The sequence below is a fragment of the Gigantopelta aegis genome, chromosome 10 (genome assembly GCF_016097555.1).
Source record: "Gigantopelta aegis isolate Gae_Host chromosome 10, Gae_host_genome, whole genome shotgun sequence".
In the NCBI taxonomy this organism is placed as follows: Eukaryota; Metazoa; Mollusca; class Gastropoda; order Neomphalida; family Peltospiridae; genus Gigantopelta; species Gigantopelta aegis.
This window is the reverse complement of record NC_054708.1, coordinates 39066149-39176837: the sequence shown is the minus strand read 5'-3', so window position 1 is coordinate 39176837 and position 110689 is coordinate 39066149. Positions and strand designations below refer to the sequence as shown.

At 37.0% G+C, this 110689-nt stretch overlaps 3 protein-coding genes across 5 annotated transcripts; all 3 read left to right on the top strand.

Moving 5' to 3' along the window:
- The first annotated feature begins 27161 nt into the window (after window positions 1-27161).
- On the top strand, window positions 27162-90007 carry LOC121383202. 3 transcript variants are annotated; one of them, XM_041513075.1, is made up of 5 exons: window positions 27162-27322; window positions 39849-40006; window positions 47506-47736; window positions 48712-48840; window positions 89377-90007. In XM_041513075.1, the coding sequence occupies exons 2-5, from the start codon at window positions 39922-39924 to the stop codon at window positions 89475-89477; spliced, it is 546 nt and encodes a 181-aa protein (XP_041369009.1). In that variant the 5' UTR covers window positions 27162-27322; window positions 39849-39921; the 3' UTR covers window positions 89478-90007. The 3 variants fall into 3 exon arrangements, with proteins under 3 accessions (XP_041369009.1, XP_041369010.1, XP_041369008.1); XM_041513076.1 differs by lacking the exon at window positions 89377-90007 and adding an exon at window positions 53420-54136 and having other exon boundaries at window positions 27162-27327; XM_041513074.1 differs by having other exon boundaries at window positions 27163-27327.
- Window positions 58987-61271, top strand: LOC121383200. The gene is made up of 2 exons (XM_041513073.1): window positions 58987-59671; window positions 59928-61271. Exons 1-2 carry the CDS (start codon window positions 59402-59404, stop codon window positions 61230-61232), a joined length of 1575 nt encoding a protein of 524 aa, XP_041369007.1. The 5' UTR covers window positions 58987-59401; the 3' UTR covers window positions 61233-61271.
- A 2921-nt stretch (window positions 90008-92928) lies between the features above and the next one.
- LOC121383618 (KRAB-A domain-containing protein 2-like) lies at window positions 92929-93780 on the top strand. Its single transcript, XM_041513710.1, has one exon. The coding sequence runs from the start codon at window positions 92929-92931 to the stop codon at window positions 93778-93780; it is 852 nt and encodes a 283-aa protein (XP_041369644.1).
- The last annotated feature ends 16909 nt before the right edge of the window (window positions 93781-110689 follow it).

The following is a 110689-nucleotide window of genomic DNA, read 5'->3' as shown; positions in this document are numbered from 1 at the left end:
CTACTACATCTTATTTATTTATTTTTTAATTTTTTAAATATAGATTATACTAATTCAGATTCCCGTTGTTCGTTTCTCTTATATGGCAACCCAAGCTGTTATAATACACATAAGACGTATTGCAACTATGTGTTAGCTACAGAAAATAAATGACAATAAGTAAGGCATGTAAAAAGTTAATATGATAACTTTATTCTATGTAAACCAGTAATCACTAAGGCTTTGCTTCACCCCCAAAGACCCGGATGATCGGTAACTAGGCCGTGTGACGTCACGCCGGTTCCGAGAATTGTCGTAAAGCACCGATCGGTATATCCACTCTATTATTCCCGACCTAATTGTGAGCATGTATGTGACTAAAGCGTAGAACGGCTAAAAATTAAAGCAAATAATAAAAATCTACGAAATTCCGCAGTTGGTAGTAAAAAAATAAAAATGGAAGAATAAAAAAGAACAAAATAATGTCCAGCTAAATCGTGGGTTTTCCCCAACCATGTAGGCTACTCCCTACCGTTCTTACAACTTTCTATCATATATCCACCATGCCAAAACCATTAAATGTGTACATATTTGACTGATAATACTTGAGTGTTTGCAATAAAAAAAACCCCGGTAACAGCATTTAATAAAGTTTTAATTTGTAAAACACCACGTTCCATCCTTCGCTGTTTACTTCCGGGTTCTATTCAATGTTATTTGTTTACTATAGTTTGACACCCAGTAGGCGATGTATTTTTCGTGCTGGGGTGTCGTTAAACATTCATTCATTCATTTACTATTCAATGTTTGATATCGCGATTTAATATGAAGATATACGTGTTTAAAACCACAAATTATTCGTTTGCAGAGTAGAAAAGTAAAAGTAAAGTTTGTTTTATTTAACGACGCCACTAGAGCACATTGATTTTTAATCTTATCATCGGCTATTGGACGTCAAACATATGGTCATTCTGACACTGTTTTTAGAGGAAACCCGCTGTCGCCACATAGGCTACTCTTTTTAACGACAGGCAGCAAGGGATCTTTTATTTGCGCTTCCCACAGGCAGGATAGCACAAACCATGGCCTTTGTTGAACCAGTTATGGATCACTGGTCGGTGCAAGTGGTTTACACCTACCCACCGAGCCCCGCGGAACACTCACTCAGGGTTTGGAGTCGGTATCTGGATTAAAAATCCCATGCCTCGACTGGGATCCGAACCCAGTACCTACCAGCCTGTAGACCGATAACCTGCCACGACGCCACCGAGGCCGGTTTGCAGAGTAGAGTAAATTCAACCAAATTTGTCAACAATTATTTTTAATAAATTATTTCAATGAAAAAACAAAAACAACCCCAAACCCAACCCAAACAAAATAAATAAATAAATAAAATAAATAAATAAATATATAAATAAATATATATATATATATATATATATATATATTCAATGTAAAAAAATTATTTTTTTTTTACAACCGACGTCCCAAACTGCGTTCACCTAACGACAAAAACACGAATAAGATATTTACGGAAATACTATTGTACATTTTTGAGTTACGATACATGAAACAAATAGATTGCAATCAATTAACGTGAAAAATCAACAATGTGGACGTAAAGCAAATATATTCTAGTAAAGAAAAGTGAAACACATCCGATAAACAGGAAAGAGTGCGACGTTTCTAACTGCGTTCAGGCGCATGCGTTTGCAAAAAGTGTTGTAGCACGCATGTGCGATTCGTCATTTTCCATTTTTAATGCCACTATATGAACAAAAATATGTGTCTTAACTATGCACAGTTGTCGAACACTTATTTTAATATGTTTTTAAAAGGAAAAATTCAATTTGTCAAGCGTTGTGGTCCGGTCCGCGTTTTACCAACACACATCGCTAACACTTGATGTCATTACTGATAGGCATTATGTTTATACCAGTGAATAGTTAAAAAATATTTTTTTTTTAACGAATTGATTCTTAATTAACACTATTTATACACTCAAAAGTATTTACAATTGTTATGAATGGATTATAAAAACTATTCACTACAACAGAGGCACAAAAATGTAGCATACCTTTTGCAGATCGAATGTAATAATTGAAAACAAATTCTAACAGCAGGGGTCTTAAAAATCGTAAACATTAAATTCTTTGGCCATGTTGATCTGGCACGTGTGAGGTCATGTGACACGCACCGAATGTTAATTCATCTTTCTCCATTTTAAGTCAATTTCTACGAGTTAAGTGGACCCGATATTGGTAATTTTAAGGAATAAACAAAAAACGACTTAGTAAAATTAATGGTGTTAGGGGTTTGTAAAGTTTTGTATTTCGATACTTACTTTTCTGAACTTTATTGTTAATGAAAATGTTCCTGAACTGTGTAGAAAAACCTCTGAAATGAACGACATGCTGATGAAAACAAATCGGATGTTGATTGCGCGAACCGTGCACGAGAAAACAAAGTGAACGGAGTTGGAAGCATAACGCAGTTGGGGACGTTGATGATATAAAGTATGTATACATGTAATAAATTTTAAAAAATCGATAACATACATATATAATTACAGAAATAAATATTAAATTTTTAAATGATGAAAAATAAATAGGAAATTTTAAATATTAAATATATATACTGAACAAAAAAAGAAACTTCCGATTTGTACATATAGTATTTGTTGTGTTAAAGAATTAATTTTGTAATGAAATTATATAGGTAGTATTAGCCTTGAGCTGTATTATCAGGATTCATAAATTTTATCGATTATTTTTACACTGTTAATCGTCGACAACGTGAAATTCAATTTGCACGTGCATGCATGGTTCGACATGTCCCGTGTAGTATTCGGTCAATTTGTTTTACTTGTCTTACTGACATTGTTGTCAAGTGAACGAAAACGCTTCAAAATTTGTTTAAAAAATTAACGTTTTTTACATTGTAGCATTTTTAGTATGCCAAGAATACCCAATAATTTACGCGAACGGGCGATTGGCATGCTTGATGCTGGCATGTCGACAGAAGACGTTGCAAGGCATGTTGGGAGTTCTAGTTGAGCGATACGAAATCTTCGCGTAAAATTTCGAACGACAGGAAGCACCAACGACTTGCCACGTCGTGGACGTCCGCGTGTTACAACGCGTGGTCAAGACCGCTATATCATGAACACGCATTTGCGCAATCGATTCCAAACTGCCACTGCTACTGCTGCTAATACACCTGTGCTTAATAATAACCGAATCAGTGGGCAAACTGTTCGTAATCGTCTGCGGGAGAACGGTTTACATGCACGACGTCCTTACGTCGGATGCGTTTTAACGCAACGTCATCGTCTAAATCGTCTTAATTGGGCACGTGTACACACTCGTTGGATACGGCGACGCTGGAATACCTTCTTTTTTCGGATGAATCCATATTTTCATTACAACGTGGTGTTGGCAGGGTGCGCGTCTACCGTAGGAGAACTGAACGCTATGCTGACTGTTGTGTTCTTGAACGAGATCGTTTCGGGAGTGGGGGTTCTGTCATGGTCTGGGCAGCCATTGCCCATGGTTATCGTTCACCACTAGTCGTCATTGATGGCAATTTAAATGCTCAACGTTACCGCGATGACATTCTCGCTCATCACGTCATTCCTCTGTTCCATAACAACCCCAACATCTCGATTTTTCAGCATGATAATGCCACCTCTCATACAGCTAGAGACACTGAAAAGTTTCTTAGGACAAATAACATTGATTTCATTGATGACTGGCCCGCTAAAAGTCCTGATCTCAACCCCATGGAGCATGTCTGGGATAGTCTGGACAGACGATTGAGGCGTCGTCCCAACCCACCCGCTAACGTCAACGAACTTCGTCAAGCGCTCATTCAGGAATGGAACAATATTCCACAAGCAGAAATCAACACTTTAGTCAATTCTATGCGCCTGCGATGCACTGCAGTGGTCAATTCAAGAGGTGGTCATACCCGTTATTAAGTGAGGTTTTTTTGGGTTTTTTTAAACCCCTACCACACTTGGTCAAAATTTCTCCCAGTTTCTGTTAACCTATGGCCATGATTTTTTCACCAAACGATGCATCATGGAACACTCTTTAAACGCATATATAACAATTATTTCCCTGGTTTGTTTTCATCAAGTTATGTTTAAGCAAAGTTAGCGGAAGTTTCTTATTTTGTTCAGTATAGTTGTTTTGTTCTTAATTATTTAATTTTTTTCACATGTAAGTAGAAATATAACAATGCTTTTTCATACATATTTACATGAAATTAGAAATGATAGTGGTATTGTTTTTCAGTATTTATAATTTGTTAATGTAAATAATTTAATTTGTGTGTACAAAATGACATAATCTGATAGGAATTCTGATTTCACTGAGCCTGTTTTAACATAAATCTATTTGACCTACCGGTATCTAAATTTTATACTTTTCAGTACTTATATTAAGAAAAGTCCAATGTAAATAATCTTTATTATGGTTCATACACTTATTTACCAAGAAAATTCACGACTTTCCATGATTTCCACTGATAATGAAATTAACAGCAATTGAAAACTGCTTTAGACATTATACTATTTTTTCTCTCCAAAGGCTCCAAGAGTAATAAATTATAAATTTACACACACATACATCCATACATGTATGCATGCATGCATGCATGCATACATACATACATACATACATACATACATACATATATATACATATATAGATGCTATGATAGGTACTATATAAAATTAGTGGGCAATGGGTGGAGTGGTGCCATATTTTTCAAAATGGCCACAAGAAAATTTTGAAATACATATCTTTGGATATCCAAATCTAATCGACATGTTCTGTTGTTTTGAATGTTTGACTATGGTTTATAAAAATAAGGAATTGCTTATAATAAATATTTAATATGATTAGATACAATGTAATTGTTATTGGAAACTCACAGTATTTACATACTTAAAAGTTGGTATCCTGACATTAAAAGATGCAAACTCAATGTGCTCAGTCAGAATAAAATGTGTTCAGTTATGTTTGTTAATGGTTTGACAATGTAAATTCTAATTTGCTGTCAAAGTGTTGCTTAAACATTTCACTACCTGTGATTCTGGGTTTTTTTTTTATATTATATTTATACCATCTCCTATTAATGAGCCATAAATTTGCAAGTGCATTTGAAGAAATCAGTCAGCTCTCATAGTGAAGCCATTGATGCCTCTGGGTGCCACTCATGTTTCGTTAGCTTTCCCCATTCCCCATTGTTTATAAGTGTCCGCTTGTTTCTGTCAGTTGCGCTATATAAAATACTGAGCTGTCCAACACTACCTTTGTGACAAGATCTTTACTATCACCTACAATTCCAGTCTCCTTACAGAAAATTCCATTAATTCTACCTGCACACTTGCTGACTTGTTAGTGGTATGGTCCACACTGCTTGCCACTCATTTAAGACTTTTGATTTCAGAACCTGCAGCCTGTCTTTATATCAGAACAGGATGACCACTATTATTGCAAGCTTCGTCATTTTGATGTATGATCACACAAGTACCTATAGTGACAATAGCCGATGATTAATGTTATTATAGGTGTTAAAACTGTATTGATATATTTTATATTTTATGAGATATTGAGTAAAATAGCTTGTGGATGGTGGCCATCTTGGATTTCAAGATAACAGCCATATATTCGATGTCACCATTGGATTCTTAGACCCCTAAAATGTCAGTCTAGGTGTTAAATCTGTATTGATATCTTTACTACTAAATGAGATATTGAGCAAAATAGCAAGCTAATTAAAATTAGCTCCACTATTACATGTGGATCTAACAGCAGTCCGTTGGAGCTCATGTCCAGTTGACCTTTCATTCGACCAATCAAAACCTTACTTGCAAAATCATGCCAGTGATTTGAAAAGAATTTGAAAACATTCGGGATTGTGCCACGGGTATACGAAATGATTCGGGTGAATTACGAAGTATGCCAAAAACTAATTTCAATATAAAATTTTATATAAAATTTGTTTCAAGACAAAAAAAAAACCTGTGATGGTATAGCCATGAAATCTGTTTATACTAGTATACAATCCAGAGTTTATTATTGCACTTTCCCCCCCCCCCCCCCCCCCTGTTTTTTCAGTGTTGAAATAGACCAACAAGGTCGCCTATTGCATAAATAGTCTCACCTGATATTTTTAGAATTTGTATGCTCCCGAATAACACTATAAAATGCGAAGTGTAATTGGTCGATATTTAAATTGTTATTTATAGATGAAATGTCACCTGGACATGAGAGTCCACGCAATGCTGTTAGATCTACTGGCTGACTCAGTAGAGCTGTTAATCAGATTGGCAAATTAGCATGTGGACGGCAATCATCTTTGATTTCAAGATGGCAGCCACAATTTGCAAACACTTATGTCACCACTGGATTCCTAGTCCCCTAAAATGTGGGTATAGGCATTTCAACTCTCTCGATATGTGTATTAGTTAAGGAGATATTAAACAAAACAGGTCCACAATGGTGGCCATCTTGGAATTCAAGATGGCAGCCATACAGGGTGCAATTTCCAGTGGGCCCTGGACTAAATATCCTTGTATTGGGTTACTCTAACCATTTGCCAATGTTCATGCTTTCACAGAAAAGTGCACAATTAATCAGCTAAGTCGCTCCACTACTAGCATGGATAGTAAACATACTGTAAGGTTATTGACATATATTTGATTACAAAATAAAAACATTACATAAAATTTAGACATCTACACTGATCATTTAGATAATGGATTAATCTATCACATATAGTGTCTACAAAGGTGTTTACTTAGCTCAAATATACATTAGTTAACAAATATGTAAATTAATATAACATCTTTTGGGAAAAGTACCCTCGGTGGACGATCATGTACCCTCGGTAGTTTGGTACTGTAAAATCCACCCTACTGAAATCTTAAGTGTCTCATTTTCCTAGAACTATCCCTAGCACTGACAGTAAACATACATGTACCATAAGGTTATTCACATATATTTTTAAATAATAATAATAATAATAATAATAATAATTTCTTTTAATTTGGAAATGTACTCTGATCATTTAGATAATGGATTAATCCATGATATACATATTTAATTGTCATGTCTACATTAGAAGGTGTTTACTTAGCTGAAATATACATTAGCCAACATATATGTAATGTAATATACCATGTTAAAGGAAAAGTACCCTCAGTGGATGATATCCATGTACCTTTGGTAGTTTGGTACAGTAAAATCCACCCTTTTGAAATGTTAAGAATCTCCTTTTCTGAAAACTACCCCTGACATAGTAAATATGCAGTAAGGTTATTCATATCTATTTATTAAAAAAAAAAAAAAAAAAAAAAATTAAATTAAATTAAAATTAAAATTTTCTTATGAAAAGAAAATCCACCCTAATCAGTTAGATAATCGATTAAGCCATCATATTCATATTAAATTGTCATGTCTACATTAAAAGGTGTTTACTCAGCTCAAATATACATTAACCAACATATATGTAATGTAATGTACCATATTAAAGGAAAAGTACCCTTGGTGGATGATATACATGTGGATGATATAGTTAGGTACCATACTGTAAAATCCACCCTTTTGAAATGTTAAGGATCTCCTTTTCTGAAAACTACTTCTGACATATATAGTAAATATGTAGTAAGGTTATTCATATCTATTTATTTTAAAAAAAAAACCACTTCTTTTTTCTTATTAAATTTTACATATGAAAAGATAATCTACCCTGATCAGTTAAATAATAGATTAAGCAATCACATTCATATTGAATTGTCATGTCTACATGAGAAGGTGTTTACGTAGCTGAAATATACATTAGCCAACATGTGTAATGTAATATAACATATTAAAGGTAAACTACCCTCGGTGGATGATGTCCATGTACCTTTGGTAGTTAAGTATGGTGAAATCCACGCTTTTGAAATTTTAAGAGTCATCTTTTCTGAAAACCACTCCTGATATGGATACTAAATATGCAGTAATATTATTGACATCTTGTTTTTAAAAAAATCAAACTTTCACAAATCTACCCTGATCAGTTAAATAATAGATTAGGCCATCACATTCATATTGAATTGTCATGTCTACATTAAACAGTGTTTCCTTAGCTGAAATATACATTAGCCAACATATGTGTAATGTAATATAACATATTAAAGGAAAACTACCCTCGGTGGATGATATCCATGTACCCTCGGTAGTTAAGTACCATAAAATCCACCCTTTTTAAATGTTATGTGTCTGTTTTTCTGAAAACTACCACTGACATCAGTAGTAAACATACAGTAAGATTATTGACATCAACTTAAAAAATAATAATATAATTTTAATGGAAATGTAAATGCACATATGTAATAAAATGGAAATCTACCCTGTTCAGTTAGATAGTTGATGAATAATTCATATTCATATTTAATTTTCAGTGTCTACATAAACTGGCGGGGCCGGATGTAGCCCACTGGTAAAGCATGGTCGGCCTAGGATCGGTCCATTTTTATTGGACCATTGTGCTATTTCTTATTACAGCCAGTGCACCACCACTGGTACATGATTACCTGCTACTAATGAAAAAATATAGTGGGTTTCCTCTCTAAGACTATATGTCAGAATTACCAAATGTTTGACATCCAATGAATCAATGTGCACTAGTGGTGTCGTTAAACAAAAAAACCCAGTGTTTACTTATATATATATATATATGTATTTCACACACGCACACATTTATTTCAACTTATTTCTGTGGTTATATCCAATTAAGGTTCAAGCACGCTGTCTTGGGCACACACATCAGCTATCTGGGCTGTCTATCCAGGTCAGTGGGTTAGTTGTTAGTTGGTTAGTGGTTAGGGAGAGAGAAGAGGGAGTAGTAGCCTTACATCTATGCATTGAGTCTTTAAGAACTTGCTATGGGCTGGAGCCGTTACGGGGTTGCGAACCCTGTACCTACCAGCCTGTAGTCCGATGGCTTAACCACTGCGCCACCGAGGCCGGTTACACACACACACACACACACACACACACACACACACACACACACATGTATGTATTTGTATATTAAAGGTAAATGAACCTTCAGTGGTACTTTATTCAAATCTATTTAAGAATTGACGGCAATTATTTTTTGGTTCATGCAAGTATGAACCGAAAAAACGATGTGCACATTATATGAGCCCGCGTAGAGGGTCATACAAAAGTGTGAACAACGTTTTTTCGATTCATACTTGCATGAACCAATAAATAATTGCGGTCAAATCATGGACTATAACATAGTCTGTGGTAGTTTATCTTTTTCAATGTCTCGCTTATGCAACAGTCCATGATCCACCGGGCCCCGTACGAATTTTTGTAACCTACAGCGGATTTCTAAGATTTCGGGAAATCGGGGGTATCGCAGGGGTCTGCGGCATCCGTATATAGCAGTCACATATTCGGCGGGGCCCGCGCAAGTGCCCTTTGAAGTTTTATCGACTCCAATCGCAAACCGCCCTGTGTACACATTCCACTGAGAGAGCTATGTGCGCTCTGAACTTGCATCCCCCCCCCCCCCACCTGGGGGTGTCATATGGCAAGCTTTGGAATGTTGTTGGAGTTCCGCGTTGCGTATACCGGGTCGAGGACGACCTTGACTATGGTGAACAGGGACGCGGACTCCAATAAGAAGAGGAGAGGAGGACGGAGGAAGGAACGCGCTGCAAGGGCGGCTCGGGGGGAACCAAAGGTGGCGGCTCAACCGCCAGTGGCAGTTCCATCTGCGTCCCCCCCCCCCCCCCCCCCCCCCCCCCCCCGCTTCACCACCGAAGAGGAAGAAGACGCCACCGGCGGAATCGACCGCGGAGATGACGAGCGACCTGATGAACACTGCTATAGCCCAGTCGCCGCCGGTGAAGCGGTCGACTATACAGACCGCTCCCGTTGAGAAGCGCCCTGCTGTTGTTGAGGGGACGGCGGCCGTCAAGAGGAAAGCAACATCTCCTGCAAGCCAGCCTGTCCGAGGAGGATGTAGATACCTGGCAACTGGCCTTGGGGAAACTTAAGGCTCAGTACCGGGACTACGTCCAGGGCGACACGACCGATACGGCGAAGCTGAGGGGCCGGTTTTGCAACCAGGACTGGAGACCGCTGCCAGACGGGAGCCACTTCGAGCTCCACAACATTCGGCTCCAAAGCTCAGCGACGGGACTCATCGTAACGCACCGGCGCCAGCAGACCTACCGACAAGCGATCCTCCTCTACGAGGTGGACAGTTCAACAATCCACAGGATCGTCGAGACGATTTGCTGCGCCGGTTACCGCGTGATCATCAGAGATCTGCTCTCTAAGAAGCAGCTCATCCCATCGCTGATTGCAACTCCGGACATTGGCTCGACGTAGTCGCCAACCTCTCCCCTAACGGCCTTAACGAGGCCACTCGCGTGGACACATAGATCGGACTTTAAACTTTTAGACCTTCGTTCAAAATTTTATGTCGAAATTACCCTTTTTTTAAAATATATTATTAAATAGTCCGATCCTCTCTTCTTTCTCTTATTTATTTTTGGACTGTCAAAAATGCTCCAAATTATATAAATATTCGGCCGAGCAGTCAATTCATTTTTTTTTTTAATCCTACTAATTTCTTTTACTAATTGCTAATTTCAAAATTACACACACACACACACACACACACCACACACCCCGTTAAACTAGTTATCTATCTATCTAATTTCTTTTTGACCGCACAATCTAATCTAGCGACCAAATTTAATGAGTAGATTTTATTTTTATTAATTATATCAATTAGAGATGCGCATCAAAATTTTAAAGGCCCACTATTTTGACATCGTACGGGGCTCGTACGGACATTGTAAGATACTCGTGCGATGATCATGGAAATCGTACGTGGGCATCCGTACGAATGTTGTCGGGGCCGTACTGGGCACGTGCGGTGCCCGTACGATGCTGTCTACGATGTGTCTACGGGCTTACGGCCTGTAAAAATTTCTACGACACATCGGGAACTTTTAACTCCGCGCTAAAAGCTTCCGATGCTCCCTACGCCGAGGAAAGAATGCCAAGGCGCCCGCAGGCAGAGCCTCGCTATATTCGCCATTCAAACCTTCGCAGGATAAAGCCGATATCTTAAGACAGTAACCAGTTATTCCCTATGAAACAATACAATACAATACAATAACTTTAGTTCCATGTTCATATATGAATAATAAAAACATAGTCTGGTTGACCAGCAAAAACAAAGTACATAAAATATTAATCGCTAACATAAAAAAACTAAACTACAAATCTATCAAATAAAGTACATGTAGTGTAACAGATTCTATTATCTTTTGTTGGATCTTCGATATTCAGTAAATTAAAATAAATATTATTAAGTGGCAAGGGGTCTGGTTAGCAGAGTAGATCGTGCTGAGTCCAAATCTGAGCAGAGTTGTGCGACTGTAATGAGTTGTGTTTTAGGGCAGGTTTTAAAAAAAAAAAAATAATAACATTTTACGTATTTATCTAGTGTTTGGAAGAGTGGGAATTCTTGTGCGAGTGTAATAAATTATTTTCTTCTGTTCGTTTCTAGCTGTTTGCAGTCCACGAGAAAATGTGTCTTGCATCTTTGCAAAGCTTGCAGAGTCGGTCTTTTCTGAGAATATTGTGATACCTGATTCTTTCGATTTCGAGGCGGTGTGTACATATTCTAAGTTTGGTTAAATGTCTCCTTAGGTTACAATTATTTAATGTTTCGAGGTATAGGGCAAGTTGATATGGTCGTACTATGTGTTTATAATATAACAGTTTTTCTAGAGTCTTAATTTTTGTTTAAAGTATTGCCTGTAGTTGTGTTGTAGTTTTTCAGTTACTAGTTTGTTGAGTGTTTTCTTGTTCTTTGGTGTAGTGCTAATAGCTGTTATTTCGATGCAGTTTTTCTTAAGCATGTTTGCTGTGTAGTTGTGAAGCTGTTTTTGTTGTGGTTATCGAGTAGCTTGCTGTATTGAGCTGCATCAAGTAGGCTAGAAGTGTGCGTTCTTGAGGTATATTTTGTAGTTGTGCCCAGTAGTTTATAATTTTCTGATTGATTTCATTTATTAGTGGGTAGCTGCCAAGTTCACTTTTACATGCAATAAATTGGTTGTGTTTCTTCCTACCTGTAAGTCGAATTTTCTAAATTTTATATGTACTTTTTCAAATGGTTCTGATTCAAAAATGTCTAGTAGTTTAATAGGGACATGTGTTTTCATCTTATTATTTAGGATCGGTTTGATTAGGGTGTAGATTAGTTTGTTATATATCTGGGGAGATGGAGGTGATCCAGAAAAGGATTTTTGGAGTCTGAATAGGGTTATAAGTCCTTTAGTTGCAAGATCTGTTTTGGTTGTACTTAAGTTTCCATTAGTGTTAATGGTACAGCCAAAATAGATATATGTGTGTGTCTGTTCAATTTGCTCCATGCCGTACTGAAATGCAATCTAATTAAAATTAGCTCCACTATTACATGTGGATCTAAAGACAGCCAGTTGGAGCTCATGTCCACCAATCAAAACCTTACTTGCAGAATCATGCCAGTGATTTAAAACTAACAACACTGCGTAGTCCCCAATGTCCAGGTAACATTTCGTCTGTAAATAATAATTTAAATATTGACCGTGACCGTGACACTAGTATTAACGTGCCTATATCCACAGAGGTTCAGGCACGCCCACCTCGGATTTAATCTCTGACATCGCCAGTGACTAACTCCGGGGCAGGGGGGGGGGGGGGGGGGGATTGAGTTTGAATGTGCAGAATTTGGAAAATAGCCAGTTAGTAGCGTCCAGCGAGAGCGCGGACCAAATAGCAGACACCAAGTGAGGCCGTGCTGTGATTGGCTGAATTTCGATTCCTTGGTGAGACCTGTTTTCTGCCTAAGTAAAAAAAGAGAATACCTAATCCAGCCATGTCCGGACTTGAAAATTACACCCAAAAGTAGTTTTGACTGCTCGGCCTGAAAGTTTTTAAGGTGATTTGAGCAATTGAACGGGCGCCAAAGTAAAGTGCGTTGGACTACTTATAAAAAAAATAAACATAAGAATTTAGAACCACGATCGCAAATTTTTAAAGTCCAACTAAGCCCAAAAAAGGAGGTTACCTGTCCTAGATAAGGTTGACTAGGGGGAGGAGAGCCACACCCTCGTATCCAAGTTGGGGATCAGCTGGTGGATGTCTGGCTTCGCTAGCAGCCTGGTGATAAGAGGATACTGCTCGCTGAACACCTTCTTCATCAGTCGATGGATCGAAATGTTGTCCATTTCTGCGAACAGTAGAGCCTGGCTGTAGCGGTTGTCCAGACGGTATGTTGCACACACACAGCTTTTTTTCCCGTCCTTGAACGTCACTGGGTGTAGCTCGTATTCCCCCCGTCCGTCGGGCATGTCCTCAAAGTTCCTGCAACGCGGGACCGTGGGAAGCTTTCTGGTGTCTGTGATGTTCCCGGTAAAGCAGTTAAGGTAGCGCCGATTCAGCTTCCCGTGCATAGTCCAGGGGTCCATGGTGTCTCCGGACTCTGCACCTTCGGGTGGTGGCTGTGGTTGTTTCGGCGGTGTCCTGGTGGTATTAACCGCAATCGGCGCTTCCGCTTTCCGCTTTCCAACGGCGGCTTGACGGCCCTGCATCACAGACGCTGTCGCCGGTAAAGTTGGCGACGTGCGACTGGACGCAAGAGAGGCCCAGGATGAAGGGGGCCGCCGGGTTGGAGTTGTGCATATGTCTGTACAGGTCTCCTCCACTGGGGCCGTCTGTGAAGTAGGGCTGGTCGGGACCACGGTCTCTTCCTTCCTCTTCACGGGCGAAACCGCAGGGCGCGGCGACGCAGAAGGAGCCGCTGCCGGTAGTTGAGCTACCGGGTTTGGCCCCCCCTGAACCGCTCCCTGCGGGTTTCTCCTCTTCCTCCGTCTCGTTCTTCTCTTCTTCTGTGTTTGCGCGTCGCCGTACACCAAAGTCACGGTTGCCCGTGACCCGGTGTACGCGACGCGGTACTCTAGAAGCACACCATAACTAGTAATCAGTGCCCCCAGGGGGGGGGGGGGGGGGGGGGCAACTGAAGAGAGCACGAACATAGGTCCTGCTTCATCATACTACTGTATTGGAGTGAAAAGAAAAAAAAATTTAAATATTGACCAATCACACTTCGCCTTTTATAACGTTATTTGGGAGCATACAAATTCTAAAAATATCGGGCGAGTCTATTTTAGTGGCCGCAGTACAGCGAACCATACCAATACGTACGGGGTGGGTTAGCAGTCTTCAAGTTTACATTAAAAATTATTTATTTATTTATACAATAAAATAAAACTAAATCAGTCTTCAGTTTTACATTACAAATTATTTATTTTATAAAATAAAACATGTTTTAAGGCATTCGTAATTCACACGAAACATGTCGTATACCCTCAGGATAATTCGGAATGTTTTCAAATTATTTTTAAATCACTGGCATGATTCTGCAAGTAAAGTTTTGATTGGTGGACATGGGCTCCAACTGGCTGTCTTTAGATCCACATGTAATAGTGGAGCTAATTTTAATTAGATTGTACTGAAATGCTACGTTTTGGTTTTCCTTCCTGGATAACCATGGAATTTGTCTTTTTCAAGCTGACTGATAAGTGCCATTGTTGGCTATATGTGTGGAGTTCGTCTTACGCATTTAGTAGACCTTGTTGAGTCTCTGATACGAGTACTAGGTCGGCTGCCCATAATAAATGCGACAGTCTTTCATTTAGTAGGTGGGGCGAGTGGCAGTCGCTGGAGAATGTCTTATCGGCTAAATACACGTTAAACATAGTGGGACTTAAATTATCTCCCTGTTTCACTCCTACTGTAGATGGGAACTGTCAGTTATTTGATTATTAATTTTGACGGCTAGTTTGGTTTTGCTGTACATGGCTTTTAAGATCTGAAAGAATTTCCTACCAATACCCAGTCTAAGTAATTTAAGGAGTAAGCTGGTTCTCTGCTATCAACCACCAACTATTGAGGCAAACTAAGGAAAACACACGTGTTGAATTAGCGTGGTCGTCTGCGGGTAACATATTTGCCAAACTCCATAGTGGGAGAATTATCAAAGTTAACCGGAACACAAACTTCGGTCCGAAAACCTCGACCAGCCAGGTCCAACGAATTCCACTGAGCCCAGAAATAGTTGTGACGGCTAGCACACCGTGCTGAGCCACTTATGTTTACACCGTCACTGGTTACTTTATTATGGCACGTTTATATTTGTAAATGACTGTTTGTGCACTTTTCTGTTTATTTTACTAGTTCAGTCTGCGTCTGACATTGCTATTCATCATTATCATCAACACCATCATCATCATCCGTATCACTTTGTGGTCATCATCACAAATGATATTTGAGTGATATTTAATAATCTGTATAAATGTCACTGTTGTGATTATTCATATGAATATGTACGTTATTTAAATATACATATCTATAACATGTATATATGTAAGTTGTCGTTGGGGGGGTTTGTTGTCCCTTTCTCTTGGGCGTACAGACGGACATTAGACGGACATTTGGACATAAATACGCTCCCATTACAGTCCGAGACCAAGCTATGTATTTTTTTGGCAATTCCCGATAACCAAAAAGTTGGCAAAGATTCCCACTCTAATATCACAACAATCCTATGTTTGACGTCAAATACCTTTACATCGATCATTTTCGAGTTAACTGATTTAAAAAAAATCCACATATTAATCACTAACTGAGTAGTTAATAGTCTAAAACTCCTGAAACCGTTAAGAAGAGAATTTTCTTCAAGTTTCTATAATGCTTTCCGGATTTTTTTCTGGGGGCAGCCCCCTTTAACCCCCTCCCCCCCCCCCCCCCCACCCGCCAGCTACAACCCTGACTTTATGTCACTAATTTGGGCACAACAGGCTTCTCTCTCTCTCTCTCTCTCTCTCTCTCTCTCTCTCTCTCTCTCTCTCTCTCTCTCTCTCTCTCTCTCTCTCTCTCTCTCTCTCTCTCTCTCTCTCTCTCTCTCCTCTGTTAGTGTTAATATTAGTCTATTTATTTACTTACATGTATTTATCTATTCATTGTAATATATACTATTAATTTATTGCCACTAAATCAACATCGTTAGATATTAATGAATAATTCATATATTTGTTTCCTAATGTTTAATATTTTGAGTTTATATGTACGCCCTTCCCCACTCTACGAACAGCTTGCAATGTACGGATTACCCCCCGCCCCCAAGATTTTGTTCATAATTCTAAACAACAACATATTATTTAGTTTGTTTATACCTCATCTCTTCGTTCATTCGTTTTTTTTTTTTGGTTTTTTTTTCACGCATACCATTCGTTTACTTTCCTCATCTGATCAGCAGCACCGACATAAACATGTTCGCACAAAGTAGCATGGCTTTGGTGACTGGTTATCGCTTATATGGTTCCAGCCATCTTACCCAGATATTTACTTTCGTTTTTAATTTTTCTCTTTCAAATAGCTATTCTCTACTTTACTAATTCGATGGACTTGTTTCTCAGGTTGAAAACACTTACTTTTAATGCCGCCTCTCTATTTCACTCTTTCAAGGTAAATAAGTCGTACATTTACAACTTTAAAAAATCTAACCAACGGCAAAACTGTCCGACATAACTATTTTCTCGCTGAATGTGAAAGGTCTTCAATCTGATCACAAAAGACAAGATATTTTCAATTTTTTACGTCGTAAAAATTGTTCATTAGTTTTTTTGCAGGAGACACATAGCTCAAAAAAAGACGACAAACGTTGGGCTGCAGAATGGGGTTATAAATGCTATTTTTCACACGGAAGCTCAAACAGCGCCGATGTTATGATACTTTTTAAGATTTTGAATATACAGTGAATCATCTTATATGTGATAAAAAATGGTCGTTATATTATTATGGACATCACTATAGAAAAATATCAATTGTCATTAGTTAATTTATATGGTCCAAACTCGGATTCCCCTATATTCTTCAAAAACATTAAAGATCGGCTAGAACGTTTACCGGGTTCAATTATTATGGCAGGCCCCTGCGTGTGCTATAACCTCACCGTGGTGCAAGGGTGTAACATTCTCTCTTTGAGAATGGCCAATACAGCACAAAATAAGTTTTGAGTAAAATTCAGTATCCGTAAAATTCTGTGATATTTGTGTTTTTGCACAGTTCTTTACACTGTTTTTGTTTAAGTCTTGAATTTTTATATTGATGTTGATCATCACTTTATTTATTTGCATTACCATAGTTTGACACCCAATAGCCGATGTATTTTTCGTGCTGGGGTGTCGTTAAACATTCATTAATTAATTCATTCATTCATTATTATGGCAGGTGACTGGAACGTGGTTCAAGATTATATGTTAGACACATATAACTATAAACAAAGAAACACTATTTTATCCCATACGTGTATTGCAGAAATAAAAGAATATATAGACTTGAACGACCCTTGGAGAATAGGTAACCCAGATAAACGTCAGTACACATGGCGACTTACAAATTTTAGTAAACAAAGTAGGCTTGACTATTTCTTGGTTTCAGAAGACATTTCAGCTTCAATTAAAAAAAGCTCTATAGACATAAGTTACAAATCGGGCCATTCCCTTATAATATTACAAATTTCACTCAATGACACAGGATACTGGAAATTTAATGCAAGCTTACTATATGGTGATAATTATACAAAACTTGTTAGAACTATTATTTCAGAAACTATTGACGAATATTTCATTTTTGGAGAAAACCGACAAACTATGATATTTTCAATTAATGATCAACTTCTTTTTGAAATTATTAAAGCCGCACACCCTAGTTCCATCCAGCGAAAATAAATTATAATTTGGTTAATCTACAAACCTGTTACACACTTAGATCACGTTTTTATCAAATGGAGTGAAAAAGCAGGTTTTATATCGATAAATACCATGGGAATCCCCATGTCCCAATTGCTTGAAATAATTTTGAAAGTTAGTATTCTGATGTCACCGGTAGATGTCGCTCGAAGCACAACAATGCCTACGTCATGACAAATTTCACAGACTTGGGGTGCGTTCTTTTCACCTCTCCTGGACATGTTCCAACTGTTCTGTCCTGGTTGTATCCCCTCTCCAGATATCGTAGGACTTAGCAAAATTATTGGTTTTAAGGGTTTGTAACGTTTTGTATTGAGATACTTACTTGTCTGAACTTTGTTGTTACTGAAAATGTTCACGAACTGTGAAGAAAAATCTCACAAATGAACAACAACAAATCGGATGTTGATTGCGCGAATCGTGCACGAAAAAACAAACCGAACCAAAATGATAACAGTCACGTGATATACCAACGTCTGTGACAATGAAATGGAAATATCCCCTCTAAAAATAGATTGGACCTCGCTTGCTTAACGGTTTTTTTTCGACAGAACGTCTAGTGAAAAAATGCAAAAAATGCATTTCGTAGTTTTACAAACATCAGGATTACCAAAAAGCACTTCAGGTGAATGGAAATGTGTATTTTAAATAATAAAATGTAAGTAAAGTGCAATTTTATTTGTGAAAAATGGGGTTTAATAGCGAAAAACAACGCCGTAATGGTTAACAAATAGCCGTAACTAGGGTGTGTCCCTTTAAGAAGAGAATAAGAAGCGAAAGTATTAATTACTCAACAAGAAGAAAACAAGATATGCTAAAACAAGAAAAAAATATTGAAAAAGAAATATTAAATTTAGAATCAAGATCCAGAATACTACATGAAAAAAAAATTAGAACTTGAAACCTTGCGTAATCAAAAAATAAAGGGAATCATTTTTAGAAGGCAAAGCAAAGTGGTATGAAGAAGGCGAAAAAAATACAGAATATTTCCTTAACTTGAAAAAGATAGTTATGAAGGTTATATTACTTTAGATGAATGCAAGAGCGTATTAAAAAATATGGAAAATGGAAAAAGTCCAGGATCAGACGGTTTTACAGCTGAATTTTATAAATTCTTTTGGAAAGATATCGGCACTCTCGTCTGTCGTTCTATTAATCATGTATATAATTCCGGGAAACTTTCAGATTTCCCAAAACAAGGTATTATAACATGTATCCCAAAGGAAGGTAGAGATAGACGCCAACTTAAAAACTGGAGACCAATCACACTTTTAAACGTAGATTACAAGATTGCGTCAGGTGTTATCGCTAGTAGAATGAAGTCAGTTTTATCAAACATTATAAGCGAATCACAAGCTGGTTTTTTACTAGGCCGTTTTATTGGAGAAACCACTAGACATATTTATGATATTATGGAATATTGTAAAACAAATAAAATCCCAGGTTTATTGCTAACAATAGATTTTGAAAAAGCATTTGATGCGGTTGATTGGAATTTTATAAACAAAACATTAGAAACATTTAATTTTGGACAATCTTTCAGAAAATGGGTAAAATTGTTTTTTAATGATAGCTGTAGTGCTAATATAAACTTTGGGTACCTTTCAAATTTCTTTAAGTGTGAATGGGGATGTAGACAATGGGACCCGATTTCACCGTACTTGTTCATTTTATGTGTCGAGCTACTTTCTTTTGCAATAAAACGTAATGAATATATCAGAGGTATAAAAATTAATAACATCGAATATTGCATATATCAATATGCAGATGATACGAATTTCACTTTAGACGGACCAAAAAGAACTCTATTAGAATTATTTAAAATAATTTTAAAATTTCAAATATGTTCTGGTCTTAAAATTAATTTAGACAAATGTGTTGCTATGTGGATCGGCTCCAAAATAGGATCAACTGAAAAACTTTGCCCACACATACCACTACCTTGGTCAAAAGAGCCATACAAAATTATCGGTATAATTTTTTCTACAGATCTCAATGAAATGCCTTTCCTTAATTTTGAAAAACAAATGACCAGAGCACGTAAAATATTATTCACATGGTCAAATAGATCGCTAACTATTAACGGTAAAATTACTATAATAAAATCTCAGATTCTGCCACTTTTCATTCACTTGTTCACAGTCCTACCTGATCCAGATAAAACATTTTTCAAAAGATTAAATACAATGTTTTATAAATTTATCTGGTATGGTAAACGTGATAAAATTAAAAGAACAATGCTTATGAATGACTATAAAAATGGTGGACTTAAAATGATTGATGCCATGTCATTCTGCAGATATCTAAAAGTGAAATGGATAAAGCGACTACTCACATCAGATGGTTTGTGGCAGAGTCTTACAAAAACTATATTAACTGACTTAGGTAGTGAAACTATTTTCAGCTTTCACAAAAAGCAACTACTTAAAACCGCAAAATGTATTTCAAATGTATTTTAGAAAGATGTAATTACTAATTATGCACTAATTAGACAAAACGAAATTGAAAGTGTAAAGCAATTTATAAATGAATCGTTTCTCAATTTTATTCCGCCTAAACATATAAAACTGTTTCTACATTGGCACAATCAAGGCTTGAAGCAAATACAATGCATACTTACTGCAAATGGTGAAGTTAAACGATTTAATTCCGTACAACAACAATTCAACCTAAATGGCAATTATTTATTATATTTTAGACTAATTAATTATATTCCAAAATATTGGCTTTGTAGAATAAAAAGTCATAGATTAAACATGGAAATAGCTGAAAGTGATCCATTAATAACAAAAATACTAAACACTAAAGATAACACAATTATATACAATAGCTATATTACACGTATTCAATGTTCTTTAGAAAACATTTGTCACAAATGGTCCTAAAAACTCATCACCACAATCACCGAAACCATGTTATCACAATGCTTTGAACTTATACGAAAAACCACCATCGACACTAAGACGCAAAATTTTCAGTTCAAACTTATATTAACCACGAATACTTACCTGAATAAATGTGGCATACTAGCAGATAATCTATGTACTTTTTGTTCGAATGAAGCGGAATCGTTAGAACATAATTTTATTCTTCACTTGTTATCACACAAGACAGTTATGGGTAAACTTTAAAAATTGGTTTGAGATCAAAACAGGTACTACCTTGAATTTAGATATATGTGTTATACTACTTGGAGGTCCACACTTAAGTATTTTATTAAATCATTTAATTTTAATAGTGAAACTGTACATTTATAGTTGTAAATATACAAATCATTCTCTAAATTTTATTGAAGTTGTAAATATAATATAAAGTATCACAGAAATATTGAAAGATTCATATTGTCAGAAAAAGAAGACCAGTTCACAAGTAAATGGTCTAATTTACAACTTTAGTCATTTAAAGGCGTTATTTCTCTATTCCTCTTGTTATTGTTTTCAAACCCGTTGTACTTACAAATAACACAAGTTCTAATATACGTATCTTACACCTTTGAAACACCCATCATTTGGATAGAAACTATTCTTTCGTCATGTTTATCCTTGACCCGGTTCTCCAAATAGTGTCGAATGCTTTGTGGAAATCAATGAAACAGAGATAAAGTTTGCTTTCTTTCTGTTCAATGTATTTGTTAATCAGCGTTTTTATGATAAAAAATGTTATCTGTAGTTCTTCTATTCTCTCTAAAGCCAGCTTGGTTATCTGCTATTAGGTTTTCCGATTCAATGTGACGCGTTAATCGTTTATTTAAAGTTACAGTGTCTGGTTACCATATAATAATATCATGCACAAATATGAAATACAATTTCAACTGCACTTTTAAAAAATTCGTGTGTATTCGCTATGAACGGAGAACGTCACAAGAATACGCTCGATTCGTCGCCTGTGCGGCCATTGCTCGGCAAATCACAAAAGACAGCCTGTTGTCAATTTCCGTTAACAGGTGGTTTGCGAATTTGAAATTGTAGGGTTCGTCTCAATAAATGAAATGAGAATTCTTGCGCTGTACAAAGAACGTTCGGTTGAGGATACGTACTATTCTTTTGTTAAAACCAGTTTTGATCTTGACAACGTACTATTGACAATCGTACCTTCCTATTTAAGAATTAATATTTTATAAAGTGTTAGTAGAACTTTCAAAGTTTAGTTTGTATAACACATTGATCATGTATATATTTTTAATAAAATATATTAAAGTAGAAAATGACCGTTTTCACTTTTTAATTTTACGTGTGGTAAAATCGACAAATTCAAATAAATATTATTTCGTTTGGAAAGGGTAAAGTTAGTTTGTTTTGTTTAACGACATCAGTATTAGAGCATATTGATTTAATAATCATCTGCTTTTAAATGTCAAACGTTTGGTAATTTTGACATTTAATCTAAGAGGAAACGGGCGCATGTGCAGGGGGGAGGGTATTGGGGGGTCCCTGCACACGCGTCTTGGAAACCCGCTACATTTTAAAAATATTGTTTTATTATTATAATTTTTTTAGCAAGGGATCATTTATATGTACCATTCCACAGATAGGATATCACATACCATGGCCTTTTATATACCAGTCATGGCGCACTGGATGGAACAATCCCGCCGAATGGGATCGATCCTAGACCGACCGCGCATTTGAAAAAAAACACAAAAAACCCCCACATTTTTAGGTCTAAGTAATGAACAGAAATAACATATAGTCTTCATAAATGTTACGTATATCGAACATACCGCCCTCTTCCTCTACCCCTAGAGCGTTACGTAATTATTAACACCCCCTTACATGTAACGCGTATGCCAACCGCTGGTCACTGTCGAAATTTCAAGGCAATTCGCCCACCGACCCCTGGAAAGGTATTGTACCATACCTCTATGGATATAAATATATTTTGGAGGTATGAGACGACCCCTCGGTCATGACAGTTAAATTTGTTCAAAATCACGTGAGAAGCTCAGCGCCTGTGCAAATCACGTAAATTCCCAGTTCTACTGGCATCCCGCTGATTGAAGAAAAACAAGCTGGCCATTGGGTTTGCAGTTGACCTAGATACTGTAGATAAGCGAGCATTGCGAAACTATGGCGATGTGGTGGGCCTTTTATGTACCAAACAGAACTGGATCATCTATTCTAAATGCTTAAATAATAAAAATATTCCAGACACTGCAGCTTTAATATGGAGGAGAATATTTTCCCTAGACAGCTTGTAATGGTGATTCCCCTATAGTTGTTTGGGTCTTGATTAGATCCCTTTTTGTGTATTGGTGTGATATAACCAACTGTCCTAGAGGACGGTAGTATCCCATACTGGAATTCTTTGTTGAATAATTTTGCTATGGGTGATTTCATTTCCATATTTTAACATTTCGTTTGTAACTTGGTCTAAGCCACATGCCTTGTTATTTTTCAATGATTGTAGAGCTATTTTAATCTCTTTGATCGTGATACTTTGGTCTAGTACAGGGTGGTTTCCGTTATCAAAAGTTCATCGAAAGAAATGTTTTATTTAACGACGCACTCAACACATTTTATTTACGGTTATATGGCGTCAGACATATGGTTAAGGAACACACAGATTTTTTTAGAGGAAACCCGCTGTCGCCACATAGGCTACTCTTTTACGACAGGCAGCAAGGGATCTTTTATTTGCGCTTCCCACAGGCAGGATAGCACAAACCATGGCCTTTGTTGAACCAGTTATGGATCACTGGTCGGTGCAAGTAGTTTACACCTACCCATTGAGCCTTGCGGAGCACTCACTCAGGGTTTGGAGTCGGTATCTGGATTAAAAAGTCCATGCCTCGACTGGGATCCGAACCCAGTACCTACCAGCCTGTAGACCGACAAAAATTCATCGAGCAATCTAGCATGAGATTCTATATTCATGGTTGTATGTTGGGTAGGTTCAGCATTTATATCTCTAAAATGTTCATGTATATTCTTTCCCATATTTTCTGGCAGGTTGATACTTTTGTTGGTTCTTTCTATTAGGTTATTTATTATTTTTCAATAGGCCTGTGGGTTATTGTTGTGTAGGTTTTTGAGTTTGTCGTACAACATGTTTTTTTCAGATTGTTTGTGTACTTTCTTTGCTTTCTTTAGTTTTTTAAAATTTTATATTGGATGTATTTTCCCCTAATTCTAGTGTTATTAGGTTCCTTAGATAGTGATTTAACAATTTCGAGTGAATTTACGCTTGAGGTTTTGGATGTCTATTGGCATTTAAAAATATTTTTTTTAGCTTTTTTATTTTGTTATTGCAGATGCGAATTGGGACATGATCTAGATGCTGCTCCAATGAGTATGTTGTTGAAGTTGTTTACTGCTGTTTCTATATTTGTGTAGGAGTTATTGATGGGGTCATTAATAAAAGTTTGTATTTTGTATTGTGCTTCATCACCTAGGAGGTTGTTTATATATGCCATCTTGTTTTTTTCAGACAGTTGATATGTTGTATGCATTGGATGAAGTGGAATAGCGTCACTACTGGTATGGGTTATGTTACATTTCAGTATGACAGATAAGGAGCAATGAATAGATTCTTCTGTTAAGTAAGAGATATAAAGACCGACTACATGTTTCATACACATGTAGTTCTGTCACCGGTTAGAACATAGTCAGCTGCGCTGTTTCCCTGGTAGTTGAAGCATGTGCGTTTTCCTAGATAGTCCCCAGGTGTTCGTTCTGTCATCGGTTAGAACATAGTCAACTGCGCTGTTTCCCTGGTAGTTGAAGCATGTGAGTTTTCCTAGATAGTCCCCAGGTGTTCGTTCTGTCATCGGTTAGAACATAGTCAACTGCGCTGTTTCCCTGGTAGTTGAAGCATGTGCGTTTTCTTAGATAGTCCCCAGGTATTCGTTCTGTCATCGGTTAGAACATATTCAGCTGCGCTGTTTCCCTGGTAGTTGAAGCATGTGCGTTTTCTTAGATAGTCCCCAGGTATTCGTTCTGTCATCGGTTAGAACATAGTCAACTGCTCAAAATAGCAAGGGACAATAAAACTCAAAATAAATTTTTTTTATAGGCTACTACTAAAGTTGAGACCACTCGCGAGTCCCCCTCTAAATTTATGTAATTTTGTGTAACAACCGCCCCCACCCACTCCAGCGCGAAGTGATTTTACCAAAATTATAATACATGTATTACTACTACTACTACTACTACTACTACTACTACTACTAATAATAATAATACACAAGTATTATTCTATTACTATTATTACCGGCCTCGGTGGCGTCGTGGCAGGCCATCGGTCTACAGGCTGGTAGGTACTGGGTTCGGATCCCAGTCGAGGCATGGGATTTTTAATCCAGATACTGACTTCAAACTCTGAGTGAGTGCTCCGCAAGGCTCAATGGGTAGGTGTAAACCACATGGTTTGTGCTATCCTGCCTGTGGGAAACGCAAATAAAAGATCCCTTGCTCCTAATCAGAAAGAGTAGCCCATGTAGTGGCGAAAGCGGGTTTCCTCTCAAAATCTGTGTGGTCCTTAACCATATGTCTGACGCCATATAACAGTAAATAAAATGTGTTGAGTGCGTCGTTAAATAAAACATTTCTTTCTTTCTCTCTGTTCATGCACACTATGGCACATAATATTCAAGCACCAGCGGTACTATAAAATGCATATATGTTGTCATGTAGATATATACTGAGAAAATCTGTATTCAGATACACTATTTATCTCCCGTACACATCTCATACAAACGTTACTACCATATGTATATAGTGCACACCTGATATACATGTAACAATATCTGGTGCGACTCATTCTTATCACATATATTCATGCTATTACCACAACATACACGTTTGCACAAAGTGTTTGGCACAAATTATATATATACACACACATATATCTACGTACATATACCCCCCTCCCCCCCCACACACACCCTTTCGAACATACATCCACATACCCATACATACATACATACCCATTTACATACACACACCCATACACACACGCACACACACACACACACACACACATATTTATATATACACACACGTACAGACACAAACATACACATTCATATACTATATAGGCCTACACACACACACACACACACACACACACACACACACATATATATATATATATATATATATATTATAAGTTGTAGAAGCATCACGAGTTTAGGCCTATATGGCTTTTTATGTACCCTCTGTGTGTTCTTTTACCCCGAGCCGAAGAGCACACAGAGGGTACATAAAAAGCCATATACCCCGAGAGATTCTTCTACAACGAATTTATCTTGCCGACATGTTAATCTATATAGCCAAATAATCAAAATAACGCCAGACAATAATTGTTAACAATTTATTAACGGAGCCGTACCACGCGGACGCGAACGAAACCACTTGCCAGTGACGACAAAATAGCTCCATCGATAAACGAGTTTTTAACTTCAAATGTTTGTAATACGAAATTGTCTGAAATAGATATTAATAATAATAATAATAACTTTATTTATTTATAGTCTAATTATTGCTTTAGCATTAACTGGGGTGGCTGGAAACTGTTTGAAATTACAGACGGGGTATAAGAGAATTTGGCTCCGCCTACAGGGGTATAAGGGATTTGTCCAAAGGCAAACAACCAATGAGATTAAAGAATTTTACAAGAATAAGAATAATTTATTTGCATAACACCCGAATATGGGCAGAGCAAAAATAACAATATAATATATATATATATGAACAAACATCTGAATCAACAAATACATATGTAATTTAAGCCTTATTACTAGTGATATTAATATTTAGGTAAAAGCAAATATTGTCAGAAGTGTAGAGCCATAAAAAAACATCAACTATGGCGTTACATATATGAAGGCGAGATAAATACACACACACACACACACACACACACACACACACACACACACATACACTATTGAACCCATGTTAATAACAATCTAAACGTTGGTGCGGACGTAAAGTTTTATGCATACTAGATGGAACTGTATTTCGAAAACAAGGCTATATTTTTATGAGAACTAAATTTGTTTACAGACATAGGCCTACCTAAAATACATGTAGTTTTCAAGACGCGGTTTATTTTCAATGCGTAGTTAATTTTTACTCAAATAACTAGTCAACAAGATTTCAATTCTGGTAGAGGTTATATAGAGGAACGACGCTTCTTTTTCTTACGTCAAACTGGATATAGGCCTAAGTGTGCAATTAGTTGCTGTTTCGTTTCTATTATGATATAGTTTACAGTCTAAATTGATTGCAAGCGCCCGTGAACGTTATTCCTCTTGAACACGTATCAGGAACAGAATAAAGGGGAATAACTAGTCCCTCCTTGATATGCGCGAAACTTCCGTTGCTGTTAAGTCGTGTTTGGATTATTAATATTATCGGTGCAAGTTGTTGTGTGTATATTCAAATCAGTGGACTTTAAGAAATATATATCTTTGTTGTGAAAGTGAATATACCTTTGGAATTCTTCAACTTGGAGGTCAGGTATAGTTCTTTAAAGAAAATAATTAAGACCGAATTGCGCCGGTTTTGTAAAATTACTAATTGGTTGCATTTTCGATTTCATGTGGTGAAGGTAACACTGACTGATTCAGTGATTGTAACAGTGTTTAGGTAAAGACTATACCAAATAAAATACATACAGGAAGGACTTTCCTTTGGCACTGTCAGTAACCCTAACTGTACTTATAAGTATTTATAATGTTCTTTATATGTGACAGTGCCAAAGGAAAGTCCTACCTAAAGGAAATATCAGTACCATCGATGTCCCAAACTCAGAAACTGCGTTGGAAAAATATCCGCCCGGTCCCCCCTTCCCCTAACCCTAACCCTAACCCCAACCCTAGTCCTAACCCCAGCCATAACCCCAACCCTAACCCTAACCCTAACCTTAACCCTAACCCTAACCCTCAACCCTAACTAAAAATAATAATGGAGGGGACCGGGTGGATATTATACCACTGCGTTCACCAAACGACAAAAACACGAATATGATATTTACGGAAATACGATTCTACATTTATTCAGCTACGATATGTGAAACAAAATAGATTGTAATCATTTAACGTAAAAAATCAACGTGGACATAAACAAAATCCATTCAATATATATCGTCAACGTCCCTAACTGCGTTATGCTTCAAATTCCATTCACTTTGTTTTCTTGTGCAGGGTTAGTGCAATCAACATCCGATTTGTTGTCATCGGCATGTCGTTCATTTATGAGGTTTTTCTTCACAGTTCAGGAACATTTTTATTAACAATAAAGTTCAGAAAAGTAAGTATCTAAATACAAAACTTTACAAACCCCTAAAACCATTAATTTTAATAAGTCGTTTTTGTTTATTCCTTAAAATTACCGATATGGGGTCCACATGACTCGTAGAAATTGACTTAAAATGGAGAAAGATGAATTAACATTCGGTGCGTGTCACGTACATGACCTCACATGTGCCAGATCAACAAGGCCAAAGCATTTAATTTTTACAATTTTTAAGACCCCTGTTGTTAGAATTTGTTTTCAATTATTACATTCAATCTGCAAAAGGTATGCTACATTTTTGTGCCTCTATTGTAGTGAATAATATTCATAATCCATTCATAATAATTGTAAATAATTTTGAGTGTATAAATTGTGTTAATTATGAATCAATTCATTAAAAAAATGATATTTTACAAACTGTTCACTGGTATAAACGTAATGCCTATCAGTATTGACATCAAGTTTTAGCGATGTGTGTTGATAAAACGCGGACCGGACCAGAACGCTTGACAAATTGAATTTATCCGTTTAAAAAAATATTTGACTAAGTGTTTGTCAACTGTGCATAGTTAAGAAACATATTTTTTTTCATGTAGTGGCCTTTAAAATGGAAAATGACGAATCGCACATTCGTGTTACGATACTTTTTGCAAACGCATGCGCCTGAACGCAGAACTTTAGAAACGTCACACTCTTTCCTGTTTACCGGAGGGCGTTTCACTTTTGTTTACTAGAATGGATTTGTGTTACATCCACATTGTTGATTTTTTTACGTTAATTGATTGCAATCTATTTTGTTTCACGTATCGTAGCTGAAAATTGTAAAATAATATTTCCGTAAATATCGTATTCGTGTTTTTGTCGTTAGGTGAACGCAGTTTGGGACGTCGATGGTATAATATAGGCCCTATAGTACAGAAAACTGAAGCACCCTCCAGTAAACAGGAAAGAGTGCAACGTTTCTAACTGCGTTCAGGTGCATTTGTTTGCAAAAAGTATCATACCGTACATGTGCAGTTTGTCATTTCCCTTTTTAAGGCCACTACATGAAATAATATATAATATTTATAGATATACATTTCTTAACTATGCACAGTTAACTGAATTTTTCCTTTAAAAAAAAATATTAAAGAAATTTCTTTAATATTTTTTTTTAAAGGAAAAATGCAGTTTGTCAAGCATTCTGGGTCGTTCCGTGTTTTACCAACACCCATCGCTAACACTTGATGTCAATACGTATAGGCATTACGTTCATACCAGTGAATAGTTTGTAAAATATAATTTTCTTAATCCATGATTCTTAATTAACATAATTAATACACTAAAAATTATTTACAATTGTTATGAATGGATTATGAATACTATTTAAGTGAACTACGTACAGTAGAAGCACAAAAATGTAGCATCTTTTGCAGATCGAATATAATAATTGAAAACAAATTTTAACAACAGCTTGGGGCATTAAAAATCATAAAAATTAAATGCTTTGGCCTTGTTGATCTGGCACGTGTGATGTCATGTGACATGCACAAAGTGGTATTTCATCTTTCTCCATTTTAAGTCAATTTCTACGAGTCATGTGGACCCGATATCGGTAATTGTAATTTGTAAGGAATAAACAAAAACGACTTAGTAAAATTAATGGTTTTAAGGGTTTGTAAAGTTTTGTATTTATATACAAGTTTACTTGAACTTTATTGTTAATGAAAATTTTCTAGAACTGTTATTAACAGTGTTAAGAAAAACCTCACAAATGAACGACAAGCAGATGACAACATGCACGAACCGTGCATGGGAAAAAAACTGAACAGAGTTGGAAGCATAACACAGTTAGGATGTTGACGATACTACAACCCCACAGGCACTTAACTGACACAGATTAGTATACATGAATAAAATTCAAAATGTGTTGTATGTCGGTAAATTTGAAATATTTCCGCAACATTTTGCTTATGCTCTTTTCAAGCATAACACATTTATTGCCACTTGATGTGTATTTACATATATATATATACACCTCGTCATAAATATCGCACCACCCAATTTTGTTCACTAAGTAAAACTGGATCTTCAGCCTCATAAAAATGGTGCTTAGAAAAGCACATTAAACTGTTTATATGGCCTCATGTGAGCGTTCAGTCAGAAAATTTACAACACAAGACCGAATTTGAGCACTAAATGAGGGTTTAATTGTAGCAAAGTAAAGTTCACTAAAATCACCGTAAAATACGGTGAAATAAGTATGGCTGCCGGGGTCGTTACAACAGACACACAACACAGTTCACATTTCATTAATGTCAAACACACTAGCAAGGTCCACAATGACTGGCTAACTCAGTATCTGGTGTAACTGCCTCGCACTTGGATAACATGTTCTACACGCCTTCTCATGCTTGTCACCAGACGTCTGATGCTCTGTTGAGGGATCTGCTGCCACTCATCATGCAATGCATGGGTCAATTCCTGAAGGTTCTGAACTGGAGGATCCCTTGCTCTCACCCTACGTCCCAAAATGTCCCACAAATGCTCAATAGGATTTAGGTCTGGACTTCTGGCAGGCCATGGTAGTGTCTCAATGGCGTTGTGTTGGAGATGCTGAACAACAGCTCGAGCACAATGTGGTCTGGCATTATCGTCCATGAAGACTGGACGTGTGGCGAGAGCATGGTTATCGAAATGAGGCACAACAGCACCGTCCAGGATCAAGTTCTGGTACATCTGTCCATTCAGTGTTCCGGGAACTGTGATGAGGTCAAGTTTACAATCATAGGAACAACACCCCCACACCATGACGGATCCACCCCCAAATGGAACCTCAGCTTGAATGTTCCTCTGATCATATGCTGTGCCTCTCTGCCTCCAAACTCGTGCCCTCCCATCTGTATGATGCAGCAAAAATCTGCTTTCATCGGACCAGTGGATCCTTCTCCATGTCCTCAGGTTCCAGCGATTACGTGCTTGGCACCAGGCTAAACGGGCATGGCGGTGCTGATTTGTGAGGAGTGGACGTCTGATTGGTCGTCTTGCTCTCAATCCTGCAGAATTTAGGCGTCGTCTGATGGTGCTGATGGACACTCTGTTGTATGGATGCCATCCATGTCGCAGCTGTGTACAAGTAGACTTTGGGCTTCGTCTGGCTTGGCGTACGAGAGCACGGTCTTCCCTGTCATTGGTTTTTCTGGGACGTCCAGACCTCGGTGCATCCTTCACTTCACCGGAAGCAGTATGTTTACGTATTAGCCTGCTGATGACAGTGTGATTAATGTTCAATTGTGTTCCAATAGCATGACATGACATACCAGTCTGGTGCATACCAATAATTCGCCATCTTTGGTTCAGAGGCACTGTACGCTTGGGCATTTCACTGGTTGGTCAAAATAAAGCTTAATTTATGCCTAAAATCAAATTTTAGCTGTGTCTGCCAACATAACATACACCAAAAGAGGCTATGTGCATACTGCATTGTTAGCAAACCGACCCCCGGATCAATCATGCTCGACTGAGCATGCACGTGCAGCTCGGAACAGGGTGTGTTTGTGATATTATGTTCACAGATGTTGTAGTATATTAAATATATACTTGTAGTTTAAAAAACCGCAACTTATATTTTCTAATTTTACTTTAAAATGTGTGGTGCGATATTTATGACGAGGTGTATATATACCAAAAAATTTGATCCCTACTATATGTATATACAAAAGATACAAGGTCCGTCACTCGCCATTTTATCTTTTATAAATATTGTAGGGATCGAAATTTTTGGTATATATGTAAATTTTATACACATTAAGTGGCAATAAATTTGTCATACATGTTTGAAGAGAGTATAGGTATGAGCAAAATATTGTGGAAACTATCAAGTTTACCAATATACAGCATTTAAAAAAATTATTCATTTATACTAATCTGTGTCAAGTGCCTGTGTACAACCCCTACCTCAAAGTATTAACTGCAGAAAATGGTACCTTTCATGGCTCAGTTTCGGTATAACCAGATGTTTTTACAACACCCCTAGTTTCACACAAAATTTGAGTACTTTTTTTTTTACAGATATCCCATAATGTTCCAAGCACAAGGCTACTTGACACAGCGGTACTAGATGAAATAAAATTGCATACATTTTTAGCCCAGATGAAACTAATTTTTTTCACAGGACTTGTGGTGTTGACTTCTCTATCAAAAGTTCAGTGTACCTCGCACTTTGACCCATGCAGACAGAAGTTATTTGGTTTAGTGCTACCTTTAGGCTTAGCGTAGCGTTGGGAGACTTGTTTTGGTGGGTATATAAGCATTCATTTCTAAAGTTTTGAGTGTTTATAAACAGACAATTGTTATGGGCGATTTCATAGTATTAATTTTATTGTGGATGGAATATTCAGACTTGCATGAAACTAAGGTCGACGACGGACACTTTTCGCACCCTTGTTTTTGCTTTGTACACAATAAATATAGCATATTTTACTGTAATTTCACTTTAAATCCATATTTAATAAAAGGTGCATTTGTAATGTTCAAACAAAACAAAAATCCAATAGCAATTTTGCATTGGAATTTTTCCAGCATTCTTAAAACGGAAACATTATGTACCCAGTTTGTGGTTATATTGTAAGGAGATGTAAAGTGACTTCATTGGAAAACTAACATCATTCAAATTCAGAATTAGCTGTGTTAATTACAATGCTCCACATTAAATATAAACTGGTCTACTAATCTATAGCTTGACCCTGTCTAAATTCTATAACGAGGCGGATCAGACAACGCTGTTTACAGGTCGGTATGTTTTTATTTTTCATAATTTTGAACAAAATATTTAAGTTTAATTTTTATAAGATGAAAAAAAAAGAGAAGTACCTTTCGTCAACATACATGTAGTTACATGTTCCCTTTGATCATTTCGCTACATACACACAATCATATGCTGTTCGAAAATTAAAGGGACTGTTCTGAGTTTCCGCGCCCCCCCCCCCCCCAACAAAATAAACATATATCCTACGGTACCTTTTCTTTATTTTTTAAACAATATCTTATCTTAAACATGTTTTAAATGTAAAACACTACAAGCATAAAAACATTTGGGATTTCCTATGACTTCATTTTTTCAAATTTCGTTTAGTGGGTGGAAGAAAAATAAATTGCAGTGCATAAAATTTTGCACGAATGATTTTGTCACTCATCTGTAGATTATGCAAAACCAATTGAATATCAACATAAACGGATCGTTTGTGCAAAAGCTGTAATCACTCATAAGAAAATCCAAACAAATGTGTGTTGGCTAATATCAATGTTTTGCGAAATTGCGAACCTAGATGTACGTCATGTGCTTAAAGGTAATGTTCTAACCAGCTTTTTCTCCATCGTTCAAAGTGTCTATTAATAGCAAACGTGATGGCATTCTAGCAACTGTACACATGTAGTGTCAGACAAAATGATTGCTAATATTAACTTTGTGACTGTCAAAGCCTGCCAATACATAGCCTCGTCTTGCCTCATGCGAAGGTACCTCTGTAGCTACTGAGCTACCATTTTGTCTGTCACAAGAGTATGTACCATGTATTACGAACATGCACCTCGGTGCGCGAGATCTCGTGCCACCGTCGCGAGGAAAATCGTGTTCTTATTAGCCTACTATGAAAAGCATTTTACAGAATTTCTAATTTCCAGTGAATCCTAACTGATGTTAATTAATTAAAAAAAAATATATATTGAGGTTTTAAAATGTTTGACAAATATCATCTACAGATCAATATTAAGCCAACATTAAACAAAAAATTCTTCCCTAAAAGAGATCAAAAAGGATTTTGACACAGGTCGATTTTCATAAGTCAGTCAGTTTAGGACAAACAAACCTAATTTTTATTTTTGCCTGATAGCTTTTGAGTTATAGTCCTAGCACACAAAAATAATACATTCCATCAATTTGTGCGATAAATTAAAACCAATAAGAAATACATGTACGTCATATGTACATGTACATGTAATTTAATTAAATGAACTAAAATAATTTTTATGACATCATCTTCTGCAATTCATAAATGCTGCAAGTCCTTATGTAATTAACATTTTACAAAGGGATTTACATGCAGCTACTACCTGGAGGTGTTGCTATTCAATCAGCCTGATCACTTGATGGAGTCCGGCAGTATCAAAAGGATGTGTATTTCTACTTCTGGCACACTTAAAATAATGAATTTACTTTACACATGACCGAGTGCAATGGGAGCAGTTGTCTTAAAGGGACAGTCAACTCAAACAAGAACCATATGTGTTGGAAAGATGCATAGTGGACCACCAACACATACTGACACTTTAACAAATGAGTTAGTAAAAAAACATGATTATTCCTGCTAACTGGGGGCAGCCATTTTGTTTCATTTTTGTGACGTCTGGTGGTATAGCTTGTAGCGAAGTGACATCAGCTGTGTCCAACTCCTCTATGCAGTGTAAACAAATGTTCTAATTTATGACAAGGTACTTCGCTTTCATCAACCTGACTTGTAAAACAACATAAATGACTTGATAATACAGTGGACTCGATCTGCCAAAACCGGCATCGGTCGGGACTGTTGAAATATGCTGGTTTAATTAAACAGATTTCATTCAGAGTTATGGTTCTTGTCAACCTAAACTATCGTTGTTAATTACTATGTTGTTATTAATTAACAGACTACTTCGAAATCAGTTATTCCAAGAAACACATGCATGAATTGTCGAACATTGGACATACTAGTAATTGATACAATAGAACCCCAGCAGTTATTAACTGTTACCAATAATTTTTGCGTAAAACTAATTAAGTACGAGTCGAGATGTGACTGGCCGGACCACCAAAAAGGACCAGACTTGAAATTTCAAAGTGGGACCGTACTGACGGCTTCCATTACAAATGGATAAAATTTTTTATTAATCCACAAAGTATTAAAAATATGATCGGTCTGGATATGGGTAGTGTTTTGGCCTATGCCTGCTGGTGCAATAACGTGTTCAGGTTTTGAAACTTTGCATTTGTTACGGGTTTCCTGTTGCCGGATATGTTGTCCTTGTATAGTTGCCGGTATAGTGCTCACTAGAGCTGGACGGTATACCGTATATACCGTTCGGTATCGGTATTATGTCAATACCGATTTACCGTACCGAACAAATTTCAAAATACCGAAATTTCGGTATTGAAAAATATTTCTCGGAAAGTACTAATAATATATCTGACGAATGAAAACTGGGTTGGCATAAATCAGACGAGAGCCTTGTGTATGGAGTTTAATTGTATTTAGATGAAATTTGCGGGTGAGCCATAACACAGGCATGCATTTAAAGCCGAGTATACCGAAAATAGCGCTGGATATCGGTATCGTGTCAATACCGAATACCGTACCGATACCGAAGTAAATCAACCCAAAATTACCGATATCGATACCGAACCTCAAATTTCAATACCGCCCAGCTCTAGTGCTCACTAAATATTAGTATGTCAGAGACCGTCTGTCTGCCGATCTTGTATTTATCTGCTAAATCCTTGTGCCTTAACACAGGATTTGATTTAAATTCTTCAATTAACTCGACTTTTGTTTTTAAGGATAATTCAATGCGCTTTCGTTGTTTTCGGTCGTTCAGCCATGATAAAAGCATGAATAAAAGTGAAACACTTTAGCATTCATATTTATGCACATTATTTTTTTGACAGTCTCAACGCAACACAATTTTAAAACTTATACCACTTGCGTATGTACACACACTGACACTAATCTGGTTGATCTAACGGTGTAAGTAATGACAAGAGCAGTGCTCTAATGCCTTAATTGTCCCTTTTAACTGTGAAATTTTAAACAGCAACATTTTTTATGCGTGAAATCTCAAATTTGATGTTCAGTGACAAGAAGGTGAATTTTGCTGACACATCAAAATAATTTTGAAAATGCTTGATATGGCAAAATAATATGAATTATTACCCCAGCGGTCACTTATAACAGGGAAAATATTTTCCATATTTTCTCAGTGAGAAATATTCTGTACTAGTATTGGTCTAACGAACAATACTATTGGACAATTTGATGCTGACAAACCAATGACCTTGTCAGTACTAAATATGATGTCATCACGATTTGGCAAACACACAAAATGACGTCATGTAGTTAAAAGAGTTTGCGTTTATGGCTCTCTGTTTTTGGTGTTAAATTCATTTAAGAATTGACCGCAATTATTTTTTGGTTCATTCAAGTGTGAACCAAAAAAACGATGTGAAAAACACTGTATTACTCCACGTAGCGGGTCATACAAAAAGTGTGCACATCGTTTTTTCGGTTCATATTTGCATGAACCAAAAAATAATTGTGGTCAAATCATATAATTAAATTTATATGCATACTTTAACAATACATAACTGAATTAATTTTGTTTAGTTTTAAATACGCTTGTAGTATTGTTTCTGTAAACTTCATTGATATTTACATCACGTAAGAATGCAAACGTTCATTCACTATTATTTGAATCGGGTGATTTTTTGTAAATGACATCATTTGGTAAATGACGTAATTTTGATAAGCATTTTTACGGATCATTTAGTTAAATTGGAAGGAATTGTCCTATTCGTGTTTAGTTTATATTTTAAGAAAGTGAATGAAGGAAACGTATGTGTCTAACATTTATGCTGTCGGTGGAACCGTTTAATTTTCGCCAACAGCTGTAGAACATTGCTTACAAGGCATGAAGGTTCCTACATGATTTCTTTGGCCACCGACGAAGTCTCATTTCATGATTAGAGAAGGTTTTTTATATTAGATCCATGTCTACTCTGCTATAGCATTTTCCATTAATTTATCGTATACATTTTTTGTAGCTTTCACGTGTGTTTTCTTCAAAATATCTAAATATGATTGCCAGAATAATCCGGCTTGTTGCACAAAAGTAGTGCGAGTCAGTGGGGAGAGGGGTGGTAGGCGCGGCTTAATTTGTGAAAAAGTAAGTACCTTTGGACCAATCAGATTGCCATAAAGTGTTAGATGCAAAGAAAATTTAATTATAACAAAATGTCATTTTAATGCAATTCATTATTGATTTTGTAGCAGAATAAAAAGAACTTTTGTTTTAGAAAATTATCTATGAACATGATTAAATTACAAAGCTAAAGCAATTCTCAGAACATTGCGTAAAGTGGTTTACATTGTTTCTATACAGGTTGGCCTTCATATATGTGCGTAAAAAATAAAGGCTTTTAGAGTTAACAAATTTATGTCCCTCGTGAAATGATTTTCATTTGTCATTCGCTAAAGCTGGTGACAATTGAAAATTATTTCACTTGGAATACAAATTTTGACAATAACTGGTAACTCATTTATTATCCTCTATTTACCAAATACAGCCAAAACATCCCAAATTAGGTGCACAGGTCAAATTTACCACTGTGACAGATAATTGCTAATGCATGGTGCTCATGACTAAATGACTTATTATTTGTTTTTAAAATTAAGTGAAAACATTCCATCACAAACTCAACTCCCATATTTGATTGATGGCTAATACAGTATAATGGGGCATATGTTTTCATTAGAAACTGACATTAACATAGGTAAAAAAGTATCAGTACCATTACAAAATGTTGGAGCTGCATGACTTTGTAAAAACAATGTCACACTTACATGCAAAATCTGTTAGACAAATTAAACTACAGTGTATTACTATTTCATGAATTTTACAAAACTTTTGTTGGGTTATAATAAAAATAGATGTTAATGATTTAAATACAAAAATAACAAAATAGGGCCAGAGCAACCCTCCACCCAGCATTATTGTATTCATATGGAAAAGTAAAATAAAACCTAATAGTATTGAAATTAAAAAGAAAATAATTTTTATAATGCAGTTAGATACAAAAAAAGACTATGATATAATACTTAAATAATATTAAGTTGTAAATGACTGGATTAAAATAAGATATAAAGGATGATGTTGTATAGCCTACATGCATGTGCATCATTTTTCTTGTTGAGCACTAACCTGTATCAGAGTATACTTTAATGAAATAAAATTAACTTGAATAAGCTTTTTCTCCTCATTTTATGAAGTTTTTTTCAGTTTCCTCCTCAATACTTAAAACTACATTCCCTGGAATATTTTTATTATTTATAAGCATATAGAACAGAAAATCCAATTACGTTTGGTGCATATATGATGCCGCACTCCGCATTGGTTTCACTACGCTGGCTTATCCAGGTCAAAAACAAAGCCAGTATTTCGAAAGTGGGACACTTTTGATGGGCTCCTACCGATCTCAGTTTTCATTGGCTTATCACAAGTGTGGAGTTCCCCAACGAGATTACGTGAGATTTCGCAATTTTTGAACAAATTTAACTGTCTTGATTGAGTGGTCGTCTCATATCTCCATAGAGGTATGGTATAACGCCTTTCCAGGGGTCAGTGGGTGGGGGATTTGCCTTGAAATTTTCACAGTGGCCAGCTGTTGGCATATGCGTTACATGTAAGGGGGTGTTACTAATTACTTAACGTTCTAGGGGTAGAGGAAGAGGGTACTGTGTTCGATTTATATAACATTTTTCAAGACTATATGTTATTTTTATTCATTACTTACACCTAAAAAGGTGTTTTTTGGAAATGCGTGGTCAGTCTAGGATCGATCCCCATCCGGCAGGTATACAAAAAGACCATATGGTCTGTGGGATGGTACATATAAACGATCCCTTGCTAAAAAAAAATGTAGCGGGTTTCCAAGGCGCGTGTGCAGGGATTTCAGTGGGGTTGGGGTTATAGACTGTGTTGAGCGAAGTTTATATAGGACCATGCTCCCCCAGAAAATACATTTCAATTTTTTTTAAGCTTGGGCAAGTAAGAGTTTCGACCTCCAATACCCCCCCCCCCCCCCCCCCCCCCCCCTGCACATGCATCCGATTCCTTTCTAAGATTATATGTCAAAATTACCAAATGTTAGCCATCCAACAGCAGATGGAAGGAAGGATAGGATATGTTTTATTTAACGATGCACTCAACACATTTTATTTACGGTTGGATGGTGTCGGATGATTATTAAATCAATATGCTCTAACTTTGATGTCGTTAAACCCCCCCCCCTAACTTTACCCTTTCCAAACGAAAGAATATTTATTTGAATTTGTCGATTATAACACGTAAAATTAAAAAGTGAAAACGTTCATTGTCTACTTTAGTATATTTTATTTTAAAAATATATACATGATTAATGTGTTACTAGTATACAAACTAAACTTTGAAAGTTCTACTAACACTTTATAAAATATCAATTCTGAAATAGGAAGGTACGATTGTTGATAATACGTTGTCAAGATCAAACCGGTTTTAACTAAAGACTCTAGTACCGTATCCTCAACTGAACATTCTTCGTACAGCGCAAGATTTCTCTTTTAATTTTTTGAGACGAACCCTACAATTTGAAATTGGCAAACGCACGTGTTAACTGAAACTAACAACAGGCTGTCGTTTGTGCTTTGCCGAGCTATGGCGGCACATACGACGAATCAAGCGTATACGTTTGACAATATCCGTTTATAGCGAACACACACAACTTTTTTAAAAGTGCATTTGAGCTTGTATTTCACATTTGTACATGATGTTATAATTTGGTAACCAGAGAATGTAACTTTAAACACAAACAAAATGGGTATTTTAATAAAAATCTATTTCGTGTTTGTTTCATGTATGTATAGGGTTCCTGGGAACAATCAATTTTTTGTTTTAACCTATCATTTGTTTATTGTATTCAGAGTGTGAGAGTACATTCTACAGTGATCAATAGATCATTCTACATCTTATGAAGAGCAACAGTGTTGATAAAACATGATGGAGCCTGAGGTACAAGTTGCTAAAAGTAATGATGACTCAAAACATCGATGTGAGCTTGCCCTATCCCAGGAAGGACTAGGTGAGTACGTTACCTACATGTCGCAATTAGATAAGTGTTTATCTTCAAATAGGTTATTGTAGGGAGTAGCCTGAATCTGCAGCCATTTAACAGGTTTCTGATATATATCATAACTTATAATAACATTTCTTAATTATTAAAATGTAAAATATACTTTAATTTTCATATTTACAACATGAATAGATAATTCTATGTATTTAGTTTAAACACAGTATATATAACAGTGAAACCCATAAAGACAGGACCCTCTCTAAACTGAAATTCTCTCAAAACCTGACGTTTTACTGAGTCCCATGATATTTACACATCTTTTACCACTAAAGTTTACCTCTCTAAACTGAACACTGGACAAATAATTCAGTCCCAAACTCTTTATTTAGTGTAAATTGTACTTCTGAATACTTGACCTTCAGACTGTTAATTGGTAATCATTATGGCACCACTAATTCTTTCGTTTATTGTCACTTCACAGTCTTTGGCTAGATTACCTGACTGTGAACGTAGCTGGTGCAATATACATGTATGCATGTGCTCAGGTTAGTCATTAGATGTGTAATCACTGTTACATAAAGACTAGGTATGGTTGGCAAGCTATTAGATTGGATTGGATAACATATTTACGTGCCTATATCCAATTAAGGTTCAAGCATGTCTCTCCCGGGCACAACCTCTGACTTCACCAGTGATTGGGTCTGGGACAGAAAGGGGCAGAAATGGTCAGAATTTTGAAAATAGCAATTAGTCAGAAAGTTAGAATTAAAAAAAATTAAGAGTTATAAAGGAACACGCATGCCCTAGTTGTCAACCATTACGCCGTTGTTTTTCACTATTAAACCCATTTTCTCACAAATACAATTACACTTTACTTACATTTTATTATGTAGAATATACATTTCCATTCACCTGAAGTGTTTTTAGGTAATCCTGGTAATCCTGGTGTTTGTAATAACACAAAATGCATTTTAGTATTTCTTAAAAACGCATGCACGTCTGAGAAAAAACGTTGAGCAGACAAGGTCTAATCTATTTTTAGAGGGTACATGTATCTTCCCGTTTCAACGTCACAGACATTTGTATAACACGTGACCATTATCATTTTGGTTCGGTTTGTTTTCTTGTGCACGGTTTGCGTAATCAACATCCGATTTGTTGTCGTTTGCTTGTCGTTCATCTGTGAGGTTTTTCTTCACAGTTCATGAACATTTTCAGTAACAATAAAGTTCAGACAAGTAAGTGTCTCAATACAAAACGTTACAAACCCTTAAAACAAATAATTTTGCTAAGTCTTACGATATCTGGAGAGGGGATACAACCTTGGGGGGTGGGGGTGGGGGGCACAAGCTATATTGTTACCTTTATTTAAATATAGGACAAAAAAACCTTACATTTTTGTCCTGAGGAGGGGAAGTGCCTTTGGTTCCTACAGACTATACTACTACCGGGTACTACTATGACTATGACGACAACCACCACCACCAACACCAACACCAACAACAACAATAATAATAAACGGTGCATCTAATTGCTAATAACAATAGGCTAGCCACTAGTACCCGGTGCCAAATAGCAAATGTAGGCTAATTGTCGTTTATATATAAAATTTATTATTTGAAACACTGTAGTATAGTCAACATGGTCAGTGACGGACTATCATTGTCGTCTTATTCCATTTCAAGTATCATGATTGCTGCAGCAGCCACTTCCTCAATATAAGCACCCATGTTGGTAAAGTAACTTCCTGTTCCAAACTCATTTCTTTTGCTGTCCAGGACAGAAAAGTTGGAACATGCCCAGGAGTGGTCAAAGGAATGCACACCCCAAGTCTGTGTGCACTCTGGGAAATTTGTCGTGACATAGGCATTGATTCCCATGGTATTTATTGATATGAAACCTGCTTTTTCACTCTATTTTATAAAAAAAACATGATCTAAGTGTGTTAGTTTTGTAGATTAACCAAAATTAGAATTAATTTTCGCGGGCTGAAACTAGGGCGTGCGACTTTAAAGCCAAAAATAAAAAGAATTGACTGCTCGGCTGAATATTTATATAATTTGGAGCATTTTAGAAGGACAGTCTTGCTTGGTTTGCTTGAAGGATAAAAAAACAACAATGAATTTAATCCACTATCTTCCTATTGTTTGAATTTAATTTTGTTTTAAAACCGTTTATTTAGCAAAATCAAGAATAGACAAAAGTAATGTTGACTTTGCGATGTCAAAAAAATGTCAGTAGCGTTTCATTGCCATGTTGATTTTCAAAAGGGAAAGTGCAGCTAAACTTCACTGTATTAAAAAACATGTATTACTTCATGATAAAATAAAAATCATTAAAATTTTAAAAGTATATAAGCAAATGTTAAAATATCTCAAGTGAAAGGTTCTTTATTGGATATACATGTAGTATCTGTTGGATACATCTTCAATATATGAGCCGTCACAGTGAAAACCTACAACTTTGCATGATGTCAGAAATCGAGTTGACATGTTGTTTGCGTTGTTTGTTTTGAAGGATTTAAGAAGATGACATCTTCTTTACATGGAGATCAGTTTGAAATGAACATACATCTTTATGTACAATATTTTTTGGTTACTATTTTGTATTTTTTAGAAATAAAAGCCAAAGAACACTGGTCCTTGATCGTTAGCAATACTATCTGTACTTTGATACACATTTACAAAAATAGAGAGAAGTTCTATATATCAATATAATATGCAAGTATAAAAAAACCCATAAAAGATTTACGTACATGATTATATACACAACATAAAGTTCAGTAACTTTCCTAGAAGTTGTACAATATCCGTAAGTTAGACCAAACATCAAATTAGGATCGTATCGGGTTGCATGGGTCTACCACTCCGTTAGGACTACCTGTTCTGTGGACTACAATCAACACCACTGTTTCTGCTCCTATTTCTATTAATATAATCTAAATACTGACAACTAAATAATGTTTATTATTTCCTGCAAAACACATCTGTAACAACAGTATTTACTACATTTTTAGTTATTTATTTTACCATCGTTTGCAAACAAATTTACTAGAGATTAGCAACTTGCTGTTCCATGCTGAGGTATTATAGATCAATTCTCGAAAGGTTTCTGCACACACCAATTTTATTATTATTATTTGTGTGTTTGTGTGTGTGTGATAATTATTAAATTATTATAATATCTGTTCACTTTACTCACTTCACATCATTTGTATAGAAGGAGTTGGTTTTCTTACCTATACAGGTGTAGGTTTTAATTTAATTTACATAGGGTGGGGGGGGGGGTGGGGGGGCAAAGTGGCCACCTTGTGACTAGTGTACACCTACACATGACAAGTATATACATATACATTTGTAAGATGGGGATATAACTAGCTGTGGCAGCCCCCAGTGACTATAGGAACCTGAACAAGGTAATGTAAAATGAATGAATGTAAAAGTGGTTTCCTCAAATGTGACATCACATTTACCATGTTAGTTGTGATCCTCTACAAATTTTCCACTTTGTATAATTCTGGCAGTAAATGCAATTACTAGGTTTGTTATTTTGTTATGGAGATGAACAGTTAGTTGCAAATATAATTTTTACCTTTTAAAACATAATCAAACGCTTTTGGCAGGAAGCTGCCTTTTGCACACTTAGATAAATTCCTCTTAATCCACTTTATATGGATAAAAATTTAATACTGATGGTCATAATGCTCTAGTTATAAAAAAAATTCTCCTAAAATCACACAGGCATTTCATAAATATCAATTCTTTGCTTCAAAACTAGAAAAAATAAACATGCTTTATGGTGTCGGACGTTCATGGTGTCGAACATACACTATAACAGCACCACAGTAGCATGGCAACTGTTACATATTCTGTAATTGTTTTTATATTAATCAACCATATAAAATTAACATAGCATCTCAGTTAGTAACATTTTACAACCAGTTAACAGAAGTGGAGATTAAAAAATGTTATATTTTGGTGTCGGATGTACACTAGAGTAACATATGTAAATATACTCTTCAAAAAAAGAAACGCAAAAGGGTACAAATGGGTTATAACTCCGATTTTATGTTTCCTACCGGTTCATGCTTTGTGAATATAAGGTCATTGCATGTCCCAAACACATTCCCACGGTTACATTCGATAAAACGCAGCTACTGTACAATAAAGTTCCAAAATGTGAATATTCGCAAAAACGCAGCCACGTGCAAACCATGTCACCACTGCACGTGCGTTGTCTGCACGTGCAACATGAACACCGACAGTATAAAAGTGCAGGGTGTTCGCTTGCCTGGCCACTGTATCTGGCCGACAGTTGACAATCCAGGACATGCCACGTCTCAGTGAACCGCAGAGAAACAATGCCATCGGCCGACTAGACGCAGGCGAATCCAGAACGGCCGTTGCCAGGGCATTCCATGTGTCCCCAAGCACCATCTCCAGACTGTGGGACCGTTACCAGCAACATGGATCAACACGTGACCTCCCTAGATCCGGTCGACCACGGGTCACTACCCCCGGGCAGGACTGCTACATCCGGGTACGCCACCTTCGGGAACGATTGACTACTGCCACCTCCACAGCCGCAGCAATACCAGGTTTGCGCAGGATATCCGACCAGACCGTACGGAACCGCCTACGTGAGGTAGGAATTCGTGCCAGACGTCCAGTTCGAGGTGTCATCTTAACACCACAACACCGTTGACTCCGACTGCAGTGGTGCCAGATTCATCGACAATGGCCTCAACTGCGATGGAGACAGGTGTGGTTCAGTGACGAGTCCCGATTTCTGCTCCGACGTCATGATGGAAGATGTCGCGTGTATAGGCGTCGTGGTGAACGTTATGCGGCAAACTGCGTGCAGGAAGTGGACAGATTCGGCGGGGGTAGTGTCATGGTGTGGGCAGCCATCTCACACACTGGCAGAACTGACCTGGTCCACGTGCAGGGCAACCTGAATGCACAGGGCTACATTGACCAGATCCTCCGGCCACACATCGTTCCAGTTATGGCCAACGCCAACGCAGTGTTCCAACATGACAACGCCAGGCCTCACACAGCACGTCTCACAACGGCTTTTCCTACAGAACAACAACATTAATGTCCTTCCTTGGCCATCGATATCACCGGATTTGAACCCAATTGAGCATCTATGGGACGAGTTGGACCGACGCCTCCGACAGCGACAACCACAGCCCCAGACCCTGCCCGAGCTGGCAACAGCCTTGCAGGCCGAGTGGGCCACCATCCCCCGGGATGTCATCCGTACTCTGGTTGCTTCAATGGGCAGGCGGTGCCAGGCAGTTGTCAACACACGCGGAGGCCACACCCGGTATTGACTCCAGATGACCTTGACCTTGGTGGTGTGTCCTATCACTTACTCACAATGGACTAGAGTGAATTGTGAACAATCCTGCAACATTTGGTAATTATCGGACTCACCATTCAATAATTAAATCAATTCTCCAAATGTTACGACAATGTGGTTTTGCGTTTCTTCTTTTGAAGAGTATATTATGGATAAAGGTCTTCTTGAAATATAAATTTGTCTGTTATATATTTATGTATAAAAAAATATGCTGATAAATGTGTTAATTATAGAATGTTTTGTAAAATATTGCTGTATTCATGGTTGATGCATTAGTTGCATTACAGGTATAAGTGACTAAAACACATCTACTGAAAAAGGATCAACGTAATATTGGACACTATAGAGACAATAACCTTTCAAATATGATACCAAACTTGTCTCACTTGAACGAGTTTCTAAAAATGACCTATTGGATTACTTGACCACGGAATTGCCCATCTGTCACTAATTAGTATTACATTCATGTATGGGATCTGTGTGTATATATATATATATATATATATATAATGTTTTTTCTTTTTTTTTAAATCGGAATATATCGCTTTAAACAAAACCCCAAAACAAACAAATCAAAATATATAACTTAAAATACTGGATAAACAGAAAATTTAAAAAGTACCAATTTTAAATCAATTGCATGCATGATTTCATTAAAATTGGGCGGAAAGTAACCTAGAATAAGATAATAATGTTGAAATTTCATTTTGACGTCATCTACTTTGATGTTGAAAAAGTAATGTCATTAATGCTGTATTTTTACAAGATATAATTAAGATAGAGCCCAAATACCTGAGATTTAGTTTTTTAAGGTTATTACCTGTTATTTACCCCCCCCCCCCCCTCCCACCCCCCCCCCCCCCCCCCCCCCCCCCCAAAACGTTGTAGGTTTTCCCATGTGACAGCTCATATATGAATAGGACACTTCAGCAGAAAAAAAAGCTTTTTTTTCAAATTAGTGCTGGGGTGTTGTTCTATCTGACCGGTCTCGGTGGCATCGTGGTTATATAGGCCATCAGTCTACAGGCTGGTACATGTAGGTACTGGGTTCGGATCCCAGTCGAGGCATGGGATTTTTAATCCAGATACCGACTCCAAACCCTGAGTGAGTGCTCCACAAGGCTCAATGGGTAGGTGTAAACCACTTGCACCGACCAGTGATCCATAACTGGTTCAACAAAGGCCATATGGTTTGTGCTATCCTGCCTGTGGGAAGTGCAAATAAAAGATCCCTTGCTGCCTGTTGTAAAATAGTAGCCTATGTGGCGACAGCGGGTTTCCTCTACAAAAACAGTGTCAGAATGAAAAATCAATGTGCTCTAGTGGCGTCGTTAAATAAAACAAACTTTACTTTTTTTTTACTGTTCTATCTATTCTATTGTATCAAATTAATGCAAACCCCTGAAAACTAGACACCTCTGAAAACTGGATAAGTTAACTTACCTTTTAATAATAATCGGTTTTGGGATTGGCCAACAAGCTAATGTTTACCGGGTATATTAAATTAAGGCCTCTCAGCATTTCACAATAAAATACATGTACTTCTTAATTAATTATACAGTTACTGTGGCATAAAGATGGTATGTAGTTTAATAATTAGAAGATTCTTAAAATTAAAAGAGAAAAGAAAGGAAAGAGAGGTGCAAAAGAAGGAATGGCTATCACGATTTATTGGTCTGTATACATATTACAAAACCATAGTTAATTTACCTAGAAATGTTTGCTACTAATTATGCTAATGTTCTGTGTATTTGATGTTTTCATAGCGTTCAACCTGTAAATGCTTCAAGTCATGAGATTCACTGTAAAGCTGGGATCCAAGGGCTGCATGTACCTTGTCAGATACAGGGCGATGCCCTGCTAGTGGTTTGCATGGAAGGGACCCCCCCCCCCCCCCCCCCCCCCCCCCGCGCCAAAAAAACCCAAACAAACAAACAACAACAACAAAAAAACACACAAAAAACAACAAAAAAACATCAACATGTTTTACTGTTTACTATGTTATTTTATGGTTTCTGATTGCAATAGGTTTCATACATGTAACATGATGTGTAATATATCAACATTTGCTAAATGTTTTGATACATTAATTTAGATACATACATGTATATATGGGTTTTGTTTTTCTTTTTTTCCCCCAGATGATGAAGGCCATGTGCATTTTTCTGTAGACCAGGTGATTGCCCATGAATCAGAGATTCTTACTCATTACGCAGGGGAAGACATTATTCATGTTCATCTGGGCTTCTTGCAGTTTAAGCATTGTTATGAAGTAACATTTTGCATAAAGGATAATTTATATGAGGACATAGAATGTGACCCACTTCAGAATCTTCATGTTAAAATGGAAAAATACCAACCTACAGAAGATGGTAAGTTTTTTTTAAAAAGCACCAAATATTTTAAACCTGATAAACGTGATATTATAGATTTAAGATTTTATTAAGAAATGACCTTAATTATTTTTTGGTTCCTGCAAGTATGAACTGAAAAAACTATTTGCACACACTATGGCTCTGCATAGCGGGTCATATAACAGTGTGCCCATTGTTTTTTCAAGACATTTTAACCAAGGCTGTGGTATGTACCGTCCTGTCTGTAGGATGCTGCATATAAAAGATCCTTTGCTGCTAATAAAAGAGTAGCCTTGGCATGGTGGCTTAGGTTTTCCTCTCATTATCTGTGTAGTCTGTGACCATATGTCCAACACCATATAACTAATTAAAAACATGTTGAGTGCATTGTTAAATGCAATAAATTGTTCCTATGTACAGAGTTGGAACCATACATGTATTTCATGATTTGGATTAGGTCTGTAGACAGATAGCCTGACAGTGACTTATGGCTGTATATAATATAACCTCACCACTCTTCAACATATAATTATTTTGTAATCCGTCTAATGTAGAGATACAGTATTGAATATGCTAATGGCAGATTGATAATCATCCTGTATGTTACAGCTTCACTTTAAAATGTTATAAATAGTAATATTTTATTACTGTTGCATGCAGGCCACTGAGAATTGAATATTTGCATAAACCATTTATTGATTATGCAAAACTAAATTCAGGTAACCTATTTTCTTTTTGTGTAACCCACTATGTTCATGTAAATATGTCCTACATTTAATATGTGAATGGAAAATAGGTTACACTAAATTAAATTTGTGTGAATGATGCACGAACAAACCGATCATTCTTAAAATGTTCAGAGGCCTGCACTTTTTTAAATACATTTCTTTCTATGGGTGCAGCACCTTTATGGTTTTCCTGGGGAAATGGTTCAATGTATTTATCTCTTCAGTTGAGAAGCATGCAGTCTGAAAGTTTTGTTGTTGATTGTAGGTGAAGGTCATCAGCTAACAATATTATTCAATGCTCACAAGGAAAAGTTGATGGAAGAAACACTAAGAATACTCGACAAGAAGGATTCTGGTAAATCACTCACACTTGTATTTCACGCCCGAGTTTTAGGTGAGTAAACTTATAAAAATCAATACTTGAGGTTTTAAGCTGTTATTTACTAAGTGACCATATAGAGGGGATGATTTTCCGTTTCAGATTTTGCCACATTCCCTTTCAGATTTTTGCAAATTCCGGGTTTTTTTCTCCATTTTTGTGTGTTCAATTAGTGTCATGTTGTATTATTATAAACTTTATCCATTTATGTTTTATTGTTCCAGCTCTTGAGCTGGTTTGCTACTGCTATTTTTTTAAATACCTGGAAACATTTTTGTTGAAACAAACTTACAAAAACAAGAAGTTAAGTAACATTTACTTGCCACTAATAAAGACAAAAATGTGATGTACCATATTTTCTGGCCTATTACATGCACTGGTGTATAAACTGCACCACTTGGTTTTAGACAAAGGTCCGACCTTCGTCCATACATAAACTGCACTGTTAAATAAGTTGCAGTTAAAACAAAGCCACAAACTTAATTACTGTTAATTACTATTTAATAATAATAAAGAGATCCATTCCCCCTTAAATTCAAAAAATAAATAATTGTTGATTGTGTGGCTTTCAGTTTCATTTCATCTAATGGATTATGGGTACATGTAAGTTTCATAAACAAAACACACCATTGACAAACCCCGCTATTTTGACGAAAATATGAACAATAACTTGGTAATACCTTGTTCGTAATCTTACATTACTTGCCAAAAAATATATACAGTGGACTCTGTCTAAACCGGACTCACTTCGTACCGTTGAAATAGTCCGGTTTACATAGAGGACCGGTTTAGACAGAGTTCATCCAGTTATGGTTCTTGAATGCTCGACAACTCGCGATCAACAATGACATTTGAACCCATGGATCGTTGGGAAACACAGTCATACAAGCCAGACTTGCAATCAATTATTTTACAGACATAAAAAATATACCTAAAGGGACATTCCTGAGGTTGCTGCAATTTTTAAGATGTTATCCACTAACAGAGACTTTTTAACGATTGTAATTACATATCAAATATATTTTTCTCTATAAAATATTAGTGGCTGCATATTAAACGTGTTTCTGGTCATTGTAATATTTGTACTAGGTTAAATTTAATTTAATTTCCTAAAACATCATTTATTCGTACGTACGGAATTATTTGAATACAAAATCCAGATCTAACGGCCTACCGCAATAAGAGTAAACTTCACACGAGTGTGATTACATTTTGTATTTATCTTGCAATGGCGTCCTGATTATTTGGCAAGTGACGATCTTTGTTCAACTAATTAAGCAGCCCATCGTTCAGTCAAATCCCAATCCTGTGTAGACAGAAGTAAATAATGTATGAACGGTTCTTTGCGTTCTTGATTTTTGATCCAGAGTCCGGAGTGGACAGAATACGGATTAGGCAGAGATTTATACCTAAGAGATAAACGGTAGCTGGACGGGGCTTTAGAAATGGACCGGTTTACGCGGAGATCCGGATTACACAGAATCCGGTTTAGACAGAGTCCACTGTATACATATAAATAATAAATAAATAAATACATGATAAAATTTTATTTGTTCCAGTATGATTACAAAGCATGAGCCTAGAATAAACCGGTAAGAAAAAAAGTAAAATGCTATTTTTGTGTGCAATTTTAAAAACAGTCGGTTCAGAAATAAATAACTTGTAATAAATTCCACAGCATGAAGAAAGTCGTTCCTTGTGGGACGGACTATAAATGTGAAATACTTCCATACAGATTAACAAATATGCCTGATGTTTTATGAAATTACGTTTTCCAACGAAAGTGTCGTGTAAATCGGCTATGCTTACAAATCGTAACAAGTATTATTAAAAAATACCGAAATTGAACGTACTAGAAATCTTATTATATAATCAACATTCTAAAATTGTATTAGTACATTTTTATTTTTATATTTCAAGTTAAATTTCACTGTGTAAAGTGACACGGGTAAACAGTCACATGTTTTGTTGCAAGCTTACGGCAGTTAAGCGTAACTTCCGAGAATGAACGGTTCTGAAAGTGTCCAGGCATACACCACGTGTGCTCCACGAAAGTTGGCAAACAAAAACACAATGCATATATTATCAATATTGAATCTTAAAACTACCAAAAAGATTTATAATGGTGCTTGAACCAGAAAACGTTTGAAAGTTATTTTTTTTTAAAATTGCAAATTCTGTTTCAGTTACTAAATTCCACGATTCTGTCTGTTTTTTCCATGATCGCAGAAAATCATCCCCTCTACCTTAGGGAAGGTTGAAAGGGAGTAGCCGGTACACTAATCCAGGATTAAAGGGACATTCCTGAGTTTGCTGCATTGTAAGATGTTTCCGAGTAATAAAATATTTCTACGATTAAACTTACATATTAAATATATATTCTTGTTTAGAATATCAGTGTCTGTATATTCAATGTGTTTCTGGTCATCTTAATATTTGTAAAAAGCCCAAACTGGATTATGTCTTAGGAAATAAAAAAGAAATTTAACCTAGTACAAATATTAGAGCGATCAGAAACACGTTTAATATACAGCCACTAATATTGTATGCAGAAAAATATATTTGATTTGTAATTACAATCGTTAAAAAGTTTCTGTTAGTCGATAACATCTTAAAAATTGCAGCAAACTCAGGAATGTCCCTTTAATAATGTTCAAACTGGGATTACAAATACATGTACGGTATCCAAGTACATGTATACTATGAAATTGATTAATTATCTAACCGTATACATGTACATGTAAGTACAGTCCCGCGTATTGGAAAATGCTAATAAATTCTCTCTCTCTCTCTCTCTCTCTCTCTCTCTCTCTCTCTCTCTCTCCTTTCATTTTTCTTGTTTTTAGTGCCTTTGACATTTTATTAATGTCATGCTTGCTACAACACTGACCTAAGGCCTCCAAGTAAAAATGTGTGTGACATGTATATACACCAAATGTGCTGTAGTGTTAATTATTGTTCAGTCCCTCCTGAATTATGCAATTCCGCGGACGAAGAAAAATTTGCACCATCGTGCAGAATAGTTCTTCGTCCGCGGAAATCACTTTTCATGCAGAATTCATAATTTTAGGCCATGGAATTTGTCTTAAACACCGCAAAATGTTTGATGTTTCTGAATTGTAACATTAAACATGGAATTTTAATAGTGTTTACTTTCCATGCAGTAATAAATAGAAACATAAATCATTTGTTTCTTTTCTTTTAAGTTATCACAGGCTGGACTGGTAACCATCTCACAGTTACTAGTCTGCGGAAAAGCCCCTTTTTTCCTGGTCTGGGACCGATTCTCGATCTCTGAGACTGAAATTATTTTTTAAAAACACACATTTGCCGGTCCCACTTTTGTCATTCTTGTCGGTCTGAAGCACCTGTCCATTTCTATTATTGGAACAAATTCCTATCGGTCAAGTGGACCGGCCAGCCCAGACATCAGTATCTCGTGCATGATTTAAAATAATAAATAAATAGTGGTCAATATGGCTGGTGTTTCAGACGTTTGTGATTTTAAAGTCTGCCTAAGTATATCGCCAGTCACTGAAGTCGGACCTACAGTGCTCAGTAGTGTCAATCGACTGCCACTAGGCTAGACATTTGTCAAAGTCGCTGAGTCGGTCAAGAGATTACACATACATTAACGATAGCACCATTCTTGGTTTAGAGAGCCATCAAGGTATTGCACTCCAATTAAAACAAAGGACCCGGAATTTGCAACTGGTTACAATCAACACCTGTCAACACCTGTGTACGGAGCTCTGTCGGGTCGAGTGTCCTAGTCCGAAGCAAGAGGCTTTTGTGCAATACAAACTGCTTAAAATAGCATAAAATATAATGAAATAATCTATAAATGTATTTATTGTTGACTGTTCAATGTAGTGTATCCAATAATTATAAAGGATTTTAAAATTAACAAAAGGTTTCCACCTTATTTTTTTAACAAGTGGGAGTAAGCAGAACAGCTACATGTACTGTTATCTCAAGAGCCAGTAGAGGTCAAATTTCATCCAATCAGTGATGACGTTATTACTCTCTTTGTCTAAACATGTGCTAGCTCAGGCTGTCAAACGCTTCATTTGTTACGGTGCCATCTTTTATTAATTTTCAAGATACAGTACTGAATACTCGTACTTTTTATACATATACTTTTTTATATTATTTATTCTATTATGTAAAATATATACAATTTGTGGGGGTTTTCACTGATCATACCCTCGCGTACCGAGTTTTCGTGGCATTAGCGAAGAATTGGTTACTATATTAAACAAAGCTAACATACAGCTAACGCTTTATGCTTATGCTTATGCTTTGCTACATAAAATCAATTCATCCCCGATGGAAATTGCCGACACAAGATCACCGTCGAGGCCTCTGGAAAACCCGTCTGCATAATGACGTACATATCAATTCGGGGTATACGTCATTCAGTCAGTCTATGGCAGGCCAGTGGTGGCAACCAGTTTCTGTTGTCGCGAACGTAAAGTGGGAATTTCCGTAAAGAATCGAAGCACAAAATATGTTAGTCATTGTTATAATATAACTTATATTTAACATGTATCCAAACACACAAACGTCCAACGTAAATGTAACATATTTACAGGTCTGGTTTCTTCACAGCTGCTCGAAGATACATGTATGTTTATTCTTCCTGCCCGTGTGGCAGAAAAACACGTCATGTCGTCGTAGACATCGTACATTACAGCAGTACTTTAAATGAACCCAGTGATTACAGTTTTGGAACATGCACTGTCCCCTCAGAGTAAATACCAGTGAAGTGCATCTTTTTAATTCAACTGGTTGAAAAAGCCCACAAACACAACACTTTTCTTCGTCATCTTCAGTTTCCGATTCCGAGAAGTTGTCACTTGATATCAGCCCGTTGTCAACTCCTGAGGGCCCTGGCTGCGGTGAATTAGATTTTTTGATTGGTACTACAGCTTTTGTTTTTCTTGAAGAAACAACTTTGGGTTTTTTAGAGGAAAAGACATATTCATACAGTTGGGATGATACATCTGGCTCTGTAATTGGTTTTCCACCAACAACCTTGTGAACTGAACGCCTGGGTTTAGACTGATTGGGTTTATTGTAGTGTACAACTGGCAGGCGACTTGAAAAGAAATTGTCAACAGTGTTTCTGTCTTGTGGTTGAGAAATATCGGCATTGTTACTAGCAAACATAAATCGTCTGCTTTTTCGTGATTTTTAAATAAATCTGTAACATTTGAACATCTAGTTTTAATTTTAAGTGTTATTTTTCAGTTTTATATGTTGCAGAATTTGCTGCAGAATTCATCAAATTTTACCGCAGAATGTCAAATATTAGGTTGTACATGTATTTAAAAGTTGTAAAATTAGTTATTGACTATTGGATGTCAAACATTTGGTAATTCTGACACAGTGATCTGAGGAAACCCACTACCCAGTACATTTTTCCTAATGCAGCAAGGGATCTTTTATATGCACTTTCCCACAGACAGGAAAAGCATATATTACGTTTTTACCAGTTGTGGTGCACTGGTTAGAACGAGAAAAACCTAATCAGTTGAATGGATCAACAGAGGTGGTTCGATCTTGTGATGTGAGCACTCAACCAACTGTGCTAAATTCCACCCCAATTAGTTATTAAGACCTATTTTCATCCAGCTCGGGAAGTGTGACCCATTTCAAATGTCATGCTGCTGACAGCATATTTTTGCATGGCTATGCAGGATAAGGTAGTTTTCTGTGATTGGGCTGATCAATTGGTATGATTTGGCTGACACAGTATTAGTCAGGACTTCTCGGCTAGTTCTTGGAGGAGATTGCTGAATATAAACACTGTCGTTTGTTTTGCTTGGCAAGATATTAAATTGTGAACAATATCTAACCAGATGACTCCTGAGGTTTTTGGCATCCTCCTAATCAGAATCTCAAAGTCAATAAATTATTGAACAAGCATCACAGCATGGAATTGAATTACATGAATATGATTTCTCACAGGATATAACTAAACAAAGTGGTTGAGCATTAAAAGCAATTATCTCGCCTTCATGTAAAATTCTTTAATCTCATTGGTTGTTTGCCGTTGGACAAATCCCTTATACCCCTGTGGGCGGAGCCAAATTCTCTTATACCCCGTCTGTAATTTCCAACAGTTTCCAGCCACCCCAGTTAATGCTAAAGCAATAATTAGATTATAAATAACATTGATAATCAATCAAGTATACATAATTAATTTTATTTTTACTATAAAATACACTATTTCAATACTTTTAAAAGCTGCAATGTTGAACTCGGCCACCTAATTACGGTCGTGGTGTTATTGTATTAATGCGCGATTAGCAACAGTTCTGTGGGGGGTTTTGGGGTTGTTTTTTTACTACATACATTTCTGATAAAAAAAATGTGTTTTTTTATTTATTTTTATTAATATCTGTTTCAGACAATTTCGTATTACAAACATTTGAAGTTAAAAACTCGTTTATCGATGGAACTATTTTTCGTCACTGGCAAATGGTTTCGTTCGCGTCCGCGTGGTATAGCTCCGTTAATAAATTGTTAACAATTATTGTCTGGTGTTATTTTGATTATTTGGCTATATGGTTTAACATGTCAGCAAGATAAATTTGTTGTAGAAGCATCTCTCGGGGTATATGGCTTTTTATGTACCCTCTGTGTGCTCTTTTACCCCCTCGCCTTCGGCTCGGCTCGGCTCGGGGTAAAAGAACACACAGAGGGTACATAAAAAGCCATATACCCCTCGTGATGCTTCTACAACTTATATTATTGGTAGAGCTTGTAATTGTTTGTTAATCTGTCTGATTATTTGAACTAACCTGAAAACTAGCTATGCATGGTGCTACAGAGCTGTAGGCATTGCCAGGCTTTGTAAATATAAAAGACTTTGGTGCAAAAGTGTTGGTCATTCTATTCTAGAAAGGTAGTCGAGGACAGTAAAGTAAAGTTTGTTTTATTTAACGCCGCCGCTAGAGCACATTGATTTTTAATCTTATCATCGGCTATTGGACGTCAAACATATGGTCATTCTGACACTGTTTTTAGAGGAAACCCGCTGTCGCCACATAGGCTACTCTTTTTACGACAGGCAGCAAGGGGTTCTTTTATTTGCGCTTCCCACAGGCAGGATAGCACAAACCATGGCCTTTGTTGAACCAGTTATGGATCACTGGTCGGTGCAAGTGGTTTACACCTACCCATTGAGCCTTGCGGAGCACTCACTCAGGGTTTGGAGTCGGTATCTGGATTAAAAATCCCATGCCTCGACTGGGATCCGATCCCAGTACCTACCAGCCTGTAGACCGATGGCCTGCCACGACGCCACCGAGGCCGGTCCCAGGTCGAGGACAGTGTATATGAACTTTAATTATCTAGGCATGTCAGTTATTAAGAGTAAATGTAAAGTAACTGATGTAGAACTGGGCTCGGTGGCTTAATGGTTGAGGCATCTCCCACCCAGAGTGACTTTTAATGGTTCAGTGGGGAGGTGTATGGCTACTACATTAGCTTCTTTCTCAACTATTAAAGTCATCACGTACAAGTGTCAGGTTATAGTGAAGTATGTTATTAATAATTTTCAGAAATAAATAAAATAAAACTAATAATGTGACTAAATTTGTGTTAGCCGGTACATACTATATAAACAGACCTGGTGTTTGAGGGATGTTTTATTTCTGTGACCTCCCAGTGTGAGAATGTTTAGAAAAACATTTGTATTTGATGCATCTAGTTCCTCTTTATTACACTGAGCTCCACCTATGTGTAATGATAATCTTGAGTAACAGCATACACAGCTTCTCTGAATGAAATCAGTGCATGATTCACTGGTGGCCATGGATATTTGCCCATATATATACATCCTCTTTTAATAAAAAAAACGTACGACTAAGAGGAAATGGCTGGAGTGCATGCTCAGTCATGTCAGGCTATCAATTTAATGACATTAATGTTTACCTTGTTCAATTTAGAAATAAAATGTATAAAAAGGTAAGTACATACTCGCATGTTATCTCTGTTCATCAAGAATTGCACCAGGTGGTAAGAAAACGTCGTTTTAAAAGCATTATCGAAAACCGTACTATGACGTTATCAACGTAATGCCAACAATACAAAATCGGCTTTTCCCGCGAAAATAGTCACGTAACCTGAAAGCGGCTACCTGGAAGTGACCAGTCATTACTCAGTCTGCAGTGCTAGCAGACGTATTTGGTTGTGTGGATTCCTTCGTGCACCTCTTGCTGTTTATAGGCATACATTTGCATTGCATTCAGTAAGATTCCAGGCTACAAATTAACTGTAATAATACATTTCATTGTGCATAAAACGTATTAATTCTTACCTTTTTTCCCCACATTTTTAAGGAAATTTGTTTTAAGTGTACTTCCTTAAAAAGAAGTTGTTGTCGTGTCAATGAACGAACATGCACAGACATTACAAAATACCAGGAAATAAAATAATATGGTTTTCGATTTTGTACGGTTTTCGACAATTGGCGATATATATATATATATATATATATATATATATATATATATATATATATATATACATGTGTATATATATATATATATATATATATATCAATCATACAGTAATCCAGTTGGTTACTCTCAAGTGCCTAATAAACATAGGGGCTGAATAAGTATAGGGTCTGGAAATTTGTCTAAACTCAATTAAAAGTAGGGTGCGGAATTAGCATAGGGTGTGGAATTTTTTTTAGAAACCAATAAGAGTAGAGTGCGGAATTAGCATAGGGTCTGGAAATTTAGCTAAATTGTAAAAATTGACTAGTAATGAAGACAGAATTTGGTTTCAGGTAAAAATAAAAATAAGTGTTTTGGAAATAACAAAAATATACTATTCAAGTTTTGTTATTTAATTTAGAAAACAAGCGGCTCAGAAATAAATAACTTGTAGTAAATTCCATAGTATGAAAAAATGTGTTCACTATAAACATATGTTTCTATTATCTAACTGTTACAACTGTGTTATTGTCACACACAATTAAATAAAACTGTAAGTGTGTTTGTAATTTAAATGAAATTATGATAATTAATGTGACGCAAGATTGCAGCTTTGAAAAAAAATCCAAAAGTTCCAGGCTTAAAAACCAAAACAATCAGGGTGGATGACAGCTCGCTAGATTCATCTCCTATATTTAACACATGGTTAATTATAACAAGACGTACGTAATTTCATCAACTTAATTTTTACCTGTAACATTCTTTATTTTTAAAGCATAGGTGGGGACACTTATGATGCCAGGGGCTGGCATGCATAAATCTCAGCTGAAGATTCACAAACAACTGTGGTCATCGGCCATGCCAGCTGTTAATGGAACGCGCCGGAACTGGAACGCGGTTAGGGGATGTAACTCTGCCTAATTTTTATTGCTAATTTCTAATAGACTCTTATTTGCAAGTGAAAATAAAAAGGTTGAGTGGAATTTGTAATTAAAATGAGTGGAATTTGTAATGTAAAAAAAAATATATGTATAAAAAGAGGAAAGAATGTTGATAAAGTTTGGGCTAGTTCCCCTTATCCTAAAGGAACTGTACTTTATCTACTCTAGTATACATAGCTTAAAAAGTCATATTTACCTTTAAGAATTGGGTACTCCCGTCTTCAATGTTTGGTGAAAAGATGAAGTGTTGAAGTGTAATTGATTAATTTATATAATAAAGTGCTTTCAAGACTGTTGCATTGATTTACAGGCGAGCACTCAATCGAACGCATCCTTGGAATTTACCCAACCGAATAAAACCGAACCGAGCCGAGCGATAAAAACAAAATGGCGGCCAACAATGTTCGTAAATGTGTTTACATTTTATCATAGAATGAATGAATGAATGTTTAACGACACCCCAGCACGAAAAATACATCGGCTATTGGGTGCCAAACTATGGTAATGCAAATAAATAAAGTGATGATCAACATCAACATAAAAATTCAAGGTTTAAACAAAAACAGTGTAAAGAACTGTGCAAAAATACAAATACAAATATCACAGAATTTTACGGACACCGAATTGTACTCTAAACTTCAATTTGTGCTGTATTGGCCATTCTCAAAGAGAATGTTACACCCCTGCACCACAGTGAGGTTACAGCACGCGCAGGGGACATTTTGTCATAGAGTAACATACTTTGTTGTGCCTTAATGGTTCAAATGATCAATTAAGCAGAAAAACAATGTATGTATATTAATAAATAAATAGATGGTGCTTATACAGAATCCAGGATAAAACCCCACTGGAAAAAAACCCACCCAGACATAACCCCACTGGAAAAAACCCCACTCTGACATAACCCCATCAATAAATGAGAAAAATGGACAAAACCCCACTGTGACCATTTTACACATAAAACTGAAAAATATGAAATAAAGTTGAAATTTCTGTTTTGGAAGAATAAAATTATAAATAAAATTCACAAAATAGATTATGATAAAGAATAAAGTTTACATTTGTATTTTGATCAGTCAAGTGTTGCACTGATTGCATTGATCTCCATGACAAAGGATTATCTGAACTTTGTGATCAAGAGATTAAGGAGGCCAGGTTTTCTTCTAAGAGATCAAGGAAATCATGGATTTAGGGCTTCCCATTGTTGATTGGGTATGTCATAAATTCTACATCAGATGGACCCCTTATAAGGTTGAAGAATACTACGTCAGTATTCATTTCCTGAGAACTGTAAATACAACTATGGAAGTTATCAAGAACAACAAGGGTGGTCTCAAGCTAATTCACGAAGGCTACTTGTATACTAAGAGGTATGCCAGGAAGAATATTCGATGGGAGTGTTCCAGCAGAGCTGCATTTACTTGTAAAGGCGGTGTGACTTCAGACCTGGAGGTAATTATGTTATCATAACTAACTTGTATGTGTGTAGGTAGATAGATATTAATTTGACCACCTTTTCCCCAATACATGTTATATTTATGGTATGCACATGTATATGCTGTTTCTTTAAATTTAATATGCAACATTATTATTATTATTATTATTATTTTAGCATTGAAATGTATTCAAAATTAGTTACGGGCCGAGATTACCCAAGTCCAGGTAGATTTAAACTAAAGCCTGAATATTTGACTTTGTATCTTTCCAGATAAAGACCATCGTTAGTTTCACACAACATAGCCATGATCCACAGGATCAGTCTGTAGCAGTGGCAAAGCTGCGTTCAGCCATGAAGGAGCGTGCTGGCACATCACGTGGTACACTTACTCAGCTCCTAGTCGATTCCATCAGTGACACACCTGTAGATGTACGCGCAGAACTCGGTAAACCTGATCACATCAAACGTGCACTGCGTCGAGAACGGGCTAAACATATGCCCAAGAACCCCACTTCGCTCCGTGATCTCATGCTAGATGATGAATGGACCACTTCAAGTGATGGAGACAGATTTCTCATATATGACAACGGTGTGGATTCCTCTGATCGTATGTTAGTGTTCGGGACTGATGACGGATTACGTCACCTTGCCAGTTCTGAGTCATGGTTTATGGATGGAACATTCACTGTTGCTCCACTGTTGTTTACTCAGCTGTATGTGATTCGTGTTCCACTCGGTGAGTCAGCTGTGACGTGTGTGTATGCATTTCTACCAAACAAGCACCAATCCACATATGAGGAACTATTCATATCAATTCAGGATCGCTGCAGCGAGCTAGGATTCCAGGCTGATCCTGTAACTGTCACCCTCGACTTTGAACAAGCTGTGATGAATGCAGTAATAACAACCTTTGGTCCACAAGTCAATGTTCATGGATGCTTCTACCATCTTACGCAGAGCACGTGGAGGAAAATACAGAGTCTCGGCCTTGTTCAACGCTATCGGGAAGAGAAGGATGTTAAGCTTTTCTGTGGTATGCTTGATGGACTGGCATTCCTACCAGTTAATGATGTACCAGAGGGGATGACCTATCTGCGTGACAACACCCCTGATGGGCTGGAACCCTTGCTCGTGTATTTTGACAGCACTTATGTGTCAGGATCTTATCGCCGTATTCAGCCTCCTCAACGATCAGATGGATCTGTACCTCCTCTTTGTATGCGCCGTATTCCCCCTGCGTACGCACCATCCATCTGGAATGTGCACACCATCACATTGAAAGGTGGATCCAGAACCAATAACATATGTGAGGGGTGGAACAATTCCTTTGCGAAACTAGTTGGACATGCCCACCCAACCATCTGGAGAGCCATAGACAGCATTCGGAAGGATCAAACCCAGGCTGCTACTGCACGACTTATGGATGAGCGTGGTGAACGACCTGCAAAACGGGTACGACACCACATAAAGAAGCTGCAGACGAAGCTCCATAACCTCTGCACTGACAGACGGGATGACATCAAGTCCATTTCGGAAGTTCTGAAAGGCATCGGCCACTGTGTGAGGTGGAAGTAGGCTAGATTACACTTGTTTCAATAAAAAATAAATACTGTATATACGATTTTGTTATATATTGAGATATATGAGTGGGGTTATGTCCGAGTGGGTTTTTTTCTGTGTGGGGTTATGTCCGAGTGGGGTTTTTTCCAGTGGGGTTTTATCCAGTGGTTTTTTTTCCGGGTGGGGTTTTGTCCGTTTACCGCTTATACATGTTGAGTAAAAATCTCTAATTGGCTAATAAAATATAAAGTGCTGCTTTAATTAATTGAGAGTATGTTTTCCAGATATATCCAGAATTGCCCATTTTCAAGACTGATAATAAAAATGATAAGCTTACTTCTATGGGTACATTGTTGAATAAGTTACATTACATGTCTTGAACTGCTTCTCACTCTCTATTATTTGCTTTCAGATTAACATTTGAGAAGCAAAAAATGCTTCCCTATCCACAAATGAATTTCGAGTGTTAATTGTAAACAAGTAGTAACCATTAGTTTATTGAAATCCAGTAACATGTTTATGTTTGTGCTGCATGGGACATTAGCTATTTATTCAGTCCTGCATGATTACCATAAACACAGCAGATGTTATTGGAACTTGGGAATAAGATACTTGTGAAAACTACTTGGTTCAACTATGCAATTTGTTTGTGCATTTTCAGACTGGCAATTTATTCATTGGTAATTAGTGTATGGGGTAAGCCATGTGTTTAGGGAAATGACATCACATATCAGCATGCGCGCACATTTGGTAGGCAGAAGTTGATAATGGCCAGTAGTAACAAAGCGAACTAGCATAGCGTGAATAGCAAACAATGGCCAAACATGTGCTTAAATTACCGCTTGTAGCATGGGAACGCTATTCTACATAGCTCCTGTATGGAAGAGAAAGAAAGAAAGAAATGTTTTATTTAACGACACACTCAACACATTTTATTTACAGTTATATGGCGTCAGACCACACAGATTTGGAGAGGAAACCCGCTGTCACCACATAGGCTACTCTTTTACGACAGGCTGTATGGAAGAGATACATGTACTCTTTTGACCCATACAATTGGTTGACGATTGGTTGAGTTTGACTATAACAAACTTCCTCTTGTTTTTTCTTTTTTTTCACATGAATAAATATTTTTATTCCATGTATTTTTAAGACATCTGGTCCATATATTTCAAGCAAAGCATTACACACAAATAAAATGTATCGAATAAAACAAGTAGGCCTATATGTATTTAAAACTGTTATAACCTTTAGACTACTGGATTAATTTTTAACAAAAACCACGTTGAGTGGGTACAAGTTTATAATTTTTACTCACATATATTCACTTAAATGTTTTATAAATACATGAAATAAAGTTCACATATTAATCGGTAAGTATTATTTTCGTATCTTTTTTTGTAATTTTTATTATTTTAGATCAGCTAATGATGATTAAAATTAGGCAAAAAATCGAAAAAGTTGCGTTTACTTACGGGCATTTGTGGCCAGCTGTCCAGTATTTATGTCCATTATTCCCGATAACAGTGGTTTTCTGACCAGAATTTTTTTTTAAACCCGAACTAAGATTCATATTGCAATATTTGGTAATTTTCGTTGTTGGTAAAACGATCAAATTTTTTATCAAATTAGCTGTCACAATCAGCTATTTGAACTCAAAATTTCAAGGTATTTTCAATTGAAAAAATCAAAACAAAAGCCACCATTTTGAAAAAAAAAATCTTTTTTCTTTAATTATATTTCCGTTTCCGGTGAGTGTCATGTGCAAAACGGCGGGAAATATGAATTGGGGAATGCACTGTATACAGTGTACAGTATATCGACTGACGTGAAGTCGGGCGAGATATCTCACCTGCAGTAGTCAGAAGGTTAAATACCCTTTGTCAAAGAAAATTATTTCTTTAAAACAATTTTAAAGACTCAGGTTTACAACATTCATTCACTCAGGACAGATAATTCATAATTCCTGTAGCTCATTAGTTATTCTCTAAATATATAAACTGGTGTGTTACATATATAACATATCAGACTTGTCTACTGGTTCATTTGTAAGGCTTTTCATAAAGTTTAAGCAAGTAAGTATCTTATTAGAAAACTTTACAAACTTTAAAACTATTAATTTTATTAAGTCCTTTTTTATACCCTAAAGTTACCGACATCGGATACATATTAACTTGTACACATTGTATTAAAATGGAGGATACTAAATTTAGTTTCAGTACCTGTTCCATGACTACACACAGGGTTGAAAATTAGCGGTCGCCCGGTCGCGTGGCAACCTTTATTGGCTATGGGCGACTAAGAATTTTACAAAGGTAGTCCATTGGGCAACCATCAATTTTAGGGGCTGGCAAGCATGGTTCCAGATAAAAAAAAGAAACACACTGAAACTGAACTGAATTGTAACAAAACTGGTGCGAAATACATATCTGATACATTGTTTCCACCCATCATGTAGAAACATGGCAAAAACTATCAAAGCGGCAAAATGTTCAAATATTACAATTCTTTAGGAAAACGAAAATCTAAAATTTCAAACTTCAAACGCTAATCAAGAAGATGAGACGGGTGAAATAAGTACTGAAAAGTCAAATGAAGGCCAATCTGAGAAATCTGCAGCTGAAATCAAAACGGAGCCAGCCAAAAAAAACATAGAAAATTTAATGAAACTTGGCTTTCAGTTTCCGTGGCTTCAGCATGACGATAATACTGACACAATGCGCTATACCTATTGTAGAAAAATTAGAAAGCATGTTGCTGGCACAAATAAAATGAGGGGAGATTGTTTTTTTTTGTATATCCACCACCCACAAAATAATATTTTATTTAAACGGTAGGATACGTAGGGGATAAAATAGCAGTCATATGAGGCATAAAATTATAATTACATTATCTCCCACCTTCCTTATGCGATCAATTCTGAAATGGTCCTCATTTCAAATTCATGACTGAGTGAAAACTAAACAATTTCATTGTTTCATTGTTTCAAACTATTTATTTAATCCAGCAGCATAAGTCATGTATAATGTTTAGATGGTTACAACACGTGCATAAATGATACAAAAAGAGTAGTGTGGCTAGTAACATTTTAAGCTTGGCGAGTAAATTTATTTTGTCCACTAGCCAAAGAAGAGTACTAGTAAGTTATAAAACTGAGCGTAGAACACTGGCCTGTATGTAGTTCGAACTCATACTAACGTGAGCGCATGCATGCCTATAAAAATAACAACAGAATTTCCCATTAATACCGGGCTTATTCCAAAGGCCAGTTAATTGATTGTCATTGTCGGTATGTACGAACACACACACAGACCCACACCCACACACACACACACACATATTAAATTTTACTAAGGCAGAACATATTAATTTTAGGCCATTGTCCGTTTTCGTCAAAAGGGAACCGATGAATTGACATGTAACTTCACAATGAGTAAAGATAAAAGTCATATAAAAACATATTAATTTATTAAATGTTAATCCCAGGGTAAGCTATAATATATATTTATAAATTACCATCAAACTGCGTAGTAGATTAAATTTTCTTTTCTGATATAGGTTTAAATCTATTGATGGAACATCCAAGGTAATCTGGACGACAAAACTGTAATACATGATCAGGGCCATATTTCTATACAATGCAGTCGAATGGGTATTTGGCAAAATAGTTATGATTCCATGGACCGCTGTCTAGTGTCTAGTCTTTAGGAGAACAGCCACTCCATGGACATCCTTTACTGGAGAGTACCCCTCTTGCATCACTATGAAGAGGACTGCCACTCCCAGACTAGTTTAATTACTAAAGCACGTGTGGTTCTACATTTAGTCTCTTTGCATTGCATTTTTTTTTTTTACTTCAGAGACAATTCAAGTCATGCTGCATACCTTGGCTGTTCTAGCATTTTGTCTTCACCTCTGTGTTAAAAATGAGATTGAATATGTATAATTTAATATAATGTAACATTTTTAAAATACTGGCTACACCAGTGATAGAACCACAAGCTGAATCTGACAAATTTAATTGAAATCGCTTGCCTTAGGTAGGTATGACAAAGTTTGACGTCACTTTGCGCTGCATATCTGCCACCAGCTTAAATGACTCACTTTTCAATACACATATTACAGCTCCCAAATGTCCTGTGCTCATTTGTAGAACTTGATTTCTTCATAACTGCAGCATATTGCAGCTACCTTGATTAGCACTAATCGTTATCAGGGTATAAGGAAACCAGGAAGTATTAATGTTCAAGAGTGTCTGATAAACACCATGTGCAGCAAGCCCATCCTTAATATCTCTGACTTTCCTGATTACATGTATTCTGACATCCTAGGTTTGTTTAGTTTTTTTGCTGAAAGCTGGTTGCCAGTAGATAAATCATCAGTCTTATTATCAGTTACTGTCATTCCTACACACTACAGAAGGTTAACATGCTTTCTGTAACCCTCATGTATGATTCATCTTCATTGTAGCAAGCAAACATGTACTAGTTACATGTATACAGGTGTGCATTTCATCAATAATATCCATACTGGTCAAAATGCATCTACTATTGTGTTCTTGCCATAAAACATTAAATGTGTCTTTAAATTTTTGTGTACTGTTTGATGTAGTTCAGTGTGGCAGAGCTTGTCTGAGGTGTGATGTAGTGTGTGATGTAGTTCAGTGTGGCAGAGCTTGTCTGAGGTGTGATATAGTTCAGTGTGATGTAGTTCAGTGTGATGTAGTTGTGTGGCAGAGTTTGTCTGAGGTGTGATGTAGTTCAGTGTGATGTAGTTCTGTGTGATGTAGTTCAGTGTGGCAGAGCTTGTCTGAGGTGTGATGTAGTTCAGTGTGGCAGAGCTTGTCTGAGGTGTGATGTAGTTCAGTGTGGCAGAGATTGTCTGAGGTGTGATGTAGTTCAGTGTGGCAGAGCTTGTCTGAGGTGTGATGTAGTTCAGTGTGATGTAGTTCAGTGTGGCAGAGTTTGTCTGAGGTGTGATGTAGTTCAGTGTGATATAGTTCAGTGTGATGTAGTACAGTGTGATGTAGTTCAGTGTGATGTAGTTCAGTGTGGCAGAGTTTGTCTGAGGTGTGATGTAGTTCAGTGTGATGTAGTTGTGTGGCAGAGTTTGTCTGAGGTGTGATGTAGTTCAGTGTGGCAGAGCGTGTCTGAGGTGTGATATAGTTTGATGTAGTTCATTGTGATGTAGTTCAGTGTGATGTAGTTCAGTGTGGCAGAGCTTATCTGAAATGTGATATAGTTCAGTGTGGCAGAGCTTGTCTGAGGTGTGATGTAGTTCAGTGTGGCAGAGCTTGTCTGAGGTGTGATGTAGTTCAGTGTGATGTAGTTTAGTGTGGCAGAGCTTGTCTGAGGTGTGATGTAGTGTATGATGTAGTGTGATGTAGTTCAGTGTGGCAGAGCTTGTTTGAGGTGTGATGTAGTGTGTGATGTAGCTCAGTGTGGCAAAGCTTGTCTGAGGTGTGACATAGTTCAGTGTGGCAGTTCGTGGCTGAGTGTGACGTAGTTCAGTGTGGCAGAGCTGAGGTGTGACGTAGTTCAGTGTGGCAGAGCTTGTCTGAGGTGTGATGTAGTGTGTGATGTAGCTCAGTGTGGCAGAGCTTGTCTGAGGTGTGACGTAGTTCAGTGTGGCAGTTTGTGGCTGAGGTGTGATGTAGTTCAGTGATGGTTCAGAGTGCTTGTCTGAGGTGTGACATAGTTCAGTGTGGCAGTTCGTGGCTGAGTGTGTAGAGTGTAGTCTGAGGTGTGATGTAGTTCAGTGTGGCAGAGCTTGTCTGAGGTGTGACGTAGTTCAGTGTGGCAGTTTGTGGCTGAGGTGTGATGTAGTTCAGTGTGGCAGAGCTTGTCTGAGGTGTGATGTAGTTCAGTGTGGTAGCTTGTCTGAGGTGTGATGTAGTTCAGTGTGGCAGTGTGTGAGGTGTGATGTAGTGGCTGAGGTGTGACGTAGGTGTTCAGTGTGGCAGAGCTTGTCTGAGGTGTGATGTAGTTCAGTGTGGCAGAGCTTGTCTGGCAGAGCTTGTCTGAGGTGTGATATAGTTCAGTGTGGCAGAGCTTGTCTGAGTTCAGTGTGATGTAGTTCAGTGTGGCAGAGCTTGTCTGAGGTGTGATGTAGTTCAGTGTGGCAGTGCTTGTCTGAGGTGTGATGTGTTCAGTGTGGCAGAGTGTGAGGTGTGTGTGTAGTTCAGTGTGGCAGAGCTTGTCTGAGGTGTGATGTAGAGCAGTTGTGTAGTTGTGTGCAGGTGTGATGTAGTTCAGTGTGATGTAGTTGTGTGGCAGAGCTTGTCTGAGGTGTGATGTAGTTCAGTGTGATGTAGTTGTGTGGCAGAGCTTGTCTGAGGTGTGATGTAGTTCAGTGTGGCAGAGTTTGTCTGAGGTGTGATGTAGTTCAGTGTGATATAGTTCAGTGTGATGTAGATGTAGTTCAGTGTGATGTAGTTCAGTGTGGCAGAGCTTGCCTGAGGTGTGATATAGTTCAGTGTGATGTAGTTGTGTGGCAGAGCTTGTCTGAGGTGTGATGTAGTTCAGTGTGATGTAGTTCAGTGTGGCAGAGCTTGTCTGAGGTGTGATGTAGTTCAGTGTGATATAGTTCAGTGTGATGTAGTTCAGTGTGATGTAGTTCAGTGTGGCAGAGCTTGTCTGAGGTGTGATGTAGTTCAGTGTGGCAGAGCTTGTCTGAGGTGTGATGTAGTTCAGTGTAATGTAGTTCAGTGTGGCAGAGTTTGTCTGAGGTGTGATGTAGTTCAGTGTGGTAGAGCTTCTCTGAGGTGTGATGTAGTTCAGTGTGATGTAGTTCAGTGTGGCAGAGTTTGTCTGAGGTGTGATGTAGTTCAGTGTGGCAGAGCTTGTCTGAGGTGTGATGTAGTTCAGTGTGATGTAGTTGTGTGGCAGAGCTTGTCTGAGGTGTGATGTAGTTCAGTGTGATGTAGTTGTGTGGCAGAGCTTGTCTGAGGTGTGATGTAGTTCAGTGTGATGTAGTTGTGTGGCAGAGCTTGTCTGAGGTGTGATGTAGTTCAGTGTGGCAGTGTGTAGCAGTGGCAGTTTGTCTGAGGTGTGATGTAGTTCAGTGTGATATAGTTCAGTGTGATGTAGATGTAGTTCAGTGTGATGTAGTTCAGTGTGGCAGAGCTTGCCTGAGGTGTGATATAGTTCAGTGTGATGTAGTTGTGTGGCAGAGTTTGTCTGAGGTGTGATGTAGTTCAGTGTGATGTAGTTCAGTGTGGCAGAGTTTGTCTGAGGTGTGATGTAGTTCAGTGTGATATAGTTCAGTGTGATGTAGTTCAGTGTGATGTAGTTCAGTGTGGCAGAGCTTGTCTGAGGTGTGATGTAGTTCAGTGTGGCAGAGCTTGTCTGAGGTGTGATGTAGTTCAGTGTAATGTAGTTCAGTGTGGCAGAGTTTGTCTGAGGTGTGATGTAGTTCAGTGTGGTAGAGCTTCTCTGAGGTGTGATGTAGTTCAGTGTGATGTAGTTCAGTGTGGCAGAGTTTGTCTGAGGTGTGATGTAGTTCAGTGTGGCAGAGCTTGTCTGAGGTGTGATGTAGTTCAGTGTGATGTAGTTCAATGTGGCAGAGCTTGTCTGAGGTGTGATATAATTGTTCAGTGTGATGTAGTTCAGTGTGATGTAGTTCAGTGTGGCAGAGTTTGTCTGAGGTGTGATGTAGTTCAGTGTGATGTAGTTCAGTGTGGCAGAGTTTGTTTGAGGTGTGATGTAGTTCAGTGTGATGTAGTTGTGTGGCAGAGCTTGTCTGAGGTGTGATGTAGTTCAGTGTGATGTAGTTGTGTGGCAGAGCTTGTCTGAGGTGTGATGTAGTTGTGTGGCAGAGCTTGTCTGAGGTGTGATGTAGTTCAGTGTGATGTAGTTCAGTGTGGCAGAGTTTGTCTGAGGTGTGATGTAGTTCAGTGTGATGTAGTTCAGTGTGGCAGAGTTTGTCTGAAGTGTGATGTAGTTCAGTGTGATGTAGTTCAGTGTGATGTAGTTCAGTGTGGCAGAGCTTGCCTGAGGTGTGATATAGTTCAGTGTGATGTAGTTGTGTGGCAGAGTTTGTCTGAGGTGTGATGTAGTTGAGTGTGATGTAGTTGAATGTGATGTAGTTCAGTGTGGCAGAGCTTGCCTGAGGTGTGATGTAGTTCAGTGTGGCAGAGTTTGTCTGAGGTGTGATGTAGTTCAGTGTGATGTAGTTCAGTGTGATGTAGTTCAGTGTGGCAGAGTTTGTCTCAGGTGTGATGTTGTTCAGTGTGGCAGAGCTTGTCTGAGGTGTGATGTAGTTCAGTGTGATGTAGTTCAGTGTGATGTAGTTCAGTGTGGCAGAGCTTGTCTGAGGTGTGATATAATAGTTCAGTGTAATATAGTTCAGTGTGATGTAGTTCAGTGTGATGTAGTTCAGTGTGGCAGAGCTTGTCTGAAATGTGATATAGTTGAGTGTGGCAGAGCTTGTCTGAGGTGTGATGTAGTTCAATGTGGCAGAGCTTGTCTGAGGTGTGATGTAGTTGTGTGGCAGAGCTTGTCTGAGGTGTGATGTAGTTCAGTGTGATGTAGTTGTGTGGCAGAGCTTGTCTGAGGTGTGATGTAGTTCAGTGTGATGTAGTTGTGTGGCAGAGCTTGTCTGAGGTGTGATGTAGTTCAGTGTGATGTAGTTGTGTGGCAGAGCTTGTCTGAGGTGTGATGTAGTTCAGTGTGGCAGAGTTTGTCTGAGGTGTGATGTAGTTCAGTGTGATATAGTTCAGTGTGATGTAGATGTAGTTCAGTGTGATGTAGTTCAGTGTGGCAGAGCTTGCCTGAGGTGTGATATAGTTCAGTGTGATGTAGTTGTGTGGCAGAGTTTGTCTGAGGTGTGATGTAGTTCAGTGTGATGTAGTTCAGTGTGGCAGAGTTTGTCTGAGGTGTGATGTAGTTCAGTGTGGCAGAGTTTGTCTGAGGTGTGATGTAGTTCAGTGTGATATAGTTCAGTGTGGCAGAGTTTGTCTGAGGTGTGATGTAGTTCAGTGTGATGTAGTTCAGTGTGGCAGAGTTTGTCTGAGGTGTGATGTAGTTCAGTGTGATGTAGTTCAGTGTGACAGAGCTTTTCTGAGGTGTGATATAAGTTTAGTGTGGCAGTGGTTGTAAATTGCTTCTCCACAGCTGTGAACAGTTCAAGCTGTAGAGCCCCTTGTGTTGAAAGCATTAAATCTGTGTGGACAGCTTTATTGATTAGCATGCTCATTTTCCCTGGTCTTGTAAAGCAGAACTGTTTGTGGGAGGTACATGTAGGGGAAACACTTCAGCTAGGTTGCTATAGGTAAAACTTTAAAAAAAAGATAATGTTTTTCTAAAGCCACTTAAATACATTATTTATCTAAATCAAATGTAATAAAAGTACCTACATGTGTACATGTCCGTTAGCTCCAAATATAATGAATTTACCTCTTTTAGTACCCTGTTTCTACATTTAACCCAATTTAGAAGTGATTCCTGCGGATAAGCATACTTCGTTACAAAAGTTAAGCTTAGATTGACCGAAGTTCTGCTACTCCTTTCAGTTGTAGACTTCATAATCATAATCATTTATGGATTTGACATAATCAGACTTAAGACTTGCAATAGAACTAAACAAACCAAGAAAACAAGAATAACCTTAGCAATCCCTTTATTTATCTCAATTACAGTACAATTTATAACGTATGAATACATTTTTTTATATAACTTAAATATAAGTCATTCTGTCAGATAAATACTACATAATTATTTTAATAGCTCATAAATATAACTATTTTAACAACGTGTCAATTCTAGTCCATTAATTTCCTCCTCTTAACCTCACCTATACACTCCCTATTAAAAAAAGTGTTAGTACCCTTTTAATCGATACCTTAAGTTTGTTAGGAAAGCGATTACCTCCAGTAATAACTAATCCACTCCCTATTAAAAAGCATCAGTACCTTTTTAATTGATACCTTAACTTCGTTCAGAAACAGGGTTCACACATATCCTGGAAAACCCTGGAAAGTGCTTAAATTTTATTTTCATCCCGGAAAGTACTTAAAAACTCATGGAAAAATTAATTGACCCCCTGAAATTTAAAGTCCTGGAATTTTATTATTTTACATTGTCACGGTGTTTGACTTTTTCATATTTGTTTTGTTTACAACACCATGTTTTCTTGTATATGTAAAACTGTCGCACCTGTCCGGTGCGAGTGCGAATAATTTTAACATGCTCATATACCGCTGGAGTTTTGAGCATGTCCGTCCTGGGGCCTGTCTCTGGATAGCCAGTGACTTGCTCCGGGACAGAACAAGATTAAGGGCATAATTTTGAAAGTTACATCCAAAAATTAAGTAGTGGGCCTTTAAAATTTTGATGCGCATATCTAATTAATATAATTAATAAAGAAAATTCTACTCATTAAATTTGGTCGCTAGATTAGATCGGGCGGTCAAAAAGAAATTGGATAGATAGATAACATGCCTGATTTGGGGGGGGGGGGGGGGGGGGAGGGTGGAGTGTGAAAATTGAGAGAATTTTGAAAATAGCAATTAGTAAAAGAAATTAGTAGGATTAAAAATTAGAAACAATACGAGACATATGTTGAAAGATGCATACCAGGTCCACCAGCACATACTGACAGTTTAAAAAAGAAAAAATGCATAATTTTAGAATTAAAAACAAAAACGTGAAACTGTAAATATAAAATGAAACACTGTTGACAAATTTTGCCTTAAAACATGTTTTATTTTATAAAATAAATAATTTGTAATGTAAAACTGAAGACTGATTTAGGTGGGGTTTTTTTATAAATAAATAAATAATTTTTAATGTAAAATTGAAGACTGATATAACCCACCCCGTACGTATTGGTAGGCTATGGTTCGCTGTACTGTGGCCACTAAAATAGACTCGCCCGATATTTTTAGAATTTGTATGCTCCCAAATAACGTTATAAAAGGCGAAGTGTGATTGGTCAATATTTAAATTATTATTTGCAGACGAAATGTTACCTGGACATTGGGGACTACGCAGAGTTGTTAGCAATCCGATTAAAATTAGTTCTGCTGGTCTAAATAAGGCATTCGTAATTCACATGAAACATATCGTATATCCTCAGGATAATTCGGAATGTTTTCAAATTATTTTTAAATCACTGGCAGGATTCTGCAAGTAAGGTTTTGATTGGTGGACATGAGCTCGAACTGGCTGGTGTTAGATCCACATGTAATAGTGGAGCTAATTTTAATTAGATTGGGTGACACAGATCCTGATCTACTACATGCTAATATAACATTATAGTGCCTACAATTTCTCCATACCATTAAACTAAGATTAATATTAGGACATGCCAGGACACATCAGATTGGTAACAAATAGGCTACGTGTGCATCACAATACGTACCCTGTGATGTTAATAATACAGGAAGGTCCAACATATTCATTTTGTGTCTAGACTGGGGCAGTTGCCATGTCTAGTTACCTACCAGATATACACCTGCCAATTAGGAATCACCAATGGAGACAACAAAAAGAACAGAGCAGTTAACTAAGAAAACACTTCAGTATGTAGGTTAATGTATGAACATAACATGATTCGTTGTTCAACAGTTATTTCGATTTATTTTGTAGCCACTTTGACAATGGTGATTTATTTTGTATTGTTAAATAATATATACTTATTGTTGGCTTAATGGGATGGATATTATTACAGAACATTGTGTTGCATGCCTCTTTCATCCTCCCACAAAAATCAGATACGTTGTTAATTTTACTTCAGTTCTGAGACTAATTCCTGACATAATGATAATGAGTTAAGTATTACATAACCCCTGCCTCACCAGAGGGCATACTCACTGGGATGGAACAAAATAGCCATCACATTTAACCATTTTATTAAGTAAATATACCTATATACTTGTTGATATTATGCAATAATGTGCATTATATATTGTTGAATGTGCCTACCAGTCCAAAGCCTTGCACATGCATTCCTTTTAGGGATCAGTATATTCTGCTTTGCTTCATCTAATGTGAAAAGCATGGAGTTGACTGTTGTTGGCTTTGAATTCATGCTCTAATTTTCATGGTACTAAACAATAAGTATTAAAAGGCTCAAGCAGTAAGAAATATTTATAAGCTACAGTGAATTATCAATTTAAGGGGGTGGGACGTACATTGTAGCTCAGTGATACAACGCTCGCCTGATACAACGCTTGTCTGATACACGATTGATCTGGGAACGATTAACTTTGGTGGGCCATGCATTGAGCTATTTCTCATTTCAGCTGGTATAACAAAGGCTGTGATATGTACTATCCTGTCTGTGGGATGGTGAATATAAAAGATCCCTTGCTGCTAATCGAAAAGAGTAACCCATGAAGTGGTAACAGTGGGTTTCCTCTCTCAATATATGTGTGGTCTTTAACCATATGTCTGACGCCATATAACCATAAATAAAAATGTGTCGAGTGCGTCGCTAAATAAAACATTTCTTTCGTCAATTTAACAACAAATATGGCCAACTCAAATCCACGTAGTAGAGATGAAAATGCTCTGTTTCGCCCCCTTTCAATTCTGGATTTTAATGCTATCTAAAAACAATTCCTGTCCTCTTTCTTTGATGGAAAGTTTACAAGACTTTAAAATGTTTTCATATTTTTAGTCTGATTTTCAACTGTTTAATATATGATAATTAATTTAAGTTTATAATCATTCATACATGTACATGTACAGTCACACAAATACCACTCTGGTGGCAGCTTTCAAGAATAATGCATGGTTAAGATTTCTTGCAGACCATGCATCTAGCGTACAAATATCGATATGTAAATTGCCCTGCTTGTGATGAAACATTTCTGCATGAGCTCCTGCAGTATAATTAATCAGTGGATCAAGTAATGGGGATGTGGCAGTTGATCTTTCATCTGTACTAATAGCAACAGAAGTAATGTATAAAGTTTGTTTTGTTTAATGACACCACTAGAGCATTTGGATTAATTAATCATCAGCTACTGCATGTCAGACATTTGGCAATTCTTCATTTTTCCTAATGCAGCAAGGGATCTTTTATATGCAGTTTCCCACAGACAGGAAAGCACATGCCACGACTTTTGACCTGTTGGGGTGCATTGGTTGGAATGAGAGAAAACCCATTCAGTTGAAGGGATCCACTAAGGTGGTTCGATTCTGTGATGCAAGCACCTCAAGCGAACATTCAACTGTATGACTGAACAGAATCCCACCACAAGTAAAGTAAGGCTTTTCTTCACTTGATGCAGCCTTAATTTGACTGGACAAGTGATTGATGATGCTCTATAGTTAAATGCCCGTTTTATGGTGAATTGTCATGAACTGACTGTAGCCATAATATGACTCTGCTAGCCCTTATTATTGTGTGGCTGATTTGAGGATGGTGCTACTTATAATGACAAGAAATAACTTCACATCAATTCTAGCTCAACAAAGCTGTAGACACTTTCTAATTAGGATGATTTTGAGAGTTGTGCATGACCAGAAGAAGCAAGGTATACTGGTACTGAGGGAGTGCACAGCTAGACTCAGCAAGTGCTTTGTAAATACATACACTGTATGTGACTTTACGTAACCACCTCCCACCTTTTACAGTCAAGTTAAATCTTAAAATCACTGACCCGAAATATGTACCATTTCTGTGTCACATAGATGCATTTTGAGCTATTACAAACACCAGGACAACCAGAAACATATACAGACTTGCCATACTTGTAAGAATTATATAATCAAGGTGTAAAATGGTGTCATATAGTCAAAAATATTTTACTCTGCCTTTACAAATAAGTATATAGGTTTATAGTGCCTTTAAATGGGCAACATGCTTGTTAAAGAACTAGCTGAGCTAATATACTGCATGACTTCCAAAGGAAACTTTACATGCATAAAATTTGAATAATTTGATAAATATTGTTGCTAATTGAAAAGGACCAATTTAGAAACCACCTTACAAACACTTTGCATGTATCACGAAGTGCATTGTAATATTTAGATGTTTAACTTCATGATACATTCATATCCCACCGTACCGTTTGTTGGTTTTCTATAATACAATTTCAAGCCTTAATTGTAAAGTTTCTTTTGTACATTGGGATAGATGTCACAAATGTAATATGCTCTTATCTGGTTGCCAATGAATGCCCACGTCAGTCATTATTTATGTTTGTCTAGTTGTCCTCTATTCAACTATCTGATGGGCTTGCACTTATAGAACAGGAAGTAATTGTGTTATCTGCATTACTAGTTTGTTTTATTAATTGTAAAGCAAGTCACTAAATTTTAACAAGATACCATTTGGTTCTATGGCTGTCATGTCTACAACATTTTGTAAACATTTAAATGAAATTTGTTAACTGAAACATACCATTTAAATGACCTAACATTTAACTAACTACAGATATATACAAACTACTAAGGACTAGTGAACAATATAGATATAAAACCTGATGAGAAATAGTTCATACTTGTATGTAATACATGCCAATTGACATGTACCAACTTGTGCTAATCACTGTTTATAGGTTTATCTTAAATACATGGTAATTTTTTATTTATTCCATACCTCAGTTTTACAAAAATCATCTAAAGTTGAAGATTGAAGTGTATTGAGTTTCCACTTGCAATTTTCATTCAACAAGGTTATGTGCTAGCCTGTTTTATCACCCTGAACAGAATTATAATTTGGCATAAAGCAGTCGAAGCTCCCATCTGTCACTTGCCACAAAAACTTAACAGTAAATAAATAGTGGAAAATATATTGCACATACATGTACCACTTGGTGCCACTTAGTGCTCATAACTGGTATATGCAGACCTGTCAACCCTCCAGGTTTTTGTGGGAGTCTCCCAGTATTTGATCAAACCACCTGCAAACCAGCGCGGGAGAAAAAATCTCTTAAATGACATTTTTGTAAGCATAAAACAAAATTGATCAACTTTCACTAAAATAACACAAGGGAAGTAATTCCGCCTTTTTTTTATTCTGAAAACTTCGGCTAATTTCGGTTTCCAATAATGTAACAGGCCGAATTGTCCCGACTGTTTCACATTTGTTAAAAAAGCACATGGAGTTTATAAAATGATGTGTTATTATAATGTTTGTTGTCATTGTAATAGCTACGGAGGTGTTGCCGCTGATTCTGTGTATTAATTGACATTCAGTGTTGCCATATATAAAACTATCCAATTTAGTCATAATCTGACTTGTAAAATGTTTTCTTACTAGATTACATAATGCAACTATTGCGAGTGAAGTGCCAGACTCTGGTCCAGAGTTGACAGTGATACACACGATGGTAAAATCACAAGACAACGAAAAGACCAATTAGCTATATAAACAATACTTGCATCAGTTAGTTTTGTATGTTTTTGCAGTATAATGTTGGTAACAAGAGTACACTTCAAAAGATTATTTTTGTACAATTAATAAATGTTGTGTTTGACATAAAGTTACTCACAGAAATGGGTATATTCCAGTATACAATGTATATCACACAATGTTGGTAATGAGGTTTCACTTATAATTAGTGGAAATACAATGTTTATTTCATCGTTATAATGATTTCAAATAAGTACCATTATAGTTCTGAATAAGACTAAGAGCAAATAATGGAGAATTGAAAAATAAGAGGTAATTTGATGTTATGTACAGGAAGTATAAATGCTATATTTATTTATGCAGTTTAACAATTATTGCTGTAAATTGATGTTTGAAAAATTAAAAAACAATCTACCTGAAAATTGAGCAAACATATCCATCATGCACACAACTCATTTCCTAGTGACATGATAACACATTCTAGTGACATAATAACACTTTGAATTATCAGGTAGGGGTTATCAGGTCAATAGTAAGCATGGTTGCATGATAATGGGGGGGGGGGGGGGGGGGGGGGGGGTTAAGAAAAGAGAATTTAAGAAAACGTAGATTAAAAAAAATATAGACAAATGCAAATAATGGGTTGATATTCTGAAGTCATACAACTGGAAACACACACACACGCGCCAAGGATCCTTATTTTCCCCATTCCAACCAGTCCCTCATGATGTATATTAAAGGTCATGGAAATGTAACAGATACCCTCTGATTATTGCGTTAGAATTATGATATGTGTGACGTCCAATTGCTGATAATTAATTATTAATCATTGTGCTCAAAAACTACAAAAACACAAACTAAATGAATGTTTATTTTATTTACTACTTTTAATGTATTCCAACAAATTAATGGTGTAATTATGGTAAAACTTAAATATTTTATCTTTGCCATAAATTTACTATTATGGTATGCCATATATCCATAAAATGTTTCACATTTCTTTTATTTGTATTAACAGTTCATGGTAGATCTAACTAAAGTTTATTTTAAAAAAAGTACCATATATTGCCGTGTATTAGCCGACTCCTTGTATAAGCCGACCTCTTAGTTTGACCCTAAATATCAAGTACAAAATCATCGTGTATAAGCCGAAGTCATCTTTTGTCCAATTGTATATTGTATTGGTTTCAATAATACTGTCAACAAATAGACTTGTGCTTTTCTTTTTCACTGTATTTTTTTCCCTTTTAATTATTACAGACACGGTAATCGTCATCGCAATATTTGCTAACGTCTTCCATGCCGTGCAAAAATAATTAGCACCGATAAATCATAACAGGAAAATAAACAATTCAAGCTGTAACAACATATCATTGCACATAAGTAATTAAATTATTCACTGGACAGCAAATAATAAACTCATTAAGGCATGTTTAATCCCTGTTTTCCTCTCCACACAGAAAAACGATTCTGTGGTCCATGGCTGTTGTTTACACAGATTTGTGTAATCCAATCAAATAAGAGCTTACAAAATGATATAGACAGAGGTGTCAAACAAAGATGGCAGAACACGTTTTTACCATTGAAATGACAATAAAACAAGTACTTTTTATTATTATTCATCAAACTATTAATGCATTCAAGAACAAAAAACTACATAATATTGCATGACGGGGTGTATTATTTATATTGTGCACAAATTATTGTTACATAAGCTGTGAAAGGCTCTATTATAAGGGTCTGATCAAAATTTGTAAGTCTGGGTCGGGAGTGTTTTCATTCGGAATTTTATGAACCAATTTGTTGCATCCGTGTATAAGCCGACTCTTCTTTTGGAAAGTATTTCTAGACTTCAAAAGTCCGCTAATACACGGCAATATACGGTGTATGCCCATTTCACTATTTGAAAATGTACCAATGGGAATTATAATTCCAAGTTTATATTTATAACAGTAGCTTCTTTCTTTTTCATGTTAAGGTTACGGACACTACAACCTTATGTATATAACAAGAGATAAATGAATTTCAACAAACTAATATTGTGGTATTTATTTGCCAGGATGTCCGATTCATGAACAATTGTAAACATAATATTTATTTTATCTTAGATTTAACTGGCTGTTATATATAAAGAACCATGTATGCTTTTAATAAGTTTTATGCATCACATGACTAATAAATATGAATATAAGAGATAAAATAAAACTGCCAGTTGTGCTAAGATATCTTAAAATTATAATTCCATTTCCAACTATTTGTAATAGGGTTATTTTAAAGGGACATATTCCTGAGTTTGCTGCATTTAGTTGGGCAGAATAAGGGCTATATACATGTACCTTGAACTATGGTACATACGATGTTTTATGGTGGTTTTATGTCATTTAGACCGGTCTCCTGATTCAGAAACTGCATGATGACACTTCGTCAAAAAAATTGCTCAATGATGATGGTCATTTTAAAAGCAGGCTAAAAAATACAGGGTTTTTTCTGTTAGGCCCATTGCGTTATGCTATAATGTTTTATTTGTACAATATTATTATAAGACCAATACCTATTTGGATACCTTTTACAAACACTAAAGAATAATACAACAAACTCGAAACACTATAGCAACATTTCAGGGGCTTTTGTTGACGGCCATCTTGGTTGTCAAAATGGCCACCATTTAAACAGTTTTTACAATATTACCGCACCCGGCCAGGCAAATAAAACAATTTTTTAAAGTTGTATACAGGTAGGTGGGCATGCTTTCACTACATAAGCAAGACTATTTGTAATCTGTATTGGTCAATATGAAAATGGTAACATTTTGGGTGGACGATTTTCACAGAAGAAAGTTAAAAATAACAGATTTAAAAATAAAAATCCCAATTTAATCTAATGATATTTTGGCATAATTTCTGAAATTAAACAATGATTTTATTTTAACTAATGTCTATAATATACTTTAAGAATATTTCCATGCAATTGTGCCAGAGTAATATTCTGTACTTGTATTAAAGGGACACGCCCTAGTTACGGCTATTTGTTAACCATTACGGTGTTGTTTTTCGCTATTAAACCCCATTTTTCACAAATAAAATTGCACTTTACTTACATTTTATTATTTAAAATACACATTTCCATTCACCTGAAGTGCTTTTTGGTAATCCTGATGTTTGTAAAACCATGAAATGCATTTTGTCGAGAAAAAAACGTTAAGCAAGCGAGGTCCAATCTATTTTTAGAGGGGATATTTCCATTTCAATGTCACAGACGTTGGTATATCACGTGACCGTTATCATTTAGGTTCGGTTTGTTTTCTCGTGCATGGTTCACGCAATCAACATCCGATTTGTTGTTGTTCATTTGTGAGATTTTTCTTCACAGTTCGTGAACATTTTCAGTAACAGTAAAGTTCACACAAGTAAGTGTCTCAATACAAAACGTTACAAACCCTTAAAACCAATAATTTTGCTAAGTCTTACGATATCTGGAGAGGGGATACAACCAGGACAGAACAGTTGGAACATGTCCAGGAGAGGTGAAACAAACGCACCCCAAGTCTGTGAAATTTGTCGTGACGTAGGCATTGTTATGCTTCGAGCGACATCTACCAGTGACATCAGAATACTAACTTTCAAAATTATTTCAAGCAATTGGGACATGGGGATTCCCATGGTATTTATCGATATAAAACCTGCTTTTTCACTCCATTTGATAAAAACATGATCTAAGTGTGTTACAGGTTTGTAGATTAACCAAATTATAATTTATTTTCGCTGGATGGAACTAGGGTGTGCTGCTTTAAAGGGATTGGACTATCCTCAGTTTGTAGCCGTTTCAAAACTTTTTTGACAAATAAAATATTAATGCATTATTAAAATTAAATTTTATTTATTTACGTGTTTTGATTAGAATATGATTATCTCTATAATATAATCCATGTATTTCTGGACATTGTAATGTTTTGTATTTCAATATAAATTTTTGTCTGAAATAATTTTGAAGGTAAAAATTTATAATTTTTTCCAACGACCAAACGAAATTTTATAACATTGCAACCAAAGGTCATTCCAAATTTATTTATTCATATAATTTTTTATATGTAAAACATTTTAAGGTAAGATAGTGTTTTAAAAGACCCGAAAAAGTAGGATGTGTGTTTATTTTGTTGGTGGGGTGATGTTACCCGAGGCTGATATATGTTTGCCCAAATTGAATACAAATGCACGAATATGGATACCAACGTTTATTTATATTAGCATTACTGCCAAACAGATTACAAGTAATATTGTGGTTAAAATGATGGAAATACAAGATGAACACATTTCATTCTGCCCGAATATCTCTATTGTTTTTGGCCGAATTTGAGGGATTTTCCCCAGCACAAGGTGGGCAGTTGCTCCCTGCCCCCATCACGTATGCTTATGGAAACAAACAGAAGTCTTGCTAGATCTGAAAACACAGGTCAGTCTCTTTGATAAACTTTAGAACCAGAACCCAAAATGTTACCAATTTTGATATATGTCAAATACTAAAAATATTGTAATATATAACAGGCTATACTTTTAAAAGAAATGTATATCTTGGTTATCTGGTCCAAAACCAAACTGGAAATAGAAGAGTACTTTTAAAAGTAAATTTACATGTTTTAAACATTTAACAATTAATTGTTAAATTAATAAAATCACCTGAATCACATGTACCATATATCAGGTGAAATTATTTACATATGTGTAAATGCAGGCGTAAGCCGGTAGCTGTCAGATTTCATTGGCCATGGAACGTTTGCATTGCATGGTTATGCTATATGCATTTTAAATATGGTACAGATTAAATAACTTTGTTAACACTAGGGACGTTTTTCTCTAAATAATCTGAGAAATATATTTTTAAATATTTGTGGTTCCTTGCTTGAAATATCGTTCTGTGCACATCCCGGAGCTCATTCAGAGGTACATGCACTTTCATTTAACGAAGCTGTAAGTTTTTAGCATATGGCTGTATACCCTCGCGACTTTCGTAACCTCTTTTGGAATCTGTGCAGAAATGTTGTTCTCGTCTTTTATATGCTAATGGAAGATTCGTAATCATCATGTTAATCTTTATACTGGTTATGTGGATTACTGAAACAAATATTCTTGGAAAATAGTTTCGTTTAAATGGTGAAGTCTCTTTGAAATAATCACCTAATTTGAAATGGCTGCCTACTACTTTGATATATAATTTACAGTGAAATGTGATATTCATGTATCATGACATTACTGTTTTTCGTCAGTCATTTTCATCATGCATGGTTCGAGGCTAGCTTGTTGCATGTCCTATGCCATATATGTGCAAACAATGCTGCAAGTTAACTCTGCTGTTTGACATGAACAGTTTATTCCTAAAGCAGTCATTTTTAGCAGTACATCCACATGTCATTACGTCCATACGCTCTACTGCAGACACACCAGTACAATGACTGGGTGTGTTATTTATAATTTCGGATATATTCACATTCAGTTCTGGTGATCGGCAGCTTTTTACAGCATGCCTTGTAGATTTGCTAGCTTGATGTGCTCAGCCAGAGCGACCTTTAGAGTTTATTACCTGTGAAGATGGTGTGTTTCAAACAAATGTTACATTGTTTCGTTTTGTATAGCAAACTACACCAAACTGTCGTTATACATGTATACCGGTATGTACCTTCAGACCAATGCTGTGCTTCAACATTACTGATACAGCCCTTATTAAAGAAAGAAAGAAAGAAATGTTTTATTTAACGACGCACTCAACACATTTTATTTACGGTTTTATGGCGTCAGACATATTGTTAAGGACCACACAGATTTTGAGAGGAAACCCACTGTCGCCACTACATGGGCTACTCTTCCGATTAGCAGAAAGGGATCTTTTATTTGCGCTTCCCACAGGCAGGATAGCACAAACCATGGCCTTTGTTGAACCAGTTATGGATCACTGGTCGGTGCAAGTGGTTTACACCTACCCACTGAGCCTTGCGGAGCACTCACTCAGGGTTTGGAGTCGGTATCTGGATTAAAAATCCCATGCCTCGACTAGGATCCGAACCCAGTACCTACCAGCCTGTAGACCGATGGCCTACCACGACGCCACCGAGGCCAGTCCCTTAATAAAGAGGCAGCTGTCTGTGTTACATCAATTGATGTCATATACTGCATGTACTTGGACAGATTGGTCTCCCAAGTTTTCTTTTTTAAGCTGTGGCAGTAATGTTAATCACTTGACCGTAGGCTTTTGTCATGTAAATTTGAACAAAATATTGCCACTTCCAGCAGAAGAATACCAGCAATGTGTTTTTGTTTTTTGTTTTGGTGACAAATCTCTCCAGTTCCTTGCAGTGTATGCTGTTATATGATATGACACCATCACCTACTACATATACGAGGTGTGGCAAAAAAGAAATGAGACTAATCGTTTAGCTTAGGCACTACCCACTATATGATCAAACTGCTTTTATATGTTGTTTTATTACGGTCTTTCCTGGTTCCAAGAAGTGCTCAAGTGCTTGTTTCGGGTAAATATTAATTGTGTTATGTTCATTTTGATAAGACGTGTGTCATCGCCCTTGTCAGAAAATGAGTGAAAGAAATTTGGAACAGTGCATTAACATTAAATTTTTAGCTAAATCTAACAAAACTGTGACTAAAACATACAGTATATTGAAACATTTTTATGGTGATCAGACAATGTCTCGTGCTCGGGTATTTCAGTGGCATAAAAGATTTTTGGATGGTCGAGAAGATGTGCACGATGACAAAAAATCAGGTCGACTAAAAACCACCAAAACTGATGAAAACATTAGAAAAGTTCAAAAGCTAGTTCATAGTGATCGACGTTTAACAATTAAAATGATGGCTGAAATGCTTAGCATGAACAAGGAATCGATTCGGAAGATTTTAATTGAAGATTTGTCCATGAGAAAGGTGTGTGCAAAGATGGTGCCAAAACTTCTGACGGATGAACAAAAACAGAAAAGAGTGGACATTTGCACTGATCTTCTTAAGCGAATTGGACAAGAGGCACACTTTCTAGACAATGTTATCACAGGGGATGAGTCATGGGTGTTCCAGTATGACCTGGAAACTAAAAGACAAAGCCTCCAGTGGACGACGATAACATCTCGACCGAAAAAGGCAAGAATGTTCCGTTCCAAAGTGAAGACAATGTTAATTGTGTTTTTTGACATTAAAGGTATTGTACACCATGAATATCTTCCACCAGGGCAAGTGGTCAACCAGCACTTTTACAAAGATGTTCTAGGGCGTTTAAGGGAAAAGGTTCATCGAAGTGGATTCTTCATCACGACAATGCTCCTTCTCATTCGGTGCTATCGGTGAAACAGTTTTTGGCACAGAAGCAAATCACATCAATGGAACACACCCACCCTATTCGCCAAATCTTTCCCCATGTGACTTTTTTCTGTTCCCAACAATGAAATGTTTCATGAAAGGAACCCACTTTGTCAATGTGGAAGCCATAAAGAGACGTACGACAGAACAGTTAAAGGGCATCCCAGAAGAGGATTTCCAGAAATGTTTTGCTGCATGGAAGAACAGAATGGAAAAGTGCACAACAGCCAATGGGGATTATGTTGAAGGAGATAATCTTTGATTTCTTCAGTTTTTAAATAATAAATGATTTATTGACATACAGTCTTGTTTCTTTTTTTGCCATACATGTACCTCGTATACATACATACATACATACATGCATGTATGTATGTATGTACTGACAAGTAAAAGAAACATTCCCAAAATCAAAAGTCTGCTTCCTACTCATCTTGCATTGACCGAGTACATCAAGCAAGTTAAAACTATGATGTGGAAAGCTGATGATTAACAGAACCCATGGCATGTAAATATATCTGACTGTGGGTGGGACATTATAAATGGCACACCCAGTCATTGTACTGGTGTGTGCTCCACCAATGCTTATGGAATAATGGTGTGTGACTGCTTTGCTAAAATGCTTGCTCAGGAATAACTGTTAATGTCAAGGGTTATCTTGCACCATTTTCTGACGATGTATGGCACTGGACATTTGTAATACTCCTAAAGACTATGCATGATGAAAATTACACTGATGAAGAACGATAATGACATCGTAAATGTATATCACATTTTTCAGTATAAATTATGTTTCAATTAATTAAAATTTGGTGATTATTGTAGGACTTGACATTCAAAATAAAACCTTTTCCCATAAAGTCTGACAAAAATATGTGTTAATCTACTAATATATGAAAGTAGTATAAAAATTTAAAAGTGTGTGATGTGACGATTACGAATCTTCCATTAGCATATTAAATATGGTATCTCTTCAAAAAAATTTTCCAAAGGAAGTTACAATAGTCGTGAGTGTATTCAACCATGAATCACTGTAAAGTGTTTTGTCTACAGAGTATATGGTTTCAACGCCATCTGTAGTAAGACTGCAAGTATTTTAGCATGCACTAGTGCATGCGCTACAGCTTCCATAAACGAAGGAAGATCTGAATGAACACAAAGATGTGCATAGAATGATATTTAAAGCAAAGAACCGTTATAAGTATTTTACAAAAATATTGATGAGATTAAGATTCCCTTTCTAAGCACTATCATAAATATGTTATTTCATCTGTACCGTATTTAATGTGCAAAATGTGACCGCGTAAACGTTATATTAGCCAATCAAATTTGACAGCTACCGGTCTATTTTAATATGCCTGCATTTACATATGTAAGAAAATTCACCTTATATATCATACATATGATGCAGATAATTTTATATAGCTACGTCTCAAATTTTTATAAGCAATATTGTTTTTTTTTAGTAAAATTTCTTTTGAAAGATGCTGTTTCAAGTGGTTCTTGGACATATATATAATCAATAAATACAATTGTTGTTTTACAATGGTTTTAATATATAACATACAGATTACATATATTTGTGTGTATTTATTGATCATGGAATCATGTCTAACTACCTTTATACCACTTTAAAACAAAGTTTAGTTTTGGCTGGGTGTGGTAGTATTGAAAAAAAAAAAATTGCAATGGTGACCATTTTGAAAACCAAGATGGCTACTAGTAAACTCCACTTTCATGGTGCTATATTTTTTATTTTATTATTCTTTAATGTTTGTAAAATGTATCTAAATAGTGAGAAGTCTTGTAATAACTTGGTACCTATAGGATGTTATAGCATGATGCAATAGGCCTAACTGAAAAACAGTAATTTTTTGGCCTGGGGGAGGTGTTTTTAAAATGGCCGTAAAAAAAATTGCTCAATGATGACAAAGTGTCATCATGCAGTTTCCGATTCAGGATACCCTAAATGACATAAAACCACCATAAAACATTGTATGTACCCTAGTTCAAGGTTAGGTCAAATTTTGGCATCTGGCAACCCGACTAATTGTAAAATATGTTTCCGACTAATAAAATATTCCTATGATTAAACTTGCATATTAAATATATTTTCTTGTTTAGAATATCAGTGTTTGTATATTCAATGTGTTTCTGGTCGTCTTAATATTTGTAAGAAGCCCAAACTGGATTTTGTCTTCAAATAATTTTGTACGTACGAAAAAATGTATTTCAGGAAATAAAATGAAATTTATAACCTTGTACAAATATTAGAACGATCAGGAACATGTTTAATATGCAGCCACTAATATTTTATGCAGAAAAAATATATTTTATATGTAATTACAATCGTTAAAAGATCTATGTTAGTCGATAACATCTTAAAAATTGCAGAAACTAAGGCACAATATACTGATTTACACTCAACTTAGACAGGCAAAGAACCTGAAATAGTAAAGTCAGTAATATTTGGTTATGGACAATATGTGCACAGGGGATCAAAAATCCCATTGCCCGACGCCCATGCCAAGTGGTATTTTCATGCCAGGCAAGTAATTATGTTAATTGCATATGCCCCATGCCAAGTGACTAATGTAACACCTAAAACTTTTTTTTTTCAATTTTGTTACAAATCTCGGTAAAACCTTTAGAAAGAGATTCAATCGTCCGACTATTTAGATAGCTCTGAGGACAACTAACCCTAACCCTAAATGATGGTACGATTGGAATTCTTTCCAATGCGTTAACACACCAAAACGGAAAGCAATGTGTTGAAAAGTTCGATAACACATTGCAGTATAACAGAGTTCATGTTTACTTTGAGCTCAGCCATGGCTGTTTGCGAGAGACTTTTCTCAGCTATGAACAGAGTAAAAGCATTCCAGAGAAGAGTTTTGGGGCAGAGGGTGTTAAATAATATACTCACAATAATGACACATGTGCAAAAATCCAGAAACAATTTTGAACCAATGCCAGCCATAAAATAATGGCTCACAAGTGAAAATGGGTCTCACTACATCCACGGCCATACAACAAGTGGCCACTAAGACATACATTGACACAATAATTATATTTAAATGAACAAGTGGACACTACCAAACAAACAACAAAGTTTAAATCAATAAATGGACACTATTTAAAAAAATAAGGTTTATATCAGCAAGTAGAGAAGACAGTGGATAGATACCACTGGACAGACATATACATTTAGTACTTCCTGGGTAAGTGTTGTAACCTACTGGCAAAATTCTTTATTTTTGCAATCAAACCAATTACTTTAAAGATTAAATTACATTATTAAGCACTGCAACACAATTGGTTACCTCAAGAATGAATGAATGAATGTTTAACGACACCCCAGCACGAAAAATACATCGGCTATTGGGTGTCAAACTATGGTAATGCAAATAAATAAAGTGATGATCAACATCAATATAAAAATTCAAGACAAACAAAAACTGAAAGAACTGTGCAAAAACACAAATATCACAGAATTTTACGGATACTGAATTTTACTCAAAACTTCAATTTTGTGCTGTATTGGCCATTCTCAAAGAGAATGTTACACCCACCACAGTGAGGTTACAGCACACGCAGGGGTGGTTACCTCAAGAAGTATGGGCAAGTGGGAAAATATATAGGGCAAGTGAATATCTGATTGGCACTTGCTCTGTGGCAAGTAATTGTTTTGAAAAATTTTGAACCCCTGACACAGTACACATGTATGTAAAGATATATATACTGTCAAAAAGAAGTGCAATGTTTAGCTTAAAATGTTCATGAAAATATTTGGTATTTTTGTTTAAAATTTTGGTAGAACCCAACGGTAATCATAAATTTTTAACAAAATCATTCAACTTTGAATATAAATGGTTTGAAACAAAACAAATAACATTACCCATGTTTTGAAAATACAGTTTTAAAATGTTTGTGAATATCAAGTTTACTACTTGTATTATGTTTCAGTGTAACTCGATTTGTTTACTATTATGTATATGACTTGTTTGTAAAAGTAAATTTTAGGAGATTTGACAAAAATATGTAGGTTTTTTCCTTCAAATTTCACCTTAATCTCTAAAACAAATATGTCATAAAATGGTAATTTGCAAAAATATATCATATTCATATGAAATCTATATCTTATTGGTATTACTGTTCACATTTAATCAGTTATGGGCAAGTTACATTTTACCACAAAGTTTCTATATTACTTGTTTGGTTACGGACACTACAGAGAATCCATATGTTCAGTACCCCTAGTAGTTTGTTATTGGTAGGATTCTATCTTCAGTATTACATCTCATTTGTTGTGCAAAACACTCAACACAATTCAGAAATATTTTCAGCATTAGGAATGTCCTGCTAGTAATAATTTTGTTATTTTTAGAGGTGAATGCTTTATTATTTATGTATGTTCTTATTTTAACATGTTGTAGCCTTACAAAATAAAATACAAGAAAATTTAAGTACATACATGTGTGTTTTTGTATTTTGTATAAAGTATCTAAATTTTATAATGATACTTTTTGAAAAGTTATAGACACTACAAATCCACATTCAGTGTGTATTATTTTCAAATCCAACTACTTCATATTTCTATTACTTTGCAGAGTTTCTCTGTACATCTGACATCTGTAAAGCACAATTAGATGTAGAATTGTTTTGATCAAGTCAAAATTTATTACATGGTTATGAACACTACAGATTTTTCATGACAAATTAACCTATAATTTGCCTTTATTTTGTTAAATTTTTGTAACATTAAAAAATATTGCACTTTTTATTCCTAAATCATAAATACTAATTATTTGTGAGAAAATTCAGATCAACATGATTTAAATTCACTTTATTTTTCAAGACTTAATGTCCATATAGCAGGAGGTATAGACTGTCTTTGCAAAAAGCATAACAAACTAGTACATTTACATAAATTGCAATAACTTTTGAACCTCATGACCAATTGTTATAAAATAACTCTCATTTAAAGAGAATTGAATTGTCTGCAAACTACTGTCATTTTAACATAAAACATTTTCAATACATTTTTACAACAAAAGGATGATTTTATTGAAAATTAAAATGGAATTCTATAACGACAAAAAGTACCCCAATTTGACCAACTAAATGACTCAATGTGCAATTTTTATTCAAATGAGAGACCTGTAATACTATACACAGTGAGGTGTGATCCATATACACCAACACAAACCAAACAGTGATGTGTTGGGCCACAATATTTCATTGTCGGATAGCATAACATACTGAATCATGATTTGGTCTCTTTATTATATAAAAAAAAAAAAGGCAAATGGTTAAATGTGTTTATTTCCTGTTCAGTATGTACATTAGTGATTTTCAAAACTGTTATATTTGTATTGAGGGTAAAGTGCATATAGAGGATCTCTTGCAGCTGGTTGTACATACTGAACTCTAGACCAAATGTTATCATCAGTAATTGTTTGTGTGATTTATCTAGTTTTTTTCTCGTTCTTTTTTTACAGGTAAAGGAAAGGGCACCCCTGCTCTCAAACATGGAATCCATCGAATCCGAATTGACTGGGATGAAGACTCTGATGCTAGTGACTGGCAAGGTTTCAACTGATGGTGCAGCAGGACTTGTGTCATTGTGTAGGCTGGATTGACTCATGTCACACACTTATGTAGGACACACCCAATGTGTTTTTATACAGATTTCATGAGGCGCATCACAATTGTATTGGATTAAAAGAAGTGCTAATTTTGATGTTGACCAATACAGATATAATGGACAGATCGACTCATGTAATGTTGGTTGATACAGAGTGAATAGAAAGTGTCAGATTTATCCAGGATTAATAGTAATTCGATCTGCGCTTGACATGAACTGATTGAGATCCAATTTTGTAATTGTGATTGATGCAGAATACTGGATCTTCAAATTTACCAAGACAGCTAATAACAAATTTGATGTATTTAATATTTGTATTGGGTGGCAGAAATGGAATTTTAAAAAGAGACATTTTAACCTGATTTAATTATTCATAATTGGTTTGTTTAAGTGAATTATACCGGACAGATTTTATTGAAAGCTGACTATAGTTCTTGCATTTAATCATTCTATTTTCTGAAGATAATAAACCATATTGAAATCAGTTATTTGATGCTGGCTTAATGGTTTGAATGCTGTTGGTGTGAACACAGTATATAGCTGTATTCTTTGAAGTAATGAGCAACAAATTATGATAATGTATCATTTAAATATGCAAACTGGGTCACATTCCTCTTTGTTCAAAGACCACACATTATTCATATTAACTGATTCAGTCATGAATGAAAATCCTGTAGAATTTTTCCAGAATTCCAGTTGAAAAAGGGATTTAAGCTCCCAACCCCTGCAATTAGTGTCCATGGCAATTTTACCGTTAACATGTTTGCAACTCTGGATTGTAAGTAAATTTGAATGATGAGTGTTATTTGTTAGTTCCCTACCGGTCCAACCAGAGGGGACTATAGGTTTCATCTCTGTCTGTCTGTCCGTCCGTCCGTCTGTCCCACATATGTTTTCCGGATGTTTTTTGCAGAAGGCTTTGAGATATTGAGCTGAACTTTTGTGTATAGTTTCATCATGTACTGTTACAGATCAAGTTTGACTGTCATGACAATTCACCCATTTTTTTACACCCATCAATGGGTTGTATTATGGTATGGCGTTGTCCTTCTGTCCGTCTTTTTCTTGTCCGGACCATATCTTGCATACAAATGCATACAGGACCATCAAACCTCACATGTAGGAACAACTTGGGATGGTGGTGTGTTGCGTACTATTACTAGGTCACTGTGACCTACTTTTCACTGTCTACTGCACTTAACAGTAAATCCTTGATCGGATCATATCTTGCATACAGATGCATACAGGACCATCAAATCTCATATGTTCATCCATTCCATTGCAAACATTTCACATAATTAGAATTTAATCATATTCATTAATATAGATATGGTTTTCCATCAAACTCTTGATGGGCGTATCATGTACCTCACCGGTACTCTTGTTGACGGAGATATGGCCCATGAACTTAGGAGATGTGAAAATATGTTTTCTGTTTTTTTTCAGAAGACCGTTAGATATGGAGCTGAAATTTTGTGTATAGGTTTATCATATACTGTTACAGATTTAACAGAGTTATGGCCCTTGAACTTTGTTTTCCAGATTTTTCAAGATGAAATTTTGTATATAGCTTTATCATTTGTATATAGTTTCACAGATCAAGTTGAAGCTACGTTGTGATTTACCCACTTTTCAGAGTTATGGCCCTTGAATTTAGGAGATACGAACAATTGTTGGGCCCGGTATAAATGCTTGTTTTGTTTGCCAATATGCTGTAAAATTTATTTATACCAGTGGCATTTGTTGACTAAAAATGACATAACAATTAACATGCGAATGACACGTGCAGGATCCAGAAAAAATGGGGTTGCAAACGGGTGACAATTTATCATATATAGCATAGTCAATTGGCAGTGATGTGACATCAAAGTCACAGAATATATTTAATGTGATATAGAATTAAAATAATTTTCTTTAATAACAGCATAATGTCTGTTAGGAAATCTGTCACCAAGACCAAATCCCCCCCCCCCCCCCCCCCCTTTCAAGCCCAATTGAATTAGAATTTTGAATTAGAATTTTTTTTAGCTTATTTAGTAATATTTTATAAATAATTTTCTTATACATCCTAGATTAAAATACATTTTCCACAGCCCCTCCCCCACCCTTTATGCATGTGTACTAAAAAGGTGAATCCAAGCAAAACTAGTGCCTAATTTCAGTGATTAATATGTGATTACCATGCAAAGCTGTTAAATATCTTTCATTGGTTGTTTGTGATCTTCATGTAGCCACTAGCAGAATACAACATCCAAACTCCAGAAAGTGTACATTTATTACATTAAATGTACCATATATTGCCGTGTATATTAGCCGACTCCTTGTATAAGCAGATCAAAGTAAACTTGTCCAGTTGTACATTGTACTGATTTCAATAAGACTGTCAACAAATAGACTTGTGCTTTTCTTTTTCATTATATTTTTTCCCCTTTAATTATTATAGACACAGTAATTGTTATCGCAATGCTAATGTCTTCAATGCCCTGTAAAATTAATTTAGCACCCAGAAATTATAACATAAAAATAAACAATTCAAGCTGTAACAACATATCACTGCACATAAGCATCCTGGTAATAAAATTATTCACTGGACAGAAAATAATAAACTCATTAATTAAGGCATGTTTCATCCCCGTTTTCCCCCCACACGGAAATAAACGATCCTGTGGTCCATGGCTGTTATTTACACTAGTGCAGGTGGCAAAATTGTGTGATCCAAGCAAATAAGAGCTTACAAAATGATATAGACAGAAGTGTCAGTGAAAGACTGGTCCGGTCAAACAAAGCTGGCGGACAATTGGAAAGAACACGTTTTTACCATTGAAATGACAATAAAACAAGCAATTTTTATTTCTATTAATGCATTCAAGAACAAAAAAACTACATAATATTGCATGATGCAGTGTTTTATTTATACTGTGCACAAATTATTGTTACTGTGAAAGCTAGGTTGTAAGGATCCAATCAAAATATGTAAGTTGCGGTCGGGAATGTTTTCGATCAGAATTTTATGAACCAGTTTATTGCCTCCGTGTATAAGCGGTTGACTCTCTTCTTTTGGAAAGTATTTTTAGACTTCAAAAGTTGGCTAATACACAGAAATATATGGAACATGGTCTAATTTATAAATCCAGATTGGTACTTCTTGTTAAAACTTAAAGGTTAACTTTATACATTATAACTTAAGCTCTGCAAAGCATCTTAACAAATACCTTTGCTAAATGCAACCCCTGCAATTAATGAAAATGACGGTAATTTTTCTGTTAACATGCTTGCATCTCTGGATTGTGAGTTTATTTATGTTGTTTGTCAATATGCTATAAGATTCATTTATACCAGTGGCGGTATTCGTTGACTGAAAGTGACGTAACAGTTAACACGCGAATAACGTGCACTATAAAGAACAATGGGGTTGCAGGGGCGTAGGCTAGGGGGGTTCGCTGAATTAAATGGTCCACTTTCAGAACTGTCAATAGAAGAGACGTTTGATGTGGTTAAACGTGCCCACATTGCAACTGGTCATGGTGGTCGAGACAAGATGGTGTACGAGTTGACCAAGAAATACGCTAACATCACAATAGAAGCACTGAACCTCTTCAAGTCCCTGTGTCTGGAGTGCCAGAGAAAGAGAAAGAGACCGACTACAAAAGGAACAGTCGACAGGCCGATCATCTCCAAAGACTTCAACTCCAGAGCCCAGGTCGATCTAATCGACATGCAGTCAACGAGCCAAGGACAGTTTAAATGGATCATGGTCTATCAAGATCACCTCACGAAGTTCTGTGTTTTGCGCCCCTTGACATCGAAACGTGCCGCTGAGGTTGCATTTCAACTGCTAGACATATTTCTCCTACTTGGTGCTCCTTGCGTGCTGCAAAGTGACAATGGTTCAGAATTTACTGCACATGTAATCACTGAACTGAAAGTATTGTGGCCAGAGTTGGTGATGGTCCATGGGAAACCTAGGCATCCACAGAGTCCAGGGTCCGTAGAAAGAGCAAACTGTGACATTAAGGACATGCTTGTTTGTTGGTTAGGAGATAACAATACAACTGAATGGACTGTTGGACTCAAATTTGTTCAGTTTCAGAAAAATTCCAGTCTTCACAGTGGAATTAAGTGTTCTCCATTTGCGGCACTGTTGGATTCTGGTGCTCGCACCGGTGTTTCAAGGCCAAGATGCAGTGCAACTCTAGGTGTCACTCAACACTGCCGTGTACAAATAAACTCTCCTAAGTGCAATTCACTCCTACCTTAATGTGAACACTAAACAAGACTAGACATTCCGATATGTATTGTGTTGAAATAATGTGCTATGTTTCCGTTTTAAAATGATGTTTCAATAAAAATGTATTTCAATTTAGAAAGATATTGCTGTTGTTATTTCATGCCAGGCATGATACAAACTATTCTTTAAATACTATTGGTTTTCTCATCAGAACGATTTCAGGAAATATGTATAATTTTCACCATCAGATTTCAGGAAATATGTACAATTACTGGAAATTTCAGGAATTACACATATTTCCTGAGTGAATCAGACATTACACATATTTCCTGAAATTTTCAGGAATTATACATATTTCCTGATAATACATATTTCCTGTAACATATATACCAACTATCAGTAATAGAGAGCAATCAACTTAAATACACATCACACTGTCCAGTGTCATTGCCAGGTAATGTGTAATAGACACAATTTTACAAGTATATACACTGAGCAACAAAAGAAACGCGAGGAAATTCAAATATTGTGTACATAATAATTATTGTCTTTAGCGGGAATTATAATCATAGCTATAAAATAAGACACAATTAAACTCCCTTCTAACGCAACAATTTCATATTCTTTTACCTATTTCAAATCGCTCGATCAAACACATTTTGCACGTGGCTTGTGCATTGTATGCTTTTCATGCAATAAAGAATTATACTTTTTTTCTTGTAATCTCGTGTCAATAGAAGCTAGAACAGTTGGATTTATTTTTGTAAATGCTGACTTAATCACTTTATTTAAATGCTGCGCCTAAGTACAGATGATAGGAATAGAGCATTGGGGTGCGTTGAAGCAGAATGGAGTGTGCCAAGAGTTACACAGCACCTTGGGGTACACCAGTCTACCATCAACAGGCTTCTCAGGCGTCATCAGCAAACAAACGTCATCACAGATCGACCACGCAGTGGAAGACCGAGGGTAACAAGAAACAGACAGGACAGGTACATTGTGAAGTCACATTTACGTAATCGCTTCTTGCCAGCATCGTCAACAGCACAGCGAACCATAGGGATTCACAATAGACCAAATTAGCGAACATACAGTGCGACGTCGCTTTGGAAATGCAGTTGTACATAACCGACGTCCTTACGTTGGTCCAGTATTAACGAGACGTCATCGATTTCATCGACGTAATTGGGCCCAGGCTCACCGGAATTGGCGGAACAGGCAACGACAGAACATCATCTTTTCGAATGAAAGCAGGTTATATGTGCATGTGGCCAGTGGTAGAATCCGTATATGGAGACGTCAAGCTGAACGATTCAGAGAAGCTTGCGTCATGGAACTTGACCGCTGGGATGGTCCATCAGTCATGTTGTTGGGTGCCACTAGTTAGGGACGTCGTATCCCACCTGTCATCTTCCAAAACAACGGTGCAGGTCGTGGTAGAGGCTTTACAGCGAGACGTTACACCAGTGAAGTCCTGCAGCCTGTAGTTGTCCCATTCATGGCGGGTCGACGTCAGTTGATGTTCCAGCAAGACAACGCGGGGGCTCACACTGCGCGACTCGCACAAGATTTCTTAGCACAGAATAACATACATACCATCGATAGGCCTGCGTTGAGTCCCGATTTAAACCCAATTGAGCACCTCTGGGACGAAATTGAACGTAGGATACACCACCGTCATGTGCTGCCAACAACGCTGCGGGAACTTCGTGATGCCATCATTTATGAGTATGACAACATTCCTAGAGCCTTCATATGGAACCTGTTTCTACCTATGGTACGACGATGTGCCGCATTGATCAACAACAACTGTGGCCACACACATTACTAACTTTTCGGAACCATTCATTAACGATTTTTAATTAATCCTGGCCGGATAACGAAGTTTGTTAATTGAAACAATAAAGTTCATCCACAGACACCTTCGTATTCACATTGGGGTTTTTTCTGTAATAAAATATCACCTGAGAAATATCCGTTTAAAACTGGGCATATTTGATGATAATGTCGCACTTCGCGTTTCTTTTGTCGCTTAGTATATATACACGATGCACTAATCACCAGCAAATAATATATATCTAGTCCAAATGCACCATGATAACCAACATTTTGCTCACATAGTTGCCAGGATGGATCCTTGAAATGTAGGAACATGCTAATGATTTGAGAAATGCCAGTTTTCATAGAACAATGAATATCGATGCATCAAGGCTAGTCTGGCCAGTCGGTCTTCTCACATGATGCTTCATAAATAGGTTTTGACACGCCGTAGCCAAAAGAAAGACCCCCCCCCCCCCCCCAGCAACAATGGTTTATTTATAGTTTTTTCTGTTTTGCCTGCCTCTTACGCTTATAATCGGCATGCAAGACTAACATAAATATGTTTATACAAATATTACATAAATATGTTTATACAAATATTTTAATGTAAATAAAATAAGTACTGTTACTAGGTAGATGTTTTTAGGTTAAATTATATATTTAGTTGTTATTGAAGCAAAATTTACACTTTATAATGCAATGTATATAGGCCTAATTAATTTGCAGCAAACGAAATATTTAGTCAAACAGGTGCGTGTGCAGGAAATTGTGTAGAGGAAGTCGAGACTGGCTAGTGGTGTTTTTAGGGAGGGGTCGGGTCATGCGTCCCCGGAAATAAATTAAAAACAACACCACCACCATAATATAGCACGTGGGGAAGGGGACTGTTCTGATTGGAATATTACATATAGTCCCTCCCATCCATTTTTTTTTTTTTTGGGGGGGGGGGGGGGGTTGTAAATAATTTCAGTTTGGTTTGACATAAAAATAACAATAAAAGTGTTTTGGTAATAACAAAAATAGTATTTTGTGTGTAATTTAGAAAACAATCGGCTCAGAAATAAATAACTTGTAATAAATTCCATAGTATATATAAAAAAAAATGTGTTCCCCGTGGGATGCACTATAAACATATTGTATTTCTGTTATCTATTACAACCGTGTTACTTTCACACACATTTCACTAAAACTGTAGGTGTGTTTGCATATTCAAATGAAATTATGATAATTAATGTGAGGCTAATGTACTTGTAATATAAGAGGAAATTCACAAACTACTCAATGTCGCACATAAACTTAAATAATTCATTTAATATATTTGATATAGTTGGTTAGAAGATGTAGCCTTGTTCTCATGGTTAATGTCAAGCTGTTATCACTAGTAGGTTGAGGAGGGACATGAGTGCTCGTGACTGATTCAATGTACATCACGGTGTATCACTAGTAGGTTGAAGAGGGTAATGAACGCTCGTGACTCATTCAATATACATCATAGTGTATCACTAATAGGCTGAGGAGGGAGATGAACGCTCATGACTGATTCAATATGCATCACAGTGTATTACTAGTTGGTTGAAGAGGGTGATGAGTGCTCGTGACTGATTCAATATGCATCACAGTGTATTACTAGTAGGTTGAGGAGGGTGATGAACACTCATGACTGATTCAATATGCATCACAGTGTATCACTAGTAGGTTGAGGAGGGTGATGAACACTCGTGACTGATTCATTGTACATCACAGTGTATTACTAGTTGGTTGAAGAGGGTGAGGAGTGCTTGTGACTGATTCAATATGCATCACAGTGTATCACTAGTAGGTTGAGGAGGGTGATGAACACTCGTGACTGATTCAATGTACATCACAGTGTATCACTAGTAGGTTGAAGAGGACGATGAGCGCTCATGACTGATTCAATGTACATCACAGTGTATCACTAGTAGGTTGAAGAGGGTGATGAGCGCTCGTGACTGATTCAATGTACATCACAGTGTATCACTAGTAGGTTGAAGAGGATGATGAGCGCTCAAGACTGATTCAATATACATCATAGTGTATCACTAATACGTTGAGGAGAGAGATGAACGCTCATGACTGATTCAATATACACTACTCAAAAGAATTTAAGGGTCAGACGATATTTTCGACATTATTTTCTGAATGTCAATTATATTAGCTAGACCATAATGTCACGCATGGTATTGTTCCATTTTGACGAAAGTGGGTCTAAGCAACCCATAAATGAATTAAAATCCACTGTCATTGACACTGTGGACTAGTTCTAATGGCGAAAACATGCTTACATTTGCACGTAAATTAGGGCGAAAGCGAAAGGTCTGCTAAGTGCCCATAACTTGCTTTTTCGCAAAGCGCTTCATTTGCACGCTTTGCATGTGTATTCCATGTTCCCAATGCTGAATTTCCGTATAATTGGAGCTTGCGTTCGTGTACGGTGCACACTCCAAATTCGACAATGGTACGACGTCAACTGACTATCGAAGATCGAGGAAGGGCTATTGCTTGGCTTCAGGATGGCAATACGCAAAGAAATGTTGCTCTGCGACTTGGTGACAGTCAGAGTGTGGTTGGCCGACTGTGGCAACGGTACCAAGCAACGAATTCTGTTCGAAATCGTCCACGTTCGGGAAGACCCCGAAGCACTACAAATAGAGAGGACCGCTATATCACCAATATGGCTCTACGTCAACGCACATCCACTGCACGCCGATTACATGACAATCTGCGGACTGCGACTGGAACTCGAGTGTCTGATCAAACCATACGCAATCGTCTGAGAGCCAATAATCTACGCTGCCGTCGCCTGGCTGTTCGACCACCACTCCTACCACGTCACAGAACGGCCAGACGTCACTGGTGCACACTTCAACTGCGGTAGCAACGTGTTCAGTGGGGTCGAGTGATGTTCACTGATGAGTCCAGGTTTAGTCTCCAGTTCAACGACGGTCGGGTTCGTGTCTACAGACGTCCTGGGGAGCGCTTCGCTGACGTTAACGTTAGACAACGTCACCGGTTCGGTGGTGGCAGCGTCATGGTGTGGGCGGCATCTCTATCCACCACAGGACCCCCCTCTATGTGGTGGATGGCAGTCCTGGTGATCTCACGATATTTACAATCAATGTCAACCCACAACTTATCTTGTCTCACAATCAGGGCTAAATGACTAAAAAATTACCATCTGACTGAAAATGTTAGGGTGTATGTGGTTGAAAATATGCAATTTTTAAGTCTGAGAACATAAATCAATACACACATGTATGTTATGACAGAATGGAAATTAGTAATTGTTTTCTCTGTAGGATTCAGCTGAATGGGGTGGGGATGTGTGTGTGTGTATGGGGGGGGGGGGGGGGTAGTTACTGTATTTCATTTCCACAAGGTTCCAAGACGGATGCATCAGATACAATACAGTGTAGTAAACACTGACCGTAATACAAACAATGAAAGATGGATTATTTCCCACAAAACGAGACACGGAAACACACAACCTGGCACATGATTACAACACATTGATTATGGAACAATTTACAGTACGGTTTTCTTCTCCGTCAAAATTATTATTAATTAACAATCCATATATAAATATCTGTAGTTTACATTGTGTTAAAGGGACAGACCCTAGTTTCAACGCATGAAAATTGACATTACGTTTAGTTAATCTACAAACCTGTAACACATATGGATAAAGTTACAATTGAGTGAAACATGAGTCTTTGACTTTGAAATGGTGAAATACCCTCTAAAATAGACTAAAACTGTACTCCATAACTGTTACTTCACAGACGCACATGCGTTTTTAAAAATATGAGAAATGTCTTTTGTGGTATTAAAAACACCAGAATGACCAAAAACACTTTGAATGCACGGAAATTTATAATCTAAACCATAAAATCTAAGTATAGTATGATTTCAGTTACCAAAAGCTATACCTTTGTGTTTTAAAACTACGGTATGTCCCTTTAAAGTTATTATTAATAAATATACATGAAGAGAAATATTTGTATTTTACATTATGTTTAAGTTATTGTTAAAATAAACAAACATGGAGTGAAATATCCATATTTTACATTATGTTAAGTTATTAGACACATGCTACACTATTGTTTTGCTTCATACACAATTAATACACTAAATCTGCAGTGTAGTTTTATATTCATATTTTTAATTGAAATTTAAAAACTTCTATATTTATGAGGTCCGACGAAATACCGAAAAGGACCGACGAAACACAGAAAGGGACCGAAAACGACCAAAATTGACTGAAAAGGACCGAAATGGGACAGAAACAGATCGAAATGGACCATAAAGGACCGAAATGGGCCAAAATAACACTGAAATGAGACTTTAAAAATCATAACGGAGTTGATAGTACAGCTTAACTTTTACCCAGAACTGTAATTCCATACTATGCAATTACTGTACATTAATATTATGCAAACAATTAACGTTATATATCTTAGATTGCATATTTCAGAGGTTTTGACAGCTGTAAGTGACACGCACGCACACAATAAATGCACATAATAGACATGAATTTGGGTATTGGTAGGACATGTGTTGAAGCCCAAAATGTCCCAGCTGTCCACGATTTTCCATTTCCACGTATGTAAAGCGTGTATTTTGTGTATTTGACAGACGAAAAAAGTAAGGCATTAATACAAAGATTCACGCAGACAAAGACATACAATCAACACACAGACAGACACATGTGATATTGCTAAAATATCTTCGAGACAAAATACATCATTAAAAATGTCAAATTATGTCAGGAAGCCCTTTTTGTCATGGCCATCTGTGATATAAATTCTGGATACACTACATGAACAGTTTCTGATAGGGCCCACTGGCATAACCATCATATTTAAGCACTATTATAGTAAACGAACTTGATGTTTTCTGATCCCTTTGTGTTTGTATCCCACGACGCTTTAATCGTGATTTAAAAACAAAACAACATAATATTTATCTCGCTAGATGTACCCGACAGTTGAAAACTATTAGATTGTGTTCTGTAATGCCGATTATAACTTATACTATGTAGCAAAGAGCGTCGGTAATATAAAGAAGATAAATGCAGCCATTATTGATCAGCACCTTGCTTGTTAAGATCACCAACCTGTCCCTATATCCCAGCACGCTGCTCCTCTGACCAGTCTGGGGGAAACACCAATACATATGTGATATTAAAAGACTCGAAGAACAACTTCTGGATAAAATTATGGTCCATTTCGGTGTTTTTTCTGATCCATTTTGGTCCGTTTCTGTGTTTCGTCGGTCTATTTCGGTCCTTTTCGATTCAACTAGGTCCTTTTCGGTCCATTTCGGTCTTTCGTCGGAACGATATTTATGAGTGGTTTACTTACTTTTGCAGTTTAAAGGCAACCATGCACTTATTATTTTATGGAGTTTTTAGATTCCACAACGATAGAATGTACTTTTATACACAATAATGGAGCGGACATTTTGGATATGTAATATTGATGTTGATTTAGTGGCAATAAATTAATAGTATATATGTTACAATAAATAGATAAATACATGTAAGTAAATAAATAGACTAATATTAACATTAATTCACTAACAGACGAGAAAGAGAGAGAGAGAGAGAGAGAGAGAGAGAGAGAGAGAGAGAGAGAGAGAGAGAGAGAGAGAGAGAGAGAGAGAGAGAGAGAGAGAGAGAGAGAGAACAAATATATCAATAAATAAATCCACGTGGTGGTCTACCTTACGCATGGTTTACTGTGGTATTTTCGTGTAATATATTTGTGGGTTAGATAAGCTTGGAATTAACACAGGACTGTTTTTACCGAGTCACTCTTATACACAAGCCGTGTTATAAAACACCGACCACTCACTTAGCTTTACAAATCACTCACTCACCAAGTGTGATACCTTGCCATGGAAATATTGTTTTGTTATTGGTTCAGTGCCAATCGTGCATTTTATATTACGAAACAGCCCGCAATAGTATACCGTAAAGTATTCCACCACAAATATTTGAAACTTAGTTCACTATTATAATGTATTCTAAAGGCATGTTTGGCTTAAATATTGTGCCAGAACATATATACATAGATATAATTACGCAGACACACACGCACGCACGCACACACAAAAAAAAAAACCCCTGTAAAGAACGATATATGTCTATACATACACGTACAAATGACACACACACACATACACACACACACACAGTACGCCCAAGAGAAAGGGACAACCCCCCACCCCCAACGACAACTTACATATATACATATTATAGATATGTATATTTAAATAATGTACATATTCATATGAATAATCGCAACAGTGATATTTATATAGATTATTAAATATCACTCAAATATCATTTGTGATGATGACCATGAAGTGATACGGATGATGATGGTGTTAATGATGATGACGAATAGCGAATTTAAACGCGGTCTCAACTAGTAAAATAAATAGAAAAGTGCACAAACAGTCATTTACAAATATAAACGTGCCATAATAAAGTAACCAGTGACGGTGTAAACATAAGTGGCTCAGCACGGTGTGCTAGCCGTCACAACTATTTCTGGGCTCAGTGGAATTCGTTGGACCTGGCTGGTCGAGGTTTTCGGACCGAAGTTTGTGTTCCGGTTAACTTTGATAATTCTCCCACTATGGAGTTTGGCAAATATGTCACCCGCAGACGACCACGCTGATTCAACACGTGTGTTTTCCTTAGTTTGCATCAGTAGCTGGTGGTTAATAGCAGTAATGTTTTACGGTTCTGCATACAGCAATGTTTTCTTTCCTACACTTACATTTCACAATAATACTTCTGTCTGTATTCTCGTTGAACTTGTCGACTCTGTGTGCGATGTTGATAGTGTTTTTGACAGTCAAACCCAGTTTACTCTCAATTAGTTTAACAACCTTCTCTTCATTTTGTATGTGTGTCTCATTCTTTTCTGTGTCTCTTATCCCAAATACTCTAATACTGGATTTACGGGTACATTGTTCTATGTCATTCACATTGTCGTTTGTCAGCGTTAATTCGAACAAAGTTTCCTCCAACCGTTCGTCTGCCTTTGAATGGTTTTGTTGTAACGACTCAATTTCCGCTCTTAGCTGTGTATTTTTAGTTTCCACTTCAAACACTCTTCTTTCTAGTTTACTTTTATTGTTAACGACTGCACAATTTCATCTTACAAACGTTTCATTTCGATGTTAAACATGTCTTTAGTTATGAACATTTCCATAATACTGTCTCTTTTTTGTGTATAAGTCTTGCATGTTAGCTTCACTCAAAAAAATCTTTATACCTGTTTACTCAATTATAACCCTAACCCTAAACACGCTGCCACCATTATTATCACTGCCACCATTATAACCCTAACCTTAAACACGCTGCCACCATTATCATCACTTCCACCATTATAACCCTAACCCTAAACAGGCTGCCACCATTATCATCACTTCAACCATTACAACTCCACTCTAAACACGCTGCCCCCATTCTCATCACTTCCACCATTATAAACCCACTCTAAACACGCTGCCACCAATATCATCACTTCCACCATTATAACCCTAACCCTAAACACGCTGCCACGATTATCATCATTTCCACCATTACAACCCTAATCCTTAACACGCTGCCACCATTATCATCACTTCCACCATTATAACCCCACTCTAAACACGCTGCCACCATTATCATCACTTCCACCATTATAACCCTAACCCTAAACACGCTACCACCATTATCATCACTTCCACCATTATAACCCCACTCTAAACACGCTGCCACCATTATCATCACTTCCACCATTATAACCCTAACCCTAAACACGCTGCCACCATTATCATCACTTCCACCATTATAACCCTAACCCTAAACACGCTGCCACCATTATTATCACTTCCACCATTATAACCCTAACCCTAAACACGCTGCCACCATTATCATCACTTCCACCATTATAACCCTAACTCTAAACACGCTGCCACCATTATCATCACTTCCACCATTATAACCCTAACCCTAAACACGCTGCCACCATTATCATCACTTCCACCATTACAACCCTAATACTAAACACGCAACCACAATTATCATCACTTCCACCATTATAACCCCACTCTAAACACGCTTCCACCATTATAATCACTTCCTCCATTATAACCGTAACCCTAAACACGCTGCCACCATTATCATCACTTCCACCATTAAAACCCTAAATACGCTGCCGCCATTATCATCACTGCCACCATTATAACCCCAATCTAAACACGATGCCACAATTATCATCACTGCCACCATTATCATCACTTCCACCATTATAACCCTAAATACGCTGCTACCATTTTCATCACTGCCACCATTATAACCCTAACGTTAAACATGCTACCACCATTATCATCACTCACACCATTATAACCCCACACTAAACACGATGCCACCATTATCATCACTTCTATCATTATAACCCTAACCATAAACACAATGGCACCATTATCATCACTCACACCATTATAACCCTAACCCTAAACACGTTGCCACCATTAGCATCACTTCCACCATAATAACTCCACTCTAAACACGCTGCCACCATTTTCATCACTTCCACCGTTACAACCCTAATCCTTAACACGCTGCCACCATTGTCATCAATTCCACCATTATAACCCTAACTCTAAACACGTTTCCTCCATTATCATCACTTCCTCCATTATAACCGTAACCCTAAACACGCTGCCACCATTATCATCACTTCCACCATTAAAACCCTAAATACGCTGCCGCCATTATCATCACTGCCACCATTATAACCCCAATCTAAACACGATGCCACAATTATCATCACTGCCACCATTATCATCACTTCCACCATTATAACCCTAAATACGCTGCTACCATTTTCATCACTGCCACCATTATAACCCTAACGTTAAACATGCTACCACCATTATCATCACTCACACCATTATAACCCCACTCTAAACACGATGCCACCATTATCATCACTTCTATCATTATAACCCTAACCATAAACACGATGCCGCCATTATCATCACTCACACCATTATAACCCTAACCCTAAACACGTTGCCACCATTAGCATCACTTCCACCATAATAACTCCACTCTCAACACGCTGCCACCATTTTCATCACTTCCACCGTTACAACCCTAATCCTTAACACGCTGCCACCATTGTTATCAATTCCACCATTTAACCCCACTCTAAACACGTTGCCACCATTATCATCACTTCCACCACTATAACCCAACTCTAAACACACTGTCACCATTATTATCACTTCCACCATTATAACCCTAACCCTAAACACGCAACGACAATTATCATCACTTCCACCATTATAACCCCACTCTAAACACGCTTCCACCATTATAATCACTTCCTCCTTTATAACCGTAACCCTAAACACGCTGCCACCATTATCATCACTTCCACCATTAAAATCCTAAATACGCTGCCGCCATTATCATCACTGCCACCATTATAACCCCAATCTAAACACGATGCCACAATTATCATCACTGCCACCATTCAATCATAACTTCCACCATTATAACCCAAATACGCTGCTACCATTTTCATCACTGCCACCATTATAACCCTAACGTTAAACATGCTACCACCATTATCATCACTCACACCATTATAACCCCACACTAAACACGATGCCACCATTATCATCACTTCTATCATTATAACCCTAACCATAAACACGATGGCACCATTATCATCACTCACACCATTATAACCCTAACCCTAAACACGTTGCCACCATTAGCATCACTTCCACCATAATAACTCCACTCTAAACACGCTGCCACCATTTTCATCACTTCCACCGTTACAACCCTAATCCTTAACACGCTGCCACCATTGTCATCAATTCCACCATTATAACCCTAACTCTAAACACGTTTCCTCCATTATCATCACCTCCACCATTATAACCCTAACCCTAAAGACACTGCGACCATTATCATCACTCACACCATTTTAACCCTAACCGTAAACCAGCTGCCACCATTATCATCACTTCCACCATTATAACCTAACCCTAAACACGCTGCCACCATTATCATCACTGCCACCATTATCATCACTGCCACCATTATCATCACTTCAACCATTATAACCATTATAACCCTAATGAACACGCTGCTGCCACCATTATCATCACTGCCACCATTATAACCCTAACCCTAAACACGCTACCACCATTATCATCACACTTCCACCATTATAACCCCACTCTAAACACGCTGCCACCATTATCATCACTTCCACCATTACTCTAAACCCTAAAACACGCTGCCACCATTATCATCACTTCCACCATTATAACCCTAACCCTAAACACGCTGCCACCATTATCATCACTTCCACCATTATAACCCCAATCCTAAACACGCTGCCACCATTATCATCACTTCCACCATTATAACCCTAACCCTAAACACGCTGCCACCATTATCATCACTTCCACCATTATAACCCTACCCTAAACACGCTGCCACCATTATCATCACTTCCACCATTATAACCATAACGTTAAACACGCTACCACCTTTATCATCACTCCCACCATTATAACCCCACTCTAAACACGATGCCACCATTATGATCACTTCCACCATTATAACCCTAACCGTCCACCATTAAAACACGCTGCTGCCACCATTATCATCACTTCCACCATTATAACCCATTATCATCAAACCCCCTAAACACGTACCACCATTCTCATCACTTCCACCATTATAACCCCACTCTAAACAAGCAGCCACCATTTATCATCACTTCCACCATTATAACCCTAAACATAAACACGCTGCCACGATTATCATCACTTCCACCATTATAACCTACTCTAAACACGCTGCCACCATTATCATCACTTTCACCATTTTAACCCCAACCCTAAAGACCCTGCCACCATTATCATCAATTCCACCATTATAACCCCACTCTAAACACGCTGTCACCATTATCATGACTTCCACCATTATAACCATAACCCTAAACACGCTGCCACCATTATCATAACTTTCACCATTGTAACCCTAACCCTAAACAGGCTGCCACCATTGTCATCACATTATAACTCCACTCTAAACAAGCTGCCACCATTATCGTCACTTCCACCATTATAACCCGAACCCTAAACACGCTGCCACCATTATCACCACTTCCTTCCATTATAACCCCACGCTAAACACGATGGCACCACTATCATCACTTCCACCATTATAACCCAAACCGTAAACACACTGCCACCATTATCATCTCTTCCTCCATTATAACCCTAACCCTAAACTAGCTGCCACAAATATTATCACTTCAACATTATAACCGTAACCCTAAACACGCTGCCACCACTATCATCACTTCCTCCATTATAACCGTAATCCTAAACACGATGCCACCATTATCATCACTTCCACCATTATAACCCTAAATACGCTGCCACCATTATCATCACTGCCACCATTATAACCCCACTCTAAACACGCTGGCTCCATTTTCATCACTTGCGCCATTATAACCCCACTCTAAACACGATGCCACCATTATCATCACTTCCACCATTATAACCCTAACCCTAAACACGCTGCCACCATTATCATCACTTTCCACCATTATAACCCTAACCCTAAACACGCTGCCACCATTATCATCACTTCCACCATTATAACCCTAACCCTAAACACGCTGCCACCATTATCATCACTTCCACCATTATAACCCCACTCTAAACACGCTGCCACCATTATCATCACTGCCACCATTATAACCCCACTCTAAACACGCTGCCTCCATTATCATCACTTGCGCCATTATAACCCCACCCTAAACACGATGCCACAATTATCATCACTTCCACCATTATAACCCTAACTCTAAACACGCTGCCACCATTATCATCACTTCCACCATTATAACCCTAACCCTAAACACGATGCCACCATTATCATCACTTCCACCATTATAACCCTAACCCTAAACACGCTGCCACCATTATCATCACTTCCACCATTATAACCCTAACCCTAAACACGCTGCCACCATTATCATCACTTGCCACCATTATAACCCCACTCTAAACACGCTGCCACCATTATCATCACTGCCACCATTATAACCCCAATCTAAACACGATGCCACAATTATCATCACTGCCACCATTATCATCACTTCCACCATTATAACCCAAATACGCTGCTACCATTTTCATCACTGCCACCATTATAACCCTAACGTTAAACACGCTACCACCATTATCATCACTCCCACCATTATAACCCCACTCTAAACACGATGCCACCATTATCATCACTTCCACCATTATAACCCTAACCCTAAACACGTTGCCACCATTATCATCACTTCCACCATTATAACCCTAACCCTAAACACGCTGCCACCATTATCATCACTTCCACCATAATAACTCCACTCTAAACACGCTGCCACCATTATCATCACTTCCACCATTATAACCCTAATCCTTAAACACGCTGCCACCATTATCATCACTTCCACCATTATAACCCTAACCCTAAAGACACTGCGACCATTATCATCACTCACACCATTTTAACCCTAACCGTAAACCAGCTGCCACCATTATCATCACTTCTACCATTATAACTCTAACCCTAAACACGCTGCTACGATTATCATCAAGTTCTCCATTACAATCCCAATCCTTAACACGCTGCCACCATTATCATCACTTCCACCATTATAACCGTAACCCTAAACATGCTGCCACCATTATCATCACTTCCACCATTATAACCCTAAACACGCTGCCACCATTATCATCACTTCCACCATTATAACCCTAACGTTGAACACGCTACCACCTTTATCATCACTCCCACCATTATAACCCCACTCTAAACACGATGCCACCATTATCATCACTTCCACCATTTTAACCCTAACCGTAAACACGCTGGCACCATTATCATCACTTCCACCATTATAACCCTAACCCTAAACACGTACCACCATTATCATCACTTCCACCATTATAACCCCACTCTAAACACGCTGCCACCATTATCATCACTTCCACCATTATAACCCTAACCATAAACACGCTGCCACCATTATCATCACTTCCACCATTATAACCCTAACCCTAAACACGCTGCCACCATTATCATCACTTCCACCATTATTAACCCTAACCCTAAACACGCTGCCACCATTATCATCACTTCCACCATTATAACCCCACTCTAAACACGCTGCCACCATTATCATCACTTCCACCATTATAACCCTAACCCTAAACACGCTGCCACCATTATCATCACTTCCACCATTATAACCCTAACCCTAAACACGCTGCCACCATTATCATCACTTCCACCATTATAACCCTAACCCTAAACACGCTGCCACCATTATCATCACTTTCACCATTATAACCCTAACCCTAAACACGCTGCCACCATTATCATCACTTCCACCATTATAACCCTAAACACGCTGCCACCATTATCATCACTTCCACCATTATAACCCTAACCCTAAACACGCTGCCACCATTATCATCACTTCCACCATTATAACCCCACTCTAAACACGATGCCACCATTATCATCACTTCCACCATTATAACCCTAACCCTAAACACACTGCCACCATTATCATCACTTCCACCATTATAACCCTAACCCTAAACACGCTGCCACCATTATCATCACTTCCACCATTATAACCCTAACCCTAAACACGCTGCCACCATTATCATCACTTCCACCATTATAACCCTAACCCTAAACACGATGCCACCATTATCATCACTTCCACCATTATAACCCTAAATACGCTGCCACCATTATCATCACTGCCACCATTATAACCCTAACTCTAAACACGCTGCCACCATTATCATCACTTCCACCATTATAACCCCACTCTAAACACGCTGCCACCATTATCATCACTTCCACCATTATAACCCTAACCCTAAACTAGCTGCCACCATTATCATCACTTCCACCATTATAACCCTAACCCTAAACACGCTGCCACCATTATCATCACTTCCACCATTATAACCGTAATCCTAAACACGCTGCCACCATTATCATCACTTCCACCATTATAACCCTAAATACGCTGCCACCATTATCATCACTGCCACCATTATAACCCCACTCTAAACACGCTGCCACCATTATCATCACTTCCACCATTATAACCCTAACTCTAAACACGATGCCACAATTATCATCACTTCCACCATTATAACCCCACTCTAAACACGCTGCCACCATTATAATCACTTCCTCCATTATAACCGTAACCCTAAACACGCTGCCACCATTATCATCACTTCCACCATTATAACCCTAAATACGCTGCCACCATTATCATCACTGCCACCATTATAACCCCACTCTAAACACGCTGCCACCATTATCATCACTTGCTACCATTATAACCCCACTCTAAACACGCTGCCACCATTATCATCACTTCCACCATTATAACCCTAACCCTAAACACGCTGCCACCATTATCATCACTGCCACCATTATAACCCATCTAAACACTTCCACCATTATCATCACTTCCACCATTATAACCCTAAATACGCTGCTACCATTATCATCACTGCCACCATTATAACCCTAACGTTAAACACGCTACCACCATTATCATCACTCCCACCATTATAACCCTAACCCTAAACACGCTGCCACCATTATCATCACTTCCACCATTATAACCCTAACCCTAAACACGCTGCCACCATTATCATCACTTCCACCATTATAACCCACTCTAAACACGCTGCCACCATTATCATCACTTCCACCATTATAACCCTAACCCTAAACACGCTGCCACCATTATCATCACTTCCACCATTATAACCCTAACCCTAAACACGCTGCCACCATTATCATCACTTCCACCATTATAACCCTAACCCTAAACTAGCTGCCACCATTATCATCACTTCCACCATTATAACCCTAACCCTAAACACGCTGCCACCATTATCATCACTTCCACCATTATAACTCTACTCTAAACACGCTGCCACCATTATCATCACTTCCACC

Excerpts from the sequence above, each read along its gene's own strand:
- LOC121383202 (XM_041513075.1), top strand. The coding sequence starts at position 39,922 with ATGATGGAGCCTGAGGTACAAGTTGCTAAAAGTAATGATGACTCAAAA. Across the intron at positions 40,007-47,505 it reads CCTATCCCAGGAAGGACTAG|ATGATGAAGGCCATGTGCAT; the intron begins GTGAGTACGTTA and ends TTTTTCCCCCAG. Across the intron at positions 48,841-89,376 it reads ATTTCACGCCCGAGTTTTAG|GTAAAGGAAAGGGCACCCCT; the intron begins GTGAGTAAACTT and ends CTTTTTTTACAG.
- LOC121383200 (XM_041513073.1), top strand. The coding sequence starts at position 59,402 with ATGGATTTAGGGCTTCCCATTGTTGATTGGGTATGTCATAAATTCTAC. Across the intron at positions 59,672-59,927 it reads GTGTGACTTCAGACCTGGAG|ATAAAGACCATCGTTAGTTT; the intron begins GTAATTATGTTA and ends GTATCTTTCCAG.
- LOC121383618 (XM_041513710.1), top strand. The coding sequence starts at position 92,929 with ATGGGGTTGCAGGGGCGTAGGCTAGGGGGGTTCGCTGAATTAAATGGT.